The sequence below is a fragment of the Equus asinus genome, chromosome 3 (assembly GCF_041296235.1).
Source record: "Equus asinus isolate D_3611 breed Donkey chromosome 3, EquAss-T2T_v2, whole genome shotgun sequence".
Taxonomy (NCBI): Eukaryota; Metazoa; Chordata; class Mammalia; order Perissodactyla; family Equidae; genus Equus; species Equus asinus.
Window position 1 is genome coordinate 100,689,423 of NC_091792.1, and position 144,179 is coordinate 100,833,601.

The 144,179-nt window shown below is 36.3% G+C and overlaps 1 protein-coding gene across 5 annotated transcripts; it reads left to right on the forward strand.

The window, feature by feature from the left end:
- Window positions 1-1,706: 1,706 nt before the first annotated feature.
- CNOT6L (CCR4-NOT transcription complex subunit 6 like) lies at window positions 1,707-100,348 on the forward strand. 5 transcript variants are annotated; one of them, XM_044766192.2, is made up of 12 exons: window positions 1,707-2,396; window positions 42,399-42,520; window positions 45,146-45,332; window positions 46,619-46,704; window positions 62,485-62,574; window positions 71,192-71,260; window positions 72,334-72,491; window positions 74,507-74,661; window positions 85,782-85,933; window positions 89,333-89,560; window positions 92,194-92,396; window positions 97,602-100,348. In XM_044766192.2, exons 2-12 carry the CDS (start codon window positions 42,409-42,411, stop codon window positions 97,812-97,814), a joined length of 1,653 nt encoding a protein of 550 aa, XP_044622127.2. In that variant the 5' UTR covers window positions 1,707-2,396; window positions 42,399-42,408; the 3' UTR covers window positions 97,815-100,348. The 5 variants fall into 5 exon arrangements, with proteins under 5 accessions (XP_044622127.2, XP_044622128.1, XP_044622129.1 ...); XM_044766193.2 differs by lacking the exon at window positions 1,707-2,396 and adding an exon at window positions 2,570-2,752; XM_044766194.2 differs by lacking the exon at window positions 1,707-2,396 and adding an exon at window positions 2,573-2,683.
- The last annotated feature ends 43,831 nt before the right edge of the window (window positions 100,349-144,179 follow it).

The following is a 144,179-nucleotide window of genomic DNA, read 5'->3' on the forward strand; positions in this document are numbered from 1 at the left end:
ATCCTCCTGGGCATTGTGGTGACTATGAATTTTGTGCCACCTTTCATACTTTCATTTCTGGTTTGTTCTGTGAGAATTTCCTGTTTATGTGTCTGCTTCTCCTACAATGACTGTGAGCTACTGAAGAATAGGGACTATATATGCTTATCTTTCTATCTGACACTAAATACAATGTCTAGAACATAAAACACCCTCCACAGATGTTTGTTTATTGTATATGAAAGAATAACTAGGAATCTATATATCTGTAGGTATTTGAAGCAGCTTAAATCTGTGAAGATATTCCATTGTCTGATTTCTATATTTTTAGGCGTTTATTTTCCTCTTTTCTTCAACATTTGGTACTATTTCTCCTTGGGGAAGAGTGTTTGTGTGCCAAGGAAAAATGCTGTGGCAAGATGCCACTGCGGCAGGTTTACTATTCTGGGCTCCTGAAGTGACTTGTTTGGCTTTGCACAAAGCCAAAGAAGCTTATTCATTATATGTCAGCCTAGGCTCAAGATAGTGGGAATCAGTGGGACTTCTTCCGGGATAAAGACCATTTTGACACCTATTACACAAGCGGGTATGGGGGTGGTGTTGCTAGCGGGGGAAATGGAAACTTAACACAGGCAGAAAACAAAGTAGCTGCGACGTTCTACGTCCTGAAGGGCTTCTTCACTCACTCACTCACACTTCCTGGTAGTAAAGATGAAAGTGGTGCAGTTGTCCTTCTGCAATGGTGGGCTCTTTTAAAAGCTGATCAGCTCTGGCTAGATGATGATTTGCATTTTTACCGCACCTTTTCCCCCAGGAGATGAAGGCCTTTTACTTCAGACAACAGGGTCTAAGATTAAGTGCAACCAACACAATGTGCTTAGTATGCAAAACACCACCCTTGTGGGCAAAAAATACTGAACACTGCTAATAACCCCTTGACTAACACTGGTAAGTACACAAGACCGGAGCATGCATTGAGAAAGAGATTGTGCAAAACTGCAACAGCAGTATTCTGCTTCTAGAGCTGGTATAATTTGTTTTTGAACTGCTGGTGGTAAAAGCTGAAGCTGACTCACAAAAACAAAATTAAATCCCAGAAACTTAAAATGTCAAGGCCACATTCACCAAGTAAACATTAATATTTCCAGTTTACATTTTGATGTTTTCGCTCTGTAGCCGGCGCTGCCAAACTACTTCTATCGCGAGAATGGAGAATTTAGAAAATAAACAGGACCAGGTTATCGCAGAGCGTCACAGGTTCTTTTATTTATCTTTTGGGATACAACTTACAGATGGCACACGTTATTAACAAAAACCCACCGAAGATGTCCGGAAACATTTCCTTTGGTCACTTCACCTCTCCTGGCGTCTCGTTAGCCAGCAGGTCAGCGCTCGGCCTCGCCATCAGGCCGCCTCGCGCGAGCGGGCAGTAAACAGCACCGAGGACACGCACGAACACCGGGTGAGGAGGCCTCGCCAGTCCCTCCCCGACCCCCAACATGGCTTTGTGGCTGTGAATTTCTGATACGCTACCAGCCTTCCCAGCGCCGCTCGTCACTCAAGCCAAGAACAGAGAGTAAGAAAACAGCAAGGGTAAAGGAGGAAACAGGCAAGATCCCTGGCAGCCGTGCGCGCAAGCGCACCGCGACCCAACGAGGCGCCCAGGGGGCGGGGCCAAGGCGCGGCGCTGGAGCTCCGCCCCCTTCCCCCTCACCCCACCCCTCGGCGCAGGGGAGTGACTGACTCCCGCCAGCCCCTCCACGTCAATCAACCCTCCTCCTCGCACTCTCTGCACCTTGTTATTAATCTCAATACCGATATCGCGCGGACGCCTCTCCCCCAGCCCTCGGGGGTGTGAACGTGTGTGAGCGAGAGCAAAGGCACCGAAAGCTGGCGTCTCTGTGCAGCAGCCTCGGCCCCGGCAGCAGCAGGCGCAGCAGGAACCCCCGCAGCGGCGGCAGCCCCAGCGCCAGGAGGCCAAGGCCAAGGCCAGGCTCGGCGCGGCTCTCGGAGTAATAGCCGCGGCTCCGGCGGCTGCGGGGGCGAAGCTTCCTCCGGCGGGGGCCTTCGCGTCGGCGGCCGCGGGGCCTCTCCTGCGCGCCCAGGGTCACCGTCCCCGAAGCCCGGCGGCGCGGCCCTCGTCCCCCTCCCCGCCCCCCATCCGTCTCCTTCTCGCTCCCTTCAGCCGTCCTCCTCGCCACCGCCTCTGCCGTTCCTCAGGCGGCCCGGCCCGGCCCGCCCGCCCCGCGTCCCCTCCGGCCGGTGCCTCTCCCCCCGGCGGGCTGCCTGCATGTCTTTGCTGCACTCAGTCCCGCCGCCACCGCCGCCGCCGCCTCCCCCGCCGCCGCAGCACCAGCACCAGCCGCCCCGCCGCCGCCGCCGCCGCCGCCGCCCGGACCCCGGCGCGCTGAATGCAGGTGAGGAGGGGGCGCAGGCCCTCCGCGACCCAGGCCCGGGCGCCCTCCCCGCGCGCCCGCCCGCGCGCCGGGGTCCGGGCCCTGCCTGGCGCGGCGGCTTCCCTCCGGGGCGGGCGGGAGCGCGGCCCTGCCGTGGGTGTTTGTGTTTGCGTCTGCGGCCGCCGCTCGGGAGGGGAAGCATCGGGGGGGCCTGGTGCGCGCGCGCGCGTGTTTGTGTGTGTGTGTGTTTCCCCTGCCGCGGGGAAATGGCTGCTGTTGCTCCTTCTGGGCCGGAGGAAGAGAATGAGGTAGAGAGTGTGTGCGCCTCGGAGTAGGATCGAGTGTTGGGAAGAGGAGCGCGTCCCCGGGGAGATGAGGTGGGAGAGGGACAAATGTGCGTGTGGGTGTGCGAGTTGGGAGTTTGGCGGGCGGAGAGACGGCCTGAAGGACCCACCGCGAGTGGGTGTGTGTCGGGTGTGGGGCTGACCGGCGGCTGTGTCGGAGGCGGCCGAGGTTCCGGGGGGTGTGTGTGTGTGTGTGTGTGTTGGGGGGGTCCGCGCCCAGGGCCCGGGACTCTGGGCGCGGGTTCCGTGTGTCCGAGACCCCCGAGCGGCGTGTCCCTCCCGTTCGGTGGCCGAGGCTCCGGAGCCTCCCAGATGAGAGCTGCTCGGCGGGCCCGGGCCCCGGAGAGGGAGTGTGTCCGCGGCACACGCGCGGCAGCCCGGCCGAGAGCGGCGGTCCGGGCCGCGCTGCCCGCCGCGGGCTGCCGTTCCCGCTGCCGCGGCAGGAAGCGCGCCGGCCTGCAGCGCGGCCTAACCGCCTCGGCGCCCGCCGCCTGCTCCCGCCCGCCTCCCGGGCCGCCGGGCCGCGCGGGCCCACGGCGCTGCCTCGGGCCTGGGCAGGTGAGGGTGGCCGGCGGGACGCGCCGGTCGCCGTCGGCCCGGCCGCCGCTGTCCTGAGGAGAGGCGGAGGCGCCCCTCGGCGCTCGCACGGCGGGCTCCCGCGGCTGGCGGGGACCCCGAGGGCAAGTGAAGCAGAGCGGTCGGTCTCGGGGGTCCGCGGTGGCGGGGGCCGTTCTTTCAAGGCTTCCCTCAAGGGCCGTGTGGAGGGATTCAGTCCATATTTTCATTTTTCGTTGCAAATACTTTTTCGTGGGTAAGATGTGTGCATTTTTTTTAAGATAAAAATTCTCTTGGAGAGGCGGGGGAAGGCTTGGAAGCTGACTTCCCTGTCCTCTGGTGTTGGTGGGATTGGATCGGTTTGGGGCGTTTGAAACTGTTCTATCCTGCCTCCTGGGGGAAAGGCGTGCGCGCCGAGCTGAGGGGTCGGGGAGGAAGAGGAAGTTCCCGGAGCTGTCATCCTCCCGCACTCGGCCGCCTAGTTAGCTCGGGCTCTTCGGATGGATTGTGTTCAGGGAGTTTTGCCGAGCCGTTTGTACACATTGGAAGCACTGTGCTACATTTTGGGAGATACTCCCTTATAGCTTGTAGTTAGTTATCTTAATTGCCAATCAAGATAGTCCTGCCCAGACAAACACGTTCTCCCTCACAGTCTCGAAAACCTAGATCAAGCAGCCTCTATTGTCTACTCAGTGTGAGCTCCTGGAAAGCTGTTTCGAGGGTAGTCTAAGTCAGACGCAACTATGAAGGTAAATCGGCCAGTGCATTTCAGAACCAGATAGAAATGGTATTAGGATAATTATTTGCTGATTTACTTTATTCACTCTACCCTCTTCCATTTACATCTAGTTGGCTCATCCAGCTGAAACCCTGTGGATAAAGTCGTGATGTGTTTCCCATCCTTGCAGGCCGTGCACTGTACGGTGGCCAGAGATTGCTTTTTTTCTGAACCTGGTGTCACAAAGAAATGTTCCATGCTGGTCACTGGAAAGTGGGGGGAAGAATAGGATGGGTGGAGAGCTGTTTTCTTTGACCACTACTGGAAAAACAACGCATGTGGTTTAGTAGAGAAAGGACTTGTTTCACCGACCTCAGAACTCTGGCGGTGCATTTTTCTTAGCTGTTTGACCTTAGGCAAGGTACTTAATATCGATAAGCCTCTGTTTTCTCGTCTGTAATAAGGAGATAATACGTATATAGTAAGGTTGTCTGAGAATAGAATGAGAAAACATAATGTTTGGCACATAGTAGATGCTTAGTTAAATGTTAGTTCCTTCTGCAGCCTTGAGTGTGGGTATTGAAAAACATTTCTAAGTAGAAATATTCATTTAATTACGGAGATATTATGTAACTGTAAGTTAAAAATCAAGACAATAGAACGTTTCAGAGTCCTTTGATATACATAGGTATATATAAACAACTTTTAATGTTGTATTTTAGGAGTCTTTTTTTAGAAATAAGATTGTCATTAAAATAGCCTGTTGTATTAGTTTATAGAGACTATATAGTCATAGTTAATTTTTTTTTCATATTTTGAAGTAGGCCATCTCTGTTGCATTACTCTTTTTATGAGTTCTTGCTGTGTTGCCCAGGAAAAAGTTTTTTAAGCTATATGTATCACATATATGTTCCAGTGCAATCACGCTTTAAAAAGGATCCAAGAACTAGGGTTTGCTTTATCTGTATAGATCCAGAAAGTATAAGTGCTACAGAAATTGCTATGTAATCTTTTTAGTTCATGTTGACTGATCCTGGTAAACAAAACCTCTTGGAACATTTTCCTGAATGGAAGCAAAAATCCTCTATCAACTTTCAATAATTTTCCATTTTTAGTATTCTGTGTGGAGTAGTAAATGTGTTGTGCATTTAATTTTAACTGTATCGTGGTGGAAAAAATAATGGTATGGAATTTAAGGTAAAGGCAACAGAGAGGTTAAATAAAGGTTTTTTTTTTTTTTTGGTGAAGGCAGAGTGAAGAGAGGTGGGAGGAGTGTCATTGGTTTAAATTTATAATGTCTCTGTTTACTAATGCCAGGTTTCCCAGTTAGGCCCTATATCAGTATTATTTATATCAGCAGTGTTAAGCTTTAAAAAAAAAAACCTAGTAAAGCACTACAATTTTGAAACATTTGTGAAGGATTTTTGTAAAGGATCGTAGGGACAACTTCACTAGAATGAAAATGTAATGGTTTTGTTAAAGTGTGTTTGTTATGCGTGTGTGGGTTTACGATGAACAGAACTATCTGCCGTATGATTATATTTAGAGGAAGAATTCTTACCTTGAAAGTTATAAATGATAATTTTTAATACGTTAAAACTATAAAATAGAAATGAATTTTGTCCTTAACTAGGTATTTGGTAATTTTCATTAGACATTATGAATTATAGTATTTTAGAATACTTCATAGCTTTTTTTTTAGTTTGGGAGAATTGAGGAAAACACTTCTCTGTAATAATTGTGAAAATAGATGATACTGAATTAATGTATAACTATGTGGATTATTGGACAGTGAAATTTATTTTTAAGAGTGGCACTACTCATGATATCACTGTTTAAACTGAAGGAATTACGTTATAACAAAATCAAGGTGGCAAACTGTTTAGGTTTTAAAATTGAATGTTACTTAAATGGGCTTTTAAACAGTCCTTCCAAATTATTTCTTCTTCTTCCAAATTATGTCTTTAATTGGGTGAATTGAAATACTTAAGACTGTCCATGTATTACTTTGAGTAATGCTAATTAGGGTAATAAATACACTCCAAAATTTCAGTGGTTTAACACATATAAATTTGTATTTTGCTCACATAACAGTCTAGTGCAGGTGCTCCTGTTTAGCAGGCTTGTGGCTTTCCTCCATGTGGTAATTGAGGCACCCGGACTCCTTACATCTTATGGCTCTACCATTCCCTAGGGCCTTGGAGCCCTGCCTGTTACCCACAGACCATGTCTTAAGAACCCCCAGACTTAAAGTGACAAACATCTGCCCACATTTCATGCGTGAGAATTTGTCACAGAGCTTTATTTGAATGTAAGGGGAATGGGAACGTAGTCCCTGGATGGTGGACAGCTTGGGGCATTTCATGATGTTATTTTAGATGGTAGCATATATTTATGAAATTATGTCTAAAAGGTAAGTTATAATGGTTAAAGATTGCTTTCCATCTTCAAAGAGTAAAACTGGGGGTGGGGGAGGAAGAGAGGGGAAGGAGTAAGAGCCCCAGGAGGAGGAGGAGGGAAGGAGCTCTCTTTATGAGAGGGGTTTGAATGACAAGTGAACTTCAGGTATTTAAAGATACAGGTTTTATGGAGAACATTACAATTGGATTTTATAACCTTTAGAGAGTCTCTCCTTTACTATCCAGTTATAGATTGTTGTTGTGGTCTACTGTGTTCGGGCTGTTTGAGTTCTCTCTCTTTGTACTTTGAAATCATTTGACTTTCAATTTCAGTTTCTGGCGTATAGTTTCATGGGAAACACATTTTTTGAATTTTCTTTTTCTGTTGTTGAGATAGAGCATTATTATTATTACTACTTTATACTTTAAAGAAATACCGTTTAGGTTGACCTTACTGTGTTTTATTATTTGCTGTTGCTGTTTTTCTAATTCTAAAGTCACTGTAATTAATATATGTGAGCCTTAACCCAGAAAGAACAATAAAATCATCAAGTAAACAACAAAAGTTTAATTATTAACTTTTGCTCATGTTTCATGATGAAAATACTACAACTTTCTTTGACTAACTGCACTAACACTGAACTTCTGATACATTAAAGGAATTTTATCTCTGGACAACTTTAATTTTAACTGAATTACAACTTATTCTTTCATTGCCTAGGATTATTGTAATGTGAAACCTCAGAGTTCACCTTTACTTATTTTATTCTGAAGAGTTTGGTTAAGGATCTGGGGAGTTTTATATATATCTGTATTCCTCAAAAGGAAGATTTTTGAGTAATTTGGTTAACTTCTCCATGGTAAATGTTTCTAGTATTTTGCATTTTGAAAATTAAAAACCTTGGTTGAGGGCCCATTCTGTACCCATTATTATACTTGGTTCTAAAGAGAAGTATGAAAGAAGTAGAAGAAACCCTTGCAAAGCTTATGGCTTGTGAGTGAGGGAGATAAAACTTATAATTTAGTTACTTCAAAATAATAAATGAAGAAGTGCAAGTTACTGTAGTATAAACTGTTTACAGACATTCCGAGAGGGAGTAAGATAAAATGGAATGGTGGGTGGGTCAGGGACTACTTAAAGAAAGAGTTGAGAGGGTTTTTGTTTTTGTTTTTTTGTAACAGCTTTTTAAAGATATAATTCACTTACCAAAGAAGTAGCCCATTTAAAATGTATAACTCAGTAGTGTTTAGTATATTCACAGTTGTACAGCCATCACCACAATTTTATAACATTTTAATTACCTGAAATATAAATCCTGTATTCTTTAAGAGTTACCCCTAATTCTCCCATACCCTTAGTTCTAAACAATCAGTGTTCTACTTTCTGACTATATGTTTGCCTATTCTGGACATTTCATACAAATGGAGTCTTAATGTAATATGTGGTCTTTTATCATGGGTGTCTTTCACTTGTTTTCAAGGTTCACCATATTATGTTGTGTAATAGTACTTCATTCTTTTTTATGGCTGCATAATATGCCATTGTATGGATATACCATATTTTGTTTATCTGTCAGCTGATGGACATTTGAGTTGTTTGTACTTTTTGCCTATTATAAATAATTCTGCTATGAACATTCACATTCAAATTTTTGTGTACATAGTTTTCAGTTCTCTAGGGTATATGGCTAGGAGTGGAATTGCTGAATCATGTGATGCCTCTATGTTTAAACTTTTGAGGAACTTTCAGACTGTTTTTCCCAAAGAATGTCACCATTTCACAACCCACCAGCGGCATATGAGGGCTTCAGTTTCTCCACATACTTGCCAACATTTGTTGTTATCTGTCTTTTTGATCATGGCTCTCCTAGTGAGTGTTAAGTAGTGTGTTATTGTGGGTTTGATTTGCATTTCCCTAATGATGATGAGTGTCTTTTCATTTGCTTATTGGCCATTCATATATCTTTTTTTGAGAGATGTGTATTCAGCTCTTTTGCTGGTTTTTTAATTGTTATTTATCTTTTTATTATTGAATTGTAAGAATCCTTTGTATATTATAGGTACAAGTCCTTTATCACATATGTGATTTGCACATATTTCCCCTATTCAGTGAGTTGTCTTCATTTTCCTGATAGTGTCCTTGGAAGAACAAAAGTTTTTAATTTTGATGAAGTCTAGCTGATTTTTTCTTTTGCTGCTTATGCTTTTGGTGTTATATCTAAGAAACCGTTTACTAATCTGAGGTCACAAAGAGTTCTGCTACTGTTTTGTCCTAAGAGCCTTTTAGTTTTAGCTCTTACCTTTAGATCTGTGATCCAGTTTGAATTAATTTCTGTCTATGGCCTGTTGTAGGGAGTCTACATTATTCCTTTGCATATGGGTATCCAGTTGTCCCAGTACCATTTGTTGAAAGGACTATTCTTTCCCCGTTGAATTGTCTTGTCAGTCTTGTAGAAAATCAGTTAACCTTAAATGTGAAGGTTTATTTCTGGACTTTCAATTTTATTCCATTAATCTATGTGATGATTCTTATACCAGTACTGTCTTGACCACTGTAGCTTTGTAATTGAGAAATGTGAATCCTCCAACTTCATTCTTCTTTTTCAAGATTATTTTGGCTTTTTGAGGATCTTTTGTATTTCCATATGAATTTTAGGATAAGCTTGTCAATTTCTTACAGAAGCCAGCTGAGATTTTGATAGGAATTGTGTTAACTGTAGATCAATTTGGGGAGCATTGCTGTAATAATGTTAAGTCTTCCTATTCACAAACATGGGATCTTCTCATTTATTTAGATCTTCTTTGATGTCTTTCAACGGTGTTTTGAAGTTTTCAGAGTATAACTTTTACACTTCTTTTGTTGCCTTTGTTCCTTAATATTTTATTCTTTTAGATGCTATTGTAAATGGAATTGTTTTCTTAATTTCGTTTTTGGGTTGTTCGTTCCGAGGGTATAAAAATACAATTGACTTTGTGTATTGAGCTTGTGTCCTGCAAATTTGCTGAACTTGTTTATTAGTTCTGATAGTTTTTTAGTGATTCCGTAGGATTTTCTGTATAACAAGGATCATGTCACCTGTAAATAGATATAGTTTTACTCTTTTGCAATCTGGATGCATTCTGTTTCATCTTACTGCCTAATTGCCATGGCTAAAACCTTCAGTGCATTGTTGAAAAGAAGTGTCAAGAGCACATATCCTTGTCTTGTTCCTGATCTTGGCGGAGGAAGTGTTCAGTCTTTCACTATTAAGTATGATATTAGCTGTGGGGTTTTCATTAGTGCTGTTTATCAAGATGAAGAAGTTCCCTTCTATTCCTGGTTTGTTGAGTGTTTTTATCACGAAGGGATGTAAGGGTTCGGTTTTGAGGGAAGTACGAAATATAGATTAGAAAGGTGAAGATGCTGTGTACAGTAATAAGTGGCAGATAATCTTAACTTGCTTGGGAAAGAGGGGGTAGCTTTTTTCTGCTTTTTTCTGCCTTTTTCCCCACTCCCTTCTTTCCTCCCCTCCCTACTTTTGTTGTTGTTGTTGTTGTTAGAGCCCTAGAAGTCGATTCCTACTTGTAACGACCCTGTGTACAGTAGAGTGGAACTCTGCCTCATCTTTTTGCATCATCATCTCTCCTTTAGGCGCTGTATCAGTCAATGCTCCGCTGCTCTCCATAGGATTTTCATGGCCACTTTTTTCGGAAGTGGGTAGTCAGATCCTTCTTCCTAGTCTGTGAGATCTGGAAGCTCTTCTGAAACCTGTTTACCATGGGTGACCCTGCTGGTATTTGAAATAGCAGTGGCATAGCTTTCAGCATCTCAGCAACATGCAGCCATCACGGTATAACAACCCACAGATGGGTGGTGTGGTTCCCTGACCCGGAAACAGCCTGGGCTGCAGCAGTAAGAGCCCCGAATCCACTAACCATCATGGCTGGCCCCCTACTCCTTTAATGCTAGTTGTCTTCCCATTAATTCATATACACATTGGAAGAGCCCCTAATCCTTTACTGAAGATTTTTCTGAATAACTCATATTTCTTGAGCAGTGGAGAATATTGTTTCTTTTGAAAAACATTCAATGAAAACAGTGTGGAGAATTTTTTTTCTGACTAATTTGATAGGTAGGTCGGAGGAAGACACAGGAAGCAGAAAGAATATTAAATCATAAATGAAGTGATAACCATAGATTTAAAAAGAAAGGAACAAGACTTTGTTATAATGAGGGTATGGTTAATGAAGAAGTCCGTGTTTAGTCTTTTAAAATTTTTAAAAACATTTTTCAATGAAATCAATATTTATTGAACACCTACAGATGTGCTAGGTAGTGCTAGACCATGAAATACATCCTTGCAACAAAGATGGTAAATTGATTAGAAAAATAATAAGATTTCTGTAGATACATGGACAAAGGATACAGACAGTTCCCAAAAGAGGGCATAGCCTGAAAAAATAAACATGTGAGAAGCCTGATCAAGTAGTGATCAGACGTGCAAGCTAAAACCATAATGAGATAGTTTGTTATCAAATTAACAAGGATTATGAATGAAAAACATTCTCTTTCTTAATTTTACTATAATAGCAGCTTCGGGTTTTTGTATTTCAACTGTTTTAATTTGCCAAAATCCACATATTTTGAATTTTAGTTACATTATTTATTAATTATTGTTCCTAGTTGTTTCTAATTAATTACTGTTTTTTAACAAAGTCCTAAATTTGCTTAATCTGATTCTGTCTTACTTTCCAAACCAAACAATCTTTTTGCTTTTTTGTTTTTTTATTGTGGTCACTCGTGTAAATTTATGATGTACTGTGTTGTATTTTGACTTGTGTATACTGCATCGTGTTACCACCAAAAGTCTCGTTCCATCTGTCACCATGCATATGTGCCCCTTTACCCTTTTCACCCTCCTCCCACCCCTTTCTCCTCTGGTAACCACTAATCTGTTCTCCTTATTTATATGTCATATGGTATTTGTCTTTTTCTGTCTGACTTATTTCATTTAGCATAATACCCTCAAAGTCCCTCCACATTGTTGCAAATGGCATGATTTCATCTTTTTTTATGGCTGAGTAGTATTCCTGTGTGTGTGTGTGTGTGTGTGTGTGTGTGTGTACACCACATCTTACCATGTTTATTTTGAATCTGGCTGTCACGTGACTTTTTTCTCAAAACATTTCAGCATCAATGGTTTTGTTTATATAAGTTTTTAAATAATTTTCTAAAAAATTTAATAGCTTTCTTAGGAAACTTTGCTCTACAAGGTAAGGTTATGTTTCACTTGATGTGATGATGACCCTTTGTTTAATTTTTGAAACTTTGTGTTTCTATGCAGCTGCATTCTGATTAGATATTTCTTAATTTTATTTCTTTCCTTCATGTTATAAGTCTCAGAAGTTAAATAGCTTTGGATTTAGCTAAGAATCTTCCTGTTCACAAGGCAGAATTGGAAAGTGGTAATAAAATTTTTGTTTTGTATTCTCCTTTGTAGCAGGATTATTAGTTTTCATTAATTTTTTTAATCCACTTTAAAACCTCATTACAGATAAAATTTATTTCTAATTTTTTTGAAGAAATACATAGTTCACTTTGCTGTGTGAGAGAATCATCGTTCATACTGAAGAGATGCCTGGTAATTTTGGGCTTTCATATTGTTTTCATTTATTAACAACAGAAATTGGTGACACAAATTGGTGACACGAAATAGAAGTTATAATACTTTATCTTCCTTATTTGCATCTGTGGAGAGAACCTCTCTGTCTGTAGTCTTCTGGTTTAGAATCTTTTTATTTTTCTCTTCCCAAATTACTTAAATAGATTTCCTAAATGAGTAATATAGATCAGAGTTATGTAATACCAGTTACAATACTGCTGAGAGAATAGAACTAAATTTAGGATATACCAACCTTGGTGTCTTTCTACACAAAGACTTTGTTTGGGTCTTTACATATATATCCCATTGTTATCTGATCATAATGTTTATATTTAAACAAAACAAAACCAAAAATCTGACAAGGTATGTCAGCTATAGGTTCATATTTAGTGCAGTCTTCTGTGACATTTACATATAAATTTATGAAATAATACATTGTGAATTATGTGAATGATATCCTTTAAACAGTACAAGAATTTTAATCACTAAAAGTGTATCTCATCTATTAATATTTATTAAGCTTCTACTGACCATAAGCTATTGTATTCAGGGTTTAAAAAGTTTAGAATGTAGTCTTTTCTGCCAGGAAATGGGACTTATATTTATTGGACTACTGAGTACTAAGGACTGTGAAAAGTCACCCCCTTCCCTTTAAATATGCAGTTGAAATTAGTCTTCACAAAAATCCTGTGAATTAGACAGTATATTCTCATTTTGTAGTTGGTTAAGAATGTGAGCCTTCGATCCTTCACTTTCCAGCTCCTGGAAAACTTGTTTAACTTCCCCCATGCTTCAGTTTCCTCATCTGTAATGAGAAAGAGTAATCGTCCTTATCTGAGAGGGCTGTTGTGAAGATTAAATGAAGTAATACCTGTAAAGTGCTTAGAACAGTATGTGGCACATTTGTAGTAAAAAAACAAAACAAAACAAAACAATTCAACATAGCTATTACCGTTTCTTATTATTAGGAGACATACAAGTTAAATAAGTCTTAAATGTTGGTAAAACCAATATTTAAAACAGGATCTGTTTGACTCCAAAATACTTACTCTTATGTTTATAGGAGATTTAAGCTGGGATAAATAGCAGACAACTGAAGGCAGAATATGGTAATATGCTAAATGACAAATAACATTAAGTGCTGTAACATACAGAGTACGTATGAGAGTGTAACCTACAGGGATAAAGAGAGGAGGTAGAAGTTGATCTCACCTTTATTGTTAGGAGAAGGAAGGAAAGGAAAAGTTAATGGATTACTGCAACGTTTTCCTTGCTTGTCTCCCAGCATCCGTTTTTGCTCCTTTAACATCTGTTCCTTTATATACATTTTCACCAGAGATATCCTTGTATACCTCATTCCACATTACTTAAATTCCCTACTTAAAATCCTTCGGTAGTAAGAATAGTTCCTGTTTTTTGGTTGCCTACTGTGTGCTAAGGGCAGGAGTTGGCAAGTTTTTTATGTACAGGGCTATAAATAGTAAATATTTTGGCTTCATAGGTGGCATAAGATCTTTGTCCTATGTTCTTTTTTGTTGTTGAAATTTTTTGTTCTTTTAACAATCCTTTAAACATGTAAAATCATTCATCATGGCAAACCAAGCTGTAGTTTGCCGACCCCTGTACTGGGAGATTTACGTGAATTAACTTCTTGTTAGAATCCTGACAAAACTGATATTAATCCCTATTTGATAGTTGAGGAAAATGAATAGAGAGGCAAATTTGATGAAGTCACATAGCAAGTAAGTGACAGAGCTGGAATTTAGATTTAGGTCATTGTAATTCCTAAACCTGTGTACTTTCCATGATATCCTGCTGATGCTTATTGCTTTTAGAATAAAATGGAGATTTCATTGCGTTATGTGTAAGCCCCATCATGATCGTGTCCTTGTGTACCTCTCCAGTTTTATCATTTATTACTCCTCTCTCGAAGATATTCCCTAGCCTAGCCATACTGAGTGCCTGTGTAGCTCTGTTTATGCTTTATATGTGCCTACAATACTTTATGACCTCACTTACTTCTTTAATGATTCACCTTGGGTGCTCCCTACTCTGGGAAGTGTTGCCTGACACTTCCAGTCTTTGCTTTGTGGTCTTTCTCTGTGCTCGCCTGGCATCCTGTGCATTCCTTTTTCATAATATTTACCACATTATCTTGTATTTACCTGGTCTATGTCTCTGCTTTTCCATGAGACTGTGAGTTTTTAAGGGCAGAGGTACCTCACCTTTGTAGTTCAGGTGGTTTTGTAGTACGGGCTTAACCTCTACTGTGTGCTAAGTGTTTGGTGTATCTTAGGGGCTTAGTAATTGTTTATTAAATGAAGGAATGATCAGATGGCGTTGCAAATGCTGGAAATTGCACCAGCAAACATGTAGTAGTAGAAAAGCGTGAGTCCAGATTTGAGCACGAGAGGGAAATAGAATTATTTCTGGTTAACTTCCAGAGCTTCAGTGGGAACAAGGAGGCTGATAAGGCAAATTGGAGAATGAGTATTATGGAGGAATTTGAATGCTTGGGTAAGGAATTTTAATTTTATTCTGGGTTCAACTCTAGAGCAGTAGGTGGCTTTTACATCTATGAATTGAAGTTCTCTTATTAATACCTGAATTTTATGTTATTATATTGTTTTAGACGCTATTTTGTAGGACATAGCTATATAATAGTTTTGATTAGTGTTACTGCAAATGTGGCTCTAGAATCTCATAGGTATCAATATTACTATTCAAGACATATTAGAATTATTGATTTTGAGCAAGTTGGTAGTTTGAAAATAATTATTTAACAAGATTAATCTGGTTAAGGTATGCAGAATCAGTTGAGATCGGAATGGGAGGAGGGAAGCTCTTTTTTTAAAGAGAGAAAATTAAAATATGAAGCGAGAGTCAAGAAATAGATCTGTGTCAGTTGGGATAGAAAAGAAAGCTCTTAAGTGACATTGGTGAATATGAAGGAAGAAGTCAGAGATGACTTGAGAAATCAGAAGGAGGAGACAATTTGGGGAAGAAAATTAGGAATTTTGTATTAGACAAATTGATTAAGATTGAAATGATCTCTATTTTTGTCTGAATTTAGACTCTGTTCACTTTATGCCTGAATAATTAGAATATCCTCGTGATTGCATGAGTGCTGTGTTTGGATGTGGGTGGATGTTTGGTGGTTTGGAGAAGGCTATGAAGCCTTTGTAGAATAATGATTTTAAATGAATGAAAGAAAATAAGATAAAAAAGGAACCTGTTATATTGAAATACTAAAATATATAAAAACAAATTTGTGATATTTAATGTATGTGCCTCTTTATCAGTGCACTTAAATAATAAGATCTAGCAGTGAGTCTAATTACTAACATAATTTTGAAGTAGTGATATATATAGATGATATTTCAAGATATCTATAGCAACTGTAATATATGAAAATAGAACTTGTGTTAGTGACATATCACAGGTACTGCTAATATTATTATGGTAGGTTGTTTAGGCCTAATGGAAAGAGGTACTAAATTTTAACTGGAGGTTAGTGAAAATAATGATGTAAATTTTCTTCTCTACCACTTTACAGATTCCCTTAGATTTATGGACCCCAGGTTAATACTCTTTGCTTGTATTGTCTCCTGGTTTCCATTTTTTCTGTGTATTTTTGTCATAGTACTATACTTTTCTATTCAGATGGTAGTATTTTTTCATCTGCTTTTGGAAATATGTGCCCTTTTAAAAAAAAAATAAAGTAAAATGATACTGAAGAGCATAATTTTCTGATTATGCTATCTCATGGAGATCAAGACTGTTAGTATAATATATATAGTTCCATTATCTGTTTCTGGGCTATATGTAGTTATCTAACCACATAAACATACATAAGTAGAATCATACTATAGATACTGTTTTTTAAACTTGCTTTTTCATTTAACAACATATCATGGCCATTTTTCAGCAAAAGACATGCCTCATGCTTTTAAAATTTTTATAGCATTTAAAAAAATTGAGATGTATATTACATAACACAAAACTCACCATTTTAAAGTGTACACTTAAGTGGTTTTAGTATTTTCACTGTGTTGTGACCCACCACTACTATTTAATTCCAGAATATTTCCATCACCTTCAAAAGAAACCTCATACCTATTAGCAGTTCCAGTTTACCCATTTCTCCATCTTCTGGCAGCTGCCAATCTACTTTCCATCTCTATGGATTTACCTATTCTAGGCAATTAATATAAATGGAATCCTTCCTTTTGTGTTTGACTTCTTGCATTTAGCATAATGTTTTCAAGAATATTCCATGTTGTAGCATGTAACACTTCATTCCTTTTTATGGCTGAATAATATACCATTGTATGTATATATCATATTTTGTTCATCCATTTATCAGCTGATGGATATTTGAGTTGTTTCTACTTTTTGGCTATTATAAATAATTCTGCTATGAACATTCATGTGGAAGTTTTTGTGTGGACATGTTTTCGCTTCTCTTGGGTCTATACCTAGGATGGAATTACTGGATCATATGGTAATTCTGTGTTTAACTTTTTGAGAAATTGACAGACTTTTCCACAGCAGCTGTTTCACTTTACATTTCCAAACATCATGCTTTTTACTGGCTGAATTGTAATCCATTTTATTGATGTGCTATAATTCAATCCCCTATTGGTTGGTAATTGATCTTCTGATTTTTGGCAGTTATCAACACTAATACAGTAAAAAGTAATATTTATACACTTTTCCACACTTTTTTAAAGAATAAATTTCTAGTAATGGACTTGCCAGATTAAAATGGTTGCAGATTTAAAATTTTGATACATCTTATTAGGTTGACCTTTAGAAATATGTAAATTATATTCCCACTAGTTGTGTAATGGATGCCTGTTTCCCCCAAACTCTTATTCACGTTATTAATCTATGCCATTCTGATAATAAAGTCACATATTTTTAAAAATCTGCAATTATTTGATTAATAGTGGGGTTATATTTTTTCACACTTTTTTGCCCACTCTCTTTATTCTTTTGTGATTTGTCTGATCATGACCTTTACCCTCAATTTTTCTTTTGGGATGTTTACATTTTTTTTTCTTATTGATTTTTAAGAGCTGTTTATATTTTAGAAACATTACCTCATTGTCCATTATAAATATTACGGAGACTTCTTGCTCCAGTTTCTTCTTTATCTTTTGACTTTATAACTTTGCTCTTTGCCTTATGGACATTACCATCTTTTTATATTGTTAATCTGTCATTCTTTTTCTTTATAGTCTTTACATTGCTTAGAAAACTTTGCTGCACTCCAAGATTATAAGATTCTTATTCTGCATTTTCTTCTAGAAATGTCTAAAATTAAACTTGTCATGGTTTAGTAGAAGCAGCTTGGATTTTGCAGTTGGATTTACTGGTGTTCAAATTCTAGTCCAGTCACTTATTAGCTGTGAGGTGCTGGGTGTTTCACAACTTCTTTGTATTTCAGCTTCTCATTAGTAAAGTGGAATTAATAATACATAGTTTATAATTTTAGTGAACTTAAATGTGATAGTAGATGCAAATTGTCTAACACGGGATCTGGACACAGGCTGGGCATTCAGTGCATGTTTTCTTCTCTCTCCCACTCATAAACTCTTTCTTCTTTCAGCCAATTTAAAATCTGATTCAGAAGATAATGGAGGGGAAAGTTTCAAGAAATAGAGGGTGGTCTTCAGTTTTCAAAACCAAAGAAACCAAATAGGATGAGTACTGACTGAAAAGGAAATTGAAAATCGATTTAGCAGTTTGGTAGTCATTTATGTTTAATGAGAACATTTTTCATTAGAGTGATGAGAGACTGACATATTCTAATAAGATGAGCACTAAATAAAGCCATATAAAATACATGAAGGATGATATGTGCATATGCAATATATATCCATCATTATTTATAATATCTTTGAGAAATAATTGTAACTATTCCTTTTTCTCTCATTGTTAGAATGTTAGTAAGAGGATAGGGATGGCAATACTAATACATATATAGTATATTTATATGTGTGCGTATGAATTGTACACAAATGTAAGTCATTTTTACTATTATTACTTATGAATTACAGTACTTGTAGCACATTTCACAATTAGTCATCACCCTGGTCAAGAACTGCTCCATTCAAATTTTATTCTTCTTGGTATCTCTCTTATGGGATTTACACACATTTCTTCGTCAAATTATGATTATTTGTAAACAGTTATATACCCTTTGTGGAAAGCAACTTTAAATGTATTTTAGAAAGAGATAGGAAGTACATAAATGTTTACAACATAGTAATCACTGTTTACATTTTTCTCATCTTTCCTAGACTATAAGGTTTTTGGGATAAGGAACATAGTTCTAATTAAAAATAATGGGTTTTTGATAAATGTTTATAAAGTATTGCATTTTCTTTTCCTCTTTTTGTAAAACAACTTCAAAATAAAGTCTTAAAAGATTGTTAATAAAAAATGTATGTTTAGCTCTTCCTCAAATGGAGGAATAGTAGACATGCATTATGTACAACTATGTTTTAGAAAATGATGTCAAATTCTATTCCTTGACTCTGAGTAACTGCTTGTTGTTCCTAGTATGTTGTAAGTATACCGTCCTCATTTTGTCAGCCTCAAAATAAGAAGGAAATTCTGTATTGGTTAGCTCAGGAGGAAGGTAATGAGTTTAAGTAACAAAACAGGAAATTTGTTCCTCTGTGACCTTTGATAAGTTTGTGAAGTTGGCATTTTGACTGCGGGATTGAAATTCAGAAGAGTTTTATATTTAGTTTGCTTTGTTGCTTTTGCAGAGTATCTACCTACCAGGAAAAAATAGGAATCCAAGTTAAAGGCTCTGCTACCTTTGTGGGAAATGATGAACAATACTCTTCCTTCTGCTGACAAAATCTGGGTATCTGTGTTTTACAATGGCTGGTTTTTGCTTTCACTTAGGGCCAAAGTATCCTTTTCCTGGAACCAAGCTTGGCTCAAAGCCTTTGTAAGTTCTCTTATTCTTTATCCTTTTAAGCAACTATTTTAGGAACTATTTTAAAGCTGACACCCCTTCCCTTCAGACCTTTTCCGCTCAGTACAAAGCACCTCCTTCTTGGCAGTCATTTGTAGGAGTAGAGTGGGTACTCTGGTTAAGCATTTATTCATGCCAAAAAGTTAGGGATTAGCTCTATTGTTTAATGCTATCTGTTTAGGATCAATATGAGTCAGCATTGGTCCTGCTTTTTAAATTCTTTCATAATTCATATGCTGGCACCTTGGAACCCTTTCCTGGATGGAACTTTTCTTTGTGCCTTATCACATTTTATCCCACACAGAGTTGGTTATTAAGGTTTTTCTGTTTTACTCCACTGTTTTTAATGGAGACTTGTAGATTTAGGTACGGCTTTTCCAAATTCTAAACTCTGGCTCTAAGATAAATAAAACTAGCTTTAATACCTTTTTATGTATATTTCACCGTGTATATCTAAGGCTGAAGCAGTGTATTATTTGGTCAAAAGTATGGAACAGCTGTTATGGTTACTCTCAGACTTCCATCTCAGTCAACTTTGTATTCAAGATTTAATTAAATTATTTTCTAAAGAAATAGAAAAGCTAAAATAATTAGAAAAGCTATTCATCCCAAAAAGGATTCCTTAGTTAAATCCTTAGTTTTTGGTATTATCAAGTGTAATTTTCTGGTAACAGAAAACAAACGATTTATTGAATTAGTATTTATATTTTCTTGATGCAATACAACATTCTTAGTTTATACACAGATTTTTTTCATACATAAACTTAAGACATTGTATTTGTGAAATACTACTCAATTTTTTTATTTTATGTCCCACTCGAGAGGCACAGCCTGAAATTGGAAGGGAGGAGAAGGAAAAGGTGAAGTATTTTATTTTGTATAAAGTGTTAGGATGTTACTTCAGTTTATTTCATGTTTAAACATGTTGGACTAAGTCCAGTTCTTCTAGTGTATTTGTTTCTTTGAATGATAACTCTCATACTCTTGATATGCTTACTTTTTATCTAGATAATCTGTGATCCTTTTGCAGCTGCCCTTGCATCTTGTCTCAGTTTGGGTGTGAACATATTTACTCTTGACTTTGTTTATGGCAGCAAGGATGTTTTCACTTCTAGTAGGTTTGAAGAAACAGACTGTGCTGTGGATTTTTTTTTGTGTGTGTGTGAAGATTTTGTGTTTCCTTTTTTTCTCCCCAAAGCCCCCCGGTACATAGTTGTATATTTTGAGTTGTGGGTCCTTCTAGTTATGGCATGTGGGATGCCGCCTCAGCATGGCTTGATGAGCAGTGCCATGTCTGCGCCCAGGATTCGAACTGGTGAAACCCTAGGCTGTCAAAGCGGACCACGTGAACTTAACCACTCAGCCATGGGGCTGGCCCCTGTGCTGTGGATTTTGTTTGCTCATCTTTCAGGTTGCACAGCCAGTTGATCTAGGAGAATACTTTTCTTTGGGCAGTACTTGTTATTGATTATCAGTTTTAGAAGAGTACTTGCAGCAAACTTTCTGATCTTAAATTGTAGACATCTTGTGAATAGACTACTCTTGCTTTTGTTTTTTCCCCTCCCACTTAACTTTAGTGGGTTAACTAGAGTGGAAAACAGAGGCATTCAAAGGAGAATTTGCAGCAGTCAGATACAGTGACCTTTGATGATCAGTACGTTAAGGAGAATGCTGGAGAATAGACAGATGACTTTGCAAGTTTATCCTTGAACACATGCCAGACAAGTATTGGCTAGATCCATCTTGACTACATAATAGCATCTTGAGTACATAACAAGGTAGAAACCTTGTTCTCATTCTGTGGCTTTTTTCTTGCTTACCTGGATCTTACAACTGTCCTTCTAAGAGGGATGTGAGCTCTGTTAGATTAAGGTTGACAAAGAATTTGGAGGACAAGAGTACAAATAAAAAAATCCCAAGTGATTTTCTTATTCATTTTGTCAGTGTCTGTATTAGTAACTGAAGTAGGAAATGAAAGAGAGAACTGCTGATATGAGAATTCATTAGAGAAATGGGAACATGGTTTTCCTTGTTTTATTTCTAAGTTTGTTGAATAGTAAGATGCACTATAATTGTGTTATATTTGTTGTTCCTTTGTCAGAAAAATGAACTGTTTCCGAGTCACTACGTAGTCCATTCCGGTTACTTAGATTCAGGGTGATAGGGGTATGATAGTAATAGGATTTGGATATTCCTGGGTCTCTAGACATACTATTAACTATCCATCTGTCCTGTTCTTTAGGGTTGTTGTCCCCTTGGAGTTTCTGAGGGGTCTGTATATATGAAGAAAAATGAGAATTGAATTACTGACTCATTATTAAAAAAGACTTATGCTGGGCTGTTTTCTTTGTTTTTTGTTCTCCTGAGGAAGATTAGCCCTGAGCTGATATCTGCCAATCCTCCTCTTTTTTCTGAGGAAGACTGGCCCTGAGCTAACATCCGTGCCCATCTTCCTCTATTTCATATGTGGGACACCTACCACAGCATGGCTGGACAAGCAGTGCGTAGGTCCGCGCCCAGGATCCAAGCCAGCAAACCCCAGGCCACTGAAGCTGGGCTATTTTAAAATCAAGACCTGTATGGATGTCCTACTCCTCACCTCCTCTACTTCTAGATCAGTTTTTTGGAAATCAGTTTGCCTAAGAATCAGTTTGCTGAAATTATCAAAATGGTTTCCTTTCAGCAAAATTATTTTGAAATTTATCCATGTTGTCCTCTGTATCAATAGGCCATTCCTTTTATTGTTGAGTAATATATCATTGTTTGTATTTACCACATTTTACTTATCTGTTAGCCTGTTGATAGACGTTTAGGTTGTTTCCAGTTTTTGGCTGTTACAGATAAAACTAAGAAATTTGGGATCAGTTGAGTCTTTGAGTGGACATATGTTTTTGTTTTTCTTGGATAAATATCTAGGAGTGGAACGTCTGGGTCATATGATAGGTATATATTTAACTTTTTAAGAAACTGTGTAACTGTTTTCCAAAGTTGTTCTGTTTTTCATTATCAGTGGTGTGTGAATTTCAGTGCTGCACATGCTCACCTGGTCAGGTTTTTTTTTTTTTTTTTTTTTGCTGAGGAAGATTCACCCTGAGCTAACATCTGTTGCCAATCTTCCTCTTTTTGTATGTGAGCCACTGCCACAGGATGGCCACTGACAGATCAGTGGTATGGTGTGGGTCTGTGCCTGGGAACTGAACCTGGGCTGCCAAAGCAGAGTGCACTGAACTTAACTACTAGGCCACCGGGGCTGGCCCTGGCCAGTCTTTTTTTTTTTTTAAAGATTGGCACCTGAGCTAACATCTGTTGCCAATCTTCTTTTTTTTTTTTTTCTTTTCTTCTTCTTTCTTCCCAAAGGCCCCCAGTACATAGTTGTATATTCTAGTTGTGAGTGCCTCTGGTGTGCCACGTGGGATGCTTCCTCAGCATGGCTTGATGAGCAGTGCCATGTCTGTGCCCAGGATCCAAACTGGTGAAACCCCAGGCTGCTGAAGCAGAGAGCACAAACTTAACCACTTTGCCATGGTGCTGGCCCCTGGTCAGTCTTTTTAATTTTAGCCATTCTAGTAAGTGCATAGTGGTATCTCATTGTGGTTTAATTTTCATTTTCCTAATGACTAATGACATTGAGCATCTTATCATCTGCTTATTTGCCATCTATATATCTTCTTTGGTGAAGTATATGTTAAAATGTTTTGTCCATTAAAATTTTCTTACTGAGTTTTGAGAGTTGCTTGTTTATGCTGGATACACATTCTTTATTATATATATGATTTTCAAATATTTTCTCCCAGTCTGTGGATTGCTTTTTCATTTTCTTGATAATGTCTTTCAAAGAACAAAAGTTCTTGATTTTGATGAAGTTCACCTTACCAGTTTTTTGTTTTATGGATAGTGCTTTTGTTCTGTTATTTAAGAAATCTTTGCCGAACTCACAATCAGTAAGATTTTTCTCTTGTGTTTTCTTCTATATGCTTTATAATTTTAGCTTCTACATTTACAGTTCTCTGTGCCTCTCTGAAATAACTACAATTTAAAGTAGTTGTGAGTACCAAGTGAATTAATAATACATGTAAATTAATGTTGCTGGTTTGGAGTTAATTTTTGTGTATGATGTGAGGTAAAGGTTGAGGTTCATATGTTTGAATATGACAATCTAATTGCTCCAGCAATTGTTAAAGATTATCCTTTCTCTGTTGAATTGCCTTGGCACTTCGTTGAAAATTAATTGGCCATATATGTGTGAATTTACTTCTAGACCATCTGTTCTGTTCTCTTAATCTATTTGTTTATGCTAGTACCTCATTACTGTGATTACTACAGCTTTATAATAACTCTTGAAGTTAGGTAGTGTAAGTCCTCTAATTTTGTTTTTCCTTTTCAAAGTTGTTTTGGCTGTTCTAGGTCTTTTGTATTTCCATATAAATTTTAGAATAAGCTTGTCAAATTTCTGTAAAAACTGCCTGCTGGGATTTGATTGGGATTACATTAAATCTCTAGATCAATTTGGGGAGAATTAACATTTTAACAATATTGAGTCTTCTGTTCTATGAACGTGATGTATGTCTCCATTTATTTAGCTCTAATTTTTCTCATCAATGTGTTGTAGGTCTCAGTGTACAGGTCTTGTGCATCTTTTTTTATATCAATCCTTAAGTAAGTGTGTATATATATATTTTTTTTAATAAGGGTTTTATTGGTCTTTGTGTTTGGTTTTTTTTTTCTTTTTTTTGGGAAGATTAGACTGAGCTAACATCTGCCGTCAGTCCTCCTCTTTTTGGTGAGGAAGACTGGCCCTCAGCTAACATCTGTGCCCATCTTCCTCCACTTTATATGTGGTATCCCTGCCACAGCATGGCTTGCCAAGTGGTGTCTTGTCGCACCTGGGATCCAAACTGGTGAACCCCGGGCTCCCGAAGCGAAACGTGTGAACTTAACCGCTGTGCCACCAGCCAGCCTCTAAGTTTTGATGCTTGTATATTTTGTTACTTGTATATAGAAATACAACAGATTTTTGGGGGTACATTTATCTTGTATCGTGCAACCTTATTTATTAGTTCTAGTAGCTCTTTTGTAGATTCTGTAGAATTATCTACATATATACAGTCATGTCTGAGAATAAAGGTGAGTTTAATTCTTCCTTCCAGTCTCAGTGCTTTTGTATCTTTTTCTTGCCTGATTGCATGAACTAGAACCTTCAATACAAAGTTGAATAGGTGTAAAAGCAGACATCTTTGCCTTTTAGCAGGAAAGTATTCAGAATTTCACTGTTAAGTATGATGTTAGCTATAGGTTTTTCATAGATGCCATTTATCAGTCTGCGTGTATTCTCTTTTATTTTTTAAATGAGAGTTTTTCTTTTTAAATAGGAATGGTGGTTGGGTTTTTTCAGATGCTTTTTATGCATCTATTGAGATGATCGTATATGTAATTTTAGTCTGGATATAGGTGGATTATAGGGGATTATATTGATGTTTTTTGAATGTTAACCTTGCGTTCCTGGGATAATCACCACTTGGTATGATGTATCATCCATTTTATGTATTACTGGATTCAATTTGCTAAAATTTTACAAAACGTTTTATGTGCTGTCTTTGTCTGGTTTTGGTATTAGGGTAATGTTCACTTCAACTTTATGGAAGAGTTTGTGTAGAGTTTGTATTGTTTCTTCCTTAAATGCAAAGACGGTGTGAGAACTTTTGGACCACATATGATCTTTGTTTCCTTCTATTTCTAAAATTTTAGTTCTGTTCTTTTCATATAATAGGATGTGTACATTCTTACAAATAAAGGGCAACTTCTGTGTTTTATTACTTAATGAATGAACCTATTTGGAGGGAGAGTGAGAGAAGTAAATAAGTTTTGCTAGGTACAGCACGAAGCAAGTTGATGATTGATTTGAATTTTTCAGTGAAGCAGAATTGACTTCAAGGAGCAAGGATCTAAAGGAGAAGGGAAGGCAAGATTTCATATACTTACAGTGGTATGCGAGAGTTGGCTTGTGCTGGCTTGAGGGAGCCAGTTATTAATTTTTCAGGAATTTTGCAAACTAGTTATTACATAGAACCTATTAAAAATTGTATAAAATTAAATCATATTAGAAACAAAGGTAATAAATACTCAAAACTTATCACTTCCTAATTTTACTATTATCTATGCTCTCAAGGTTATTTACATGTGAAATACAATATAAGGCTGTGTTACTGGGCATCTTATTAATAGCTTGAAATCTGCTTTCATATGGAAGATTTTGTACCACAATTGCATATGGGAGTATTTGTAGCACAGAAATAGGCAAATGCTACTAATAGAGCTTAATTTGTTGATTGTCTAGCCTTAAGTGATGGAAGAAATATTAATAATCCAGGTTAAACTTTAATATCTTCTAAGTCTGTTGGGAATAGTACAGAAAATTAAGGAAACATTCTTCCAATATTAGACAACTGTTATCAGCAAAGAAATTGCTCATGTCATTGACAAACAAGTAAAGTTCTGACCTAAGTCTTTGTTGCTTCACTTTTATCTTTTTAATGTAAATATAATTATCAACCATCATTCATGTTGGAATTGTACTTGTCAGTTGCAACTGTAAATTTGCCACAGAAACAAGAGTTCAGTAACAGATCAACTAAAAGATTCTGTGAGAGTCAATTGGCTATATGGAATTTATAATAATGAGTATTGTGTATTTTATTATTGTTTGTTAATTTTATGGTACACACACTTTATTTTAGTGAAATTCATAACAAATCGCGCACATCCACACCTTACATACTCTTCCTCCATATAGAGCTTGTCTGTCTTCTGATGTTGAGCAGTTCCTATAGTTAGTTATACTGGCTGTGTCTCTTTTGGCTCCCCTGCCCAACATCTGGTAGTCAATGGCAGCTGCTTAGTACTCAGGAAAAGGCCCAGAGTTCCTGTGAAATTTCTCTGTCCTCAGACTTTTCCAGGTCCAGCATATGAGGCAGTGTGGTGTATTATTGGATAAGACTGGGACTGTAGAACCAGACTGCCTGGTTAAATCCTAGCTCTGCCACCCGCTAGCTGTGTAACCAGAGGCAAGTTCCCTGTGCATCTCTAAAATAGAGATCATTAAAACATGTACAACTTAGAGTTGTTGTGATTACCAAGTGAATTCATACATGTAAAATACCATAGATAATGTTTTCATGTGGTTGGTGCTCCTTGAATGGTAGTTATAACCTGTTATTTGTCTCTACTTGGAAATTGCTGAGTGCTCAGCCCCTGGTGGAATAGCTATCTGCTTCTCTTAGCACCTAGAGACAATTTTAATTGGCCAGGATGTCTTCTTGGGTCAAGAACTTATGAATAAATAGAACTCATAGCCTTTGATTTTTCCCTTTCTCTCTATTATATAAATCATATCATGATTTTTTTGCAGTAGTAGTTGATTTTCTAAACACTTGTTTAACATACACTATATTCTGGACTTATGCTTGGGTCCTTTTTGTGAAGGGATTCTCAACCTTGGCACTGTTGACATTTTGAGCCAGGTATTTTTTGTTGTGAGGTCCTGTCCAGAGCATTGTAGGATGTTTAGCAGCATCTATGACCTCTACTTACTAGATGCCGTTAGCATTTCCACAAGTTGTGGCAACCAAAAATGTCTCCAGCCATTGCCAAATGTCTCCTGAGGGGCAAAATCACACCTGGTTTAGAACCACTTTTTTAGAGGGGACTTCAGTGTGTGCTGTGATATGAGACTGTGGTTTGTTATTTTAGTATATTTCTTGAAGAGAGCCATGACACTTTTATTAATCAGTACTTCTTTTTTTGACTGCCATTAGTTTTGCTCTCATATCTTTGCTTTATTTTAGCTACTTGATTTAGGTGCTGCTACTGGGATTGATCAGTAGGGCATCTCTTTTTTTTGGTGACTGCTCAAACTGATGGCTTAAAAAAAATCCTTTTTGCCCATGTAAATCACATGAATTTAGGCATCTAGGGAAGTTCTCCGTGAATAACAATATCCAGGCCTAAACTTTTTCGTATGTAATTGCACTTTGGTTTCAAAAAGAAGAGACAGGGAGTCACACATATTACTGATGATTTCACTTATGTTATGCTCGGAGGTGGTTGGGAAAACAAATAGTTCTCACTCCAAGAAAGGAAATTACTGCTTGGAGGTGGTCTGTTGTCCTTAGGCATTCATAAGTAACCTTTAGGCCCTTCAAAAAAAGGAAATAAGGTATTTTATTTGAATTAAAGTTATTGAACAACTGAAGAATAAATACAGTGTAAAGTATTATTGGTAATAAGTTTTTAGAACATGCTTTTGAATATAATCTTTATACTTCAGATGTATATGTGTATCTGTATATTTTGTGGGAATAATATGGTTTTGAATCTGTAAATTAAAAAACATCTGTTGTTTCATTTAGATATGATTTGCCTTATCAGAATATTTTTCATAATACCAAATAATTTTTTAAATATTGTGTTATGTCTATATGAGTGATTTATAAAAGAAAAATATGCTGCATTCATAGCTTAAATAATACCCAAGCAAAATCAGGTTAATTTCCTCAATCAAAATATGGAAAATATGAAAAAATATTGTGGGTGCAGCAGATAAATAAACTTTAGTGAATTATATGCCAATAGTATACTTCTATGGTGTTAGGCTTATAATATCTAAACATTTCACAACACGCTTAAATATACTGCTTTTGATCAAAGAAAATATGGATGTTTAAAAGAATAGTGATCTCTTTATATAACTCATTAATTTTATGAATCTAGGTTTTCTTAAATTATCTTTCTTATTTGGCAGAATTTTATTTCTCATTTTATTAATATTTGTAGTTTTTTACAGTCCAAGATGATTTATCTTGATATTTTATGGATGTCTTTAGATAATATGTAACTTTCTCCATATTGATAACATGCTAGGTTATTAGGATTATGACAAAGATTATTTGTAAAAATGTGAAAATTTTACATCTATTTTCAAATATATGTCAAATGCCTTTTAATTGTTAGTTAAAAAAGCTCTTTGTGGGGCCGGTCCCGTGGCCGAGTGGTTAAGTTCTCCTGCTCTACTTCGGCGGCCCAGGGTTTCGCTGGTTCGGATCCTGGGCACGGACATGGCAGCACTCGTCAGGCCACGCTGAGGTGGCATCCCACGTGCCACAACTAGAAGGACTCACAACTGAAATATACAACTATGTACTGGGGAGATTTGGGGAGAAAAAGCAGAAAAAAAAAGTCTTTGTAAAATAATACAAAATTATTTTACAAAAGGTCTACACACCTGTTAGAATGACCAAAAATCCAAAACACTGACACCACCAAATGCTGACAAGAATGTGGAGCAATAGGAACTCTTTCATTGCTGGTGGGAATGCAAAATGCTACAGCTACTTTAGACAACTACTTGGCAGTTTCTTAGAAAACTTAACATATTCTTACCATATGATCCAGCTAGTCATGCTCCTTGGTATTTACCTAAATGAATTGGAAACTTACGTCCACACAAAGATTTGCACACGGATGTTTATAGCAGCTTTATTCATAATTACCAAAACTTGGAAGCAACCAAGGTGTTCTTCTGTAGGTGAATGAATAAATAAACTGTGGCACATCTAGATGATAGAATATTATTCAGTGCTAAAAAGAAATGAGCTATCAAGCCATGAAAAGACATGGAGAAACCTTAAATACTTATTACTAAGCGAAAGAAGCCAGTCTGAAAAGGGTATATACTGTATGATTCCAACTTTATGACATTCTGGAAAAGGACGAAACAGTGGAGACAGTAAAAGGATTAGAGGTTACCAGGGATTAGAGGGGAGAGAGGGATGAATAGGCAGAGGGCAGAAGACTTTTAGGGCAATGAAACTATTCTGTAGGATGCTGCAGTGGTAGATACTTGTCATTATACATATGTCAAAACTCATAGAATATAAAACAGCAAGAGTGAACCCTATCGTAAAGTGTGAACTGTAGGTGATGTGTTGTCAGTGTAGGTTCATTGATTGTAGCAAATGTACCACTCTAGTGCTAGATGTTGATAGTAGGGAGGTTGTACTGTTCAGGGACAAGGAGTATGTGGGAACTCTGTACTTTTTCTCAGTTTGGCTGTGAACCTTAAACTGCTCTAAAAAAAATAAAAGCTTATTAATAATAAAAAAGTCCTTTCTTCATGTTACAAGAACAATATATTGTCAATGTAGAAAAGTTAGGAAATATAGCTAAACAAGAAAAATAAAAATTACCCATAATCCTATTATTTTCTTACCTATCCTAGTACCTGTAATCCTACTATTCAATGTATACATTGGTATACATTTTGTATACACACCTTGTGTTGTTACAAAGATGAGATTTTGCTATATATAATCAGCTAGCAATACATCTTGAATGCTTTCCCATGTACTTAAATGTTCAACAGTTTTTAAAAATTCACTTAGTGCCCTTCCACAATTGGAGAATGGACTGTTCTGACTTTTAGAGAGATGCTTTGTGCTAAATATGGATTACCAACTTTCAGGTTAGGCCACAAAAAGTAAATATCCACTCTATACTGATCATAACTTAATGTTTTTCTTTGGGATTATTTATTGCAGCCCTAGTGGTTTAGTGGTTAAGATTTGGAGCTGTCACTGAGGTGGTCCTGGTTTGTTTCCTGGTCAGGGAACCACACCAACCTGTCTGTTGGTTGCAATGCTGTGGCAGCTGCGTGTTGTATTGATGCTGAAAGCTATGCCACCCGTATTTCAAATACCAGCAGGGTCACCCATGGTGGACAGGTTTCAGCAGAGCTTCCAGACTAAGACACACTAGAAGGACCTGACCACCCACTTTGAAAAAAATTGACTATGAAAACCCTATGGATAGCAGCGGAGCATTGTCTGATATAGCACCAGAAGGTGAGATGATGGTGCAGAAAGACGGAGCAGGGATCTGCTCAGCTGTCCACAGGGTCGCTAGGAGTTGGGATTGAATCGATGGCACTAACAACAAATTGCAGAACTGTAGATTGGCACAAATGTTGGGTATTACAGAGGACCAAATGAAAGAATTCTGAGTAAACCAATTTCTATAGTATTTTATATTTTCCGCAGCTTTGAAAAACTGTCATTATTTGAATCCCATATGTTTAATTAAATCATAGAATATTAAGATAGTTATCAGAGGAAGCTTGTAATAGGCTGTTGTCAGTGTAAAAGAGTGACTGGTTTTATTGGAGGCTAGTTCTTGTCTTTAGAGCAAGGATAATAAACAGCAATAAAAGTTGGTTAAAGTTAATTTTATTGATAAGATTGCATAGAATACATGGCCATCCAGTTACTATTGTACATATTTACATCACCATTTTAGAATGCTTGGCATCACTTCCTAACCATCATTGGAGAGTTCTTTTTCATTTATTCACTTCAAAATTGTCTCCTGAGAACATCAGGGTATATTATTTGGTATGTTTCTTCCACTCTAGTTTCTCTCTTCAGCAAGAATCTTGAGGAAACTGAATTTTAGAAAAGTTTTTTCCCCTGAGGGAGTTCATTTGTCTACCTTCCTTTTATGGAGCTACGTTGCTATATAGCTCCTTTTCTTTCTGTATTTGATGTATCTATACATAAAATTAAATTACAGTATCTTTCATTAAATAAGTATTATAGAAGTTTTATGTTTTTAATGCAGCCATTTATGTATACATTAAATCTGTGTACTGTATACATTACAGTATTTTTCATTAAATATGTTTTAATTCTGAAGTTTTTGAATAAAAATTTGCTGGGATAGACTAATAAATAAAACATTTCTAAAATTATAGCCAAGTATCACTGATTGGGAATTTTTAATTGGGGCTTAAATTTGGGATTTTGTTGCATTTCTTCTGGGGCATAAAATTATTCTTTTAGATGGAGTAATCTAAATCTAGATTTCTACCTTATATGTTTATTTTCAGAATCTGAAAGAGAGGGTTTATTTTAGAACTAAAAGGTAGACTACTTGCTGACCCTAAAGAATCCCAAATTTATCGATAGTCTGCTTTAAATTGATTCTTTCAGTTTCAAAAAAGAGTATGAATACCCATTTTAGAGTTGGGTCTTACACTAACTGAATCTGTTATTACACTTGTGCTTAGAATTGTGCGTGCTGAAAAACTTGAGTTAAATGTGATGATAGTCAAATGCTGTGTTATAGTCTGCTTTTATGGTGGGAATTGACAAGAATATTTCTGTATTTCATACAAGTACAGGGTTTTTAAGGCATTTATAATTTCTTTAAGAACGCGACAGCTGAATCCCTAGAGGACATAGGTGCACTTGGAAGTGTGACTGGAAGAAGTGCTGTTGAGCAGAAGAAAGTAAAAGGGATTTAAGGAAGAAGGTAACAAGGATTGATAGTATCATGTTTATTATTAGACTCTCTTATGGCTGGCAGTTCTTCCGATTAGGAAAATGATCCATAGCAAAGAGTTAGGAAAGCATAAACAGATTATTGAACTTTCCTCTGCCCACCTGTACAACGCCACCATATCTCCGTGCCTACAGTGATATTTTCCGGCAACCTTGAACTGCTTGTACTCCCTCTCTCTTGTCTGTGTTGGAGGGGGCGAGGGAGAAGATGGGAGGGCGGTTTTCTTACTTTTCAAATGGCCTGGGTCACATAAGCCCTGTTAGCATTTATTAGTCAATAATAAAGTTGACTTGCTGTGACTTTTTGACATTTAAGTTACTAAGAGTCTGCAAAATGTTATAGATTTAACTCTTCCGATTTTACTTGCGAAAGTCAGTTGATGCTGTTTTTAGATGAACTTCGTTATAAATGCCTTCAGGTGAAGATAGAGATAGGGAAATCATACATTCTGTTTATTTGCCTTTTTACTCTCTTAATTGGTTTTTTTGGATGGTAAAGCAGTTTTTCCTCGAGTTGTTCTACTTTACCAAGAAATAAGAAGTCTTAAATTATTTTATTTCCTGAGTGCATTTCTGATGATAATATGGTGAATAATTATAAATTAACCAGTGTGTCTGGTTCACATCATCACAAAAAATTCCTTCATCTCCTTTATAGTTTTTCCCTCCTTCCACCACTAGCCGCTGGCAACCACTTACCAGTTTTCTGTCCCCATAGTTTTGATTATTCTGGAATGTTGTATAAATGGATTGATATGGTCTATAGCCTTTTTAAAAAAATGAAATATAATTGACGTATAACATTATATTAGTTTTAGGTGTACAACATAAATATTTGATATGTGTATATATTGCGACTTGATTACCATAGAAAGTCTGGTTAACATCCATCACCTCAGATAGTTACAAATTTTTTTTTCTTATAATGAGCACTTTTAGGATCTACTCTCTTTGCAACTTTCAAGTATACAATATAGTATTGTTAACTTTAGTCACCATGTGGTGCATTACATCCCCAGGACTGATTTTTCTTATCACTGGAAGTTTGTACCTTTTGACCCCCTTCATCCATTTTGCCCACTCCCCACCCTCTGCTTCTGGCAACTACCGGTCTGTTCTCTGTGTCTATGAGTGGGTTTTTTTAGATTGTACATATAAGTAAGATCATACAATATTTGTCTTTCTCTGACTTATTTCAGTTAGCATAATGCCTTCAGGGTTCATCTATGATGTTGCACATGACAGGATTTCCTTCTTTGTTTGTGGCTGAATAGTATTCTACTGTGTTTGTGTTTATGTGTGTATGTGTATGTCTGTATGTTAACATATCATCTGTCGATAGACATGGGTTGTTTGCATGTCTTGGCTATTGTAAATAATGCTGCAGTGAACATGGGGGCGCAGATATCTTCGAGATAGTGATTTTCTTTTCTTCTGATAAGTACCCAGAAGTGGAATTGCTGGATCATATGGTAGTTCTATTTTTAATTTTTTGAGGAGCCTCCATACTGTTTTCTATAGTGGCTACACCAATTTATGCTCTCACCAACGGTGCATAAGAGTTCCCTTTTCTCTACATCCTCGGCAACACTTATCTCTTGTCTTTTTGATAATAGCCATTCTAACAGGTATGAGGTGGTTTCTCATTGTGGTTTTGATTTCCATTTCCCTGATGATTAGTGATGTTGAGCCCCTTTTCATATACCTGTTGCCCATCTGTATGTCTTCTTTGGAAAAATGTCTATTCAGATCCTTTGCCCATGTTTTAATCAGATTTTTTTTTCTGTTGTATGAGTTCTTTATATATTTTGGATGTTAACTCCTTATCAGATATATGACTTGCAAATATTTTATCCCATTATGTAGGTTTCCTTTTCATTTTGTTGATGGTTTCCTTTGCTGTACAGAAGCTTTTTAGTTTGATATAGTCCCACTTGTTTATTTTTGCTTTTGTTGCCAAGTCCAAAAAAATCATTGCTGAGACCACTGTCAGGGAGCTTACCTCGTATGTTTTCTTCCAGGAGTTTATGGTTTCAAGTGTTACATTCAAGTCTTTCATCCATTTTGAGTTGATTTTTGTGTATGGTGTAGTATAGGGTCCAGTTTCATTCTTTTGCATGTGGCTGTTCAGTTTTTCTAACACTGTTTATTGAAGAAACTGATCTTTTCTTATTATATATTCTTGGCTCCTTTCTCATAAGTTAAATCATCACATTTGCATGGGTTTATTTCTGGGCTCTCTATTCTGTTCCCCTGATCTGTGTGTCTTATTTTTATGCCAACATCATGCTGTTTTGATTGCTATAGCTTTGTAATATAATTTGAAATCAGGAAGCATGATGTCTCCAGCTTTGTTTTCTTTCTCAAGATTGCTTTGGCTATTCAGGATCTTTTGTGGTTTCATACAAATTTTAAGATTGTTTGTTTTGTTTGTGTGAAAAGTGCCATTGGGATATTGATAAGGATTGCATTGATCTATGGATTGCTTTGGATAGTATAGACATTTTAACAATATCAGTTCTTTTAATCCATGCGCATGGAATGACTTGATGTTTATTTGTGTCTTCTTCAGTTTCTTTCATCAGTGTCTTACAGTTTTCAGCATACAGGTCTTTCGTCTCTTTGGTTAACTTTATTCTTAGGTATTTTACTCTTTTTGATGCAATTGTAAATGGGATTGTTTTCTTAACTTCTCTTTTTCATAGTTCATTATTACTGTATAGAATTGCAACAGATTTTTGTATATTATTTTGTATCCTGCAACTTTACTGAATTTATTAGTTCTAACAGTTTTTTGGTGGAGTCTTTAGGGTCTTATACATATAATATTATGTCACTTGCAAACAGAGACAGTTTTACTTCCTTTATGATTTGGATACCCTTTATTTTTCTTGTATAATTGCTCTGGGTAGGACTTTCAGTACTTTTTAAAATAAAGTGACAGAAGTGGGCATCCTTGTCTTGTTTGTATTCTTAGTGGAAAAGCTCTCAGGTTTGGTGATTAAGTGTGTGATGTTCACTGTGGGCTTGTCATTCATGACCTTTATTATGTTGAGGTATGTTGTATCTAGCCTTTTGAGTATGGCATCTTTAATTTAGCGTAATGCATTTGACATTTATTCAGGTTGTATATATCAGTAGTTCAGTCCTTTTTATTGCTGAGTAGTATTTCATTCTATGGCTGTACTACAGTTTATCTAATCATCAGTTGAAGGACGTTGGGATGATTATGAGTAAAGTTGCGGCAAACATTTACGTACAGGTTTTTGTGTGAACGTAAGTTTTTATTTTGCTTGGGTAAATACCTAAGGATGGGATTGCTGAGTTGTATAAGTGTATGTTTAACTTTATGAGAAACTACCAAGCTGTTGTCCAAAGTGGCTGTACCATTTTGCTTTCTACCCAGCAAAATATGAGGGGGGGGTGTGTGTGCGTATATGTATGTGTGTGTATATGAATATATATATATGAATGTGTGTGTGTGTGTGTGTGTGTGTATATAAATAAACATAGACATATGTGGGCTATGTGTGTATGTATGCAGCATCCTTGTCAGCTCTACATATTCTAAGTTTTTAATTTACTCATTCTAATAGATATGTAGTGATATCTCCTTGTGGTGCCATTTCCCTAATACCTGTTTATTGGGCATCTTTTCATGTGCTTGTTTTCTATCTGTGTATCTTCTTTGGTGAAGTATCTGTGGAAGTCTTCTGCTAATTTTTTTCATTAGGTTCTTTTTCTTATGATCTTGTTTTGAGAGTTCTTTATATATTCTGTAGTGTCTTTTCAGATGTGTTTTGAAAATATTTATTCTCAACCCCAAGCATGTCTTTTTGTTCATCTTTCAAAGAGCAGAGTTTTAAATTTTCATGAAATACAGTTTATCAATATTTTTCTTTTATGGATCATGCCTTTGTGTTTTGTCTAAGAAATATTTGCCTAATCCAAGGTCACAAGATTTTTCTCTTATATTTTCTTCTACAAGTTTTATAGTTTTTGATTTTACACTTAAGTTTATGATCCTTGTAAGTTTTTTTTTATGGTCCAAGGTATGGATCAATGCTTATTTATTTATTTTTGCTTATGGATGTCCAGTTGTTCCAGCACCATTTGTTGAAGTGTCTATCCTTTCTCTGTTGAATTACCTTTGTGGAAAATCTGTTGACCGTCTATGTGTGGGTGTATTTCTAGTTTCCCAGTTCTGTTCATTTGAACTATATGTGTCTATCCTTTTATCCATACCAAACTGTTTGAATTACTGTAGCTTTATAGTAACTCTGACTTCAGATAGTGGGTGCATCCAAGTTTCTCTTTCTTTTTCAAAAGTATTTTGGCTATTCTAGGTCCTTCCTTAAAAATTTTAGAATTAGCTTGTTGATTTTCACATGGGGAAATATTCTGAAGAAGAGATGAAAGATGATTTAAGCCAGGAAGGATAATAGGAATTTGACATTCATTGGAAGAAATGAGAATGTGTATTTCTAGGAAATAGAAAATACAAGCTCCACCAAAGCAGTGGAAAGATAGGGGTAGGGAGAAGAAATCATAGTCCAGGAAAAATTGATGTTCAAAATTTTAATCCAGTGTAATTACCTCCCATTTTCTGTAGGATAATTAGGTTGTATTCAGTATCTTCAGATAAGTGGGAGGCATTAACTATGAAGCATTTTAGAGCATAGCGATTGTTAGAGACTAAGACCTAATGTACAGTGAGAGAAGAAGAATTATAAGCTTTGGTTGTCCAAATTGATTGCTAATGAAATAATATGAAACTTATCTAATAGTAGCTTTATTTTGGAAATTTGAAGTGATTGGTAGATTTATAATCCTAGGTCTCCATTTTTCCTTTTAGTATATTTACATTTTGTGTTGGCTGCTGCTGTTTAATTTTCCCTTTAGTTGTACTCATTTCTGAATAGTGACAATAGGCAGCAATGCAACCACTTGACGAGGGGGGAAGATAGTAACAAAAAGAAACACCAAATTCTTTATAGAATTATTTGAAAATAAAATATTCTATAACCTTATTTTTCAAATAGTGTGATGAAAATGGTATAAGCTACATGAGGGCAAGAATGTTGTTCATCTTGTTCACTGCTGAGGTTCTAGTGCTTGGTAGAATACATATAATAGTAGGCCTGCAAGAAATATTTGTTGAATAAATGTTAAACTGGCCAGAAACAGGAAATTCAAAAAGTCTGAAGGTTATTTTTCTCATAATGTGACTTTACCATCATAAAACATGGATTTTGTTTTGTTTGTTTAGAATGGTGGCAGAGCTGGAGATATCATAAAAACTTTGAGATTCTTTTGAATGTTTCCATTATCATCATCTGTGGACTTCAGTTGAATGTGTCATTGAAGACAAATGCCATCCAGAGGCCCTTGTTGTAGAAGTGGAGTGGGAATGCTAGTGAAATTATTTGTTTCAGGGTGTCTTCTAAGCTCTTGTGATTGCCATCAATCACTGTTTTTATCAATATAATCCTACTATGTGCAGTGTGATTTGCTAGGTGCTGTTTTTTGGTATCAGCTGAAGAGCCCATTCAGGGAAGGTATAAATTTTATATGACAGTTGTAATGATTAATAGTTGTCCATAGTTAAAAATAGATATTGATGAAGAAATAGAAACTTCAGAAGTGCGGCAACCCAAGGGTTATTTTGCTTTATTAAAGAAGGTAAACTCAGACATATTTAATCAGAAAGGAAAGTTGTCTTAATGGTTAAGACCAGATGGGAAGGGTGAATTTTAGTTAAGATGCGTATTCAATAAATAACAATGTATTCCATAACCTTTGAGAATAAATGCCAGTATGAGACAGATTTATCTGAGAATGTGTAAAATATAATAAGTAATTAACATCTTGCTCTAAAATGTAAGCAGAAATACCTAATGTAAGCCTAATTTTGTCTTCTTCCAACTTTGGGAACACTGCCAGTATCTTCATCTCTGCTTAAGATTGCTTTGCAAACTACTATTGAGATGATCACTTAGTATTTCTATGGACATAAGTGCATGTCTAATGGTTTGTATTTTAGGGTTAGATTCGTTGAGTTAGAAATCTCTGATTCATTATGAAGCACTCTTTGGTGGTTGTGGCATTCTCTCTTTCTTAGTCTGAATTCTAAATGTAGTAATATTAATTGTGCTGAACTATTGACTGATAGAAAATTACCTTAAATTTAGACAGAGTGGTGAGAAGGAAGCTGTCGTTGAACACCATAAGGACTTATATCTTTATACGCACTGTAGAGCCTACTGTTTTCTTTTAAGTGCTCCAGATGACCAATATTAACAGAAGTTTAGTTCTAGCCTTTAATGCTTTACTGTGATTTGGCTGAGATTTTTTTTTGGTATGTGTGTGTGGGGGGGGCAGTTATGCTATGTTATTCTCCTAGCCTCAGTTATAAAACCTGAGATTTGGGATTCCTTAGCAATAGTATATTTGGGTGTATTTCATACATATTTTGTAATGTGCTGTTCATAGAAACAGCATGTTATATAGGTGTCTTGTATCTTATTGACAATTTTGGAAACTCCAATTTAAATTTTCCTAGGGCAGAGTAGCCCTAGTGTTACATATGATATTGCTTGTAAGTTTTTTAAAATTAAAAAAAAATTGGAATGTATTTTCCATGAAGTCAGTATTTTACAAGTTCACCTGAAGCTTTTGCTTCGTAGAACAGAAGACTGTCTGAGAAATAAACTAATGAAAATCTTCACTGTGTGGTAGTGATTAATCAGCCTTCAGTGATGGAGATTAAAACTTGTTTACTTTACGGATAGTTTATGTAGGAACTAAGAAGTAGGAGATACTCAGATTTTTTGAACTGCAGCTATTCCCAGAAATTTTGCATTAGAATCTGAGAGGGCTGGGTCTGGCCCAGTAGCATAGTGGTTAAGTTTGTGTGCTTTGCTTTGGTGGCCTGGGGTTCATGGGTTCGGATCTGGGCATGGGCCTACACATGGCTCATCAAACCATGCCATGGCAGCTTCCCACATACAAAAAAACAGAGGAAGATTGGCACAGATATTAGCTCAGGGACAGTCTTCCTCAAGCAAAAAGAGGAAGATTGGCAGCAGATGTTAGCTCAGGGTCAATCTTCCTCACCGGAAAAAGAGAAAAAAGGAATCTGAGAGGGCTGCATAGATGATATGCTGTGGTCCAAGGAATGGAGAGAGTGATGGCAGATTCAAAGAAGTTTATGTAGCTGGTATTTGACGGGGCTATGTGGAGTATTTTTCATAGTGTCTAAATGGAGTTGAAGACTGGGAAGTTAAAAAGGTTGTATTGGGAAGGAGCTTTTAGTTTACTTTGTTACTTTGTGATCACAGAACCCCAGTATAAATTAGGTTGAAGTAATGGGAGGATCCTTTGGGAACTGATGTAAGATTTGTAGAAATTAGAAACTCTTGGGAAAAACCAGTTAAAAAACCTGCCTCTTTAATCAGTGTGAAAAAGAAGATAGGGAAAAGAATTAGCTGTTAGGCTTTCCAAAATAAAACATTTCTATTTCTTGGATAAAAAAGTGTCTCTCCCTCAGTATTTAAGCCTTGGAATGACCTATATACGAGGCTATTAGAAACCACATTATTGGTGTCACATTTAGAGATTTAAATTACATTTGAATCGTTATTTTTATATTTTAAGTTATTTTGAAATAGATTTTTGTGTTATGTCTCCAAGGGAAAGTTGATGCTGGGGAACTTAGAGGGGAAATAAAGCTGAATAGGAAGATTCAGTAGTACCAATTTACTAAGTTTGAGTTCTCTACGTTTTTAGTAGCACATTTGAAAATCTGGGACGGTGGTGATCACCCAAACTGTAGACTCTACTGAATTACTTAGTTAACCCGAATGAAAAATGTTTTGGCTTCAATCAAATTGTCTAAATCTAGGTTCATTTTGAAGAATTAATTGACTTGTATTTTTATAGGCTTTCTAATCAAATCCAAAAGAGACCTCCTACCCCTAATATGACAGTATTAATAATACTTCGGTTTTTACATATGATAGACATTGGTAAACATTTTATGAATCTGTCTTGCAGGAAGAGAGTCCATAAATTTTAATTGACTGACAAAGATGGAAACTTGTGAAAATTTTTTTTTTTGAGGAAGACATCCCTGAGCTAACATCTGCTGCCAGTCCTCTTCTTTTTGCTGAGGAATACTGGCCCTGAGCTAACATCTGTGCCCATCTTCCTCTATTTTATATGTGGGGTGCCTACCACAGCATGGCTTGACAAGTGGTGCATATGTCCGCAACCAGGATCCAAACTGGCGAACCCTGGGCTGCCAAAGTGGAACGTGTGAACTTAACTGCTGCACCAGTAGGCTGGCCCCATGGAAAATTTTTAAAAAAGAAATGTAATTCTGTCTAGTAGCAGTTTTAAGATTAGCATTAGAGGGCCGGAAGACATGGCAATTATTAATCTATCTAGACTTTAAAAATATTTAGGAAAATTGAACGTGTGGATTAATTACCATTTCTTGAGATTTATTTTTAGAAAACATTGGCTATTAATTGGCTGTGAGATAGGAACGATAGGAGGACAGTGGTAGATTTTAGGATTATAAAGCATATATTCATTCCACAAATGCATATTAAGTGCCTACTATGTGTAGGGACTGTATAGAGTTGTAAAAAGGATATGCCGCCACACAAAAGTAACTCATAGTCCTTTTATAAATTTTTTTTTTTGGAAGAGTAGCCCTGAGCCAACTACTGCCAATCCTCCTCTTTTTTCTGAGGAAGACTGGCCCTGAGCTAACATCCATGCCCATATTCCTCTACTTTATACGTGGGACGCCTACCACAGCATGGCTTTTGCCAAGCAGTCTCATGTCCACACCCGGGATCCAAAGTGGTGAAACCCGGACCGCCGAGAAGTGGAACGTGTGAACTTAACCACTGCGCCACTGGGCCAGCCCAACTCAGAGTCCTCTTAAGGAACATACCATTGAGTGGGAGCCATGATTAAAACAGCCAAATTATGTTAACCTCTAATCTTGTACTGTGTGTTTTATAAAAATGGTCTAAAATTAATGAAACATGTTTTTGGGAATTTGATAGTCTTTGTGTTTCACCTGTCCTCATTGTAGATAATTGATTTGCAGCATGTCTTAGAATCTGGATCTGTTTGATTTGGTTTTGCTTAAGCTTGTGTTTTTATAGAATCTTATATTAGTAGGCAGAAGTATCCACAGAGATACATGTGCCTTATGATGCACAGTAGAAGTTTTGGAAACCTTGTTATCTAAGCATTTTATTTTCAGAAGTATTTTACATAGGCTGAATGTGGCAGAAAAGAAGTTTTTCCCTGTGGAAAATGATCATATTATTTGTGCTATATGGAGATCTGGGACGTTTATGGGAAATATGGTTTAGTATCACCCAAATTGTATGATAAGGTTAAAGCAGAAGGGCTTAACCTGGAAACTTGGAAGCTAATTACTGTCAACAGATAACAAATATGGAAAACTTTCTCTTTACCCCTTTTAGTAAGGGAGAAGGAATGACTATTTTACCTTCAGAAATATGACGCCAAATTATGGTGTGGGAATTTTTGATTGTCCTGTTATAAACTAGCTTTGATTTCTTGATACATGATAGAATACCTCTAATTTTTCTTTGTTTTCTGTATGTAACAAATTTCAGACCACCTGAAAGTAACTCTTCCATTGAGATGTAAGTTCTAAACTCTCCTTAGAAACACTCCCAGATTTAGACACTTCGTTTTGAGATGTGTGTGTGTGTGTGTGTATGTATGTAAAAATATGAGCAAAGAATCAACTATAGATACTATGAGGCAATTTACTGATTGCATGCAGGAGTTTAATTAGGTTCAGGACTTTGTCATTTGCTATTCTTGTTAGATCTGAACTGGATTTTATTTTCTGCCAATTGTCAAGCAGTGATTCTTATACTAGACCTCTTGAATGGTTACTTTTAGGGCCATTTGTCATCTGCTTCATACATTGTACAGTTGAGGAATTCTGTGTCTAGTTGGTTGTCACTGATGATTGTTCAGTGATTATTTTGGAGTTTCATGAAGAAGACTGTATAATATTAGTTTCAGTTAGGATGACCATGTAACTCATCATCCAGTTGGACACTTTTGAGAGTGAAAAGGAATGATATTAATAATTATCTAAGAACAACAGATATAAACCAAGACTGGTCCATGTAAACCAAGATATATGATCATCCTAATTAGGATGCTTTTGATTGCAAGTAACAGAAAACACAACTCAAACTAGTTTAAACAACAAGTGAAATATATTGGCTTCTCTATCCAAAAAGTGCACTGTTTGGGAGTGCTACAGATATGGTTTGGTGAGGACTCTGGCTTTGTTTCTCTATTTTCTAGACTCTGACTTCCATGGCTGACTTTCTTTATAGTTGTGGGATGGCTGCCAACAGCAGTCCCATCTATATTATTCTTCATTTGTGACCAGCAGGAGAGAGAAGCCTGCTCCTTCCATAAATTCAGAATGAGTCTTAAGCCTCGTGATTATTAGATATTTCTGAACTAATCTCTACGACAAGGGAAATGTCATGTGCTGATTGTCTTAGATATGGGATATCTGAATACCACTGAGGCAAGGAGGATAGGATTATCTTGATTGTCTTAGACTAGTCAGAGTCCATTCAGAAAACTGGTCTAGGGTCAGTCTCTCTTGGAAAGCAGGGCAGCTAAATGAGGGGGAAGGGGTGGAATAGATGTTTGAGAAGCAGTTATGTTCACTGTGAAGTCCAGTGTCATTGCTTGTTTGCATTTTCCTTTAGGCATCTGTTATTGAGATCCTGAAAGAGCCTAGCATACCGCAGATGTGTTTTCCTTCTAGTGAGAATTTGTAATATGAAATGACTTAGTAGCCTGGTAAGGGGAGAGGAAAAGAAAACTTACCATCCCTTTTTTTTCTATAAGACTGTAATAATTGTTGATCTTTTTTTTTTTTTTTTTTACAGACTAATAGGGATGCCAAAGGAAAAATATGATCCTCCAGATCCTCGCAGAATTTATACCATCATGTCAGCAGAGGAGGTAGCCAATGGGAAAAAATCTCACTGGGCAGAATTAGAAATCTCGGGTGAGTGGAATCTGAAACATTTAATCCAGGATGTAATAGCAATAATGAACAAGAGTTGAGTATTCTTATGTTTATTTATTTGTACATTTTTAATTAGACGAACGAATTGAGAAAATACAAGATGCTGAGGTACTAGTGTTTAATTTTTCTGCTTTATCTGTGATTAAATATCTTTTTTTCTATCCTTTCTTTTGAGATTATTATCTCAAGCCAGAGTTGGCGTCTGGAATTGAGGACATTGGGAGTTCAGTTTCTAAGTAAAAGCAGGTTCTTTGATACAATAAGTTTTGTTTTGGCTGTTGCAGAGTAATTATTTTTGCAGATTGAGTTCTTTGCCATCCTCCTATCACCCCAGTGTTGGCAGAGTAGGAAACCTAGAAACTGTCTGTTTATTCTACAAATAAGTAATAACTGTGTTATGGGACCTTACATGTTTAGGATTTGTTAAAATAGAATATGATTCCTAAAGACTCATAACCCCAGTCTAATAGTGAGAAAAACATCAGACAAATGCAAACTGAAGGACATTCTGCAAAATACCTAACTCAAAATTGTCAAGGTCGTGAAAAACAAGGAAAGGCTGAGAAACTGTCACAGACCAGAGGAGACTAAGGAGACAATGATGACTAAATGCAAAACGGCATCTTGAGTTGAATCTTGGAACAAAAAGATGTAAAAACTGGTGAAATCCAAATAAAGTCTGTAAATTAGTTAATAGTAATGTATCAGTGTTACTTTCCTAGTTTTGACAAATGTGCCATGATAATATAAGATGATAATATTAGGGGAAACTGGATAAAGGGTATACAGAACTCTGTATTATCTTGCTGACTTTTCTGTAAATCTAAAATTATTGTGAAGTTAAAACTTTATTAAAAATAGAATATAAGTACTGTTTTTCTTTTATGAATTGATATGATACAGATTATATATAGAATGTAGTTTTTTCCCGAGTAGGCTTTCTTTTGGAAGAGTTAAACCCACGTTATAGTGTCAGTAGCAAGAATTACCTGTACATTTAGCTAAAAGGTAACTGGGTGGATAGGTGATTCGTAATCAAAAGAATGAATATGAGCAAAGCCTATTAGGTTAACTGGGGTTTCTCAGCTTTGGACTGCTGACACTTAGGGCCAGACAGTTCTGTGTGGTTAGGGGCTGTTGTGTGCACTGTAGGATGTTTGGCAGCATCCCTGGCCCTCTACCCACTAGATGCTAGTAACATTCCTCTAGTTTTGACAACCAAAAATGTCTCCAGATTGTCAAAGTCCTTTGGGGAGCAAAATTGTCCCTGGTTGAGAACCACTCAGTTAAACCCTGGGTAAAACTGAAATAAGTTTTTCTTTTATCAGAGCCTCTCTTCACTCGAGAACTTTGTTTCCTATTAAAATGCAAAATCCTAGTTGGCACTTTAAGGCTGATTATAGACAGCACGAAAGAACACTGTGGTAGAAAGAACCCTGGACAGCAGATCTAAGTTTGAGTTTACTGCTTAACAGCTATATGAAAAGTAACATTTCCCCTTGGAGATTTTTGTGCCCTTTCTACTTTCCACAGCTCTTCTAATCAAAATCTTTTGTTTGGAAAGTGATATGTAATTAAAATACCATTTTACCTTTGTAAAGTTTATGAAATAATCTTCGTATAAATTAATTGCTGAGATAATATCACATTTTGTAGAAGCTGAGGTTAGGTGATTTGCTCAGGCTTATATAACGAATAAATGGTAAAAATTAGGACTCTGAACCAGATTTTCTGACTTTGTCTAGTACGTGTTCCACCATAGCTATCAGATGCTGAGTGGTTGATAAAGCTTTAATGTGTGACTGTTTCCTTGAGTATGCACTTAATGCAAAAATCTTAAACCACAGTTGTTAATCTGTAATTGTAACATCAGAAAACCAGGGAAATGGTTGGTTGGGGATAAAAATGGCTTTCCTGGTGGCTAATCTAAGGTTGGTTCTAAATCATAGTAATTACTCTTGTCTTTTTAAAGTTTGTGGACTAATTCAGGCCCTGGATATGGATAAACCTTGCACTATTAATTTTCATGGAGTATGTAAGAAATAGTTTTGTTAGGACTGTGACTTAAAAAAAAAATGCGGGGGACTGGCCCCGTGGCCTAGTGGATAAGTTTGGTGCACTCTGCTTTGGCAGCCTGAATTTGCGGGTTTGGATCCCAGACGTGGACCTTGACCCTTGTCATCCATGCTGTGGTGGCAACCCACATACAAAATAGAGGAAGATTGGCACAGATATTAGCTCATAGTGAATCTTCCTCAGCAAAAGAAAAAAATTCAGGATTGCTCTGCCAAAAAAACCTCAGTTCAGCCCCATGCTTTCTCTTTGAGACCATGTCATCACCTTGACACTATTGGTCTCCTCATTATGCCACCTCTCATTTAATGCATGGAGGGTCCATGAGAAAGATTGTCAGGCAGAAGTGGCATGAAATTAAAGAAGGGCCAAATGTGTTTGGGGTCAATCAAATGAGATTAAATACAAAATTAAAAAGTCTAAGACAGAATATATGCATATATTTGCAGGCTCTTCTACCACTTTTTACTCCTTGTAGTTCAACCTTTGTCTTGGGCCTAGAGTTTAATACTTCAATATTTTGCCTTTTAGGTAGAGTGCGGAGCTTAAGTACGTCACTTTGGTCATTGACACACTTGACAGCACTGCACCTAAATGACAATTACCTTAGTCGCATTCCACCTGATATTGCCAAGCTTCATAATCTGGTTTACCTGGATCTGTCATCCAATAAACTCAGAAGTTTACCAGCAGAACTAGGAAACATGGTGTCTCTCAGGTGAGGAAATATTATAGATATGACTTTACTATATAAAGTTCTAAATTTACCAAATAAGAACATTATGGGATGTTACTCATCTTACAGTAGGATTTGCATATGTGTTTAAAGATCAAATGATATAAACTGTCTAGGCACAGTGCTTGAGGTGGCCTTCATTGAACATTTGTTTTCCATCCTTTAAATTTGGAGATTTCTGGCTAGAAGTGTGCTTGTATTACCAATTTCTTTTGACAGACTTGAGGTGGGTTGGGACTAAAATACTGAGTCTCGCTTTAGGCTCAAGCGTGTGATGACTAGTCAGAAATAATTGGGAAAATATGATTTGATTATAAGAAAAATTTTAGGAACACATCTCTATTTTATAAGGCAAAGTATCCTTATATATTACAACTCCTTAAGGAAACCTTTTAAAACCTGATAGTAAATGGATTTATTTCTAGTCCTTCAGGGTTCTTTAAGAGAATCTCAAGACCTTGTATAAATGTTTCCAGTACAAACAAAGGTTATTTTTCTGTATTATTTATCTGCTGAGTAATAATTTAAAAAAATTACTATCGTATGTTTAAAATTAAACATTTATATTGTTTTAGAATCTTGTTCCTTACTGTCCTCTCACTGTTTGTTTCTGTTGGTTTCCTTTTTTTAAAGTACTTTTTAGTTGTCTAATAAGAGGGCTGTTTATTTTTTCTATAGGCTGCCCAGAATTTCATAGTTATAAACTCAGATCATATCTGTGCTGTTGTGTTAGATCTATTATCCTGGGCTTTATTTTTAACGTTCATGTTCTCTGTTAGTGATTATTCTTCATATAGTGTCTTGATGTGATTATAGTTGTGCTCTGTGATAAAAATTGATACAGGCAATTGACTATTATAGTTAAATCCTGAAGTTCATAAAAAAAAAAAACTTACTTTTTTCTACGAACTAGACTAGGTTCAGGGATATCTGTTATCTTTGGATACTAAGAATATCTGTCACTCTGATTTGCATCTGATAGGCATTTGAGTGAGAGAGAAAAGGGGGTGGGTTTAGCCTGAGAATGATATCCAGTTCCTACACCTTTAATAATCTGTGCTAGAGAATGAGTAAGTCGTAGAAACACTGTTAACAGTTGTGGCAATTACACATATTGTAGTACTTTAATATTTCACATTTTTGGATGAGTGTACAAAAATGTGCCTTGAATGTAAACATCGCTCGTGATATGTTAGAGCATTAAGAAAACAATTGTAGATATTAATAAAGCTTGCTATATTAAACTAAAACAATTCTTTTTTGAACAGGGAATTGCTTTTAAATAACAATCTGTTACGGGTTTTGCCTTATGAACTTGGTCGGCTCTTCCAGCTACAAACTCTAGGTTTGAAAGGTGAGTGATTTTTAAAAAAAACGATGGTATTAACACTCAGTGTTGAGTTGCTCTAGCCTTTTAAAGACCATTTTGGGTGCAATATAGGTCAAATTTTAGTATAATTTTGAGAATGTGACTCTGCTTTCTCTTGAAAGAAATGTGTTCTTCAGTATCAAATTGAGCTTCAAGATTTCAACATGCTGCTATCATTTTAACAAATTTGTATAGGACATTTTTGTGTTTTGTTTTTGTATTTTACTTTTGATTTTCTATAAAACTCTGAAATTCCTTAGAGGAAGTATTTTAAATTAACACTGTAATTTTTTTCATTGTCGTCCTTTTTTTTTTTTAAAAAAAAGAATGATTTAATAGAATAAACCTTAACCTTAGCCAGAATGTCTCATCTCAGGTTTTGATAGAGTAGATAAAATAGCATTGACGTATTATATGATTATAGGAGGGGAAACATTATAACAGTAAAAATGAATTATACCAAATAAGTATAATTGTGGGCATACCTTGGAGGTATTGCCAGTTTGGTTCCCGACCACAGAATAAGGCGAATATCACAATAAAGCGAGTCACAAGAATATTTTGGTTTCCCAGTGCACATAAAAATTATGTTTATACTGTAGTTTAGTAAGTGTGCAATAGCATTATGTCTAAAAAACAGTGTACATACCTTAATTAAAAAATATTTTATTGCCAAAAAATGCTAACCATCATCTGAGCCTTCAGCAAGTTGTAATCTTTTTGCCAGTGGAGTATCTTGTAAAAAAGCAAAGTATCTTCAAAGTACAATAAAACCAAGTATACCAGTATTCTAAATAAAATGTATTAATTCAAAATGCAGGCTCCTCTGACGATCTTATCTCAGTTTGAGATGAAAGTCATACTCAATTCATATAAATATTGAAATTTGTATAATTTTCTCTTATGGCATAGCATAGGAAGAAAGGTTTATTTTGAATTCAGAGGAATAAATACAGATGTCCTATGTTGCTTAAACATTTTATTCTGTGTTCGTGAGGAATGAACATTAATCAAAGCCTTGTAAAGTATACACCTTTATATATTTTATTTCCTTGTTCAAAGACTATTTGAGTCTTTGTGAACATATTCTATTTGCCTTTGTTTATATCGTATCATGGAACATTAAGATCGAAGCTCGAAGAAGAATATAAAGAATGCTGACTTTGGTTGAAATGACTGAAATGATACTAGGCTTCCTTATATATTTAACCCTTTGTAAATTGGATAATTATGTGAATGATCTAAGTCTTGTGTTTTTAGGTTCTCTAAGATTTTATTGATTTTTTTAAATCATGTATGAAGTGGACAGGGGATACTTATATCTAAAGAATTTTCTTGAACCTTAACCTAAGGCATTTGAAATTTAACTGTTGGGACATTTCACCTTATTCTCTATATGTTAAATCTTACTCTTATAGTTGAAACTGCCATCCAGCTAGAGTTGGAGTGGGTGTAGGTCTGTTCCTTTCTATTAAAAAAAATTATAGGATGGTTGTCATTTTTTATAATCTTAGATTCATGAAATATCAAATTCACACTTTCATACTAATTATAATAACATTTTTTGTTTAACATATAATAACATAGTTTTAAATAATTTAGAATTCATATTAAGGCAATATCTTCTCTGACATATGGGCCAAAGGGTTGTCCTCAGGCATTAAACATTGATGGTCCCAAGTCATAAAAAATTTAGAACTTCAATAATTGAAAATTTCTAGTTTTTTTACAAGAACGACTTCTCTCTCTTAAAATAAAATGGACCATGGCAGTAGAAGATTCTTTTACTTGTAGATTTTTTTTTTTGTGAAATATAATATAAAAGAAGAACAACATAAATTTTAAAGAAAATAAAATGAATAAGTATACACCCATTACCCAACATTCTCAGTACCTTTTTAAAAAATACACTTTGAAAATCTAATTGTCATTCATATAGGAGGCAGAGTATTTATTTCTGTGTTACATAATGAGCTTCTGGAAACCAGTAAGTAAAACAGTAACCTAGTAGAGAGCGTATTAATAGTTTATATAAGAGGATATTCAGATGGCTCTTAAATATAGAAAGTTAATCAAACTTATGCATAATCATAACAATGCAAATTGAAACTATACTCAGTTTTCACCTGTCAGATTGGAAGAATTCCAAAAATTTGGTAAAATAACTGTTGGTGAGGTTATTGGGAAATAGGCACAATCCACCTTGTTGGTGTACATCCCCTGTACCCTGTGAGTTTCCTGTGTGCCTTTTCATGATTACCTCTTCATTGCTTTCCCCACAGGTTATCATTGTCCTGAATTTTGTGTTAGGTATCCTTTACCTTTCATTCAGTCATTCAGCAGGTAGTGATGAGCACCTTTTATGTACAAGAACTGGGCTTATTTATGTATCTGTTACAGGTGTTTTAACTTCTATATACATGGAATCCTACTGAATGTCGTTTTCTCTGACTTGTTTCTTTTGAACTTGGTTATGTTGTAGTTTATTTCATTGCTGTATTGCGTTCTGATCTATGAATATGCTGTGATTTATTCATTCTACTGTAGATATTTAGGTTGTTTTTCCTTTTTTTGCTACTATAAGTAATGCAGTTGTGAACATCCTTGTATATCTCTCTTGATTAGAGTCCCGAGGAGTGGAATTGTTGGGTTGTAGAGGCCTTTATATCCTTAGCTTTATTAGGTAATGCCATGATGTTTTACAAAGTAGTTGTACTGAAATAGACTCCCCAAAATAATATCGTTTCCATTTTTCTGTCTTCTTCTCAACATTTAGTATTGTCATATCTTAAAATTTTTCCTCATTATTGAGTATGAAATAGTTTTTAGTTGTACTCTTAATTTGCATTTTCCTAATTGCTAATAAGATTGAGTGTCTTTTCACATATGTATTGGCCATGTTTCTTCTGGAAAATTGCTATTGATGTTTTTTGCTCATTTTCACTCAGAGTATTTGTTTCTTACTGATTTGTAGGAGTGCTTAACTTTTGTCTATTTTATGTTGTAAATATCTTCTTTCACTATGTGACATTTGTTTTCTTTTTTTGGTGAGGAAGATTGGCCCTAAGCTAACATCTGTTGGCAATCTTCCTCTATTTTTTTGCTCCCCCAAACCCCAGTACATAGTTGTATATGCTAGTTGTAAGTAATTGTAGTTCTTCTATGTGGGATGCCACAACAGCATGACTTGATGAGCTGAGCATAGGTCTGTGCCCAGGATCCGAACCAGTGAACCCTGGGCTGCCAAAGCTGAGCATGTGAACTTAACTAGACAGCCATGGAGCCACCCCCTGTGGCTTTTCTTTTTGTTTTCTTTCTTGGTATCTTTTAATGAATAGATTTGATATTTTTATTGTTTTGTTTTCTGATTAGTGCATGTTATGTCTAGTTAAACCCTGCTCCACTCCAGGTCAGAACTATGTTTTCCTGTATTATCTCCTAAGAGTTGTAAAGTTTTGCTCTTGATAGTTAATTCTTTCATTCATTTGGAATTGATTTTTTAATATGGTATGAAGGGTCTAATTTTGGGAGAGATCTAATCTTGTTTTTCCCTATGAATAACCAATTGTCTCAACACCATTTCATGAATAGTTTTTTCTTTTTCCACTGATAAGCAAAATCACCTCTCTCATATATCAGCTATGTCTCTCGGTCTTTTTTTGGGATCTCCATTCTGTATATCCAGTAATCAATTTGTCTAATCTTGTGCTAGTTACTAATTTATCATAGTTATTATGGTTTTATATTCAGACTTAATATCTGCTTTGGGAAGTCCCCTTAGGTTTTTCTTTTACAGTGTCTTGGCAGTTTGAGTGTCTTGGATCTTCCTCATACTAAAAAACAGCTTGTTAAGTTTTGTTAAAAATGCTGTTGGGACTTCAGAATTGCATTGAATGTCTAAATTAATTTAGCAAAATTGACATCTTAATTATATTGAATCTTCCTGTCCATGAATTTAGATGCTCTCTCCACTTGTTTAGTTCTTACTTAATGTCTTTGCATAAAATTTTATAACTTTCTGCACACTGACTGGTCAAGCACGTCTTTTGTTGGATTTGTCTCTAGGTACCTTATACGTTTTTGGTTCCTATTGTAAACCCTGTCTTTTCTATTTTTAAACTTGCTTTTTCTGCTTATTTGCTGGTGGGATTTAGAGATAAAATTTTTTAAAAAATTGATCTTATTTCATTCTTGGCTAAATTCTCATTCTTTCTAAAAATTTGTCTGTGAATTCTTTTAGGTTTTGTATGCAGATAATCATAATGACAGTTTTGTTTCTTTCAAATGTGTGTATATTTAATTTATTTTAATGTACTGACTAGGATATTTAGTACAATGTTGAATGGAAGAATCAATACTGGGTATGCTTCTATTCCCAATTTTAAAGGAAATACTTCGAAGTTTTTTCATTAAGAATGATATTTACTCTATATTTTTGGTGAAAAATTTTTTTAGTTTCTAGAAGTTTCCTTCTATTTCTACGTTAGTAATCCTTATTTAAGTGCTGAATTTTATTAAATGTTTTTCTTCATCATTGAGATGATTATATTATTTTTCTCATTTCATAGATTGAGGTGGTAAATTACCTGTTTATATATTTTTTTTCCAATTTAAACCACACTTGCATTCTTGAGATAAACCCAACTTGGTGCTTTTGCACAGTGCTGGATTTATTTTAATAATATTTGTCAAGAACTGTGAAGGGTCAGAGATTTTGCCCTACTTACAAGTTAGTAAGTTAACCACTTATTGTTTCATGGATGGTGGCAGAAGACATGAGACTCCTGGGTCAGAGACAAAGAACATTATTACTCAGGCAACAAGATGGACCCAGACAAATGCTATGTACACAGTGAGTTTGCATTGCAATTGAGTAATCCCGTGTCAAGGGTCCAGCACTTTTCAAGCAAGCAGCAAATCTTGTAGCAAGCAGGAAAAAGCTAGTCCTGCTTCTGCAGGGGATCAAACAGTTATTTGAAAGTATTGCTGTAGTTGTCCTGACTTATTACCTATGTTACTAGCTACAGAAACTGCTTAGTATCAGGAGACAGATTAGCTCAGAATCTTTCATACTTACCAAGAATGAGCGGGGGAAGCACAGAGTCCCTGGTGGACTGCTTCTCCTAATAGAATTTTTAAAGGAATTTTTCACATATGTTCATGAGTAAGATAGACCTGTGTTTTTATTATTCTTACTCCGTTGTTTCAAAGAGTTGTGTAGGATTGAACTAATTTGTTCCTTGAAATTTTGGTAGAACAACTCTATAAAATTATCATTGCCTCGTGTTTTTTTTTGTACCACCTCAATATGTTTGTAGTTACTAGAACTATCGAGGCTTTCTAATTGTTAGTCAGTCAGTTTTGTTGGACCATATCGGAACTGTTGGAATTTGTCAGCTTTTTACCTTTTCGAATTTCTTTGCATAAAAAGTTCATAATATTCTCTTGATATATTTTCATCTATTTATTTTTATTTTTTAATTTTGTATTGAGTGACATTGATGTGTAACATAAATTTCAGGTGTACATCATGTTTTGAAGTCTAGTTGCCATCTGTCACCATACTTATGTGCCCCTTTACTTACCCCCTACCTCTTCCCCCATTCCCCCACCTCCTCCTGCTCTGGTAGCTGCCAGTCTCTTCTCTGTGTCTACGTATTTGTTTGCTTATCTTCCACACATGAGTGAAATCATAATTGTCTTTTTTTCATCTGACTGACTTTGCCTAGTCTCATACTCTCAAGGTCCATCTGTGTTGTTGCAAATGGCAAGATTTCATCTTTTTTATGGCTTAGTATTGCTGTGTGTGTGTGTGTGTGTGTGTGTTTGTGTTTGTGTGTACGTATACTACATCTTCTTTATCTGTTCATCCATTGGTGGACACTTAGGTTGCTTCCAGCATTATGAATAATGCTGCAGTGAACCTAAGAGTGCATATCTCTTTTCAAATTTGTGTTTTCATTTTCTTTGGATAAATACCCAGCAGTGGAATAGCTGGATCATATGGTAGTTCTATTTTTAATTTGTTGAGGAATCTCCATACTGTTTTCCATAGTCCTATACCAGTTCAGCATCACTAATTAATAGGGAAATGCAAATCAAAGCTACAATGAGATATCACCTTGTGCCCATCAGAATGGCTATTGTTAAAAAGGCAAGAAATAACCAGTGTTAGAGAGGATATAGAGAAACAGAAACTCTTGTAAACTGCAGTGGGAATGTATATTGGTACAGCCACTATGGAAAACACTAAGTATTTTTAATATAGGTTTTTATATCTTCTTTGACTCTTCAGTTATTTAAAATTTCCATGCGTATGTGATTTTAAATTTAGCCTTTTTATTGTTAGCTTTAAACTTGATTGCATTTTAGACAGGGTAGCCTGTATGAACGAGTGCTTTGACGTTTGTTGATTCTTGCTTTATGGCATAGTATGTGATCAATTTTTGTAAATGTTTTACTGTATCTGAAAAGAATATTGTTTCTCTAATTGCTGGGCACAAGTGTATGTATTTGTCCATTAGATCAAGTTTGTTAGTTCTGTTGCTCAGATTTTCTATATCTTTAGACTTTTTGACTATTTGCTTTTTTGGTAGTTAAGATATTTATGCTAAAATTTCCATTGAAATAGTGTATTTCTTCATTTCCCCATGTAGTTCAGTTAGCTTTTGATTTATATAGTTTCAGGTTATTTTATTAGATATATCAAGTATATTTATATATTGGTGTGTATTGTATATATTGCTATACTTTCTGTTGAATTGAACCTGATATTAGGTTGTGAGCCTCTTTCTCCCTTCTTAGGGTTTTCGCCTTATAGTCTATGTTGTCTAATATAGCTATGCAAGTTTTCTTTTGGTTAATGTTTGTCTAATGTATCTTTTTTTATCCATTTACTTTCAACCTTTCTGTGTACTTATGCTTAGGTGTATCACTTAACTGGACTTTGTTTTTAATCCAGTCAGACTTTATTTTGTTTTTAATGCATGGATTCACTTGCCTTATCTATAGTGTAATTATTTATATTTTTGTGTTATTGCCATCCTACCTTTTGATTCTACTCTTTGTGATTTTCCTCTTCTTTTTTGCCTTTCTAAAAATGTTTCCCCCCCATTGTTTGTTTCTGTATACTTTCTGTTGGTTTGGAATTTGTACATTTTTTTTCTAGATTCTTAGTGGTTATCCTTAAAATTGTACCTTGAATACATTTTTGAAAAAATTGAATTTTCAGCAACGTTTTTACTGAGCTATAGTTTATATGTAGTGAAATTCACCCCTTTGGGGAATGTTGAAGACATTCACATTTGGTGAATGTTAGTAGACATATGCAGTTGCATAACCACTTACTACCATTGAGAAATGAAACTGTTCTATCGCCACTCGAAATTCATTTGTGTCTGTGAAGTCAGTGCCGTCTCCAACACTTAGCCCTTGGCAACTACTTTTCCAGAATGTTATGTATGGCAACATACACTATATAACCTTTTGAGTCTGGATTCTTTCATTTAGCATCATACATTTGAGGTTCATCTGTATTGTTGTGTATATCAGTAGTTCATTTCTATTGCTGAGAATATACCACAGATTTTTGTCCACAAGTTGAAGGACATTTGGGTTGTTTCCAGTTATGGATGATTAGAAATAAAGGCACTTTAAACATTTGAATACAGATTTCTGCATGAAATAAATTTTTATTTTCCTTGGGCAAATACCTAGGGGTAGGATTGCCAGGTTGTATGATAGATATATAGTAAACTTCATAAGAAACTGCCAAACTCTTTTCTGTAGTGGCTGTATCATTTTGTATTCCCACCAAAAATGTGAGAGGGTTTTAGTTGGCATGCATCTTTGTCAGCATGTGGTATTATCAGTATTTTTTATTTTTGCCATTCTAATAGGATGTAGTAATATCTTCTTGTGGTTTTAATTATCATTTCTCTAATGAATAGTGATAGAGTGTATATTTTCTTGTGTTTATTTGCTGTCTTTTGTCTATTATCGAGTTGCAGCTTTCTAATTACTGAGATTTGAGAGTTTATTATAAATTCTGGATTCAGGTTCTTTTCAGGTAAGTATTTTGCAACTGTTTTGTCCCAATCTCTGGCTTGTGTTTCTGTCTTCCTTACAGGGCCTTTCAAAGAGCAGTTTTCCATTTTAATGAAGTTCAATTTATCGTTTGTTTTCTTCTATGGATTATGTCTTTGATGTCACATCTAAGATCTTTGCCTTCCAAATACATGAAGATTTTCTTCTGGAAATTTTGAAGTTAGGTTTTACCTTTAGGTCTATGGTCTCTTTTGAGTTAATTTTTGTATATGGTGCAAGGTGTGTTCTTTTGCATATGTACATCCAGTCCAGCACTATTTGTTGAAAAGATTATGCTTTCTACATGGATTCCCTTGCAACTTTGTTAAAATTCAATTGACCCAAATGCATGTGGGTCTACTGCTAGATTTTCTATTCTGTCCCACTGATCAATGCAATAGCAAAACGTTTGATTACTGTAGCTTTATGAGAAGCCTTGAGATTATGTAGTATGAGTTCTCCAACTTTGTGGTTATTTTTCATAATTGCTTTGACATCTCTAGATGCTTTCATTTCCATATAAATTTTGGAATCAGCTTATATTTTCTGCAGAATATCCTGCTGGAATTTTTATTGGGATTGTCTTGAATATGTATGTCAGTTTTTAGAGATTCAATAGCTTTATCTTGTGAGTTAGTATTGCATCTTCCAATCTGTGAATACAGTCTTCCTCTCCCTTTATGCAGGTCTTCTTTACTTTTACTTCTTTATTGTTTCGTAGTTTTCAGCATGCACATCTTGCAGATATTTTGCTATATTTATTTGATATTTTTGATGCTATTGTAAATGATATAGCTTTTTAAATTTCCAATTATTCATTGGCATTGTATAGAATTAAAATACAATTGCTTGTTAAATATTTTGTATCTGTTGCAACTTTTGTAAACTTATTACTTCTAGGAGCTTTTACACAATTTTAATCTGTGAATAGGGACCGTTTCACTTTCTTCTTTCTGATATGTATTCTTTTAATTTCTTGCCTTATTGCATTGGCTAGGACAATAGAAGTGATGACAGTGTACATCCTTGCCTTGTTCTTGATTTTAGGGAGAAAGCACTCAGTCTTTCACTATTAATTATATCAACTGGAAGTTTTTTGGTAGATGCCTTTTCAGGTTAAATAAATTTCCTTTTATTTCACATTTGCTGAGAGTTTTTGTCATTGATGCAAGTTCAGTTTGATCAAAGGCTTTCTCTGCAATGGTTCAGATGATGATGTAACTTTTCTTCTCTAGTCTGTTTATGTGCTGAATTACATTGATGGATTTTCAGATGGTGAACCAGCCTTTTATTCCCATTTTAAATACCACTTAGTCATTATGTAGTCTCTTTAATATATTGTTGGATTTGGTTTGCTAGTATTTTGTTGAAGATTTATACATTTATGATCATAAGACATTGTTCTGTAGTGTTTTTCTTACAGTGTCTTTGGTTTGATATCGGAGTACTGCTGATCTCGTAAAATGGGTTGGAAAGTGTTATTAACACTTTTTATTCCTGGAAGAATGTGCATAACATTTGTATTATTGCTTTCTTAAACTATTGTTAGAATTTTCCAGTAAAACCATATGGGCCTAGAATTTTCTTTGTTGAAAATTTTTAATTACTAATTCAGTTTCTTTCATTGGTACACGACGTTGAGGTTATTCCTTTTTTCTTAGAATAGCCATTCTCTTTTAGTTACTGTTTCCCTGGCATACCTCCTTCTTTTCTTTGACTTTCAAACTATTTTGTGTCTTTGAATCTATAGAGTGTCTTTTATGGACAGCATATAAAGAGTTGTATTTTATTCATCTTGCTAATCTTTGCTTTTAAATCAGAGCGTTTAATCCATGTGGATTTAATGTGTTACTGATAAGACAGGATTTATGTCTGCCATTTTGCTATTTTTTTGATACATCTCATGTCCTTTTTGTTCCTCTGTTCCTCACTGAATGAGTTCTTTTGTGTTAAATGAATATTTTCCAGTGTGTCAATTTAATTCACTTGTTTCTTTTGCTGTATTATTTTGAATTATTTTCTAAGTTGGCTACCCTGAAGATTACAATGAACGTCTTAGTGTATAGCAGTGTAATTTGGGTTAATAGCAACTTAGTTTTAATAATATAAAAAAACTTTGCACCTCTAGTTCCATTCACTTATCTTTTATGCTGTTATAAATACCTTTATACATTCTGTGCCCATCAACATAAATTTATAATTATTGCTGTATGCAATTGTCTCTTATATCAGATAGGAGAAAAAAGAGGTTAAAAACCAAAATTACACTTATACTGTTTTTTATATGTACCTATATAGTTATCTTTACTAGTATTCTTTATTATTTCATGTGGATTCAAGTTACTGTCCAGTGCTCTTTCATTTCAGCCTGAAGGAATCCCTTTTGTATTTCCTGTAGGGCTGGTCTGAGTGACGAACTCACTCAGTTTTTGTTTATTTGGGAATGTCTTAATTTCTCCTTTAATTTTGAAGGAGAGTTTTGCTAGATATAGAATTCTTAGTTGACTTTTTCTTTCAGTACTTTGAGTATGTCATTCTACAGCCTTTCGGCTTCCATAGTTTCTGATGAGAAATCAGCTGATAATTTTATTGAGAATCAGTACATGATGAATCACTACTCTCCTGTTGCTTTCAGTATTTTCTCTTTGTCTTTCCATAGTTTGATTATAATTTTTCTAGGTGCATTTCTCTTTCATTTTATGCTACGTGGAGTTTATTGAGCTTCTTGGATGTGTATGTTAAGGTTTTTCATCAAATTTGGGATGCTTTTGGCCATATTTCTTCAAATTTTTTTCCTGTTCTTTTCTCCTCTGCTGGAACTCCCTTTATACAAATCTTGGTGCACTTGATGTTGTCTGATAGATCTCTGAGCTTTGTTAATTTTTCTTTGTTCTTTAATTTTTTTCATTCTTTTTTCTTTCTCTTCCTCAGGGTCTATAACTTCAGCTGACCTATCTTCAAATTAACAGATCCTTACTTCTACCTGTCCAATACTGCTCTTGAGCCCTTCTGGTGATTTTTTCATTCTACTTTCCTGTAGTTTCTATTTGGTTCCTTTTTAGAGTTTTGATTTCTTTTTTGATATTTTCTATTTGGTGAGACATCATTCTCATACTTTTAAGTCTTTAGACATGATTTTCTCTAGCTCTTTGAACATATTAAAATAGTGGATTTTTAAAATCTTTTCTAGTAATTCCTCAGGTACAGTGTTTATTATCCTTGGGTTTCTATTGATTGCTTTATTTTCCTAATGTATGGGACATAGGCTGTCTTGTTTCTTTGCATGCTTCATAATTTTTTGTTAAGAACTGGACATTTTAAATAATGTGGCAACTCTGAAATCAGAATCTCTCCCCTCCACAGGGTTGTTTGTTGTTGTATTTGCTGTTTGTTGCTTTAGTGACTTTTCAGAACTAATTCTGTAAAGCTCATATTCTTTATCATGTGTGCCCATGGACATCTCTGTTCAGTTTAGTGGTCAGCTAATGCTTGAACAGAGATTTCCTTAAATGTCAGGAACCGGTAAATTTCCTGCTCTTGGCCAAGTAGCTCTGTGTGTGTTTTGGGGCACACCTTCATTACTCAGCCAGGAAATTTATAAATCTGCCTTAGTCTTCACTTCCTACTTGTGCAAAGCCTCAAGGTCAGAGAGAGGTGAGAGCTTAGGCTGTTTTTAGGTCTTTGCTAAGCTTGTGCCTAGCCTTTCACATATGGATAGCCTTCTAGGTTCCCAGGAATACGTCAGAACTCTACAAAGCCCCTGTTGACGTCTTACTCCTGAGCTTTTCCTTTTAAGCTTTTTGGTTAGTCTATTGTTTGCCTCAGCTGTTTCCATGACCTCAGTCAGCCATGAAATTAAAGCATTTGCCAGTAATGGTTTCCTCAAACATGCCCCTGACCCACTCCCCTGTCCTCCAGGTAGAAGTCTTTTAGCACTAGACAAGAATCGAGGAACCACCACAAACATCAGACAATGACCAGTCTTTGAGAATGAGGCTTTGAAAGATCTCCAGCTCAGTTTTAGTTGCTCCGGTGATTGCCAAGCTGCCCTGGTAATGAGGAACCAGGAAAAGTTAAAACTCCACAAATTGCTGTCCTTACACATATTCTGCCTTTTTTCTTTAATAAACACTCCTGGGTTGCTACAATCATTTGGTTAATTTTTAGAGTTCTGAAATTTTTGTTGTTGTTGTTGTTACTGTTTTTATGGAAGGGTAAATTTTTGGAGGTCCTTACTCTGCCATTTTTATTCAGTTTTCTTTCTATCTTTTTGAGTGAGCTGTGGTAGTTTCTGTCTTTGAAGGAATTCTTCTAAGTTGTTGAATTTGTAGACATAAAATTTTCTTAACATTCCTTATCCTTCTAATGTCTCAAGGGCTGTTCCCTTTTTCATTCTTGATGTTTATAAGTTGTGTCTTTTTGTCCTTATCAATGATAAGTTTATCAATTTTATTTCCTTTTTCAAAGTACCATCTTTTGGGTTCACTAGTAATCTGATGTTTTTCTGTTTTAAATTTTACTAATTTCTACTCTTATGCTTATTAATCCCTTCCTTGTTTCTTTGGGGTTCCTTTGCTCTTCTTTTTTTTAGATTCTTAAAATGGAAGTTAGATCATAGATTTTAGATCTTTCTTTTCTAATGCAAGCATTTAACACAATAAATTTACCTCTAACCACTGACTTGACTGCATCCTACAAATATTGATAATGTGTTTTTCATTTTAATTAAATTAAAACATTTTAAAATTCCCTGTGAGTTCATCTTTGACCTTGGATTATTTAGAAGTGTGATGTTTAATTTTAAAGTACTTTGGAATTTTCTAGGTATCTGTCTCTTGTTGATTTCTAGTTGTGTTTTTATTATGGTCAGATAGTATGCTTTGTGTGATTTCATTTCTTTTTTAAATGTGTTACAGTTTGTTTTCTGGCCAAAAATATGGTCTCTCTTGGTAATGTTCATGTGCTCTTGAAAAGAATGTATATTTTCCTGTTTTTGAGTAAAGTGTTGTATAAATATCAGTTAGCTCAAGTTGATTGACAGTGTTGTTTAGGTCTTCTCCATCTTACTGATTTTCTGTTTACTTTTTCTGTCAACAACTGGTAGAGAATGGGGCTGGCCCCGTGGCCGAGTGGTTAAGTTCGCGTGCTCCGCTGCAGGCGGCCCAGTGTTTCGTTGGTTCGAATCCTGGGCGCGGACACGGCACTGCTCATCAAACCACGCTGAGGCAGCGTCCCACATGCCACAACTAGAAGGACGCACAACGAAGAATATACAACTACATACTGGGGGACTTTGGGGAGACAAAGGAAAAAAATAAAATCTTTAAAAAAAAAAAAAAACTGGTAGAGGAGTGTTGAAGTCTCAAATACCATCTTGCAGTCTTTGGAGCTATTATTCCACTGTATTCTAGCTTCCATTCTTGCTAATGAATTTCATTGCCATTTGCATGTTTTTTCTTTTGAAGTAATTGGTCCTTTTCCCTGTCTGGTTTTAAAGTCTTCTATTTGCTGTTGGAATTCTCTAGTTTTCAGTAGAATGTAAAATGAAGTCCTTTTGTAAACTTCTTTGTATACATCGTGCTTCTTGTATCAGTTTATTCGTGTTTTTAAAAATTAGCTTTTGAAAGTTTGCAGCCTTTTTCTTTTCAAATATTGTCTCTTCTCACTTCTCTCTAATCTCTCTTTCTGGCCAGATTGTGTTTATTATTTGCTATTCTTGTGTGTCAGAGTGTAAAATTTCCTCTGGTGTCCTTGTTTTTATCTCCTCTGTTGTCTTTGGGTTTTCCCAGAGACTCTTTAAATAGAGTCTGAGATTGCAGTTCTTTTAGCTGTAATCCGCTGTTGTTATAGAGGAGCTCTATTGATGTGGTGGTGAGGTGTGGAAGGAGGAGGAGAGTCCTGTAGTTGCATGCTTAGGTCTCAGTCTTTTAATGAGTTGGGTATTGTCCCCTCTCACCCGCCTCAGGCTAGAGAGGGCTGGAGTGTCGGGTATTTCTCTTACCCCAGCTTGGTTAGGCTTTGGTAAAACTGTACTTGCTCTTATTCTGGTAAATAGTTTCCCTTGTGGGAGGACTTGTTAAGGAGGAACATTGCTTTCACCCTCCCCTGCCAGAAGCATGAGGGGATTTTTCTCCAGTCTTTATAGTGAGAAGTTGGTGGTGCTCTTGGAGGTAAAACTCGAGGAAGTGTGGGGGCCCCTAAGACTGAGTCCCCTCAAGTTTTTAACTCTCAAGCTAATCTTCTCTGAGCCTCCAGCAGTTTGTCAATTATGACTTAAAGTATTCCAACTGATACTAGTTCCAGTTCTGGGCTTCTGCTTTTGGCTTCTTGCACCAGACTGTGATTCTCTGTGTCTGCCTGTTTGTATTCAGTGTCGCGGTTGCCCTATGACCTTGATTGTTAGGGCAAGAGTGACAACTTCCAACCTCTTTACATGTTGCACCAAAAACCAAAGTCCTGTGCTCTCTTTCTAGAGCTCTAACTTAATGTATATTAAGATTTCTTATTTTAACTCCCTTATGTTTTACCATCTCATGTTTTACATCTTTTTGACTCTCAGTGATACATTTTGGGTAATTTCTTTGAATGTATTTTTTTCTGTTCACTAACTTAATTTTCACCTGTGTCTAATCTACTGGTCCTAACTCATTCATCATGATTTTTTTACCTAGTACTTTATTGAGTTACTCTTACAACACTAGAATACTCAAATACTTAAGTATGCAGCTTGAGTAATTTTGACAAAAGTATACATGTGTGACAACTGCCTAGCTCAAGATATAGGGTATTTCTGTCACCCCAGAAAGTTTCCGTTTCCTACTTTCAAGTCAGTTGGAAACTGCCAACCCAATTTTCACCATAGTTGTTGTACCATTTTACATTTTCACCAACAATTTATGAGAGTTCCAAGTCCCCCACATTGTTTCTAACACTTTCTTGGTCAGTAGTTTTTAATTTTAGCCATTCTGGTGGATGTATGTTGCACTGAAGATTTTTGTTTGTTTATTGTTCATTTCTGGAAGTTCCATGGTTTTTGTTTTTTCAAATCTGTGTTCTGGACTGTTGTTGCATGCTTGTCTTCTTTATTCCTTAAGGGAAAATATAGACTGTTAACAATAGCTTGTTTTTTGATATTTGGTAAACCTGTATTCCTAGTTCTCAGATATCCTTGATCACTGTCATTAAAATAATTCTTACTTTCCTCTCACATTTCACTAATTCATCTTGGTGTAATACATTTTCTTTTCACTTAAAGTCTTCTTTTCCTCCATAAATATTCTAATTGGGAAGACCTTCCCTCTTTTTTTGTGTGACTCATTCTTTCTCATACAAGGCTATTTGTCCTTCAGTTAGAATATAGTCTTCAAAGATAAATGTAGAACCTATAGGGGTTACTTCAAGGTGCCAAGTTGTGATGTTACTTCAGAATTAACCAAGATGAATATAGATATGTTTATGTATGTATGTATATATGTGATTTTGACAAACCTAAATTATAATTATGCAGTATAACTCTTGAAGTTTTTCTTTATGACAGTCTTAACAAAGAGAATATTTCCTTAAATCTATGTAATTTCTTTAAATTTATGTAACAGATTAAATACAGTAAATTTCACTTTAGAAATTGTCTGGTCTTGCGGTTGTAAGTCTTACAGATTTTATTTTTGTCTTCTGCTTTAGGCAATCCTTTATCACAGGATATTCTCAATTTATACCAGGACCCAGATGGAACCCGAAAGCTACTGAACTTCATGCTTGACAATCTTGCAGGTAACTATTAATGACAAAGTGGTGAACTCTGCAGATATTACTGCTAGCTAATATGTCACATATTGCTTAAGAGCATCTGACCTTTTTTTTTTTTTTTTAATAATTGCTTATAGATTTGGAGTTGCTGCCATTAGTATATCCCATGGTAGTGGGACATTCTTCTTTTCATATACTGAGATTTCTTATTTGGGATTTTTCTTGTTTGTTAAGGTGTGCCTGTATTGCGATGAATTTCCCTCTTAATACAGCTTTTGCTGCATCCCATATGAGTTGCTATGGCATGTTATCATTTTCATTTGTCTCCAAATGTTTTTTGATTTCTCCTTTAATTTCTTCAGTGATCCATTGCTTGTTCAATAACATATTGTTTAGTCTCCACATCTTTGTCCCTTTCTCAGCTTTTTACTTGTAATTAATTTCTAGCTTTAAAGCATTATGATCAGAGAAGATGCTTGTTATTATTTCAATTCTTTTAAGTTTATAGAGTCTTGCCTTGTTTCTCAACATATGGTCTATCCTTGACAACACTGGGTGTTCTGTTCTAACAATGTGTAATATTCTTTCATTTATTGTGCCTTCTCTAATTTCTCTCTGTGTTGAGTTTTAGGTTTCTGTAGTGGTCTTGCACATTTTTTATTAAATTTATTCTAGGTATTGACTTTTCTTGATGCTCTTACAGTCCTTTTGAAAATAAATCTTAGTGGTTATTGCTGATTTATGGAATACAGTTGAGTTTTGTATATTTATTGGCATTCAACCATCTTGCTAAATGCCTTTGGCAAATACATTTTCAGCCACTTTGCTACCTTCTTTTTCATCTTAATGCATTTTTTATTTCAATTTATACATTCATATCATCTGTAAATAATGACATTTTATTATTCTCTTGCTAATTCTTTTGTCTTTGATTGCTTTTTCTTACCTTACTGCACTTTCTAAGACCACCAGTAAAAAGCTAACTAAAAGTGGTGGTAATGAGCATATTTGTCTAATTTCATAGTTGATTAGCTTTAAGTAATTTATGATTAAGTATGATGTTTAGTGTAGTTTTTATATAAATTTTATCAGATTAAGAAAGTTTTCTTCTATTAGTTTGATAGAGTTTTTATTTTTTAGTATGAATAAATGTTCATCAAATGCCTTTTCTCTATTGAGATGAGTATATGATTTTTATCCTTTATTCTGTTAATTTGGTAAATGTATTGACTATTTTTCATATTATACCACCTTTGTATTCCTGGGAGAAACCAAAGGAGGTTGTAATATATTATTGTCCTTTTTATATATCCTTGTGTTCAGTTTGCTAATATTTTACTCAGGATTTTTTGCATGTAAGTTTGAGTGAGATTGGCCAGTAATTTTCCTTTCTTCAGTATCCTTGTCAAATTTTCATAGAAAGGTTATGCTGGCCTCATAAAATTTATTGGGAAGTATTTTTTCATTTTATATCTTTTGGAAGGGTTTCTTGAAGATTGGTATTCTTTCTTAATGTTTGGTAAAGTACATCTGAACTTGGGGTTTCTTTGTAGGAATTTTTTGATTATTGATTTAATTTCTTTAATAACTATAGTACTGTTCTGATTTTCCGTTTCTCTTTTTATCAGTTTCTGAAAGTTGTGTTTTTTGGTTATTTGCCACTTTTATCTAAATCTTCAAGTTTATTGATATAAAATTGTTCAGCATATCTTTTTATGATATTTTAATGTCCATTTGAGGTATAGTGATGTTTCTTTTCCATTCTAGATATCATTTGTTTTGCCAATATTTACTTCATGCATAGTCTTTCCCAGAGATTTATCAATATTTTCTTTAGGAAAAAAAGAACCAATTTTCAGCTGTGTTGTTCCTCTCTGTTATATGTTGTTTTTTTTTTTTTTTCCAATATCAGTAATTTCTCATTTCTTCCTTCTGCTTTCTTTGGGTTTCATTTGCTGCTCTTTTTCTACCATCTTAACACTTAAATCATTAACTTTCAGGCTTTCTTTTTTTCTCCAAAGCATTCATTTATAAATCTCTCTCTAAACATGGCTTTTAGCTGCATCTCACAAATTTTAAGTGTATTATTTTCCATTATCATTCAGTTCAGCATATTTTCTGATAGTCATCATTTCTTCTTTGACTAATGAGTCATTTAGAAGTTTTTTTTCTTTATTTCCAGGGGAGTTGTAGTTTTCTTTGTCATTGATTCCTAGCTTAATTCCACTGTGGTGAGAGAATGTACTCTCATTGATTTAAGTTTTTAAAATGTGTTGTTTATTACTCAGTACATGCTTAATTTTTGTAAATGTTAAGTACGCACTAAAAAAAATGTGCATTCTGTAGTTGCTGGGTGCTACATTCTATGTATGTTAAAATTTATTAATTGTTTGAATATGTCATATATACTTACTGATTACTTTGTTTTTATTCATTACTAATAGAGCTATGTTAAAATCTCTCACTTTGTAGATTTGTTTATTCTTGTAGCTCTTAGAATCTTTTAATTATATATTTCAAATGTCTATTTTCATGGATTCCATCATTCTGGTTATTTGAAGCTTTTATCATTATGGTGTTCTTACTCCTTTGATGTTAATAGAGTTACATGAAAAATATATAGCTGTATAAGTTCTCTTTTGGTTAGAATTTGCACTGTGTATCTTTTTCTGTTCTTTTATGTTTAACTTTTCTGTTTCCCTATGCCTTAGTATTTCCTCCTGTCTGCTTGCTTTGGGTTTATTTTATTCTTTTTCTCATTGGAGTAAAAACTTAGGTTGTTGATTTGATGAGATCTTTCCTGTTTTATAATCTAAGCATGTAGCATTATAAATCTCTCAGAACTGCTTTAGCTGCATTCCACGAATTTTGATACGTGTATTTTCATTATCATTCTGATTAGTGTAATTGCATCTTCCTCTGACTCATGGATTATTTAGAAATGTATTGTTTAATTTCCTGTTGTTTTTCTGTTATACTTGTTTGATTCCAGTGTGGCACCAGTTGGAAAACATATTCTGTTTTATTTCAGTTCCTTCAACTTTGCTGAGGTTTGTTTTATTGTCTCTCTTGCTGAATGTTCCATCAGTGCTTGAAAAAGTATATATTCCATATTTGTTGAGTGCAGTCTTCTTATAAATGTAAACTAGATCATGTTGGTTGTTGATCGTGTTCACTTCTTCTATGTCTTTTCTAATTTTCTGTCTAGTAGTCCTATCAGATGCTGGCATTATAGTGTTGAAATCCCCAAGCATAATTGTAGATTTGTCTGTTTCTCTTTTCAGCTCCGTTAGGTTTTTGTTTTTGTTTTCTTAGGAAGATTAGCCCTGAGCTAACATCCACCGCCAATCCTCCTCCTCCTTTTTTTTTGCTGAGGAAGGCTGGACCTGAGCTAACATCTGTGCCCATTTTCCTCTATTTTATATGTGGGATGCCTGCTACAGCATGGCTTGATAAGTTGTACATAGGTCCACACCTGGGATCTGAAGCAGTGAACCCCAGGCCACCGAATTGGAGGACAAGACCTTAACTGCTACACCACCAGTCCAGCCCCTCAGCTCTCTTAGTTTTTGGTTCATGTATTTTGAAGCTCTTTTGTTTGGTGTATACATACTTAGGATTGCTACATCTTCTTGATGGATTGATCCTTTTATCATATGTAGTGACTTTCTTTGTTCCTAGTGTTGTCTTTGATAACCACTCTGCTTTTTTCGTTTAATGTTAGCATGGTATATCTTTTTTCATTCTCTTATGTTCAACTTTACTATGTTGTTGTATTTGAAGTGAGTTTCTTGTAGACAGCATACTGTTGAGTCATGTATCATGTTTTTTGTCTACTCCACCAAGATTCTAGTCTTTTAATTTGTGTATCTGGACCATTTACATTTAAAGTAATTATTGATATGTATAACTTAAGTCTGCCATTTTATTACCTGTTTTCTCTGTTTCTCCTTTATTTGTTTATATTTTCTTGGTTTCCTGTGGGTTATCTAAACATTTTTTAGGATTACATCTTGTTTTATTTATGCTGTTTTTTCTGTTTCTTTGTTTTGAAGAAGATTAGCCCTGAGCTAACATCTGCTGCCAGCCCTCCTCTTTTTGCTGAGGAAGATTGGCCTTGAGTTAACATCTGTGCCCATCTCCCTCTATTTGACATGTGGGACGCCTGCCACAGCATGGCTTGATATACGGTGTGTAGATCCACACCTGGGATCTGAACCAGCAAACCCCAGGCCACTGAAGTGGAGTGTGTGAACCCAACCACCAGGCCACTGGGCTGGGCCCTATTTATACTGTTTTTGAGTATATGACCTTCTATAGTTTTCTTAGTGGTTGCTCTAGATATCGCAATATGCATACTTAACACAGTCTACTGATAATGGTGTTTTGTCACTTTAAGTGAATTATTGATGCCTACTTCGGTTTATGTCCCTTCACCCTCTCCGCTTTTAAAATACAATTCTCTAGCTTTTCCTCTACCTACATTGAGGACCACACAAATGTTAAAATTCTGCCTCAGCTGTCAGATATGATTTAAGAACCTCATGTGGAGAAGGATGATCTATTATTTACTGCTAATTTTACTGTCTTTGTTCTTTCCTTTTTTGATGTTCCAATTCTTCTGTTATTTCTGTTCTGTTTAGAGAGCTTCCTTTTGACATTCTTTACGGGTAGGTCTGCTAGCAACAAAGTCTTTTAGTTTTCCTTTGATAACATCTTTATTTCCCCTTAATTTCTGAAGGATAGTTTTGCTGGATACAGAATTTTCAGTTGACAGTTCTTTTTTTTCAGCACTTGAAAAATGTTGTGCCACTTCTGGCTGTCATGGTCTCAGAAGAGAAACCCTTTGTTCCCTTATAGGTAATGTGTCATTTCTCCCTGATGTTTTTGTGATTCTTTGTCTTTAGTTTTCAGCAGTTTAATGATGATGTCTCTTGGTGTGTATTTCTTTGGATTTATTCTACTTGAAGCTTACTCACCTTCTTGAATTTGTAGGTTTGTGTCATTAACTAAATCTGGCAATTTTTAGTCATTATCTCTTAGAATACTTTTTAAACCCATGTTTTGTCTCTTTTCTTTCTGGACTCTGGTTGTATGAGTCTTAGAGCTTTTGTTGTAGTCCCACAGGTCTCAAACTTTGTTCATTTTTTTTCAGTTTATTTTTTTTTTATTGTTTGTATTGAATGAATTCTGTTGATTTGTTCTCAAATTCACTCATATTATCTTTTGTTGTCTTTATTATTGTGCCCTTCTAGTGAGTTTTGTTATTTTGGCTATTGAATTTTTTCAGTTCAGTAATTTCTATTTGGTCCTTTTTTAAAAATATAACTTTTTTTTGCTTGGGTTTTCTAGTTTTTCATTTGTTTCAAGAGGATTTGTTATTACTTCTTCAAGCAACTTTATGATGGCTACTCTAAAATCTCTGTCAGATAATTTCAACCTCTGAATCATCTCTATGCTGATGTCTGTTGATAGTCTTTTCTCACTTAAGTTGTGATTTTCGTGGTCTTTTGTATGACCAAAATTTTCAGTTGTTCCCAGGATATTTTGAATATTAGGAGATTTTTGATCCTTTTTAAATTTCAGGTGTAGCAGGCAATTGCCTAGTTTAGGTTTAGCATGTGGATTCTGTCAGCCCTTCCAGGCTTAACTGACACCTCCGCTGTGGGGAGTCCGGGCCCAGTGCTGCTGGCCACTGTGACATATAGGATGAGTTGGCTTGCTTGGGCTCTGCTAGAGAGGTTACTATCAGCAACATTGATTCACCTGTGCCACTGAGTGTGGATTTCCCACCTAGTCCCCACTAGGCTTCTCCTTTTCTGCTCTGTTGCCCAGAGAAGTCAGGCTTTTCTTGGTTTCTATTTTTTCCTCCCTGTTTATTCCTGGTGGCTCCAGGGCTGGTTGCAGGGCTGTCTATCACCTAGTGTGGCATGTTTGGGAGATAAAAATGGGAGGATTACTGTTTTATCACGTCTTAGGTATGATCTTGAGAGATTATTAAGATCTTAACTGCTGTCTCTTCTCTTTATGATGAGAACAGACTTATCTTCAATTTTGATCCAAATTCTAGTACTGTGTCTAGGACCATACATATTTATCTATTAAACAGTCTTTATTTAGTTATTTTAACTTTTAAAAAATTTTGTTGAGGTCATGCTGGCTTATAACATTGTATAAATTTCAGGTGTACATTATTATATTTCAGTTTCTGTGTATACTGCACTATGTTTACCACCAATCGTCTAGTCTTTGTCTGTCACCAAAAATATGTGCCCCTCTATCCCTTTTGCCCTCCCCCTGACCTCTTTCTCCTCTGGTAACCACTGATCTGTTCTCCTTATCTGTTGTTTGTTTCTTCCTCATATGAGTGAAATCATATGGTATTTGTCTTTCTCTGTCTTACTTATTTTGTTTAGCCTAATACTCTCAATGTCCATCCATGTCATTGCAAATGGCACAAATTTGTCCTTTTTTATGGCTGAGTGATATTCCATTGTGTGTGTATATATACATGTATATATATATGTATATATACACACCACATCTTGTTTATCCATTCATCTGGTGATGGGCACTTATTTTATTTGATAGTAGCCTGTATAACTCAGTATTCCTATCCTTTGTTGTATCATTGGCATTGCAGTTTCATCTTTAAATAAATTAAAGTATATGTTACACTTGAATATATATTCTCCTTGTAAAAAATGTTAAAATTCCTCAGATAAGACTAGAATTTCCTTTGACCCCTGCATGTAAGTACACATGTGTAAGTTGAGTTTGTATCCTTGTAGATATTTGTATAGACATTTACATATGAAAATAAAATGAGTAGAAGTTTTATGGTATTTCTTTTCATGTGTTTTAAAATTTTTTTTCTAATAAAATGTCGTATTTTATCATTATGTTTTTCTACTTTTTTTTCCTAAACAGTGTTTGTATATCTTTCTACTTTAGTACGTGTATCTATCCTTGTTCTTTTAAACTGTACCATAGACTTCTGTAAAATGAATATTAGCCATTTACCATTGTTTTTGCTCTCATGAACATGGTGTAATGAGCATCTATTTGCGTGCTGCTTTAAGCTGATAGGGCTGATTCCAGGAAATAGGATTCCTGGGTCACAGGGGCATGGATGTTTTAAAATTTAAAATATGATCCAGTTTGTCCTCCCAGAAAGGTGTACCAGTGTATGTTCCCACCAGCTATACGTGCAAATGTCAGTTTCTTCACTGACCCTGGATGTTAGTAAACTTAAAATTTTTTTGTCAACCTGGATAAAAACATCCTATCTCAACTTATTTTTCCTGGTTACTAGTGAGATAGAATGTCTTTCCTATGTTGTTGGCTCTCCAGACATTATTGGTGAATGCTATGTGTTTCATTTGTACCTGATATATTGTAACATATTAGTTAAAATGTATTAGTTAAGATTTGGGAAGCACCAAAACGTTGACATCACCGTACTTGTTTTATTTTGAGAATTTTCTTGATTTCTGAATTTTTAACCATTTGCTAATAAGGATCCCAACAACTGGAAAGTTGCTTGTTTGCATTTCATTGTATTTGTATGTTGGGCTTTCTATTTTTGAGATAGTTGACATGATTTGTGCATGGCACTCCTAGCAGGCGTGATTATTTTTCAGAGTTGAGTATGTTGAACCAGCTGGATGATTTGTCATCTTATGATAACCTTCATTTCTTTCCTGGCTACATATGGAATGTGCAAAATAATGTTCATTCCACTTTGTGAAAAATATGGATGCTAAAACCAGGCATCCTTTAGGTACACTTTTTGGAACACCAAAATAGTAAAGTGACACTTTTTAATATCTTGGATACTTTGGTTAAAATTTGTGTGGCTGAATGAAGATGGAGTGTTTTTGTTTTAAAAGAATGTATTTCTCAGCCAGTACACTGAGCAAATCTGCAAACTTGAATCAAATGTCCTAGAATTGCAAATATTTTTAAAAGGAAGAAGAAAAAGGGGTAGTTAAATCTTAACTCAGTGAATTTTCTTTCATTTGGTAGTTGGGTAGCATTTAGTTCCGTGGTATTGATAACGATATCTGAGCAATTAATGTTTAACCAGTGCCTGCCTTTTTTCTTTTTATAGTGTAGTTCTAATCTCTTGCTCTGCATGGACATTATAAAAGGGAGAATGATTAAAATTAGAAATGATAGCCCCATTAGAAAATTTATTAATTTTTATTATACGTTCATATGTGATTTTCTACTTTAAAGATATTTGAGTATTTTAGTTCATCAGTATGTTGGAACTTCACACAGCTTTGATTTCCCAGCAGGGAACAAGGCTAAGTCAACCCAGTTTACATCTGTACTTAAGACATAAGATCCTACTTAAGGTTTTGAATAGGTGCTTTCATAAATACTGTGTAGTTGGAAATGACATTAAGGAGTTTTCTAATATTCTTTTTGTATGTTTATGTGTTTTTTGCATAGCACTTCTTAAACTTTCTTGTCTTATAAATTTTCATTATATTTCAGTATTAGATTTTTAAGTCAGTTTATGGGCCATTATAGCTGAAGAAAAAACAAAAGTTGATTTAACATTATAAAGTAAATGATACTGATTTTAGAAGCACATGAAATTAATTTATGTTTAAAAAAATTTGTTTTCCAGTTCATCCAGAGCAGCTTCCTCCGAGGCCATGGATTACATTAAAAGAACGAGACCAAATTCTGCCATCAGGTAAATAATTTTTCTTATTCTTCCTTGTCTTTTTCCAGAAATAACTTGAAATGTCATTTGGGCTTTGTGATATAATTAACAGGCCTTCAATTTACCTCCCCTAGGTAGTTGTGTTTAAAAATACTGATGGATAGATTTTAAAAAAAAATTACATGGGGCCAGCCCAGTGGTGTAGTGGTTAAGTTTACATACTCTGCTTTGGTGGCCTGGGGTTCACCAGTTCAGATCCTGGGTGCAGACCTACATACTGCTCAACAAGCCATGCTGTGGTGGCATCCCACATACAGTGTAGAGGAAGATTGGCGCAGATGTTAGCTCAGCAACAGTCTTCCTCAAGCAAAAAGGTGGATAGACAACAGATGTTAGCACAGGACCGATCTTCCTCACCAAAAAAAAAAATTACATTATGGCTTATGTACAAAAATATTGTCTTTCACAATGATGCAACTCTTGATTTTAAAATTATTCCTTGTAATACAGCTTTCCAAATGGCATCTTCACACAAGGTATCAGGTGATTTAAGAAAAATGAGTAATAATGAATTTTCTTCGGAAAAATTTTAAACTACTTAGGTACTTTATCTTCTTGAGCAGGTTGTTAGTCTATATTCTTCCATCTCAGAGCAGTGAAAGCAGTAAGAAGCCCCAAAAAGTATTAAGGTATTAAGTATGGATATTTTGTTAATAAAAATGAATGATGTTAGAACCTTTTAATGAAAATGAAACTAAAATTTACTTCCGCTCCCTTTATGCAGAGAAGGTTTGCTCAACAAAATATGTACAAAAAATTAGCATTTTGACTTAAAACTTTAATTTTTATTTATTAAAACACATTTCCTAAAAATCTCAAATATGAACTGTTAGTCTAATTCTAGTAAAATAACTTTGGTGTGATGAACTCCAGTGAAGTTTTATTAGATGTAGTTTAACAGAATCTTGCCTGAGGCATTTCACAATGATGATATTTGAGGTATATTTATATGCCATATGTGCTTGTACACAATATATACATGATACTGCTTAGAAAAAGTTGCGTAATTGTCTCCTTTTGTCTTGTTGCTTTTTTCTTCTTAGCATCATTCACGGTTATGTGTTACAATGTATTATGTGATAAATACGCCACCCGGCAGCTATATGGCTATTGCCCATCCTGGGCATTAAACTGGGAATACAGGAAAAAGGGAATTATGGAAGAAATTGTTAACTGTGATGCAGATATCATTAGTCTTCAGGTAATGCTATAGAAATTAAATTGTCTTTAACTTAAGGTGTTATGTTAAATGTTAAATATTAATATTAAAGGTGAACTTAAACATAATAGGATACCTTACTTCTGGGAGAGGTGTTGTGTTCAAAGCAAAACTCTAAAGGAATTGTTTTCTCTCTTAAAAAAATAACAATTTTAATAAGAACATAAGACATTTCCACAGCGACACTATTTTGCTCAGTTCAGCCATCCATTTCTCATTTACTGTGTTCTTAAGTGAAAATGATCTCACCCATTATTCATGTTAACAGTTTGTCTCATGAACAAATCATTGGTATTGCTGAAAGAGAAAGCTGCAGAAGATTGGTCTTTCTAGAGTATAAATTTAACTTATAATGGAATTTTTAAAAAATTGCTTGCCCACTTGTTGGTCCTTTAATGATAAACATTTCAAAGTATTCTACTGTAAATCATGCACTTTTGCTTTATTTTGAAAATCACCTCTGAAATTGACTCTTCTGTTTTACACCACTTGATTTTAATGCATTTAAATGAAAAAGCACCTTTCCATTGAAATACATATTTTATCAATTCTTTTCATCTCTCAGCTAATGAATAACCAAGAAGGTTTATAGGTAGTATTTAGTAGTTTTTTCCTTCGCAACTTTTCAAAGCATATTAAATATTTATAAAGGTATTTTAAAATTTGAATGTTATAAGTTCACATCTTCTTTTCAGCATGGCCTGAGAAGAAAGTTATTACTTTTTAAATAATATTCTTTGTACTAGAGTAACTTGATAATTTATTTTTGTGTTGTCCATGGTTCATATGACTTCCTGGGAAATAATAATAAGCAAAAATCTTAAAAACTTAAATTTTCTTCTAACTCAGACCTGACACAGAATTTGGAGGAGGAGGAGGCAAATAAAATTAGGCTGCTTGTAGTTAGTCTGTCTTTTGATTTTGTATTTGTAGTAATAGCTTCACACTCTTCTAAGTAAAGTATAGTTTGAAGAATAAAAACATCATAATTAAAAATATATTTTCTTATTGTAAAAGGAATACTGTATTATAAAGTGTTCATTCTAGAGAAGTTGAAAATTTTGAGAAAATATACAGAATGATGGAGGAAAACACGTAATCTCATATCCCAAAGATAGTTGCTGTGTTAAAACTTCTGAAGTATTTCATGTACACATTTTTTTATTCACTTACCTGTTTGTTTATAGATATATTTTCAAAATAAAATTGAGGTCACACTATTGACATATTTTGTTTCTTGTTTATTGCACTTAATGCACTTACCATGTGACTGAAATTCTCCAAAGCAAATTGATTGTGACTGTATATTAAATAGTTTAGCATTTTCCCTACTGTTGGACATTTAGGCTGTTTGAGTTTTTACTCTTATAAAATCGTGTTGTTATGAGCATTATCATACATAAATCATTCATAATTACTTCATTTGGAAAGATTTGTTAAAAATATTTAATGGGTCAAAGAATAAGATAGTCTAACTTAATTACTAAATTAACAGAGACCGTTGGATGATGGGTATTCAGGTACCTAAAAATTCGTTAAAGTAAAATTTTTTTGATAGATCTTAAGCTTCTCACTCTTGGGTATCATTCCTTTCCACCACAGTTGAGAAAGATAAATAATTTTGAAAATTACCTCTTCATGTATAAAATGTACTATTTTATACCACTTAATCTATAGTATGACCAGTTTTCTTTGTTTAATTACCAGTCTGGAGGAAGTGAAGTATAGTGGAATAGACTCTAAATTGAGAGTCAAGAGACTTGGGACCAACTAGCTATGTGAGCATGAGAAAATCATGTGACATTTCTGGTTCTTTCAGATTTAGAAAGCTGCCATTGTCAAATGGCGGCTTCTAACAGTAAGGTAACATGATTAGATAATATTTGTTATATAAATTATTTTATCTTAGTCATATCTTACTTATAATGCTGAAAATTTTTATATCTTAATCAGAGTTTTCCTGTGTCATGTTGATGTTAAATTTTCTTTCATCTTAGGAAGTGGAAACAGAGCAATACTTCACTCTCTTTCTGCCAGCATTGAAGGAGCGTGGATATGATGGATTTTTTTCTCCAAAGTCACGTGCCAAAATAATGTCTGAGCAGGAGAGAAAGCATGTGGATGGTTGTGCAATATTCTTCAAAACAGAAAAGTGAGTTAAGGAGACAAAGTATAATAGTGTAAACTTACTTCTTTAATTATCACATATTTGAAGTTGTCTTTGGTTTGACCCATTTTTATAAAATAAACTAAAAGCTAGAAAGAAAATGATACAGATATAATTAAAACTGTTGGTAATGTTTTATTTCTTATTAGGCTGTGTATTGAAAATAAGAATATTATATTATTCTTTTTTTTTTTCCTGGGAAAGATTTGCTTTGAGCTAACATCTCTTGGCCAATCTTCCTCTCTTTTTTTTGTTTTTGAGGAAGATAAACCCTGAGCTAACATCTGCTGCCAATCCTCCTCTTTCTGCAGAGGAAGCTTGGCGCTGAGGTAACATCTGTGCCCATCTTTCTCTATTTTATATGTAGGACACCTGCCACAGCATGGCTTGATGAGCTATGTGTAGGTCCGTGCCCAGGATCCAAACCAGCCAATCCTAGGTCACTGAAGTGGAGCATGTGAACTTAAGCGCTATGCCACCAGGCTGGCCCCTAATCCTCCTCTCTTTTTTTTTCCTTCCCCAAAGCCCCAGTACATAGTTATGTATGTTAGTTATGGTTCCTTTTAGTTCTTCTATGTGAGCCACCACCACAGCATGGCTACTGACAGGTGAGTGGTGTGGTTCTGTGCCTGGGAACCAAACCCAGGCCGCTGAAGCAGAGCATGCCAAACTTTAACTGCTAGGCCGTCAGGGCTGGCTCTATTCTTTTTGCTTTTATTGCCAAATTACAGTAGAAATTTTAAGAAGTATATACTTGAATGTGGTGTTATAATCAGATGTATTTTCATGAAGTAAAGTATTAGTTTTGATGTAAAAAGAGAAAGTAATACCTTTTAAGATTAGAAATAAGTGATCTGAGTTTCTTTCTGTGATTTATTTTTGATAGTTGACCCTTTTCAGAATCATTCATTTTGTCAACCTTTTCTTCTTTTTCAACTGGTATTTCATACATTTATTTAATCATTTATTCACTAAATGTTTACTGGGCATTTGCTTTGTGACAAGTGCTGTGCTAGTCACAGTAGACACAAAGATAGACAAGATATAGTTCCTAATTCCTCTCAGAACACTAGTCTAGAAGGAAAAGGTAAACATATAAGAAAATCACAATAAAATATGATATATATAAGATAGAGACTTGCATAGATAGATAAGGGAGGACAGAAGAGAGGCACAGAGTTATGGAGGTGGGGAGGTAAAGGATTGATTGAGACAGGAAAATGGAAAGCAATCCTTATTCAACATGCAGAAAACATGACCTGTGTTTTTTCCAGGGCTGTTAACGTAGTTGATTAAAATATTATCAAAGATGACAATACTATGGATCTGCTTATTAAAACACATAAAGGATCTTGTAGAGGCCTCTATGCTTTAATATTCTTGAGTTTAAAATGGAAAACAGTATCTGTTCAGCCTACCTACCTGAGGGGTAGTTAGAATTAAATGAGATAATGAATGGGTAGGTACTTTGTAAACCATTAAGTGTCCTGGATATATTTTTATTATTGTCCTATTTCTCTGTTTCTGTAGTCCTTTGTAATTTTTGTATTTTTCTCTTCTTGGGTTTATTATGTTATATGCATTGGACTGAGGAACTGCATTTCCTACTTGAGCGTGCAGAGCCATAACACGCTCAGAAGGCTGTCACTTGAATGCTGGCTCAGTGACTAGATGGTTAGAGGCAGATTCTTTTGGTTATCATCTTGAGGAAAAGAGAGAAGCATATTTTTGCCTCATAAAGTTTTAGAGTGGAAAATTTGAAGGAACTTCCCAAAGAATACTGAAATGTGTGAGGTCTGATAGACATTGAATCCCATGGTTAATAATTTGGGGTTGATACATTAGATAGGGAATCATCTGCTTATAGAAGAAGCATATATATGCTTGTGACTCTTTTCCAGTATTTCCCTATTTAATACCTATTACAACAAAGCCAGTTAAATGTTTTTATTGATATAGACATAGTACTAGCGTGGCCTGTTATTTTAAGTAAACAAATTAAATGTGTTTGAAAGATATTTGACTTACTTGTCTTTGAATGTTTAGTAGAGATGTTCTCATTTTGGTTAAGAATTGTGTACAGCTCTGTAGTATTTGAGGTCAGAATATACTAAATTCTTCCAGTGGGTTGGTGATTTTTTAATGAATTTTAGAATAACAATAGCTATTACTTCCATAGTGTTTACATGTCAAGCCTTCTATTTATATGGATTATCCTACTTAATTTTTAAAGCAACCCTCAGAGGTAGGAATAGAGCTATTTCCTCATTTTTATAGATGAAGAAACCAAGGCACGCAGAGTAGTCTGGCTTTTATAGTCAGTGCTTTTAACCAGTAGTAAACTGAATCTTTAGGCTTCTTGTTTGAGCTTTTGATATTACTTCTACCTTTTATAAGGCTACCTCATTTAGGAAAATTGCCTTGAAGTTGATATATGTTACCTATATTCATTTACAAATTTCCTTGAAATGCCATAATTTTAAAAAAAGTACTGATAACTTTTTGAGACATCTAACATTAAGCTCTTTTTCCATTTGCCATTGTTTCTTTCTAAAGGAAGATAATACAGAAAATTTTTATCATTCTCTTCACAGTTTTGAGAGGAAAATCTAAAATGCCTTGATAATTTACTAGAGGTAGTTAAGATTTTAAACTAACTGAAGACTAAGTTTGAGTGTGATACATTATTACATTTTACCTCTTCTAAATAGGACCAAATGCTCATTGATGTCATATTAGCGAACTATCCAATGCCATACTATTTGGAATTTAACACAAAGTATACTACCGTGCCTTTTTCTAGTCTTTCTTCAGATTGGAGAGAGAATACAGTGCAAAGAAAAGACAGTTTTGAAGCCAGGTGGTTCTTCTACTTAAATACCTGTATAATATTGAATGAATCACTTACCCTTTCTGGGCTTATTTCCTCATTTGTATATATTTCTATATTACCTTGTAAGATAATTTCTTTATATGATTTACAAAACTAACATAGTCAAAAGGTAGCTGTAGAAGAGTACTTCAACTCTCTGTACTCATTCTCAAAGTCTCATTCTTCTAAAACCAGAGCAACTGATAATTCCTAATCTTCATTGATGACAGTTTTTTCCCTTCATAGAAAACAGTGGTATAGAGTAGGTGACCATAAATGGAAACTGTAGTAGTTACTATTTTTGGCAAAATACTATAATAAAAATCTCATCTATCATGATGAAAAGATAGGATGTTGCTTAGTAAAGGCTAGGATACAGATTACCAATATTCAGAGAATTGGAATACAATAAAATATTCCTTGCATTACATTCAATTTAGTTTAATTTAATCTTTGGGCATTCAGAAGGCACTTCAAAATTAGGCAGCACCTTTTGGCCATCATTATGAACATCATTTTTCAGTTAGTTAGATGCATAGAGATACCATAAAATAGAAATTTCAGTTGATAGAATGCCAGAAATTTTGCCATGTCCTTTTTCTAAATAGTTATTATCTTTAGTCCAAAGTACTGTATAAAATACATATATGTATGTATTTTGTATGTCTGTGTGTATGGAGAGACTGTTATTATAGATAAGTTTTTTAGACACAGAAATTTAAATTTCTTTTTAACATGTTTTGTCCATAGACTTAACAGTAGAAGTGGGGTCTTGGAGCCTGATATATAATTTGAGGAAATCCAAAGTGGAGAAAAATGGAGATGAAACCAGACCTAGATACTAGACTTAGTTGCTGTTCCTGAGGTTAGCAGTTATGATCTGATCATTCTTTGTTTCAAATCAACAAGAAAGGGAAAGATGAGAACAGCAGTTTTAGAACAGCAGATTTAGAACAGCAGTGTGACCGTTACAGTGTGAAGAGGCAATCTCTTCCAATAGGATTGGAAACTAGGTTGCCATGGTGCTTAGTCCTTGTTGTATTGCCCTTGCTTTCTAACCTGCTTCCGGTCTCAGAGGTACCAGGTAAGGCCAAATCCTTGCTTTTCTTCCTGTATTATTCCAGGTAGTTTTGTGCTTGAGAAGAGGGCGTTCAGAGGTTATAGTGTCATTCCAAAATGACGTATTGTGATAATCCTATGTCTCTGGTTTCTCAGTTATTAATTTCTTCTGTCGTAGGTGGTGGTTGCATTTAGAAGTTGTCTACATGAGGTTTTTTTTGTTTTGTTTTGGTCAGGAAGATTGGCCCTGCGCTAACATCTGTTGCCAATCTTCCTGTTTTTGCTTGAGGAAGATTGTTGCTGAGCTCACATCTGCCAGTCTCCCTCTATTTTCTATGTGGGATGCTGCCATAGCATGGCTTTCATGCCCCTGGGATCCTAACCCATGAACCCTGGGCTGCTGAAGTGGAGTGCATGAACTTAACCACTGTGCTACTGGGCTGGCCCCTCTACATGAGTTTTTAAAAACGGATTATGATTGCTGGTTTGTGATGTTAACTTTCCCATTAAGTTAACATAAAATTATTGCCTTGTGCCTCAGTTTCCTTACCTTTCCAATGTAGATAATAATAACTTCCACCCAACTTCAGAGGTTTCTTATGGGGCGAAAATGATTAAGGATGTGGGTGTGCTTTCAGTAGCTAAAAGAGTTTTACAAATATAGGTAGGATGGTGTATATCCACTTTTCTTCTCTATTTATCCCAGTCTCTAAGCTTGCTTTTCTAGTAAATTACTTTCTGGCACTCCCATGATTATTTAAAGGAACCCAAGGACACATTTTTATAGCTGCTTATACTGAATATACAATAAAAACTTCCATTTAGTTTAGGTTTAAGAATGCTGCCTGTGATCCAGAAAGGGTCATAGTTAACTTTTGTTAGTTATATTCTCTTCTTGACTATGTACTACCTTATTCCTTTTGGCTTATAAGTGAATTTGGGGAGGGTACTTAAGTCTTTCAGATTGTTTTGCTTGTTCATAGTTGGCATTCACCATCCTCTCTCTAGCATTAATTTAATCACATCAGAGCCCATAAAATTGTTTCTAGATCACAAGTTAGTAAGAAATTGAGTTACTTCTTTGTTCTATTTGAATGGCTGTTTCAGACATGTTGTTCCTGTATTTGAAACATTCAACCTAATAATCTTTCTCAAATCATGTAAGAAGGATGGGGTCTTCTTTGTTTGATTTCTGGTCATATCAATTTTCATTATATATGATCTCTCTCATACTCATTTGACCTTCTGTGAAATAAGATTTTTAAAAAGATGAATATACAGGAGAATTCTTTGACTAAGTAAAAAGAAAATAGCATCAAGAACAATTCTTACAGTATCTGTGTACTAGCTACAGACTAGGAATAATAAAATGAAATAGTAAAGTTTAAGATTTTACATATTATGAGGCTGGCCTGGTGGCACAGCGGTTAAGTGCACATGTTCTGCTTTGGTGGCCCAGGGTTTGCTGGTTCAGATCCTGGGTGCAGACATGACACCGCTTATCAAGCCATGCTGTGGCAGGCATCCCACATATACAGTAGAGGAAGATGGGCATGGATGTTAGCTCAGGGCCAATCTTCCTCAGCAAAAAGAGGAGGATTGGCAGCAGATGTTAGCTCAGGGCTAATCTTCCTCAAAAAGAAAAAAAGTAAGATTTTAGATATTATCAAGGCTTGATGACTTGAATTTGTGAATGGAAAGTAACTATAAACCAGTATGTCTGGGGGCCGGCCCAGTGGCTCAGCAGTTAAGTTCACAAGTTTCGCTTTGGTGGCCCGGGGTTCTCCGGTTCGGATCCTGGATGTAGACATGGCACCGTTTGGCAGGCCATGCTCTGGTAGGCATTCCACATATAAAATAGAGGAAGATGGGCACGGATGTTAGCTCACGGCCGGTGTTCCTCAGCAAAAAGGGGAGGATTGGCAGCAGATGTTAGCTCAGGGCTATTCTTTCTCAGAAAAAAATAACAAAACAAAAAACCAGTATGTCTTATTCAAAGGGAACATCTGATAGGAGGAATGGAGGAAGAGCTCTATATGTCAGAATTTCACCTGTCTGGATATCTTTGAGACATAAAGTAGAAGCAGAGTGGAGTGCATTTGGTTGTGTGTGGCAGGAGGGAGTAAGAAATAGTATTGTTAAGTAGTATGGATAGAATATGGGTAATTATTTCTTACTCTATTATAAATGTATTATAGTATAAAATAAACAAGATAAGTTGTAGGAGATTACAACTATCTGTGCTGGTGCTGGGAATCTCATTTTCTAAAGGCAGAGTAACTGAAGAGTTCTTAAGGTTCAAGAAGTATATTTATGCTCTTATTGAATTCTCACTGGAAAAAAGGAACTTTCTTCGATTCCTTGGTTCTTAACTATCTCTTTGGTTCTTCAGCTATTGGTGAAGCTGAAATGATAAAACTCAAGAATGTGACTCTGTCCCCTTTAATATTTCTAAGTGCCAAGGAAGGGAGTGTTAGTTGTAATGACATATGTACTCTGTTTAGGAAAACTGGTTTTATTTTTCTCAACTTTTTGAACCCAAAGACCTTAAAAATGTGGATACCTCGAGAAGGTTGGAAAGTTTAAGTCCAAAGTAGGACAGTACAGGAGCCGCCCCATGGTATAGCGCTTAAGTATGGGCTCTGTTTTGGTGTCCTGGGTTTCGCCAGTTTGGATCCTGGGTGCGGATCTACACACCGCTTATCAAGCCATGCTGTGGCAGGCATCCCACATGTAAAATAGAGGAAGATGGGCACAGATGTTAGTTCAGGGCCAGGCTTCCTCAGCAAAAAGAGGAGGATTGGTGGTGGTCGTTAGCTCAGGGCTAATCTTCCTCGGAAAAAACAAAAAAAACAAAAAAAAAACCCTGGGACAATACAATCCTAAATTATACCAATGAGGAAGAAAGCTGTAGGCATCTAATAAGCAGAATAATTGTTTAGGGTTCATTTTAAAAAGATATATATTTTTTTTAATAAAGAAAAGTCAATAACCAAGCGTGTATTTTAAAAAAGGAATTTATGAACCTGTCGTCTTTGCCAATAAAATTAAGAAAAAACAAAGGTTTGGTGAAAGTGCCAAGGCAACAAGGAGGATATTTTAAATAACATGCACTGTAAAGAAGGGATATACCCATTGTGGATTGTATAATCACTAATTGATAATTGAGGAAAAAAACAGAGCTATAAAACTTCTATTTTGCTTTTATGATCTCTGTTGAGGAAAATTATCTTCAAAGTGGAAAGACTAAGTAAGACCAGGTGAAGAGGAGATTGGCAAACCAAGAAGATGAGATTGGTAAGCGAAGAGAGTCACTAAACTGCCTTAACTAGTTAGGTTTCCAAATCAAGATAATTATATCCCATGGTACCAAAAGATCTTGTGAAAGTATGATTAGAGAACAGACAAGGGTAATCTATTATGAATATTGTAGTATAGGAGAGGTTCTAGGATATTGGAGATGAATGAAGCATCTCATTTTTCAAAAAAACTTTCCAAGCCTCAGTTTTTCTCGTCTTTGTAATGGGAATGGTGATACTGCCTGTTGCAATTTGAGTTATCCAGAGAGAAGACTCTGAGTTAGTTTGGTGTTCAGGAATTTATTAGGGATCAACAACTGTGGAATGGAAGTGGGTAGAAGCATAATTGGAGAAGAGAGCTGTGTTGCAGGCCTGACAGCCTCAGCTGTGACCCCACTGTAGCTTTGGAGTTAAAATGGCCTGCAAGAGTTAGGGACCAATCCCCAGACCTTTATCTTTTGCTTTTGATCTGTAATTGGATGTTGGCCACTCCCAGAAGTAGTTGACCTTGGGTGAGGCAGCTTTCCGTAACTAGAGCGTTTCCTGAAGTATTCATGAGGAATCTGGGCAGTATATTTCCATGTCCACCCCTTTGTAAAGTTTTTACAAATTTAGGACTAGAATATCTATCTCAGGAAGCTTTTATTGTTTTTATTATTTGTTCTATTGAGAATTTTGATTATTTCAGAGAAGATAGATATATACACATAAGATTTATAAAAGCCAAAAAGTTGGCAGGGATATTTAATCTTTTGGGAAAATAGAATGAAGTTTGAGTACCCTTAATATCTGAATGGGTGAACTAATGAGCAGAATCTCATGAAATGATACTCAACAGAAATAGATAAAGTCTGCTGCTTTTAGATTATTAAAGGAAGAAAAAGAGAGAGAAAATTATTTGAGAATACAGAAAATATTTATATGCAAAAATGGTCGTAATGGCATTAGCTCAAATAGCTCAAATCAGAAGTAACTTAAATGTCCAATACAGAATAGTTAAATAAGTTATGGTGAATCTGTATAGTGGACTATAATGCAATCATAAAAATTGATTTTGAGGAATATTTAATTTTGTAGGGACATGTCCCTGATAGAATGTTTATTAATAAGCCAAAATAAACACTGACGGAGTGTTTTCCTAATTGTATAAAAAATATTTGTGTGCGTGTACATGAAGAAAAGTCTGGGGAAATATATTGACTTGTTAACATGAATGTTGGGTTGTGGGTGACTTTAAATTTTCTTTGTATTTTCCTCTCATTTCCAAATCTCTACAATAAATAAATGTAACTTAATAAAATCATTTTTTCCACGTGTTTTTAAGCATCCATAAATACAGGACTGAAGAAACCTGGCTGAAAGCAAAAAAGACCAAAAAGTTTTAGATATATATTAGTTCTTATTTGGCTTATAATTAATATGGCTGTCCCCAAAGTGCAATTTCAGTCTTTATTAACAAAAGTACAGTCCAAAATGAAGAAGGCAGTACTTCAGCTGTACCCAATTCTAGGCACTGTACCTTTGGGTAAACTTGAGTTGTTCAAATGAACAACTGTCTTACACCATATATCATATAAGGAATTGATCATTTCTTTTCTAGAAAAGACTTAGGAGGATATTTAGAGTAGTTTCAAGTGGAAGAGAAATTAGGTGTATTCTAGATTCCTTTAAAGAAAAGATCTAGATCTAGGTTTAATGGAAGAAAGACACAGGGAAACAAATTTTAGTTAAGGAATACATCTCTAATAATTACACACCCCTACCCCAGTAATGGCTTCACTTTGGTGGAAGTAAAATATTCCAATACTAAAAGTATTATTATTAAGCAAGATTTTCAGACTTTCCTATAGAATCCTAGGTTCCTATAAATAATTAAGCTGTAATTTAAAAATGTTCACTCTAGTGTATCAAATACCAAATTTTAACACTTTGGAAATCAATAACGTGTTCCTGATGTGCTGCTTGCTTAGTTGACTTGTTTTGGTGCAGACCTCTGAATTGAGTTTTTGCCTGCTTGCTTGCTTTTTCTGAGTTCAAGCCTGTTTATTTACCACTTGTATTTGTGTGTCTATGTGAATCAGGATTTTTATTAATAATGTGTAACCAAAAGAAAATACAGGAATAAACTGGATACTGAGACTGATAGAAGACTATAATTAACACCTATATCCTCTTATTTCAAATTTTTATATTCGCCAAAACATTCATTGTTTTCAGTGATTGATTTATTCAAACATAATACTGCTTTGATCTGTTTTATATATGGAAATCTTACCAGAAGTTGTTTGAGAAAGGTATTCCACTGCCTAAAGATGTTCAAAAAAGTCTGATATTGAGTATGGTCAATTATACCTATAGAACATATTTTCAATCTGCCTACTTCTCTTTATTTCTCTCGCCTTAGTCTAAGCCACCATCTTCTGTCATCCAGACAACCTCAAAAACTTTCTAATTGGTCTCATAATTCCCACTGTAGGTCCTGTAATCCATTCTTCACAAAGCAGCTGGAGTGATCTTAAAAAACATAAATCAAATAATATCATGTTCTTACTTGGAACCTTCAGTCCGTCTTCTTCCTCTCATCTCAAACATCATTTCATATGCTTCTTTTCTATCCTGTAAACCTACAAAGCTGTTTGCTAGCTCAGGACCCTTCACTTCTTCCTCTATTGGAAGCAGGAATGCTCTTCATCCCATTCTTCACCTTGGTAACTCCTCATCTTTTGTGTTTCGGTTTCCACCCTCTTTAGAGTAGAGGGTGGACATTATATTCCCTTTGGGTTAGAAATAGGCACATGACCCCACCTTTTATTTCTCTCAGCGTATCTGAGACATTCAGAATTGGAGCAGGGAGAGGAGTATTGTTCGTCTGGCACAGTGTCCTGCGGCTTAGGAAGATTTTAGTTGGTGTTTTTGAAGGGAAGTGCGTGTACATGCTTCTGTTTCAAAGCTAGGAGGAAGATGGGGTGGGAGTGTGTTATAAGAACAAAGGCATCTTCTTTCCACGTAACACCTAGTGAAAAGTAGACAGTATATTTAGTATGTTTTGGTTGTTTATAAATATTTCACGTAGTTAAGAAAATTAGGTTAAATGGCTTTGATGAAGATCATACTACTATTAAATGTCAGTGCTAGACTCAATTCTGTTAAATCCTACAACTCTACAATACTTAATTTGGCACTAAGGAAAGAAAATACTATCAGTGTAGAAGCTATAAGCTCAGAGAAAGCCATTCTTCATCTTACAGAATCTGTTCTTCTTAACACTTGCATATACCCACTTCCAGCTTTCTAGTAAAAGCCAGATGGAAAAATTGGCTTCCTGAGAACTTAGCTGAGATAAGAGTATGTCCCTGCATTTTCCTGACAAATCTCTTGATGTAGTAAGAATAAAATTGCAAACAGGGTAGGTAGATTTTATTCTGTTCTTTCTTATTAACTTGCTGTCTCAGTTAAGGTTGTGTTCACCTTTAAATATCAAAAATCCCAACAGTAGCTTAAAGAAATGGGAGAAGGGTAATTTTCTCATACAAGAAGTCCAGAAGTGGCAGTCCAGAACTGGATCCAGCTTCTTCCCCATCAATAGTGGGTTGGCTTTTGCCCTCCTGCTTCTCACCACATGGGCAAAAGTCTAAAAGGGCAAAGGGATATATATATACCATCTTTGCTAGGTGGTGCTTCCAAGAAGGTTTTTTACAATAATCAGACTTCTTATGTCTCGTTGGCCAGACTGTATCATATAGCCCCTTGCAGCTAGAAAATGACTAGGGAGACAGTGAATAGTGTCTGCATCTTGTGCTCCCTTCATTTAATGTCGTTTTAGCCTGATATTCCAAGTACCTAATATCATGTTAATACTGCATTGTACCTTTTAGATTTACATTGGTGCAGAAGCATACAGTGGAATTTAACCAAGTGGCAATGGCTAATTCAGATGGATCCGAAGCTATGTTGAACAGAGTGATGACAAAAGATAATATTGGTGTCGCTGTGGTATTAGAGGTCCACAAAGAACTATTTGGAGCAGGTGAGTGCAGTTTAAAATATCGTTACTGAAAATAAACACCATTCTAAGTTTTCCCATCTCAAACAGGTGCAGAGAATCTTGCTGTTATTTATTGCATAGTTATTTTCTTGTCTTAGAGGAAGGTTAAGGGAGATGGGCATGAAAATAGCCGTAATTATGTAAAGCATTATGTATTTCTTGGGATGTTACTTACCAGGTAATCTGTAAAAGGGAAAATCTTTAATATGCTATTAATTCCAAAAGGTTATTTGAAATAGGAAATGTTTTAGTTAGGCTGAATTTGGCAATTATGATGAGTTGGTTCTCTTTTTAGCCATATTTTTAGCTTCTTGATTGTGAAATCTTTTGTCTTTAAGGTTAAGTACTTGGCACGTTTTCTCTAATTTCTTTGTTATATCTCAGTCATTGTCAGGGTAAGAGCAGATCTATTATCTACCTGGTACTTTTCTTTTGCATTTTAGATTATTTATAGCTTCCTTCAAAGTCAGAAACTCATTATTGTGTTTTGCATATCCAGGCCTTTTTCCCCTTTCTGCTGCCACCTTTGAGCATTTCATTGTTCACTTAACTATATTTTAGGCAAGAACAAGGAACCACATCAGGGCTTTTATTTAAAATTTTTTTTCTGTACTTACTAGTAGAAAAAAAGATTTTGCCTTGAGTATGGATTTGAATTATTCAGACCATGCGTATCTGTCAAACCTCCTTTTCTCATTTTCTTCAATTTATCCATCATCGACAATTTTTTTTTTTTAAAGATTTATTTTTCCTTTTTTTCCCAAAGCCCCCTGGTACATAGTTGTGTATTTTTAGTTGTGGGTCCTTCTAGTTGTGGCATGTGGGATGCCGCCTCAGCGTGGCTTGATGAGCAGTGCCATGTCTGCACCCAGGACTTGAATCAGTGAAACCTCGGGCTGCCGAAGCACAGCCCGCGAATTTAACCACTCGGCCACAGGGCCAGCCCCAACCATCATTCTTTGATATGAGATTTTAAATTTTCTTCTTTTTTAGCCTCTTCATTTTTACCTGCTTTTATGTCCTTCCCAGTCTCAGTCTTCTCAAAAGTTTGGTATTTTTTCTTCTGGTAATGTGAAAATTGAATTTCTGTTAGAGTTTTACTCTTCTTTTAATGTACAGAAGAATAATTATAAATTACACAGTGGACACTTTCACCTTCTGAAATATGTCTGTCTTGTACTCCTAGAAGAAGAGTTTAATGTTATAGAGGGTGCCTATGGCCCCTTTGAAGGGGCAAGTTTTTTGATTTTTTTTTTATGTTATATATCTATTTTATTTTGGGTTTGGGTGGAGGAAAAAAAATAAAGACATCTCTTTTAAGCCTTCATCTTGGCACGTCGGCTGTTGCTTCTGTATGAGTTCCTGATTCACACTACCTATATGATCTGGGACATTATGAAGTAGACTTTATGGTATACAATTTGTATAATATACAAGTATATACATTTGTATAATACATAATAATGAACAATATAAAGTAGACTTGGGTTGATAGTGCCCTGGGTTCCAAGAAAAGGAAATGTGAACACTTGCTAGAGAGATTTATCCTTAACCCAGGACCCACAGGGCTCCCACAGATAAAGTCTTGGTAAAATAAATGCTCCACCTAAAATTCTAAATACAAACTTAGGAAGAGACAGGCCACCTTCAGCTGAGGTATTTTAAGTGAGAAAAGGAAGATGCGTAGAAAGTTTTATAGTATGATCTCATTTTTTTTTGATTATTTGGTTTATTTCTTTTTTTGTAAATTTATTTTTTTATTGTGGTCATAATAGTTTGTAGTATTGTGAAATTTCAGTTGTACATTATCATTTGTCAGACACCATACAAATGCGAAGGGTCAAGTTTTTAATATTTAATACAGTGAACATTTAATCTGCAGCAAAAAGTGACACTATAAAACTTTTAGGAAAAGAAGAGAGCTTAAAGAATTTTGGCTGCAAGTTTTTATCTTATAATTAAATTACTTTAAAAATGACTCTGTCGTGTATAACGGATACTTCAATTACTTGTTTACTCAACATTGAAGGTAATTATACTTGGTAAGACGGAAGGAAACTCATAGTAGACTTAGAAAGTTAGGTGTCTTTCTGCAGAGTTTATATTTTCAGTATAAAAATTTGAGACATCTCTAGAAATTCCAGTAGAAGAATGAATTTTTGTATGTTCGCTAATATTCCAACAGTACAAAAGCATGTAAAATAAAGTGAGAGGCCCCTCATGTCATTCATACTCTCCAGGAGTAGCTCTTGTTTATTTCTTTACACATTACTAACATAGAATATATGTATATAGTTTTATTTAAACAGTATCCTACCATCCATGTTGATCTTTTTTTTTTGACTTTGTTCCTTAAATATTTTATGGACATCTTTCTCTGTCAGTACATGTTAACTAAATTTAATTTTCACAATTTTTAATGTATTATCCTGTCTGTCATTTTGAAAATACTATGTTAATATTTATTTTGAGAAGAATTAAAAAAACCAGAATTTTAGAGGAAAAAAGAACCTTAGAGATTTTCTGGTTGACTGTCTCATTGTCCAAAGGAACCTGAGCACCAAAAAAGTTAAGTGACTGGCTCAAGACCACACAAAATAATTAGTAATAAAGCTGGGTCTAAACCAAGTATCCAGACTTTGAAAGCATGCTACTCCCTAATTCTCATTTTTAAAATGACGCTTTATTTGGGTGAATGGTATGAATTTGTTTTGATAGGAAATTCATTTCCTCATTTTATTTTGTATGGATTAATATAATATTATTGCCTTTTACTCCTGAACCATCAGTGATGTGCTTAGGAGGTGTAAGGTTGAATGAGTACTGGGCAAAACCTGCCTCACTGGGTTTTTGTGGTATTTAAATGACAGAAATATTTAAAATGCTTGTTTACACTAAGAACTCAGCAAATCAAGGTACTATAATTAAATGTTGATTGTATCATGGTATAATTGTTAACTCGGACATGTGGAGTAGGAGTCAGCGAAGTTTTCCCCTAAAGTGCCAGATAGTTAATATTTTAGGCCCTGTGGGCCACATACGGTCTCTATCACAGTCTTTTAAAAAATTTTATATAGAACTCTTTAAAAATTTATAACCAGCCTTAGCTCATACGGGCTATACAAAAACAGGTGGTGGGCCAGATTTAGCCCATTGCTGCAGTTTGTCAACCCTAATCTAGAGGAGTATTTCCCATTTTAGGATTACCAGAATCTCAGTACCTTAGCTTCTAAGCACTATTAAGAGATAAAGGGGAAGATATAAATTAATGGAAAAGAGTAAAGAAGTGGCTGTGGGCTTTTGGGAGAAAACGTTAAGTTGCTGCTTTTTTTGATACATAAAGCATAACCGTATCCTCCTTTTTCTAATATTTAAATTTAGGTATGAAGCCTATTCATGCTGCAGACAAACAGCTGCTTATAGTGGCAAATGCCCACATGCATTGGGACCCAGAGTATTCTGATGTGAAACTCATCCAGACCATGATGTTTGTCTCAGAGGTTAAAAACATTCTGGAGAAAGCCTCTAGTAGGCCTGGCAGCCCAACCGCAGATCCTAATTCCATCCCGCTGGTGCTATGTGCAGATCTTAACTCATTGCCAGATTCAGGTATTTATAACATCATTTCCTCATTGCTTTCAATTTTGCTTTTACTTCTGGGTAAAGGGCAGCTAACTCCTAACTTTTGAGTAGAGAATGTCTCCTCTAAATTAGGGAGTGTATCAGTAAGAATCCTAGGGATGGGACATAGGGTAATCGAGGAGAGTTTAGTAAAGAAGCTATTTTGAAAGGTGCCTAGCAGGGGTAAGGGACACAAAACTCTGCCACTAGGGGAGTTAGGGACCCTTTACCACTCCTGTATCTCAAGGGAAAAGTGGTGGAAGCTGTTATCAGAACTTCAAAAAGTAGTTGTAAGGAGGAGATGGCCATGTAATAGGAGTGATGGCTTTGAATTAAGTGATGTGATCAATCCCAGGCAAGCCAACAAAAAAGGAGCTAGGCGAATATATATTCCTACCTCACTCTTCTCCTGTCTTCTGATCTGCCAGTGCTGCTTATTTACCAAATCTACCTACAAACTTAGAAGGGAGGGATTTGCAGCTGATGCAAGTAAAGGTCAGCCTCCTGTGTCACAAAGTGCAGTAGAGAAGGGATCCGAAGAGAGGGAACCAGAAAATATCCAGCACAGGTAGCTATCTGGTTTAACACTGGCAACTTTTAAGTGAATTCATTAAATGATATTTAAATGCTGATATTAAGTGCAGTAGTGATCAAAATCGTCTGAGGATTTCACGTTACTTCTTGAGTTCCACTAATCTACTTTATGTCCTAACATATTATTTTACATCTTTGTAAAAAATCAGTTCTGCATTTTAGATATTAAATTTCAAATGTAAAACATAAAGTATTACTCTTTTGCTGTTATCAAAGCATATTCTAAATATTGTATATTTTCAATAAGCTGTTTTAAATTGTTTAAAATAATCACTCAACAATAAATATTGGAATTTGGAATTGGAATATTCATAAAACTCACAAACCTAGAAAACATCTTTACTTTTCTCCTTAGCAAATAAAATGCTGAAATCATCCTTTCACAAATGTTTGTGTTCAGCTCCTAGCCCCATTGGCACCTTAACCATGTCTTCCTTTCTTAAACCTTTTTTTTTGAGTTGAATTGCTCTCATAGACAAGTTTTCCCCTATCTCATTTGATTTGTTTAAGCCAGTGAGGTGTCATTTTGGCAGCATGGCATAATGAGCTGACTCTGGAACTGGACTGTCAGGTTTGGATCCCGGTTCTACCACTTAGTAGCTGTGCAATCTATGACTAAGTTTCTCATTTTTATTAAAGGGATAATCATTTTATCCACCTCATAGAGATGTTTGTGAGGTTTAAGTGCATAAAGCCCTTAGAACTGTGCCTGGCATGTAGTAAACACTAGATAAGTGATAGCTCCTTTTCACCTATTCAGAATACTGATATTGCACTCATCACTTATTCATTATTTGTTGCTGTCGTTCCTTACCACAAAAAGAAAGAGATGACGAACATTGTTCAGTAATCTTCATCATAAGAATGGTTGTGATTTTTTTTTCATGTTTACCTATTCAATGGAAGCAGTGTACTTTTTAATTTTTTTTTTTTTTTTTTTTTTTGGTTGAGGAAGATTAGCCCTGAGCTAACATCTGCCACCAATCGTTCTCTTTTTGCTGAGGAAGATTGGCCTTGAGCTGACATCTATGCCCATCTTCCTCTATTTTATATGTGGGACACTTGCCACAGCATGGCTTGATAAGCAGTGTGTGGGTCTGCACTTGGGATCCAAACCAGTGAACCCTGGGCCACCAAAGTGGAGTGCACAAATTTAACCACTACGCCACTGGTCTGGCCCTGCTGTGTACTTTTTTTTGATGCTTCTACTCTCTTCAGCTTTTTAGACATCTAATATTTTTGATCAAGTGGTATACTTCTAGCATATGAATATAGAATGATGTTGCCTAGCTGAAGCTAGACATTGAAGTGTTGAAGGTGCAAAATCTATGTTTGTTGTAAATGATTTATTTTTTTTATTGTGTATGCTATATTTTACATATTCCCAAAGTTGTTGATTGACTGCGTAGAATGGTGAAAGGCTAAACAGATGCTTTGGGATTATATTCTAAAAACATTGAGGCTCAAAATCTTCCTGGTGAATGCTGCCCTAGGCCCTGGGAATCTTCTTTAGCCTGCAGAACCGTTAAGAAAACTGAGGGGGCACAACAGTTAAGTTCGCATGCTGCGCTTCCGTAGCCTGGGGCTTGCAGGTTTGAATCCTGGGCAGGGACCTATGCACTGCTTATCAAGCCATGCTGTGGCAGGCGTCCCACATACAAAGCAGAGGAAGGTGGGCATAGATGTTAGCTCAGGGCCAATCTTTGTTAGCAAAAAGAGGAGGATGGGCAGTGGATGTTAGCTCAGGGCTAAACCTCAGAAAGAAAGAAAAAAGAAAATAGGATATTTCTGGATGGTCCTGATACTTTTCTCTGAAATAGGCAAATAGCCTTTTGTTTTTGGACCATATGCAATTGCTGATAATTTGATTCTTTTTTAACAACAACAAAAAGGCAGTTTCATATGGCTCAACCTAATAAAACCACTCTGAACCTGGTGCACCTACCTGGGAATGGAGTTTTGCTGTGAAATCTTGTGTAAGGTCTAAATGCTAAATAATAGTATTTCTTCCTTCTTTATTCTACTAGGTGTTGTGGAATATTTAAGCAATGGAGGAGTAGCTGACAACCATAAAGACTTCAAGGAACTAAGGTACAATGAGTGTCTTATGAACTTCAGCTGCAATGGAAAGAATGGAAGCTCAGAAGGGAGAATCACACATGGCTTCCAACTGAAGAGCGCCTATGAAAATAACTTGATGCCTTACACCAATTACACCTTTGATTTCAAAGTGAGTGACAGCCTCTGGGCTGGTGTAGAAATTATTTCACACAAACAAGGAATAAGTTATTTATGCTTAAATGTATACTCTTCAGGAATTTTTAGATTTGCAAAATGTCTTGGCTATGTATACACGTAAATTAAGGGGCTTTAGTTAGGTTTTGTGGTGGTTATTGTTGACTTGAGAATTCTTTTTGAACCCTCATTTGTTCAAATTTCAAATAATACTGATTTAGCAAAAACTTTAAAAGGCTTACTATGTGCCAGGCACTGTTCAAAGCACTTTATATTTATTAGCATAGTTAATCCTCACCTATTTGTACCATCACTAACTTTCAGTAAGGATTCAAATAATAAGAACATGATTTAGCTAAACTCACCTTGAATGAATTTTTATAATATTCTCTGAAAATTTTCTTAGTACTTTCCATTGGTTCTTATTTATCTGTGAATTTTCCAGATTTCTTTGAGAGAAGGGGTTAGAGGGGGTACCTAGGGTCTGCTTTACATCCATGTAGTCATACTAATATATTCCCAGGCAGTGGAACACTCCAGCTTAATGAAGGGAAAAGAAACTCTTTTCAAAAAAGTTCAAAAAAAATATCAAAAAGATATATTTGCAAAATAAGAAAAAAAATTAGAGAGCCCGTTGTACAAGACTGGTTGTTCTTTAGAAAGATTGATTAGTAGTGGTTTTCTCTAGTTAATTGCTTTCCCTTTGCCAGTTTTCTGATCACTCTATCTACCTGTAGCTCTTCCATTGTGCCTTTCTTTGACTTTCTGGCATTTCAAGCATGTATACTAAAATCTTATACTATCCTTAAAAAATGCAGATGTTAGTCATTTGGTGGAAGAAACCTAAAGGGAATTTAATAAAATATCAAAGGAAATTTATGAAATGGGCCTTTACATGTCTTCAGTAACCTTTTTCCATTTTCAGTGCTTGTTACCCTCTTTCCAAGAAACAAATAGTGGAAAGAAGAAAGAAAATTTGTGTGCTGATGCTGTTAGCTTTTTGTAATCATGAAGTGGAAAAAAATTTGCTTAGAAGAAATTGAATCTAATTTTAGTATGTTTGCTGTTGGAGTAAATAATTCTATTCAGTGATAGTTGGTTTTGTTCATATCACTTGTATGCAGTGATGTTCTGATAAATATTTAATAACCACCTTTTTGGGAGAAAAGAAGCCCTAATTTGTTGAGTTTGCTGGTTTCTGTGGAATAAATACTCCCACTGTAGCAGATTTCGAACTCTCAACATAATACCATTGAACACAGAGTTGGTCTGAAGTGCTAAGAAAGCTGGTACTAGCTGACTCTAGCACACCACTGCTCTTGTGTAAGCTTAAAGGAGAACCTCTAGATTTAATGATAGACGGTTTAGTAATCGTTAAATCCTATCTTTGTGATTATAGGGATATGTACTCACATGTCTGTGTGTGACTGCATCTCCCTAGCACAACATCTCTACCAGCACAACCTGGGAAACCTAAAATAAAGTTCCCCCAAATAAGTGTTCAATAATTTGACAGTTCTGATTCTTGTTTTGGTATGTATGTAGGTAAAAAGACCAAATCATTTCTACCTCATCTATGCTTTTATAAAGATTATTTTTCCTTCTCCATAAAGTAAAAATTAGAGAAACAAAATTTGGGATATTAATTTAAGCCATCTTCCTCAGTCATCTGAATTGTTTTAAATCCTTTGTTGATGTTGCTTCAAAAGATCTTACATGCATTAATAATTGGATCAAAAATCTTATTGAGCCATTTACATTGTCCAAAGAAGTACAGTTAAAGAACCAAAAATGCCAAAAGTGCATGGCTCAGAGAGTTTGATGTTTGGATATATAAGATAGCATGAGAGAGGACAGAGCTATAAATCTGTGGGAGAGAGGCATGTGTGGGAAGACAAATAGGCTGGTTGGCTGGATGGTAGATGGATGTGATGGGAGGGTGGAATGGAATGGGAAGAAAGGATGGCCAGAGAACAAAGGGCATACCTGACTAGAGGAAACTGAGCTTTTAGTCCAAGTAACAGACAATGAACTTTTCAATTTTATAAAAAGCATTTTATGTAATTAGTGCTATACTAATGTTGAAGGCAGTCAGTAAAAAAGGATAGGTAACATCAAATATTAAAATGTCCTGTCATCAGCATTAAATACAGCTCCAAATATAATATCCTGCCATTGCATCAATGGTGTGTTGTTAAATTTTGTTTACTTGGCTTAGCATTTGTTTACTTTCTTGGTTCTTGAATAAGTTAGACATGTAGAAGAGTAGTATTTAGAACTCAGATTCATTTAATCTAGAACTGATTTCGAGTGAACTGAAGGGTAAGCAATTAAGAGAATTACTTCCAGACCAGGTATCTTAATGAGTTCAGGGTGATGTAACAGAATACCATAGATTGTGAGGCTTATGAAAAACGGAAATTGTTTCTCACAGTTTTGGAGGCTGGAAGTCCAAGATCAGGGTGCCATGTAAACAACAGAAATTTGTTTCTCACAGTTCTAGAGACTGGAAGCTCAAGATCAGGGTGCCAGCATGGTCAGGTTCTGATGAGAACCCTCCTCCGGGTTGCAGACAGCTGTCTTCTCTTTGTATCCTCACATGGCGGAGAAGGCAAGTTTGCTCTCTGGGGTCTCTTTTGAAAGAGCACTAATCCCATTCATGAGGGCTTCACCTTCATGAGCCAGTCACCTCCCAAAGGGCGCACCTCCTAATACCATCACATTAGGGGTTAGAGTTTCGACGTTTCAATTTTGGGGGGACACAAACATTCAGCCAGTATCACCAGATAAGTTGAATAAATAGCTTAATTCAAACACTTTGCTCCTGCTTCTGCTTCCCCCCACCTCCTCAATCTAAGGATGTGCTTGAACCATTTCATGAAAAGAGCAGGGACAGTTTTTCTATTATGTCAGGTAGTAAATCTTTCTCTTTTACGTTATGAAATTTGTGTTATATAATTTTCTCACATTTGTTTACAAAACAAAGCTTAGCATAATGCTAGCTTAAACTCTTTTCGCTGTTTTTACTTTTCTCTCAAATACAGTTCTCTATATAGACCATACTCTTTACTAATATAAAAACTGTTTCCAACATTATAGTCTTTTAAAAAAGAAATGGTTTGAATCAAAAAAGGTTAAGAATCATTAGTCTATAACTTCCTTTGTGAATATGATACAATGTACAAATATAGGTACATATGTACACATATTTGGATGAGCTTACAGACAGGACTTGCTAAGGTTTTTGATAAGAGCTTTTACTCTGGATGTTGGAACCAAGAAAATAGTTACAAATGATGCCTTCAATTAAATACATGTTACTTTCTGGAGTGTTTAACATCTTCCTTGGGGCCTGTGTATGCAAAGGATTCTATACCTCTGGCAGCTGATCTGCGTAGTAACACTCTAACAAAGTGTAAGATATAGGAGGTTTTATTGAACATAAGTAATTGAGAATGTTTCATTTGTATTTTGTTTGCTTTATAGTTGAAGCAAAGAGTGGTCTCACAAAGGAAAGTAAACTACTCTGACCCTTGTCAACCCTTTTCCTAAAAACTAGGCATTAGCCAAAATGAAAGGATAATACCTTGTACTAATATCATTTCTTGACTGTTTGGACTTGGAGTATTAATGGCAAAAAGTCCTCCCCTGGATTCAAGCAGGTTCCTTAATTTGTGGTAAAGTAAAGTAACGGTATCTAATGTTGAATAAGACCTTCTGCCTCAAAAGAACTATTTTGTTATTTTGGTCTTGGTCATGTCAAAATCAGCAAACTGAGGTAATTGTTTACAAAATTTCATGATATAAAATTTTTGTCATTAAAAGTTTTTTTTCTTTTTAAAGTAGCCCATTTCACTGTAATACCATTTAAAATATTAACTGTAACTCATTATGTATAGTATTTGTAGATAGATACTTCCAGGTCTGGAAATACCTCTCCATACTTGGGCTCAGGCTCTCTTGATGTGAGTAGGAAGAAATTTGACCTTACTTTCTTGCATACACAGCCTGGGGCAATAAGAACACACTAGTTTTGAAAGTTACTGAGTAGACAAAACAAATCATCTAGCTCTAAGAGATACAACTGATGTATATATGGGTCCCTGCCAAATGTTTTTGCTAAGGTATTGTTATGCAGCAAGGAATCCAGAATTTATAGTATACCAGGATTTGTGAAAACAAGTATTCCAAACTAAAGAACAGATTAAAACAATTAACTGTATGTAGTATTTTTTGTGTATAGTCATCTCTCCTTATCTGTGGCGCATATATTCTAAGACCCCCATTGGATGCTTCAAACCACAGATAGTGCCCAACCCTATACCAAACCCGATACTATGACAGTTGATCTGATAAGCAAGACAGCTAAGTGACCACCAGGCAGGTAGCATATACAGCATGGATACACTGGACAAAGGGATGATTCACCCCTTGGGTGGGATGGAGCAGTATGGTCTAAGATTTCATCACTCTGCTCAGAACAGTGTGCAATTTAAAACTTAAGAATTGTTTATTTCTGGAATTTTCCATTTAATATTTGTGGGCACAGTTGACTGCGGGTAGCTGAAACCAAGGACAGGAAAACCATGGATAAGGAGGGGACTACTGTATGTAGCAAATCTGTGAAAGCTGAACTAGAGTTAGCAAATCTGAAAACATGCTTTACCCTGGCTTTGTTCAGATGTGTTTGGATGTCTTGATGGGCAAATAATTGAAAATAATGCCAATTATCATTAAAAGAATTAATTTGAGTCGTACCTTTTCATTAACTATGTATGTATTTACATAAATATCCTTATTTTCTGTTTATTGTAACTAGTAGATTTAGTGCAGTTTCTATAACATATATACTGATATATTAAATTTCACTAACACAAGTAAGCTAATTCTAAAGATGCCTAGGCATAATTTGATGTGTTTAGGTTCTCAGTTTGCTTATCACTTATGCACAAATGCAAGGCTTTATGATTCCAATAGGGTGCTGTGTTTCCCTGTTGAGCCACCTTTATTTCATGTAATACCCATTGAAGACTTGAGCTTTATTTGACCCATTGTCAATACAACAGGTACCAGAAGTACAGGTTACTCAGTTATTTGGCTTTTACAAATTATGGATTGTTCTTTAAATATCTTGAATTTTCTCTTTTCTAAGCATATATTTTTCTCCCCCCCCCCCCCCCAACCCCTAATCTCTTTCCAGGGCGTGATTGACTACATTTTCTATTCCAAGACTCATATGAACGTGCTTGGTGTCCTGGGGCCTTTAGATCCTCAATGGCTGGTTGAGAACAACATCACTGGGTGTCCACACCCTCACATCCCTTCAGACCACTTCTCACTGTTAACACAACTTGAACTCCACCCTCCACTCCTGCCTCTTGTCAATGGTGTTCACTTGCCTAATCGGAGGTAGTGGAGTACTGCCCCGCAAAGACGGGGATCTGTTGCTATGGACCTGTACAGTTGTAAATCAAAGTATGTAGGAGTGAAGTATGGCCATCCTTAAGCTGCTTCTTCAGGTTTCTTTCATTATGTGTTTGCTATAAGATTTTGTACATTTTTGTGCATATCGGTATCATTTGGCACTAGGGCTGGAACCAAAGTAATATTCTCTTTCCAAATTTTTAATTTAACGTATTTTTAAATTGGACCTTCATAGAGTCAGCCTTCATAATTGATAAATCAACATTTCAAGGCCCAACAACAGTGTATTTGTTTTTCCAAGACAAATACTTTCTTTTGAATGGTTTCAAATGAGCCAACCATTTTTGTAAAACGCAATTTTTAAAAACTATAAATACAAGATTTTAAACTGAATGATGGCATGCCTTTCAGGGGAAACTTTCTTGAATTTCTGTTTTCCATTATAACAAACTGATTTTTGGCTCCCCAAGTTATTTGCACATTAACAAAGCACTTAAATTTGCTAGATCTGTACAGAAACTATGATATAGCCTTTAGCCATAATAAGAAAAATTGAGAAATTAAAGATGGTTGCACAATATGCTTTCAAAATCAGGCATTTAACAGCACATGACAGTTTGTTGGGGGAAATGCTGGGTTTTTTTTGTTTTTTTTTTTTTTTGAGGAATCGCTCTATATTCTCTTCCCCTGTTAGTTAAAACCTTATTAGAAGTATTAATTCTAAGCCTGTCTCTCCAAGTTAATTTATAGGGAAACACTGGGTGATTTTGGCTGCCACACATCTTGAAAATAGAATTTGGTATATTTAGGATGCCCACAAAATTAGTGTCCACTATTTTTCATTATCCCCATCTACCCTTTTCTGCTTGATTGTGCTGGAAAAACAGATATTATATGATCTGTATAGCTTTTGCCCTTATAGTCAAATGTTAAAAAAATAACTGCTGAATGAAAAGTCCCTGGTCAAAGTTTTAGAAGGGGAAGGCTGTACAAATAGTTCATGTGTTTCCCAAAGTAGGTCAAGTGGCTGTTGGTTTTGGCTTGTGGAGGTGACAATGGAAAGAATTTGGGGGAGAGAGAGAACAGGGAGTAGTTGAAAGCCTTGGATCATTTTTCCTGACTCTAGTTGCCAAATGGCCATTATATGCTTTTAATCTTTGTTTCCGTTGTCTGTCAGGGTTGAATTAAGAAGCTACTGGTTTATTCCCAACTGTCGATGCTCTTTAGTTATGTTGGAATCCTTTTTTTGCCCAGGAGGGGCCAGTTGGAAATCTGTGACTCAAGAGGCAGTGAACGTAATACCGTTTTCTGGGGGAAAAATTGGTTGGCTACTTGATGTTAATTATGGCACAGTAACAGGAAAAGGTTGTGTCTGTGTTTTTAAGTTTTTCTTTATTCTGCTTTTTTGCTGCTATAAGAGTTTTCTGAAATTTATATTTTAAACTTTTCATGCACTTTACTGTTTCTAGTCTCAAAATGTGATATTTTTAATAAACAAATTTTCCATTATGTGAATGAAATTTTAAAAGAAAATAGCCTATATTTGTCTCACTAATATATAAAGTACAGGTCAAATTTAAATTATTTAATTAGTTTTAAATACATACAATTTGTCTCCTCTTTCAAACCTGACATCTTAGGCTGTTTTATTAGTCTTAAATGATGCATTTTCTTTGGTCGTTTTATAATAATTTCTCCCATAGTAAATTAATCAGGCTATATAAGATAATGTTTCCTTGGAAAGGTAATTTTAGTGGGACGAGAGTGTGGAATGATGTAATATCATATATGGGATTGCATCAGAAGGGTTCTATAAAGCCTAAACTCCCTTTTAAAAGTGCCTAGTGATAGAGGCGTTGTTTGTCATCTATTATAATTGGAATGTCATTGTAGTTGAATGAAGTTTAATGTAAATAAAATATTATTTTAAAAATGTTAAAGTACCAGAATAAACAAATAAACAAAGAGACAACCCTTAAGATGACAGATTTTCCTCAACGTGCAGGTATCCCTTCTTATATACCTCAAGCATTCAACATCTAGCCATGCAAACTGATTACCTGAAGCATAGTACTGGAAAGTAGAATAGCATGAAAAACTTAATTTTGTGGACATTACCTTTTTTTGTAATCAGCTACTGTATGTTTTATTTTAAATCTTTTGTTTTGGGTGGGTTTTCTGCTCTGGAGGTATATGCACTAACAAAACATTTTCCTCCTTTCATATACGCATGTTAATTAGCAATGTGAGCAATATTTCCTACCATACTTCACTCCCAATATTTTTTGAGATGTTTGTATAAAATGGAATTTAAAGTTCACTTATGATTGTATATGAACCACAGAGGAGCCCATTTATTAATAAAAAACTTTTTTAATAGTTAAATGTAGAGGGAAAAAAATAAAAAAAAATTGGGAAACATTGTAAACAGCTTAAGTTTATTTTGTGTATGATCGAGGCACTCTGTTGCAGGAAGGTGTGTAATTGGGTTCTCTCTGCTTCCAAATGCACTCTTTCAAACCATTCATTATCCTGTGTATTTTTAATGTGGTTTTAGTAAATGTTGGTAGTAGCTCTGTTGAAGTTGGTAATTGTGTTATGTTTTGGGTGGCACACACACTTGGGGCATGGTAACCCAGATTTCATGTGCACGGTTCCCCTTGAGCCCACTGCCCAAATTTCACACACCCTTCACCCTTTGTTCCCTTTGTAAAAGGAGTAGTATCTGTTTTGAGCTGCCAATTCAGATGATCAGAAATGCTGCTCTCCTCAGTATTGTCTTGTTAAAACGCATGCCATTTGGAACTTTGGCAGTGAGAAGCCAAAAGGAAGAGGTGAATGACATATGGTATATATTCAATGAAAGTGAAATATTTATGCTCATATACTTTCTAGTTCTCAGAATAAGTTAAATAAGCTTTATGCCAAGGGGCTGCTGCATATTTTATCTGAAGATAAAAGAAAATTTGGGCATTTTTAGATTGTGATAATGTGTTTTTTTTTTAACTGTTAAATATGATTTCTAGTATTTGTCTAAGAACTGGAGTGTTCTTTAAATTTATTAAAACAGTGTTGTTTGAGGAAGGAAAAACTGCACTGTTTGCCGTTACAGCAGTCATCCAAGTGCATGTCAAGTCACCCACTCTCTCAGGCATCAGTATCCGCCTCATAGCTTTACACATTTTGATGGGGAATATTGCAGCATCCTCAGGACTGACATCTGGGAAAGGCTCAAATCCACTTACTGCTCCTTGCTTGTTGACTTTGTTTTAAAATATTGTGCCTGGTGTCAACTTTTAAGCAACAGCACTGCCTAAAAGCAAGCAGAGAACAGAATCCCAGCACCATTCTATAGGCAACTTTTTAGAATTCAGATATAGTAAATCTGTTCAAGATTTATGATGTTTTATGTAAAAAAAAATTTTGTACAACGTAGCTGAATATTTTTGTTTCATTTCTTTGATGTAAGGCGTGTGAACGTTCGTTTGAATATCACGTGTTAAAGTCAGGTATGGCACAATGGGTTCTGAGACCAGCTTTTCCTCCCTCCCATTTGCCTTGTTCCAAGCTCTTTTTTTTCAAATTACTTTTCTGATATTCATAGGCAAATATTTAATTTTACTAATAAGCATCCTGTGTGAATGTATTAAAGAAGCCACTGTGTTTTAGTGTTGTAGTTTGCAGAAATATAAAGCTTCATTTCTTATTTGTCCCTATTCCTTGGTGTTTTAAAGTTCTATATTAAATCACAGAGAAGCAAGGGAGAAAGTTGAAAGAGATCTAAGGCTCATATCACTTGATTCTGTGATGGGTTATATTAGAATTGAGGATGTGGCACATTAAAACTGGAACATGGGCAAACATATTGTGTTCCATTTTAAAATGGTATCTCCTAAGCATACATTGTTAAATGGGTGAAAAATTGTTTGTATTTGCATTTCCAGGAATTTCTAAAAGTCACTAATGGCATCTGTACTTTCAAATAAAATAGCAAGGAGTAGAGAAAGCACAAGAAAAAATAGGTTAAATGTGTTCTTTGATGGAACCAGAGGTATATCATTCATCATTCTTAATACAAGGCTAGATTTTCTAGCAATAAAAATCGACTGTGTCCCAATACTTACTTATTTGTTTTTAAGGTCTTGTATTCTGAGTTCCTGAGGGATTTTAATAGCTTTGTAAAAGGCACTGACTGATCAGTAGCTTTGGTCTCAGAAAATGTCATCAGTTTCTGATACATTTGGCAGCCATAAGAATATGGTTTTGTAGCAAGCAAAGACCTTTTTGGCACGTTTTCAAAATAGCACTCATATACAGTTATATTTTGACAGAAATGTGAATTCTCACATTTGTGAGGTATTCTCTGTCTCTCCCACCTGCCCTCACCTTTAAAAACAATCACCTTTCTAATGTATAGATTTGTTTAAGCTTTTCCTTCTGAATTGTATCGTGTTTGTAGTACTCTGTGAATTATAGGTAGACAAATTAACTAGGGAAATTAGAATATTTTTCTAAGTCAGGAACTTCAACTATAGTTTTGAATTTGTAGACAGATGAGAACTTTTATACTTGTGGTTGCTTTAGGTGATTTTAATTTTCTAACAGCATCATGATCACCAAATTTGAATTCAAACATAAGTAAACTAGTACATCTTCAACCTGGCATATTTACCAAAGTTGTAATCTGTTTATGAAGAGGATGCCACAGGCATCTTCCGTTTTACAGAATGAAATGCAAATCTTTATTGTGTGAGTGTCACCTTAAAGTTTAAGGGTAAAAAGAAAAAAGAAAGCCCACATATTTTTACTTCAGGGTGTTCTGAACAAAATCCACAGAAAGAAAGAGAGAAAAAAAGAACACTTCTTTTCAGGAAGGTGGTAGGGGAGAGCATGCATGTTTCTTGTTTTAACCAAATACCTTCTTTATGTAAGTTTCTCTCTTAAATCACAAGTCCTACAGCAAGAAGTATGGAGATACTAGGAAAAGCCAGCTTTATTAACCTAGTTAGTTATTTCTTTTGGCATAAGTTTGTTTGGTTAGACTTGGGTTATTCTTGGAACCAAAGGAAAACAAGCATGTTGAGGTTTTAGTCAACAAACATTATGACATCTAACTAGTGGAATGTTTTTAAGTAAAATAGCTTTCACTTTCAAACCCTATGAAATAAGGACATTTCTGCCTATTAAATGTTAATTTTTTATGGCACATAGCATAAACTCATCATCATACTGAAATTAGCAGTGTGTCATCAGAAATATGAAAAGGGTGTGCACATGCCAAGTGATATGACTCTTTTGGCACAGCATGGTATATTCAGCTTTCAGACACTTTGAGGAGACATAGTTTGGCGCCTATTAGTAGTAGTTTTGTTATAACAATCTCCCTGAATTTAGATGATTTTTGTTTGTATGTCTGTCACTTTTAACTCAAAAACATAAGAGTCATAGTAGCCCTCTCAGAAGTGGTCCTTTCTTGCTCATTTCAGTTTTGTGTTTATTTCTAATTACTAAGGTATGACTGTATTTTCTTTCAAGCTTTCAATGGTTACATGTACCACATTTGTTTAATTGGTTACCTTAACACACAATTGGCTCACCCTTGATATGTCAAACAATTGCTTTGCTTCTTATGAACAGGCTTAGTTTCCTGCTACTTGTTTCAATCTTGATGCAGTAAGTGATGCAGTAGTCTGGGTGTGTATTTATTCCGAAACTGTACTGTCCTTTCTTTGTGCTTAACTTGCTAAAAATATATTTGCTTACCTGTGAAATTCCTGAGCGGTGCTCTGCCAACTTTTGGGGGGGAGGCGTTTGGATTGCTGTGTTACTGCACACTGGATCTGGAATTGTTCAGTGTTGTGAGTGGCAAATTTCTTAAACACCAGCAGCACTGAGAAGTGCACTATGGGCATTCGTACAGTTGTCCAAATGCAAGCAATTCTTTCATCTAGGAGAAACTGAGGAATAGAATTCATTGGAGTACTTGGAATATTTCGAGGAGGATAAACGTTTCAGCTTTGGTTTTTGTCATCTCTGGAGTTGGGTGGTATGGAGGGAGTTTTTTTTTTTTTTTTTTAAGAGAGAGTGTGAATGTATTTTTTCTCTCTGAAAGGGCCAGGGTGTTGGTTGAATACACCATGGATTAATTTATATCTTATGTTATGATTTCTTTCAACCATAAAACAAGTGCCAACTAATTGTCCATGAGACGATCTATTCTTCCACTCAGTTTAACCATTTGAATGGGGGGGGGGGGGTTCATTTATTTTCATTACTTGGCGTTAAATTAATAATGCATTAGTTTGCGTACATTTGAGTCATTCTGTGGCCTATAAAGTGTTTTTGTAACTAATTTAATGGTTGGAAAGCAAAGCACATGAGTTTAAAACTGAGCAAGATGTTTTGGTAATTTTTCCCCTGAATACTTGGTAGTTTCTACTGATACTATTCCAAAACAAATTCTACTGTTTTAGAGTGTGTATTTACTTTGCTTTTGTCCTAAGAAAAAGCCAAGCACTAAATCAATTTGTTATTGTGTTCCAATAATCAGTTTAAAATCTAAGATTTTCTTTCTTTTTTTTAAATTAGAAGATTTAATGAAGTGCCATGTAATTATAGCTTACTAGTGTTTAATGTTTAATAGACTGGTTCTGTGGTGTTCTAATCATTTAACACTCTGTCATCCCTGGAGGAAGTGATTCTACTCATATTGAACACATTCTCTCTGACAAAATCACCAGCTGCTTTATTTTTCTATTTATTACAGTTAAACAGTTGATGAGGTCTGAATCTTGACCAAACTGCTCAGCTGAGATGTTTTTCACTATAAACACTGTACAAAATGTGCGTGCAAAAGGACACAGTTGGGTGGTAGTATTTTTTCATTAATGTGAACATTGACTAAACAAAGCAGTCCTGCCTTTTAAATCTTGTGGCAGCTCAGAAGGGAGGTGCTTAAGAACCTTAACTACTATGTCAGATGACAAAATACTTTTTTCCATTTTGGAGATTGGGTACTGCTCACACATGATGTATAGGGCTAAATATATGCTTGTTTCCTTGCACCTGTGTACTTCCCCTTCTCTCCCTCCCTTTCCTTCCCCTGTAGGCAATAAATGGCCATTTTGCAACTGCATACCTTTGTCTTGGTTTTTTACTCTTTAAGTGTGCAGTATAAGAGTCTGCTTTTAGGTCCGTACATCTCTTGGAAAGGGAAGTAGGGGGCCAAGGTAATTCAGGCAAAAAATTACAAATTCATGCTATGTTTTTTTTTCTGGTGAAAATTACATTACTATTTAAACAATACTTTGTTTAGAATAGGCTTGGAGATTAGTCATAGTTACGGGACTTGCTTTGGCTGAAGAAATCTGAGCAGAGGGACATGTGACACTTCTCAGTAGGGCTTTAAGAGCCAGTGTGCAATTTGCCATATTCCTTTTTCTTGCCCTGGTGATTATGGAAATGTATATTGAGATTGAACCTTTCATCCTAGATCGTTGAGAACATAGGTGAACAGAGCTCCTGTGCTGTCTTACATAGGACGTGTAATGTGAGAGAGAAGCAATTGCCAAATATCAGTGTCTTAATACAATAAATGTTTGTTATTATGGTGTAATCTAACTCATCCTGACAGATAAACAGCCATCAGACAGATCTGCTGAGTTACCAGTATTGACCAATCTCAATGGGTGGATTTGCCAAGACCTAGAGTAAATTTATTCAACAAACATTCAAGTGTCTACTATGAACAAGGTGTTTTGGAGGACACAAAGATGGACAGGCTCCCCATCCTCCAAGAATTCACATTCCAAACCCTTTTCTATTTATGACACAGGAGAAAATATTGAAGTGTTTTAGTCAGATTAAAGATATCTTAAATCTCAGAATCTTGGAACGGGGACGGAAAGGGCACACAAGTGAAATAGGAATTCTGAAACCTATGGTTAGGGATATTCAGCTGAAAAATGGTTTTAAGATATAGTGTGATTGGGATCAGATTATTCTTGAAGAGAGACAAACAAAAAACTGAGCTGTCCAACTTAATAAATGCTTAGGGAAGATAAAGGCAGATTATTTTGGGACAGATTGCTAACATCAACAAATTTCTAAGCTGAAAGCTCAGTGCCTACTGATTTGTCCTATGTACCAAGGATCTTATGTGAGCCTGTCGCTGACCCTGAGAACTTCCTCTTACACAGGCCTTGATGTTGGCCAACCTTTAGGAAGTCCACCAAAAATAAAATCACCTCTGAAGTGGATCTTGAAGGGACCAGGTTTTAGGATACTGCCTTATTAAGAAAGCATTCCTAGGATAGGGCAATCAAGGCATTTACCACATGTCCTTGCATTCCATCATGTGGCCTTGGACAAAATGCCATTCTTATTGGCAAAATGAATGTAAGAAACTAAATCTCATGAAATGGTTCTCTTAAAAAGCAGACACAAAGGTATGTATGTAGTTTATGTGGAGAAATGATCCTAAGAAAGAGTAGGAGTCTAGGAAGAATGAAATAGGAAAGGAGGGAAAGCCAAGTCAAGGGTGCATTATTGAGCTGATCGCCTCTGTGGGCAACTGGGGCATAAACCTGCTGACTCTGAGGAGCTGAATACAGTGCACCTCAAAATTGTGTTCACGAGGGATGAAAGAGGAGAGAATTTACGTAGGGGCTCCCATCTCCCATGAAGCCAAGGTTACTCCATGGGCATTAATTCCTTTCCCTATTGATTTTTGTGCATGTATCAAATTCACTTAAGCAGATTCCCACAGATGTCCATTACAATAATAATGGATAAATGGGGTGGCGGTAAGGTATAGAAAGAAACATTTGGTGAGGCAAAGTGCTATTAAATTAGACTTGCATGCAACTGGTTGCCGTGGCAATGGTGAGAGTAAGGAAGTGAACTGAGAGGATATGAGGCAGAGCACGAGAGGAGTCTGACGTAGTGTACCCCTTGTACCACTAAGATCTGTTTGGACCCACTGTTAAATCCATTTCATCACAGCCTTCTAGGTCATAACAGACTGTAATCTCAACAAAATATAGAGGAATAGTGGAAAAAGGTACAGTCTATTGTTGCAACTGGTTCTGCTACCATTAATGTTTGTCATCTTCCCTCTTCCGTCATGTATTCCAGATTTTGCTCAGCTTTGCACCAGCACATCAGTGGGTCTAGGTTGCTTCCTAAGGTTGGGTGATGCGGACCTTCATCCTAACAAGATGTTTTATGCTTGTTGGGCTGTGGTTGCTAATTTGCCCACTCATTCCTGGGTGTGAAAGAACCAAGAGCTGCCCAGTGAATCCCTTGGGGTCCAGACACTTCTTCCTGCATCCCATTGTGTAGCAGCAACCCTACCTTCTCATGTCACTATGATGAATCTTTGCTTGTACACCAGCATCGTGAGCCCCAAATGACCCCTTCCTGGGAGCAGCCTACATCCACCGTGTGTATATAAAGGCCCAATATTAGTCCACCTCAGCAACTCTGAAGGGGCATCCCATCTTCAGAGTTCCCCAGGTTACCTTTGTTGGGACTTCATTGTGATGCAGCTACTCCCTTGGTCCAGTTCTGATTCATCTCACAGAGTTTGTTTCTGAGAGCACTCACTAATAAGTTTCTTGCACACTAATCTCCATCTCAGAGTATGCCTCCCAAGGAACACAAGCTGCCACACCAAGTTTCAGGGAGTCATGCCAGCAGCATATTAGGATTGCCTCCAGGACTCCTTGCTAAGACTTTAAATCCTGAATCACTAGAGTGTGTCACCATGTCAATGAATTGTTCTTTATGCGGTCTTATAAAGGCCTCTCTGATATAGCACTTTAAAGATCCACTTCTGCATGTTTCTCCAGTGCTTGGTCAAAGTGTTAGCTCAGGTCTTAGAATTCTTTGGGTGTGAAAGCTGTTTTCTTCTGCGGTAGGTGCTGTGATGTTATCATAGTTATTGATCTCAAGTTCAATGAGAGGAGGCATGGGTGGACCTTAAGGAGAAGAAGCATCTTTTTATGAGGGACCTGCTATAAGTGAGAATTTTGCAAGTTATTCAGGCAAAGGGAGGTTTCTTTTCTCTAATGAGGGAGAGCGCCCTGAGAGTTCAAGGATATCTGGGGATCCAGGCTTCTCTGGTTTTTCTACCCAACTGTCCCCATCCTAGGTTTTAGAGTCTTAATATGAATGCACAACCTTGATGCCTACGCCTGTTTTCATTGTGGCCCTGCTACTATTATGCAAATCCTGGGCCTGATCTTTAGCACTGTTTGCCCCATGGCTGCTGAAATCTTGGTCATTGAACACTGTTCTGGATATATCTGACTTTCACAGCATGTCTTGAGTTATGGTTGGCTAATCTGAGCTTGTCATTTTCTTTTTTCAAGGTATCTAAAGTCAGTTTTGAGAATCAGACAACCCCATAATCTTTATGCTTACCATTGCGCCGTGCTGTTTAAGTGCTACTGCTTCTCGTGTAAGCTGATGCTTCCCTTCCACCTGTGCTTCAAATCCAGCACCGGTGAAAGTGTACCTGGGTCATAACCAGCAACGGAGTGACTAGAAAGTGATCCAGGTCCAGAATCCCATCTTGAGCATTGGCTTTCTTGGGCTACTTCTAGTACTGGCTGTCTTAGCCTAAGTTCCCCTAAAGGGCAGAGCCTGAGAGATCTTCCTTGCAGGTAGTTTGTTTTGGGATGTGATCTCAAGAAACAAGAGTGGGGACTGGGAAGAGTCAAACAGGGAAGGAAGACAAGCCAATTCAGTGGTGAGTTCCTGAGCTCATCATCTCTGTGTGCAACTGAGGCTTGATCCTACCAGGAACCCTTTGAGGAGCCATATAAAACACACCTGAGAACAGCCACCTGAGGAGTGGAAGAGAAAAAGACCCTCGTGGTCAAAGGTCACTTACCTGGATGTTAGCTCTCTCATACATCAGGCTTAGCTTTTATCTTCAAATATGACAGGGTGAGGATCTTGAACTTTTGTTGAAGCAAATCAAGAAAATATACTTAAAATTACAACAGCAAATGATAAAGTTCTTATTAAAATAAATTGAAGCATATTCCTGTGTGTTCTAAGCATATTATATATACATGTATTCCTTCTTATTTGTGGATCATGGCAAATATGTAAATTAGTATAGAAACTAGAATTTACTGTTATTGGGTTTATTATGTGCCAGGTACTATTTATATGCTTTTTATATACATTAACTCATTTAATCTTCACAACATCCCAATAAAATATGTACTGTAATTCTCTTAATTTTCCAGGTGAGGAAACTGAGGCCCAGAAAGGTTAGTAACCTGAGATCTGTGTGATCTCGGGCATGAGTTGGTGCAGGAAACGGGAAAGGTCTCTGCAGCAGGTCCAGGCTAGAGTGCAAGTGGCTTTCCCATTGGGCCAGGGGACCCTGCAGACCTCTAGTTTTAGAGGTCCAGCTGCTGTTACATAGTGGGAGCAGGGAAGAATGTATTTGTCACCCAGGGAAACACTTGGGTGACTCTTGGTATTTCCTTGCCCCGTTTTGCTGTTAAATTGACAAGTGCAAGAATCATGGCCTGAAAAGGGCATGGTAATCAGGTTCTAGGTTATCCCACTAAATCAGCTGCCAAGATCAGCAGAAGTGCCAGCTGAGGGTGAGTGGATAATGGAGGAGGGAGATGGAGTGTCAACTGTGGCTGTAGAAACAGCTGCAACGGAAGAGGCTGTAGTTCATCTCACTAACCTTTCCCTTGTAAGAGTCGGGGTGGGTGTGGGGGATGGAGAGGCTTTCAGAATGTTTTATACAAAACAAGTGACTCTGAGTGGCTCACGGTGGTGTGACGTGCTGCTCTGATTCCGCTCTTCAGGACTGAAACAATTATTCTCTCATCTCCTGGGAGTGGGGTCTCCACTGAGACCCTTTCTGAGAATTATCCTAGGCTGAGGAGGCACAGGTCAGGCTCCATTCTGGGACGGGATGCCTATCTGCAGCCAAGGACTGGTGAATGTGAGGTTATTAAGGCTTAGCCCCTTCACATCAATGTGTGACAATTCTGAAGGGACGTGCCAGCCCCCATGGGAATAGCTAAGGCCTTTGTTGTGACTGCATTGTTTTCTTCAATTCCCAAGTTTGATCCTGAGCACTCTCCCAAAAACTTCATGAATGCCAATCTCCATCTCAAAATCTGTTTCCTGGGGTGTCCACATGGTAAGTAATTATACTAGTGCTCCTGGATCATAGAAATCTTGCTTCAGAAAACTTTAGTACTTGGCATATGAAATAAATTTCTAGTATGTTTGTATATATATGTATATGTGGGTATATATTTCATAAGTATATACTAAACACTTAAAACCATACAGAGCAGAAATAAACGTGTAGGCCTTATTTGAAAGGTCAGTGTAGATGAAATGGTGCAATTTATGGGAATTTGTGGTCTCTTCCTCTGAATTAGGTTTAGATGTATCAATAATAAAGGATTGCATTAGTTAGGATTCAGTTGAAAAAATAGAAGCTACTCTATTTCAATCAACATGACTATCATATAGGGAATGAGTTAAATGGTGTAGGAAAAAACAGTCAAACAGTGGATGGTGAAGCAAACCAGAGATTCGCAACATGTAACACCCACTACAATCTTGAAGCCACTGGAAATCTGGAGGAGTTGGGATTACTTATCTGGAGCTAGAAGCATGGCAGGGGCTGCCTGCGGGAGGTGCTGTCACGAAGGGAGGGGCTGTCTTTTGTGGGCTGGGATCACAAAGACTCAGAGTCCGATGGAAATGCTACCTGTAGCCGTAAAAGGAGAAAGACCCTGGTTTCCCACCATCCCTTCTCCCCAGTTTCCCCCTCTGTCTTTCATTGGCTGAACCTAACTAGAAGTGACTGGAAACTGTTGCTTCCTATGGTACATTCAGAATACAGGAACCATGGGGAATGCATGTGGGAACAAGCAAGCAAATCATTAGCATACACTGCCGTTTTTACTAAGCATTTGTTCTCACATTCTAACCATTTTTTTTTTTCTTTTTAAGCACTTTATTTGCATCATTTTTTTATTGCGGTAAAAAACACAACATAAAATTTACTGTCTTAACCATTTTTAAGTGTTCAGTTCAGTAGTGTTAAGTACATTCATATTGTTGTGCAATAGATCTCTAGAGCTTTTTCGTCTTGCAAAACTGAAACCATACTCACTGAGCAACAACTTACCATTTCCCCCTCCCTAAAGTGTCTGTCCACTGCCATTCTACTTTCTGTTCCTATAAGTTTGACTACTTTAGAGACCTCATGTGAGTGGAATGCAGTATTTGTCTTTTTGTGACTGGCTTATTTCACTTAGTATAATGTCGTCCAGGTTCATCCATGTTGTAGCATGTGTCAGAATATTCCAGAATGAATAATATTCCATTGTATGTCTATACCACATTTTGCTTATCCATTTGTTGGTGGATGCTTGGATTGCTTCCATATTTTAACTCTTGTGAATAATGCTGCTATGAACATGGGGCAAGAATAATCTCTTTGAGACCCTGTTTTCAATTCTTTGGGTCTATAACCAGAAGCGGAATAGCTGAAACATATGATAATTCTATTTTTGATTTTTTGAGGAACCGTTATGCTATTTTCTACAGTGGCAGTACCATTTTACATTCCCACCAACAGGCACAAGGGTTCCAGTTTCTCTACATCCTAACCAACACGTTATTTTCTGGGTTTTTTGATAGCCATCCTAATGGATATGAGGCAACGGTATCTCATTGTAGTTTTGATTTGCGTTTCCCCAGTTGTGATGTTGAGCATCTTTTCATGAGCTTATTGGCCATTTGTATATCTTCTTTGGAGAAATGTCTGTTCAGGTCCTTTGCCCATTTTAGATTGGGTTGTTTATTTTGTTGTTTTGAATTTTACCAGTTCTCTGTATATCCTGGATATGAATTCCTTATCAGATATGTGATTTGCAAATATTTTCTCTCATTCTGTGGATTGCCTTCTTATTCTATTGGTATTATCCTCTGATGCACAAAAGTTGTCCATTTTGATGAAGTCCAATTTTTCTACTTTTTCTTTTGTTTCTTGTGCCTTTGGTGTAATATCTAAGAAATCACTGACAAATCCAAGGTTGTGAAGCTTTTGCCTTATGTTTTCTTTTAAAAGTTTTGTAGGTTTTAGGTCTTACATTTAGGTCTCTGATTCATTTTGAGTTAATTTTTGTATATGGTGTTAGGTAAAGGTCCAGCTTCATTCTTTTGTATGTGGATATCCAGTGTTGCCAGCATTATTTGTTGGAGAGACTGTCCTTTCCCCACTGAATGGTGTTGGCACCCCTGTTAAAAATCGTTTGACCATATATGTGAGGGTTTGTTTCTGGGCTCTCTTTTCTGTTTCAATGGCATATATGTCTATTTTTATGCCAGTACCACAGTGTTTTGATTACTGCAGATTTGTAGTAAGTTTTGAAATCAGGAAGTGTAAGTCCTCCAGCTTTGTTCTTTTTCTTTGAAGTTGTTTTGGTTATTTGGGGCCCTTGGGTTCTATATAAATTTTAGGATGAATTTTTCTCTTTATGCAAAAAAGATCATGGAGATTTTGATAGGGATTGCATTAAATCTGTAGATAACTTTGAGTAGTATGGACATCTTAATATTAAGTCTTCCAATCCATAAATATCTTTCCATTTTTTGATGTCTTATTTCTTTCAGCAGTGCTTTATAGAAGTCTTTCACCTCCTTAGTTAATTCCTAAATATTTTATTCTTTTCTATGCTAGTGTAAATGGAATTGTTTTCATAATTTCCTTTTCAGATTGTTGATTGTGAGTGTATACCGATGCAACTTATTTTTGTGTGTTGATTTTGTACCCTTTTATGTTGCTGAATTCATTTATTAGTTCTAATAGTTTTTTTGTGTGGAATCTTTAGAGTTTTCTACACATAAGGTTATCATCTGCAAATAGAGATAATTTTATGTTCTCCTTTCCAATTTAGATGCCTTTTATTTCTTTTTCTTGCCTAGTTGCTCTGGCTAGAACTTCCATTACTATGTTGACTAGAAGTGGTGAAAGTGAGTGTTCCTCCCTTGTTCCTGATCTTAAAGGAAAAGCTTTCAGTCTTTTGCCATTGAGTATAATGTTCGCTTTGGGTTTTTCATATATGGATTTTATTATGTAGAGGTAGTTTCCTTCTATTTCTAGTTTGTTGAGTGCTTTTATCATGAAATGGTGTTGAATTTTGTCAAATACTTTTTCTGCATCAATTGAGATGATCATGTGGGCTTTTTTCCCCCTTCTTCCTATTAATGTGGGTTTTACCTTAATTTTTGTATGTTGAATCATTTTTTCATTCTTGGAGTAAATTCCACTTTGTTATGGTGTACAATCCTTTTAATATGCTTCTGAATTCTGTTTGCTAGTATTTTGTTGGGTATTTTTGCCTCAGTGTTTATAGGGAATATTGGTCTATTTATAGTTTTCTTTTTTTTTAGTGTCTTTGTCCAGCTTTGATATCAGGGTAATTCTGCCTCATAAAATGAGTTTGGAAGTGCTTCCTTCTCTTCAATTTTTGGAAGAATTGGTTTAATTTGTCAATTCTTTGAGAAGAATTGGTTTAATTCTTCTTCAAATGTTTGGTAGAATTCACCAGTGAGGCCATTGGGTCCAGGACTTTTCTTTGTTGGGAGATTTTTTGATTACTGATTCAGTCTCCTTACTAGTATTAGCTCTATTCAAATTTTCTATTTCTTTGTGATTTAGTCTTGGTAAGCTTTGTGTCTCTAGGAATTTGTCCATTTAATCTAGGTTATCCAATTTGTTGGTGTATAGTTCATAGTATTCTCTTATAATCCTTTTATTCCTGTAGAATCAGTAATAATGTCCCCACTTTCATTGCTGATTTTAGTAATTTGAGTCTTCTCTCATTTATTCTTAGTCCATCTAGTATGTTGATTTTTGTTGATGTTTTCAAAGAACCAACTTTTGGTTTCATTGATTTTCTCTATTGTTTTTCTATTTTCTATTTCATTTATTGCTACTCTAATCTTTTTTATTTTCTTCCTTCTGCTCACTTTGGGTTTAGTTTGTTCTTTTTCTAGTTCCTTAAATTGTAAAGTTAGGTTGTTGATTTGAGATTTCTTTTTATTTGATGTAAACATTTATAGCTATAAATTTTCCTCTTAGTTCTGCTTTTGCTGTATCCCTTAGGTTTTGGTATGTTGTGTTTTCATTTTCATTTGTCTCTGAGTATTTTCTAATATCCCTTGTGATTTCTTCTTTCATCCATTGGTGGTTAAAAACATTTTCTTTAATTTCCACAAGTTTGTGCATTTTCTAGTTTTACTTCTATTGTTGATTTAAGTTCATCCTATTGTTGTTGGAGAAGACAGTTTGTATGATGTCTATATTGGCCCACTGCCTTCTGGCCTCCAAAGTTTCAGATGAGAAATCTGTTGATAATCTTACTGAGGATCTCTTTTACGTGATAAGGTGCTTCTTTCTTACTGCTTTCAAGATTCTCTCTTTGTCTTTATCTTTTGAAAGTCTCATTATAATGTGTCTCAGTGTGGGTCTCTTTGAGTTAATCTTTCTTGGAGTTTATTGAGCTTCTTGGATGTTTATATTTATGTCTTTTATCAAATTTGGGAAGTTTTCAGTCATTATTTGTTCGTATATTCTGTCTGCCCCTTTCTCTCTCTCTTCTCTTTCCGGTACTCCCACAAGGCATATGTTGATCTGCTTGATGCTATCCCACAGATCCCTTAGGTTTTGTTCATGTTTATTCAGTCTTTTTTTTTCCTGTTTCTTAGCCTTGATAATTTCCATTATCCTATCTTCAAGTTTACTGATTCTTTCTTCTGCTTGCTCAAATCTTCCTGTGAATCCCTCTAGTGACTTTTTCATTTCAGTTATTGCACTTTTCAGCTCCAGAATTTCTTTTCGTTTTCTTTTCTGGTTTTCTAGCTATTTATTGATATTTTCACTTTGTTTGAACATTACTTTCTTTACTTTTTCTACATTTTCCTTTAGTTTTTTGAGCATCTTTAAGACAGTTGCGATTTTTAAAAAAACTATATATTTAAAGGTAATAATGTAATTCTGGAAATAAAACTCTCCCCTTCCCCAGGGTTGCTGGGTTTTTAAAAATTATGTTTGTTTTTTTGATTCTTATAGGCTGTCTCTGTGCCAAGGATCAGCCTGAGGTGTAAACTTAAGGTCTAATTAGGTCTTTTCTAAGCCTGTGCCTTTCCCTCAGCATGTGTGGTCACTTTCTAATTTTACCTGTAAACGCAGTTGCTTTTCAATGTCTTAGTCTTTAATGGGAAAAAAAAGAAAAATGAAGGGGGCAGGGCCCAAGCCCTTTACATTTCCTGGAAGTCACTTCAGCCAGAGGGGAGGGGCTTGCAACAGTGAGGGGAGGTGCAACAGCATTGGCTGCCTGTTTCTTTGCACTGTGTAATCAGAAGCAGCAATTAGCAATCAGAGCACAGATCCTCAATATTTGGAGGACTGGGTCTTTTTTGCCCACTCTGGCTCCTGCAAGCTGTGTACAGGCTGCGCTAGGGATAGGTGCACAAATGCCTAACATGTAGCTGGGAGTGGGGTAGTTGCTACTGTGCTAAGAGCTGACATTGACCAAAATTAATCACAATTTACCTTCTAAGCCTTTCCCTGAAGTTACAAGTCTTTAACAGACTCCAGACTTCTGAAATAGTTACATCAGAGAGACTCTACCAGTGCAATTGTTTTCTAGGTAGGGAGACAGATTCCTGGTACTTTCTACTCTACCATCATCCCAGAATCCTGCTCCACTTCTAATCATTTTTAACTTCAATACAACCACAGCCTAATGCTTCTACACAACATTATGCAACTATCCTTTATCTGAATATGCTCATGTCACCAATGCGTTTCTTAATACTGTGGTGAAAGGAATGTCTTCTGGGCCCTTCAAGGTGAAGGTATAGATGGGGCTAGCTAAGTTTGCACATTATGAATCCACTCTAAATTCCCATCTCTAGGATATCCCAGATTCCTTTTCCTATGCTGTGCTACCTAGTGTGGTAGCCACTAGCCTCATGTGGTTATTGAGCACTTGAAATGATAATTTTAAAAAAATACACTGGGTTAAAATATGGATACTAGAAAATTAGAAATTATATATGTGGCTCACATTATATTTTTATCTGGATAGTACTGTTCTTCAGTGTGTCAAGCAAGTTCTGCCATCTCTACTTCACACATTTTTGGACTTATTTTAGTAACCTAGTAGGTGGTTAATGCATTTTGTTACCCAATCACCCTAAAATCCATATGTTTAAATCATAACCCCCAAAGATGATAATATTAAGATGTGGTACCTTTGGGAGGTGCTTAAGCTGTAAGAGTGGATCCCTCATGAATGGAATTAGTGCCTTATAAAAGAGACTCCAGAGGGATCCTTTGCACTTTCTACCATGTGGAGACACAGCAAGAAGGTGCCGGCTATGAATCAAGAAGAGGGCCCTCACCAGAAAGTGTTCATGCTGGTGCCTTGATCTTGGACTTCTAGCCTCCAGAACTGTGAAAAATAAATTTCTGTTGTTTATAAGCTACCAGTCTGTGGTATTTTATTATAGGAGCTGGAACAGACTAAGACATATTCCCATACATGTTACCCAGATTTCTTGCAGTACAAATTCACAAAATTCTACAACTCCTTTGATGTATTTGTTATCTTTTATAGAGCAGCTCCTGCACTTTTCCATCTGGGCTGTGTTGGCATAGAACTCTTGTTATGAGACTAGAGACAATGATGGGTGGTTAGAATGGGTTCTGCAGAGAATAAGCATTTTCTTCTCAGGCAACTGCCATAAGAGAAGTCATGTAAAGGTTTTTATGCATGTGAAGGTTGGTTGCCCCAGGTGGGATGTTAAATTGACAAGAGGAGAACTGCTTCTTCCAGCTAGGTAGGTTCAGGGAGTGGAGAGTTCAGAGTTCGCAGCTCATCTCTGTCTGCCCAAATGTTACCATCCAAAGTCCCAGGGAAATGCTTCTTTCCATATAGGGCCCTTACCTTAGCATAAAATATCTGATAGGACTATACATTTAACTAATGTTGCAACTTTGCAACCTGTATTATCAAGTCTTGGGCCTGATTCTCAGCCATGTCTGTCCTTTGGCTATAGGACTATGGAATGTGGCTACATAGCTTAAGGTTTTGTATTAAAAGTTCAAGGTCTTAGTTTTCTTCTTTGTGTATACTCTTCAGGACTGTCTGACAACACAATCCCAGAGTTCCATGTTGAGTGTCAGTTTCCTGTGACCATTCCTCATACCAAGAGCTGTATTAGTAAGGGGCCATTCAGAAAAACAGAAACCACTCTGCATATCACAAACAGAAGAAATTTAGTACAGGGGATTGGTTACACATGTAATAGAAGAAACCAATTAAGAAGATATTGAGGCAATCCTGAAATTAGGAAAAGCAGGAAACTGCTACCACCATTTGGATGGATGGAGTGTAGAGAGGACAAGGTGCTACAAGAGCCTAGAAGCTGAGCCATCTAGTAGGAACTGGAACCTCTTAGTGGCTGTCTTATGAGATCTGAAATACATAGGAGCAATTATCCCATGGGACCCAGTGTCATGGAGGAAACACAGCCACTGCCAGAGATGCCACCAAAGCAGAGAAAGGGAGGGCGAAATACCCTGGTTTCTTCTCTTCTCCCACTATCAAGTGATTCCATAAGGCTTCCCACTCTCCAAACCTACTCAGACACCATTTCAAAGGAGCCTGGGAAATGTAGACCCTGAGATACAGGCAGAACTAGGGAAGAATGGGAATGAATCTGAGAGCAAGCAAGCAAATTACCAGCACAATAAGATATCTCATTCTTGTAATTATGTATACACTTGGTGCTGTGGGTGGATTCATAAAGATGATATGGTACAGCCTTTGCTTCAGAAAAGCTTGCAAATATATGGCTATATTTATATGTCATTAGTAGTAACACCATGAATGCCAGATGAATCTTGTGTAATCCTAACATTATTTCCTGGTAGGGTTACCTACATATTTCTTCATATAGAAGAAATCATCATAGATATCATAGTTTGAGAGGCATGAAATTACTTAAAGTAGCAAGCTTTGAAATAAGATTCCACCTAAGTACTTTCCTTATTCTGACTACTTTATTCAAAAATCTTCCATGTAGTCGAGAGAATAAGAAAACTCAGAGAACAGCATAATCTTCCCTCCTATGAGCTTGACATTCCTTAGTAATTTGCAACTACATAGCCAAGTTGATTTGTCTAAATTTAGTAGACCACAAATGATGTATGAAAATGAGGTATTAAACATATAGAGAGGAAGTAATATGGAGAATCCTGCTTAGAGATAGTCATTTCTGCTGGAACTTTAATCTTTATTTTTAGTATTTCCATATCTATAAGATATTCTCTGGAGGAAAAAGGGAACCTCCTTCTTTTGTTTTGAGGGTCATATTCTAAGCCAAAATACTCTTGCCAAACTTTTTTTCTTATGCTCTTAATAGTTTGTGAACTGTATCTTCCAAAAATCAGATAAATTTAGAAAGTTTACATTCTATACCAAGGTTTCAAAACAAAACAACAGACTTGATGTTTGAATGTATGAATTCTCTACCCTGTGATCAGGAAGTTAGATTCAGGCATTGACCCAATGATCCATGGAACATTTTCCTTCTTTTTTTTTATCCCCCAGTGGAAGCAAGAAGGATTTGCTAGAGAGGCTGACAGCATGAGAATGTGCTACTTCTTTTAACCCTCGAGATTGGGTTTCTCCTCAGCACAACTGGCCAAGCAGTTGTTTCTAAAGAGTCTTGGATGCTATCCACATGGCCAGGTGCTCAGTTTTACACAGTAATACCTTCTAATAGAACAAGGACAGATCTTTGGTAATCACCATAAACATCTGACTGTGCAAACTTACCACTTCCACACCATATGACACTCAATACTAAACTCAATGAGAAGAAGGCAAAAGATGAATGTTTCTCTACTATCCTGTTGCAGGCCAGCCCATATGCATAGTTTTGAGGGGAAAAAAAAAAGGCATAGAGCCATTAGGAAATGCATAGGGTAAGTTAGGGAGGTGAGAGGATACCAAAATTATGTTCTTTTCGCAACTTCCCATTTTTGGAGGATGCAGCAGTTTTTTTCCTCTTTGCACAGTACCCTCAATAAATGTTTGTTAAATAAATTCATTAAAGAAGACTTAGAAATATGATAGCTCTTCAAATATTTGAAAATTGTTATTCTATGGGAGGGGAATTAATTATTGGGCCTCTCGTTAATAGCCACTCTTTGTTCTTAGTTTCCCTTCCTTTAAAGATGCACAGAACAATAAATGGGAAAGTTTTAAAATTATTAGAAGTGTTTAAAAGTTGACCACATGGAGACTTCCTTGCTACTACTTCTGGAAGCACCATAGGAGAAAATATGGTTTTGGTAGGCAGTCAGGCTAGATGGTCACTAATTGGCCACCCAACTCTGGCATTTAGAATCTTCAATTTTTATTATCGTTCAGATGGTTATGTTCATGTTTGTTAATAAAAATGTCTTCAAAGTATGCAAAAAATTAAAATATAACTGGGACATAAGGAAATGCAATGGCCAATTTATTTAGCATAATTGAAAAATAGTGCAACTCAACTGAACATGATTAAGTCTCTTTAACTTTGTAGAAAGTTCATTTGATTTTATTACCCTCTCATCTTGAAAGAGAAGATGGGAAATAAATTTGACAGTGAAGGAAAGGGAGGAGTCTACTCTTGTTCTTTGTATTCCTCATGGCTCACTCACTCTTTAAACTATTTGGACCTGGAGAGAAGGAGTTAGTGGAGTAGTGAATTCAGAAGCCCAAATTTGGCCAACTCCTAGGCATCAAATCAATGACCTTGGTCCTCATTTTCCTCCACCTTTCTGTTGCATTCAATCATGATAAGCATTCATTTCTTCTGAAAAAATTTCCATTCTCTTGGCCTTTGTGAACCTTCAGAAGAGTTGAAAAAGACTCAGGAAAAATCATTTCTTCCCTATCTGTCTTACTCCTTTTCTTTCTCTCTTCACTACCCTTGATTTATTCCAAGCATCAGCCCTACTTTCTTCCTTTCCTTTTCATGATTACATCCATCATTCCCATTTAGATGACTCCCTAATGTCTATCTCCACCCTAATCTCTTTATTTTTAGTCCTCTATTTATGACTGCCTCTTTGGAAATTCTTGGGCACACCTAATTTCATTATATTCTGAATTAAATGAATCTTTCCATCATTAGCCCTGTTCCTCCTCTTGGTTTCTTAGGTAGGGTGAGTAAAAGATTCCAGTCAAGATTAGTCTATGGGTTGGGGAGTGATGGAAAGAAAGATGTCAGTCAGATATACTGCAGACATATGATCAGTAGGACTTGATAAGTAATATCCTTCTCTTCTCCATTTTATTAAGTTCAGATTCATTATTGCTAATTTAAGTTGTACAAAGGTCATTGATAGTCTCTTTATTTACTGTTCTGTTTTCTAGTTTTATTTGTAAGAGACTTTTAGAAATTCAATACTAAACTCAGTCTGTCAACTTTGTTTTTGCTTTAGGCTCTTAAGTTTCTCAGATTCGACTTCTTCCATTTTGCGGATGTTTTGCAACTTAATCTCCACACTTAGTGGGTGGTGATGTCCGTGCATGGTATAATAGACTAAAGGCAATGAAAAACTAACTAATCAAGTGTGGGAATTCATAACAATGGAAAACTTATCCAGGACTTAATTGAATCTATACTTCCTTCTACCTTTCCTCTGTGTACTTCCTCCTCAAATTCCAAGCCTCAGTGGATGGGCTTTGTTACTGGCCTATACCCATCCTCTCTTTTTCTCTAATGTTTTCTGGGTGTATTCTTCTGACCTGATCACATTCTGAATAAAAACAGAATGACTGGAAGTGGCTCATTTTCTGACAGGGCTGAATTCTGTTTTTAATGCCTGCTGTCTTAATACATATTAAAGAAGCTCCTCCAAGTAGATGCCATTGTCTATCTGTGGAAATACTCAGCTGTCTGGAGGGACAAGTGTTATGTCATGTGGGCTCTCAGTGTCTATTCCTCTATCCTGAAAACAAATGCCAGAGAGAGAAATAAGAAATCCTTTCAGCTATATGCCAAAGGCCTGAACGTGACTTATATTACAGTTTTTAAAAGCATTATAATAATTATTTACCTATTTGCCAGAATTAGGCAATTACTATACAAAAAATTCTGATCTTGACTGTCTAAAACTGCAGTGATGGGACTGTCATCTTCCCATAGAACTATGTACTCCTGGGCCACCAGTTTTTCTCGGTTGGCAGTGCCCTGCGTCTTTTCAGGGACACAAGGAGGAGAGTCTTGGTGAAAAGTCGAAGTGGGAGAAATGTTGTTCTGCTTGTCTATGCTGCTTATCTGTGACTCAGAGAGGTGCCAAGGAGAGGGCCTGCGATGACTTTGGGAAGAAAGAGAAGAAAACAGAAAAATGAAAGGGTTGATTTTTATGGTAGTGGTGTTGAAGAATTGGTAGAAGAAAGAGTTCCAGGAACTGGTGGAAGCAGTAAAAATGGTTTATCCCACCTGTTGGCTGTGGGTTTATGCTGGTTAACATGCTGTACTTAGAGCAGAGCTGCTGTATTTACATTGATTTGTTACTACTATGAATATTTAAAAGTGCTTTTTAAACTAACAGCAGTTCTCTTTTTATGTTTTTAAGAATATATGTGCAGGAAAAGGATGATTGGGTGAAAATACATCAAAATGGTTACTACTTTTTAATTTGTTTTTGTATTCTGCTTCTTTTCCACTTAACATTATAACTTAAGCATTTCTCCAGGTTAATAAATATACTTCAAAACCGCAGAATATTACAAAGCCATTCAAAAGGTTTTGGTTTTGCTGTCATAGGGCTGAATTTTGTATTTAATGAATATATAAATTGCTTCTAATATTTTGCTGTCATATATCATTGACACTAATATAAGTGTACTAAAATTTTTCCTTTTCAATATCAAAACTTACTTTGCTGACCCTTAGAATGAGTGGAACTGCAGAGGAACATTAAGATATTATGTGGCTCAGGCCTAGCCACTTATGGGAGCTTGGGTTTCTGTTTCACCTCCACTGTTAAAACCCAGGGAGCCAGGGGTTAAACTCCTAGCAGATGGTGCTGCTGCTCATGATGCTGCTGACTGAGCATCCCAGGAATTTAAAGACTTGCTTAGACAGGGTTAATACATGGCCTGTGGGAAGACAGCTGGTCTGTAGCAGAATTAGAGGTCAGGAGGTTAGCCACATTTCCCTGAAAACAGAGGTCGCACCAGAATCAGCATCAGTGAAAGCCATTTAGGGAAAGGAAAAAGCAGAAAGGCTCTATTTAAGGGAGTGGTTGAATGTGAGAGTAGATGGTGCTAGGGTAGTACAAAGTTACTACCAAATATAGAGGAGGGGGATGGGGAAATGAAGCGAGACAGAGACAAGGGTGGCAGAACACTGCCGCCCCAGCCTCCAGTCTTGAGTTGTGGAGAGAGACCATACCTCCAGCCTGTTTCCCAACTCCAAGGCTCATTGTCCTGTGTTTTCACCAGTATGTGGATGTGAATTAGGAGAGTTTTGATTTTGCCAGTCTGTTAGACATTTTACGTGGCAAATTTGCTCCATAAGAGGATACAGTGGGATGTTATCAAGTTGGAAGAAGATATTAATGTCTTGGAATTAAAATCTCCTGAAGGACAGTGGCTGATATGTATTGCAGCCGAAATTCTGCAAAGGCCTTGAGGGTTTATTCCTTGTGGAGCACTGTGGTAGGTGCTATTGGGGTTTGAAATGAGTAAAAGTAAGACAGTTTCGGCTCCCAGGTAGTTTATTGTGTAATACAGGGACAGTGGACCCAGGAAGTAGACAGAAGCATCAGTGACTGTACTAGACGGTGACTAAGAAAACGGGTACAGAGAAAGTGGTAGAAGGTTCAGAAGCAAAAGAGAGACAAGGATCAGTGAGGAAAAGTGAATTTTTATGAAGGATGTAGGCAAATATTAACAAAGATGTAAGAGGGCTTTACGAGTGAAAGGAATCACGTAAGCACAGGCACCGAGGGACTATTTCCTCTCTCTCTCACTCACACACACACAGACACACACACACAGACACACACACACACACACACGGGTGCATATACTTCATCTTAAAGTACTCTGAGGTCTCTTAAAGGAATAAGTCAACCTATCCTCAACTTCAGTTTTTGGTGTAAAATAATGTTCTATAAATATATTTTGAATATTTTAAGACCCAGTTTTTATATGACTTACAGAATGATACAAGGAAAAAACCATGGGCTTTAATACCAGACAGATTAGGGTTCAAATTTCAATCCATATCCTAGTCATGTGACCTGGAATAAATTGCTCAATCTCTCTGAGCACTTATCTATGAAAAGGGAGAAGATAAGAATGGATTTTGCAAAGTTGTTGTAAGAATTAATAGGAAAATATGTAAATACACTTGCTCAGTTAAGGGTTAGTGTTCTGCATTCCTTGCCTTCACCTCTGTAATGCACCCTCGTCCTGACCAAGTCTGTGCGGTGTCTGCTGGCTGCCTCCTTGATAACACCAGAGGGCGACATCATCCCATTCTTACATTGAAGACTTCCAGGAATTCGAATCTTCTTTGCAGATGGGATTTTACTAAATGCTTCAGCAAGGGAGGAAGCAGAACTCTGTGCTCCAGAACATGAATGGAGCAGTTAGAGATAAACTGTGGAAGGACTTTGGAGCAGCTGCTGTGTCCCTCTGTGAGCAACAGCTGCGAATGAACACGCCGCCCGAAGGCACCATGCCAGCCCATCTACTTCTGCCAGCTCGGTTGGGAGGACTTCTGGTGCTAAAAGAGCAACAGAACCTTAGATATGTCATCTAAATGACCTGCTTGATTACTTCTAGAAAACCGCTGTCCTTGTATGAAATCTGTGAAAAGTCTGCTGGAATTTGTTTGCTAGAGAGTCAGAACTAGGGTGATCATATGTTCCAGTTTGCCTGGGGCAGTCCTGGTATATGCCTGGCATAATTATTAACAGTGCCCCTTTTACTCTCAAAGTGTCACACTTTGGAGGATAAGTTAGATGGCCACCATACTTAGACCATCAGGCGGGATCTTTACTAACAGTATGGCTCTGACCTAGCAAAACTCCTCGGGTCTGGTTAAGACCACGCATGGGCTTTGGAGTCAGAAAGTCACAGACGTATCTGGGTTAAAATCCCTGCTTTGTCTATGTGTCATTGAGAAATTATTTAGCCTTTCTAAGCCTCATTTTCCTGATGTGTAGATTAGAGATAATACTAGGACTCGGATGCAGTGTATCATTTAATCCTCCTCATTAAAGTGCTTACCAGAATCTCTGGCACGTAGTAGTACATGGTAGCTATCCTTGTTATTATTTTTAAGATTCACTAAGATTCAGGCTGTCCCTGAGCTGTATTGATTGAAGAAGAGGGGAAGAAATTGAGGACCAAAGTAAAATGAATTGCTCAAGGTCATAGGGCAATTATTGAGTTGCTTGAGATCACAGGAAATTTCTCAGAAGTCTCCATCTGGTACACCAAGGTGGTTGCTATTTCTGTGGAGATCATTCAAGGTTAAAGATGTGACCCCATTTCTCTCCTGAAGCCTTTAGCAAATCCTGGATACAATGTTATTCTGGAGCTTAGAGGACGAAAGACATTTGACTACAGGATTTTTTTTTTTATTTTGTTGTAAAATGTTTCAAACATATGAATAAGAACAGAGAATCTTGTAATGAACACCAGTGTATGTACCTTTATCAAATCCTAACATTATGCTACACTTGCCCAAGTCCTTTTTTCAAAGAAATTAAATGTCATAAATATAATTAAGACCGCCTGTTCACCCTTCCTTTATACAAGCCTCTTCCCTTATTTATTACATTATTTAACAGGTTTTAAACCTTTACTTAAATATCGTAATACCCTTCTGTAGCTTTTTTTGTTTTGCTTAATATGCTTTTGAGATTTATCCATGCTGATAAATACTGTCTGTAAATACAGTGTAGCATGCCATTATATGAATATTCCACAATTCATTTCTCCGTTTTCCTCTTAACACACATTTCAGTTGGCTCCAGTTTCATGTGTGTGATAGTTTCTCTAGAGGTTATAGCCAGAAGCGAGCTTACAGGGGCTTAACATATGTGTGTCTTCAACTTTATTCAATACTGCCAAATTTTGCCAAATATTACCAAAAGTTTTCCAAAGTGATTGTTTCAATTTCCATTGTATTTGGACAATTTTCCCAGAAGAAAATATTTATTTTAAAGAAAAGAACCACAAGTTATTCCAGTGAAAGTAATAGAAAAATCACACTGGTTATGAAGCATATGCACTTTTAACAGGTGGGGAAATGAATATTTATTGGATGCCTACTAAGCGCCAAGCCCCAATGCTAGATGCGTTACATTTGTTCCTTCAATTGCTTTCAATTAATCCCATTACCTATCAGTCACCAACACTCTTAATTCTACTTCAAAAACATCTCCTAATTTCAACCCTTCCACAATTTCTTAAAGAAGGTTTTGCAAAAGTACCAATGACACCAGCTGAGCTGCAACAACTGTTCTCCTTGCTTTCAATCCATCCTTTGCAGTTGTCGGAATTATTTTTCTAAAAACACAAATGGGATCTTGTCACTCGCTTCTGTGGAAATTTTTTAGAGATTTTCCGTTGACTGGAGGCTAAACTTCCCACTTTTTGGATGGGGTCAGATTTTGACAGTGCTTGCATAACATTGGCCCTTCCCAGCCTCACCTCCTTCCCAGCCCTTCCCCCTTTATTGTCCTGCCACACCAGATGGACTGGTTCCCCAAATAAGCCATCTGCTTTTCAAACTAGAGAAGAGCCTAAGCAAACCTGTGGAAGTTTGAATGTTCCTTCCACCACCCTCGCCTCAGGCAGACTTACTGTAACACACAGCTTTGAGTGATTCAGTCTCTGGAGTAGGTGGGGGAGGAGCACTGTGGATGGCTTGCTTCAGAAAGGAAAGATTAGTTCAATGACTCAGCTATGTGTCATGGGTAGGGAGACCATATCACACAATTAAACTTAACCTATATATAATACGTAACCTAACTGGGGGCCCTTTTATTTTATTGCAGTAGAAATCATGTAACACAAAATTTACTCTTTTAATCGTTTGTAAGTGTACACGTACAATAGTGTTAATTCTATGCATATTGTTGTGCAACAGATCTCTAGAACTTTTCATATGGCAAAACTGAAACTCTATATCCATTGAACAAAAACTCCCCTTTTCCCCCTTCCTCTAGCCCCTGGAAACCATCATTCTATTCTGTTTCTAAAAGTCCAACTACTTTAGATACCTTATAGGGAATCATGCAATATTTGTCTTTTTGTGACTGGCTTAGTTTACTTAGCATAATGCCCTCAAGGGTCATCCATGTTGCCACAAGTGGCAGGATTTTCTTCTTTTCTAAGGCTGAATAATATTCTGTTGGATGTGTATACCACACTTTCTTATCCATTCATCCTTCAACAGACATTTAGTTTGCTTCCACCTCTTGGCTTTGTGAATAATGCTGCAATAATCATGTGTGTGCCAATAGCTCTTTGAAATTCTGTTCTCAGTTCTCTTGGATATATATACTCAGATGTAGGACTGCTGGATGCTATGGTAATTCTACTTTTAATTTTTTGAGAAACCTCCATACTGCTTTTTTTTTTTTTTTAAAGATTTTTTTATTTTTTCCTTTTTCTCCCCAAAGCCCCCCGGTACATAGTTGTATATTCTTTGTTGTGGGTCCTTCTAGTTGTGGCATGTGGGACGCTGCCTCAGCGTGGTTTGATGAGCAGTGTCATGTCGGCGCCCAGGATTCGAACCAACGAAACACTGGGCCGCCTGCAGTGGAGCGCGCGAACTTAACCGCTCGGCCATGGGGCCAGCCCCCATACTGCTTTTTTTAATAGCTGTAACAATTTGTATTCCCACCAATGGTGCACAAAGATTCCAATTTCTTCACATTCTTACCAATACTGGTTATTTTCTGTTTTTGATAGTCCCATCCTAATGGGTGTGAGGCAATAGCTCATTGTGGTTTTGATTTGCATTTCTCTGATGATTACTGATGTTGAGCATCTTTTCATATACTTGTTGGCTATTTGTATATCTTCTTTGAGAAATATTTAACCAAGTTCTTTGCTCATTTTTAAATCAGGTTATTTGTTGGTGTTGAACTGTAGGAATTCTTTAGATATTCTGGATATTAACCCCTGATCAGATATAATGTTTGCAAATATTTTCTCCCACTCCATAGGTTGCCTTTTCACTCTGTTGATTATTTCCTTTGCTGCACAGAAGTTTTAAAGTTTGATGTATTCATCTATCTATTTTTGCTTTTGTTGCCTGTACCTTTGGTGTCACATCCAAGAAATAATTACAAAATCCAGTGTCATGAACCTTTCCCCCTATATTTTCTTCTAGGAGTTTTATAATTTCAGGTCATATGTTTAGATCTTTAACCCATTTTGAGTTCATTTTTGTATGTAGTGTAAGGTGTGTGGTAAAGATCCAATTTCATTCTTTTGCATATGGATATACAGTTTTCCTAACATCATTTATTGAAGAGACCATTCTGTATTGTGTAGTCTTGGCATCCTTGCAGAAGATCATTTGACCATATACATGATGGTTTATTTCTGGGCTGTCTATTCTGTTCCATTGGTCTATATGTCTGTCTTTATGCCAGAACCATGCTATTTTGATTACTGTAGCTTTGTGATATGTTTGAAACCAGGAAATGAAAGGCCTCCAGCTTTATTTTTCTTTTTCAAGATTGTTTTGGCTGTTGGGAATCCTTTGAGGTTTCATATGAATTTTAAGATGGTCTTTTTCTATTTCTTTAAAAAAAATGCTATTGAGATTTTGATGGAGATTTCATTGAATATGTAGACTGCTTTGGATAGTAAGGACATTTTAACAATTTTAACTCTTCCAATCCATGAACATGGGATGTCTTTATATTTATTTGTGTCTTTAACATCTTTCAATAATGTTTTGTAGTTCATTATACACACCTTTCATCTCCTTCATTAACTTAATTCTTAAGTATTTTATTCTGTTTGATGTTATTGTAAATGGGATTGTTTTCTTAATTTTCTTTTCAGAATATTCATTGTATATAGAAATACAACTGACTTTTTGTGTGTTGATTTTGTATCTCACAACTTTGCTGAACTCATTTATTAGTACTAATGATTTTTTTGTGGAATCTTTAGGGTTTACTACATATAAGATCATGTCATCTATAATAATTTTAATTCTTCCTTTCCAATTTGGATGACTTTATTTCTTTTTCTTGCCTAATTGTTCTGGCTAGAACTTCCATTACTGTGTTGAATAGAAGTGGTGAAAGTTGGCATTCCTCCCTTGTTCCTGATCTTAGAGGAAAAGATTTCAGTCTTTTACCATTGCGTATGATGTTTGCTCTGGGTTTTTCATTTATGGCTTTTATTATGTTGAGGTAGTTTTCTATTTTTTATTTTGTTGAGTGTTTTTATCATGAAATGGTGTTTAATTTTGTCAAGTGCTTTTTCTGCATCAATTGAGATGATCGTGTGATTTCCCTCCTTCATTTTATTGATGTGGTGTATTACAGTGATTGATTTTTGTATGTTGAAGCATCCTTGCATTCCAGGAATAAATTCCATTTGGTCATGGTGTATAATCTTTTAAATATGCTGATGAATTCTGTTTGCTAGTATTTTGTTGAGGATTTTTACATCAATGTTCAGCAGGGATATTAATCTGTATTTTTCTTTTCTTATAGTATCTTTGTTTGGCCTTGGTATCTGAGCAATGTTGGCCTCATAAAATGTGTTTAAAGTGATCCCTCATTTTCAATTTTTGGAACAGTTTGAGAAGGATTGGTTTAATTCTTCTTTAAATGTTTGGTAGAATTCTCCAGTGAAGCCATCAGGTCTTTTCTTTGTTGGGAGATTTTTGCATAATGATTAAATCTCTTTACTAGTTACAGATCTGTTCAGATTTTTTATTTCTTTGTGATTCAGTCCTGGTGGGTTGTATGTTTGTAGGACTTTATTATTTTTTTCTAGGTCATCCAATTTGTTAGAATATAATTGTTCATAGTAGTCTTTTATAATCCTTTTTGTTTTTGTGACATCAGTTGTAATATCTCCTCTTTCATTTCTGATTTTTGTTATTTGAGTATTCTCTCTTCTTTTTGCTAGTCTGCTAAGAGTTTGTCAATTTTGTCGATCTTTTAAAAAAACCAATTGACTTTTTCTATTTTCTATTTCATTTATTTCTGCTCTAATCTTCATTATTTCCTTCCTTCTGCTAACTTTGGTTTTAGTTTTTTCTAGTTTTTATAAATCCTTGAGGTATAAAGTAAAATTGTTGAGTTGAGGTCTTTCTTATTCTATATTGTAGGCATTTACTACTATAAACTTCGCTCTTAGCACTGCTTTTGCTGCATCCTGAAGTTTTGATATATTGTATTATCATTTCCATTTGTCTCAAAATATTTTCTAATTTCCCTTCTGATTTCTTCTTTAACCCATTTGTTGTTCAAGAGTGTGTTGTTTAACTACCACATATTTGTGAATTTTACAGTTCTAATTTTGCTATTGATTTCTAATTTAATTCCTTTGTGACTGGAAAAGATGCTTAGTATGATATTAATCTACTTAAATCTGTTAAGACTTGTTTTGTGGCCTAAAATGTGCTCTATCTTAGAGAATGTTCTATGCACACTTGAGAAGAATACATATTTTGCTGTTGTTGGTTGAGAGTTCTGTATATGTCTGTTAGGTCCAATCAGTCTATAGTGTTGTTCAAGTCTTCTGTTTCTCCTTACTGATCTTCTGTCTGATTGGTTTATTCATTATTGAAAGTGGGATATGGAAATATCCTATTATTATTATATTACTCTCTACTTTTTCCTTCAATTCTGTTAACGTTTGCTTCATATATTTGAGTTCTCTGGTGTTAGGTGCATATATATTTATAATTACATTTTCCTGATGAACTGACCCTTTTGTCATTTTGTAATGTTCTTTGTCTCTTGTGACAATTTTTGTGACTTAAAGTCTATTCTGTCTGATATAAGTATGGCCACCCCTGCTCTCTTTTGTTACCATTTGCATCGACTTTTTCCATCCTGTCACTTTCAGTCTGTGTGTGTCCTTACATCTAAAGTGAGTCCTTTGTAGATAGCATATACTTGGATCTTGTTTGGTTTTTTTAAGTCCATTTATCTACTCTATATCTTTTGATTTGTGAAGTTTAATCCTTTTATACTTAAACTAATTACCAATAGGGAAGGACTTACTATTGCCATTTTGTTAATTTTTTTTCTTATGTCTTGTAGCTATTTTCTTCCTCTCTTGCTGTCTTCCTTTGTGTTTTGTTGATTTTTTGTAGTGCATGTGTGATACCTTTCTCATTGTTGAGATATTTTCTTTGTGATTACCACGGGGGTTATTTAAAACATCTTATAACAATCTATTTTAAACTGATAACAATTTAACTTTAATTGCGTACAAAAACTCTAGTCTTTTACAACTCCCTCACTTATATTATCCATGTCAAAAATTACATCTTTTTATATGTATATTCATTAACATAGTTTTATAGTTATTTTTTATGCTTTTACATTTTAAATTCTATCCCAGAATTAAAAGTGATTTACACACCACCATTGCAGTATTACAGGATTCTGTATTAGTCTATATATTTAGCTTTCCTAGAGACCTAGATATTTTTGTATGTTTTTGTGTTGCTTTCTAGCAACCTCTCTTTTCAGTTTGAAGGACTCCCTTGAGCATTTCTTGTAAGGCAAGTCTAGTGGTAATGAACTCCCTCAGCTTTTGTTTATCTGGGAAAGTCTTTATTTCTCCTTCATTTTTGAAGGACAGTTTTGCCAGATGTAGGATTCTTATTTGGCAGGTTTTTTTTTCTTTCCACACTTTGAATATATTATCCCACTCTCTGCTGGCCTACAAGGTTTCTTCTAAGAAATCTGCAATAATCTTATGAGAGGTTCCTTGTATATAACAAGTCACCTATCTCTTGCTGCTTTTAAGATTTCTTCCTCTGTCTGACTGTTGACAGCTTGATTGTAATGTGTCTTGGCATGGGGTTCTTTGGATATATCTGAGTTGGTATTTGTTGAGCTTCTTGAATTTGGATGTTCGTTTCCTTCCTCAGATTTAGGAAGTTTTTGGCCATTATTTCTTAAAATAAGCTCTCTGCCCCTTTTTCTCTCTTCTCCTTCTGAGTCTCCTAAAATGATCCAGAAATACTCCCATAAAGTGGTCTGCTCTGTGCTTTCCAACGAATCCCTTAGATCTTCTTCTCTTTTCTTTATTCTTTTTGCTCCTTTGATTCAATAGTTTCAAGTGACCTGTCTTCAAGTTCACGAATCTGTGTTTGAAACCCTCTAGTAAGCTTTTCAATTCAGTTACTCTATTCTTCAACTACAAACTTTCTGTCTGGTTCTTTTTTATAGTGCCTATCTCTTTGTTGGTATTCTCATTTTTGTTCATGCATCATTTCCAAATTTTGTTTAGTTGTCTATCTGTGTTCTCTTCTAGCTCATTGAGCTTTTTTGAGATGGTTATTTTAAATTCTCTGTCACATAATTCATAGATTTCTGTTTCTTTAGGGTCAGTTTCTGGAGATGTATTTTGTTCTTTTGAATGTGCTATGTTTCCCTGTTGCTTCATATGCTTTGTTATATTTTTCTGGGATTTGAGCATTTGAAAGAACAGCTACCTTTTTTAGTCTTCATGGACTGGTTTTGTCTAGGGCAAGACCTTCACCAATCAGCCTGGATAGAGATTCTAGAGGCTTCTCAAACCATTTTTGGGGATGTATCTTCTCTGGGCTTGTACACATAATTTCCCAGTCAGAGAGGTTTGTCTGTTTCTCTTTTGGAGCTCATAATCTGGTTTCTCTCTGAACTGCAGGTTCTCTTGCGCTAAAACAAACCACTGAGCTTTCCTCTGTTTTCAGTTCCCCTCAGGCATCCAAAGTACGTCAATTTCTTATCAGCATTAAAAGCTGGGCTAGACAGGAACCAGTCCTTGGTAGTCCCTGAAAAACTGGAATGTTGGACATAATGTTCTGCTCTTTCCCTCCTGAAGGAGAAGTCATGAGTTGGGTATTTTCTTCTGATTGAGCCTAAGTGTGCCAGCTTGGAGGAAGGGTTATCTTGGGTGAAAGGCAATGGCTTTTATTACTCATTTCAATACAGCTGTTCTTGCCTCTGCACTTTCCTGAGTTACTGTAACTTCTTAACTGGTTTTTGGAGTTCTCAAAAAGGCTTTTTGTACCATACACTGTTGTTAAATTGGTGTCTGAAGAAAGAATGAGGTCTGGGGCTTCCTATTCTGCCATTTTGTTGATGTCACTCCTTAACTGTGGAAATTTTTGAAAGGGGATAGTTAAAATCATTAAAATTATATAATTTTTTGAAATTTATTATCTATGTAAAATATTGGTAGACTTATAAAATAATTCTGTTTAAAAATACTTGCAATAAAAATATCATGTATTTTTGTACATTAAATCAAAATATTATAACTATAAAAACCAAGTAAGTTTATCTTCAGTGTTGAAATTTTAAACTGAATTTACAATAACATTTACAATAATGAGAGCTATTTCACTTTTATCATAGTGAACTTCCAACCCTGATTCCCTGCAGTGGAAGAAAACAATGAACTATTATTGGACTTAGCCTAACTGACTTTCTCTTTAAAGTATCTGAAATCTTTGAGATAAAACTGACATAATTTAACACTTAAGAAGTTCTTCTGCCATTGGAGCCAACACATTGACAGTTCTCACTTCACTTTTGTGCATGCAAAGAACACTTAGAATTGAAAATGAGCAAAGTAATTTATAAGTTTTCTCCAAATGAAAAGTCATTCTTCACCTGGGGATATGTAAGTACCAACTTCTGAGGCAGCACATGTTAAATCAACTTCTTTGGGCACAGTTTTTATGTAACAACCACTAATATTTTTTAGGAAGAATTACCGGGTCTCTTTTTTTAAAATAATCATTGTGTTGAAGTGTAAGTCATGTATTTCACAGAAAACTGCACAGATTATAAGCGTAGAGTTCACAGGACACATTTGGATCAAGAAATAGAACATTAGCAGCACAGCATTCCCCCACTATTGTACACCCTTTCTTCCCAAGTGTAATCATTATCCTGACACCCAGCACCATCATTTAGTGTTGCTTACATTTGGACTTCACATAAATGGCATCACACTTTATGCATTTTTTTTTTTTTTTTGCTTATCTCTCTTTTCCCTCAATATCGTATTTGTGAAGTTCATCCAGTTGTATATAAAAGGAATTTGTCTCTTTGCTGCAAAATATTCTTTTTTGTGAATGCCACAATTTATTTAGCCATTCTACTAAATTTCTACTATTTCTTTTCAGTTTGGCTGTTATAAACATTATTATGCCTTTTTGGGTGGATAGGTAGTTTTTTGCTGAGTATGTACCTAGGAATAGAATTGCTCTTTCGTAGGGTAGGCATATGTTAAGCTTTAATAGATACTTCTTATCAGATGCTTAGCATCTGGATTGCTCAGTCTCTATTTCCTGCACACACTTCACGTGTCTTTCATCTGTAATTTCCCACATTTCCTGTCTGGAGGCCTGGTAGCTTCAGGCATCTCACAGGCTATGGAGTGGGCCACTGCATAATTAGCTAATACACCAAGTGGCCATTGAAAGCAGCAGCATGGAATCCTTCCCTCCTCTCCTTTGTTTGTAGGGAAGGGGTGAGCTTGATTAGCTTCCCCCAAAGCCCAGGAGGTGGGTGTGGCGGGCTTATTGCTAATAAATAAGAGGGCATCTGGAGACTGATATTTCCTTTCCTACTTGGGTCTACCATCTGCCACTGGTCTTGTCACCTGCTTCTACCTGAGAAGGGGAAAGGTCAAGAAGGAGGTCTGAGAAGACATACTGTGTGGTAATGCCAGGCCAGGTGGGAAACTTGTGTTTCCAGATAGGTACAGAAAATGAATCTGGCCCTTTCCTATACACTTCAGAGTTGGTCCATGGAGATAGCTGGGGTTTTGGGTGGCAGGCTTACTATTCCATTGTGGGGGAAAGGGGCATGTGCATCAGAGGGATATGGTATGAGGCCAACAGCTGGAAGATGTGGTGAGTTACTTGGGATAAATTCTGCATCAGTGAATCTGTTGGGTACTGGCTTCCCCCACCATGTCTGTGGATGGCAAGCTTAATCAGTGGTGATGACCAAGAGAAGGGAAACATCAGCATTGCCTAGGCTGTCCCATAACCAGATGTCTTTTTCTCTTACTTCTCTGGGTGAACTCAGAAGAAGGGAAGCTGTGAGGAAAGAAGGGTGTGATATGTGAAAGAGCCAACCACAACCCATACTTGCCTAAGTTGTAGTCTAGTTGCAAGGTAGGCAAGGGGAACCTGAATCAAATAAGTGATTGAAATTTTAAATTAAACAGAACTAATTCTTAGTAAGAAAAACATTCTTCTTAAAATTTTTAAAATTTTAAAATTTTTTATTTTTTTGTGAGGAAGATTGGCCCTGAGCTAACATCTCTTGCCAATCTTCCTCTTTTTGCTTCAGGAAGATTGTCGCTGAGCTAACATCTGTGCCAGTCTTCCTCTATTTTATGTGGGATTCTGCCACAGTGTGGCTTGATGAGTGGTGCGAGGTCCATGCCCGGGACCCAAACCTGCGAACCCCAGGCCACTGAAGTGGAGCATGAACTTAACCACTATACCACCAGGCTGGCCCCACATTCTTTTTTTTATAACCAAAAGGGACAGCAAATTATGGGCTAGGACTGAGGTGATATTAGGGGTCCTGCTACCAGTGAAAGGGAGGATTAACAGAGCAGAATTGAAAACACTTACTGGAAAAATAAAATAGTTCTATGTTTATACCCAAGTTGTTGAGACTGCTCAGTCAAATTGGTTACATAATCTGACATAAATTCCTTGGCTAACATCATCCTGCACCAAGAGGACAAGGCCTGCATCTGTTTTCACCCCCACTATACTCGTGTGCTCAGCATAGGACCTGGGACATAGCAGATGCTGGTTCAATATTTGCTGAATGGTAGCATGAATGATCTGTTTTTCTTGTTACCATATTTTTGTGTTCTAGTTAAATAATTGCACAGACTCACAATGATAACTAAACTCTCTCTGAAAGCAGTAATCCATGAAGATATAATACCATGTTATAGTGTCCCTCGGTATCCACAGGGGTTTGGTTCCAGGACCCACTTTGTTTTTTTTTTTTTTTGGTTTGTTTGTTTTTTTTTTAAGATTTTATTTTTTCCTTTTTCTCCCCAAAGCCCCCCGGTACATAGTTGTGTATTCTTCGTTGTGGGTTCCCCTAGTTGTGGCATGTGGGACGCCGCCCCAGCGTGGTCTGACGAGCAGTGCCATGTCCGCGCCCAGGATCCGAACCGACGAAACACTGGGCCGCCTGCAGCGGAGCGCGCGAACTTAACCACTCGGCCACGGGGCCAGCCCCTTCCAGGACCCACTTTGGATACCAAAATCCGTGGATGTTCAAGTCCTTTATATAAAATGGCATAGTATTTGCACATAACCTATGCACATCCTGCTGTATAGTTTAAATAATCTCTAGAATACTTATAATACCTAATACAATGTAAATGCTATATAAATAGTTGTTATACTATATTTTTTAGGACATAATGACAAGGAAAAAAGTCTCTACATGTTCAGTACAGACACAACCATCGTAGACCTTTTCATCTGTGGTTGGTTGAATCTGCTGATGCAGAACCTGTGGATAGGGAGGGCTGACTGTATTCAATTTGCAGCATCTTTTGAAAAATCTAGCTTTACATTCTAGAATCAAAGAGTTAGTAAGAGTTACAAAAATTCTGCTTTTTAATTGGAAACTAGTTAGTCGATGTGTAACTTTAATTTATTATTTATTACCTTAATTTAATTTAATTTATTACCTAAATTGAGAAAAAACTGAACAAAAAAATGTGGTTAGCAAGTTAAACAAATGCTTTATTTTATATGTCTATAAGATTCTTCCCAAATTGGTTCACTTTGCAACAGGAAGCAGATTGGGTTATGAGTTGCCTATTGCTACTCAGAGTTTCAAGTTTCTGGTGTTTTTATTACATTAAGAAAGATTTTTTCCAAGAAAATCCAATTACTAGTGACACAAATAACTGGATTTCAGCCAGTGCCAGAATGGGCAATACAATGGGCCAAGGATGAAGTGATTATCTGTTCAAGTTCAGTGTGACCCAGGGATCCACCCACTTTTTTAGGGGGAAGAGGGGATACTATTTGGCACATTTAATTACTAACAGAAGCTTATCCTACAATGATCAATTATAAGGTAAGTCTATGGCATGAACTCAAGGACATTAGTACAGCAAGGTTCATAACAAGTCATTTATATTCATTTTCTTTAATAATCTGTTAGAGGCCTCTACTAGAACAAATAAGCAACACTTCTTTTTTAAATTTTTAATAAACTTTTTGTTTTAGAACAACACGAGTACAGAGAGTTCCCATATACCCCACACCCAGTTTTCCTATTGTTAATATTTTCCACTAGTATGGTAAATTTGCTGTAATTAATGAACCAATATTCATGCATTATTAGCTTAAATCCATAATTTATTCGGATTTCCTTAGTTGTTTTTTTTTTCTTCACCTAATGTTCTTTTTGTGTTCCAGGATCCCATTCAGAATACCACATTACATTTAGTTGTCATATCTGCTTGGGCTCCTCTTGACTGTGACAGTCTCTCTTTCCTTGTTTTTGATGATCTTGACAATTTTCAGGAGTATTCATCAGGCATTTTGTGGAATGTCCCTCATTTGAGATTTTTCTGATTTTTTTTGTGTCTAGACTGGAGTTGTGTGTTTTGAGGGGAGGGCAAGAGAGATAAAGGGCCATTCTCATCACATCGTGTCAATGGTACGTACTATCAACATGACTTCCCACTGTTGATGTTGACTGGACCCCCTGCTTGGTGATAGTGTTTATCAGGTTTCTTTACTGGAAAGTTACTCTTTCTCCCCATTTCCATACTTTACTCTTTGGAGTGAAGTTAGATTCATCTACTTTTGAGAGCAGCTCAAATTTCTCTGAAGTTCTAGTTTTAATTTTATTCTGCCACTACTTTCTGCACTAAGTCATACATGGTTATGCACACATGCACAAGTGAACACAAACACATGCACAAGCTCTTTCTCTCTCATCTCTATACAGAGAGCTCTGTAAAAGTCTGTACAGAGGTCTCAAATTCAGAATCCAGGCTACGAACAACAAGATCTCGCTATACCAGAAGCTTATCAGAGACTATAGATTGAAACCATAGATTTGAAAGGAAATTGTTTTTTTATTCGGGTACATTCAGAGATGAAACTCAAGGTGGAAAGGATGAAACAAGTTTCTAGCCCTTGTTTTGATAGACTGGGGAGAAAATGATAGTAAAATATGAATCCAGCACTCTTTTTCGTGAAGGAATAAGGGAGCTGCAAGAGCCCAACTTGGGCCTCTGTGATGGTTAGTGGTTTTTTTTTTCTGGAAACCCCAGGGATTTGACCTGCCGGCCTCTATTTCCATTTGGAAACTGGGTTCAGCTCTCAGGGAGTCTCAGGGGGAGAGAAACGTATTTCTTCCCACCCTACCTCCTCAGAGGACACACCTTCATCATTTATTCTTTTCTTTTACTGTTAGCAATTATGAAGAATCAAAAAATAGTATTAAAAACAAGAGATAGCAGCAAAAATCCCTCAAAAACACTAATAGTTGTTGGTCTTCACTTAAATGGAGGTATGTATCTCCTTTCATAGCCACATTTCCAAAATTCCAACTAACAAACCGTCTTAGTCTGTTTTAGGAACCCAGTCTGGATTAGATTCTAGATCAAGCTCCTTATCACTCAGCTGGACATAACCAGCAGCAGGACTAATACAAATCTACTGAGGGTCTCTTCAATTTTTTGGCGGGGGAATGGGCTTTGCTATTCTTGATCTCTAATCACCTGGGTAAGGAAGAAATTCCCTCTGGACTTTTGACCCTTAGCTTTGGGATGTCTGAGGTGACTCTGAGTCATTTTCTTCATGGTTCTGGGAAGTCTCAGCAGAACTTGCTACTAAACATTTTCTCTTCTTGCCTGATATTTTGTTGGTAAAAATGAACTAGTGGAGAGGGAATGGTTAATGATAATTGGGACAAGGAATGCTGGACGGCATTCTATAGGATAAATGGATTTAGGATTTGTAAATTTTATAGGAGATGGCCCTGAATGAAAAAGATAAGATCTTTTATTCTTCTGATACAGGAAGAAGTGAGAAAAATATAGCATAGCACTGTCTAATAGAAATAATGCCCAAAATATTATCATTTCAACAGGTAATCAATATAAAACTATCAATGAAATATCTTAGATTCTTTTTTTCTTACTTATACTTACAGCAATCTGAATTCAGATGCTAAATTTTCAATGGTTAAAGTGAAATAGTTCAACTAAAACAAAAATTTGTTGTTAGAAAATATTTTACACTACTTTCATTTTTACATTTAAATGAATTGAAATTAAATAAAAATTTAAAATTTAGTTCCTCAGTTACACTCGACAGTTTTCAAGTACTAAGTAACCACATCTAGCTAGTGGCCACCATACTGGACAATGCAGGTACAGAGTAAGATACAGAGCACTTTTAAGTTGGAGGCTGAGAGTTCATAAAGGTGGTGTTTACGGTCTCTGCAAGACAGAAGTCAAGAGTCCTGGTTGAGAGCAAGAGAAAACCTGCTGGTTTATGGCAGGGCCCTGAGGCAGCTAGATGGTTAACTGTGTAGTGAAACAACTTACCACTGTGCTCATGAGATTGCCGTGGCTTCTCTGGGCAGTCCAGGAGCAGGAAAAAATCCCCCATAGCTGAATTTTCTGAGACTTGGGAATTTGTAAGGAAGGTCTGGTAGAAGGTCAAAGGGGTAAGTATAGGATCAAGGTATAGCAAAGTTGAGATTATGGACCAGGATGTGAGGAAGAGACTGAAATGAGGCAGTTACCTAATGAATCAGGTAAACAGAGAAGTGTGAAGGGAAGGGAGGTAATGAAGGCAAAGTCCTGGCTTGGTGTTGGGAGAACGTTGAGAGTGCTGGACGGGAGAGCAGGGTTGGAGAGAGGATTTTCATCATCTAATACTACAACAGGATGTTAAAATGGGTTCTTCCAGTTGAAATGGAAGTTGCCATGTACCCTCCTTCACTATCTAAATTCTTCCAAGTGACTCTAGAGGAGGGATTGGCAAACTAAGGCCCATGGACCAAATCTGGCCACCACTTGTCTTTGTAATTAAAGTTTTATTAGACACAGCCGTGCTCATTCATGTTTCATCTATAACTGCTTTCATGCTACGATGGCAGAGTTTGAGGAGTTACAATAGAAACTGTAGAGACTGCAGAACCTAAAATCTTTACTATCTGCCTCTTTACACAAAAAGTTTGTTGACTCCTGATTTAGCCACACGCCACACACCTACGAAGGACTTGCAAAGAGGGTGGTTCCAATCTGATTCTCATGACACTAGCCTCTTACCAGCTTTTTAAGAGGAGGCTAAGAATTTATGATTTCCCAGAACTGTATGGAGTTCTTTAGAGAATTAGTGTGCTACATCTCCATGGGGGAAAATAGAGAGATGCTTTCCCTGTCCCCATTCCCAAACTGAAGCCAAGAGAGGGAGTCTTCAAAAGAATCCTTGTGAGATCTTTTTCTTTTTTTAAAGATTGGCACCTGAGCAAACACCTGCCAATCTTTTTTTTCTTTCACCCCAAGGTCCTCCAGTACATAGTTGTATATTCTAGTTAGTTGTATATTCATAGTTGTTTGTAGGTCCTTCTAGTTGTGCTGTGTGGGATGCCACCTCAGCATGGTTTGATGAGTGGTACCGTGTCTGTGCCCAGGATCCAAACCACCGAAACCCTGGGCTGCCAAAGCAGAGCGTGCAAACAACCACTCGGCCATGAGGCCGGCCCCTCGCTATGATATCTTAACATATGCTGCTGAAATGACACAGGGACTAGTTCTTGAGTCGTTCCTGAAAAAACGTCTAAAAAAGAAAGCCTGTTAGAGAGTGAATGGTTAGAGTAAGGAGACAGGACCACAGTGGCAGTGAATGGGCCTGATATAGCAACTGTTCTCCTCCTCCTCTCCCTCCTCTTCCTCATCCTTCTTCTTCACAGCTTTATTTTACCATAAAACTTACTCTTCTAAAGTGTATAACTCACTGGACTTTAGTATATTCACAGAGTTGTACAAGCATCATCATGGTCTAATTGTAGAATATTTTCATCTCCCCTAAAAAACACCGTGTACCATTAACAGTCACTCCCCATTCCTCCCACCCCAGCTCTAGTCAGCCACTAATATACTTTCTGTTTCTATATATTTACTTATTGGGGGCATTTCACGTAGATAGACTTAGACGATGTGTTGCCCTTTTTTTGGTCTGTCTTCTTTCACTTAGCATAGTGTTTTCAAAGTTCATTCATGTTACAGCATAAATCTGCTTCATTACTTTTTATGGCTGAATTATATTCCATTGTATGAATGTACCATATTTTGTTTATCCATTCATCAGTTGAAGGACATTTGGGTTGTTCTACTTTTTTGATATTATAAGTAATGTTGCTATGAGCCTCTGTGTTACAAATTTTCATTGAACATCTGTTTTCACTTCTCTTGGGTGTACACCTTGGAGTAGAATTGCTAAATCTTGTGTAACTCTACCTTCATCCTTTTGAGGAACTTCCAGACTGTTTACAAAACTTTGTACCATTATACATTCCCACCAGCAATGGGAATGCAGTGTATTCCCAATTTTTGCAGATTGTACTAATTTTTCCACACCATGCCAACATTTCTTATTGTTCATCTTTTTTATAGCCATCCTAGTAGGTATAAAGTGGTATATGATTGTGATTTTGATTTTGATTACTCCAGTGATATTGATGTGGAGCATCTTTTCAAGTATTTATTGGCCATTTGTATATTTTCTTTGAAGAAATTTATTCCGATCCTCTTGTCCATTTTTTAGATGGGGTCATTTGTCTGTTTATTGTTGAATTATGGGTAGCTGTTTTTTAGTAGTCTTAAAGGGTCTTTACCATACAGGCTTGCTGGGAAGAGTGAGAAGGTCAACCACCAGAGACCACCAAAAGTCAGGGACTGAGAGCTATGTCATGTGTGGTCATCAGGAGGAGACATCATCCTTGTTAAAGGAATGTAGATGGATCTCCTAAAAACTCATAAAAGCACTAAAGAAGAAAAGAGCCAGAATTTGGGCATACAATCCAGAATTTTCAGTCGTATCAGGCTCAGCGGAGTCAAAGGCAATTGTGTAAAAATAAATATTAAGCTAGTTTATAATGTTACCCCTACTGAGTCCAGCTTGTTTGATAGACCGCTTACAAGATCAGCACCCGATAGAAGCCTCTAAGACATGACCGTGTGTGTGCGTGTATGGTGGGGAGGCATCCAGGCAGAGAGGATTGGAAGTCAGAGAAGAGGAAGGATCTGAGAATCTGGGAGGCCAGGATGTTGCCTGGACAATCAACTTTGAGATTGTACTCCATCTACAGGATGGTAGGGAGTGTGGTGGGAATGAAAACAGTAAGCATGACATCAAGGAAGCTGAGAGATGGCCCTGGAGGCGACAAATGACAGCCATGGGAATGTGGGGAGAATCCTGTATGAGCAGAGTAAATGGGATTATTGATACAGTGTTTTGGAGCTATGGCCTGGAAGCTTCAGTGAGAGTATGCCGACTACATCTCTTGGCTTGGTTTTAGGTTGAGGTGGGAGAAAGGAAGGATGCCAGTTGAGAGACTTGAGAAGAAAGGGGAAGTATGTGGACAGTTAATGGAGTTTGGAAAGAAATGATGAAAGTAGCCAGCAAGGGTCCTTAATGGGAAGAAGCAAGGATAAGGGACAAGTTCAGGGGTGAAGAAAGGCTGAGGGGATAGCAAAGGCAGGGTCTAGAGAGATCTTTGCAGAGAGGCCAATCATTTTATGGATGAAGGAGATGGGGGAGGGAACAGGCAGACAAGGGAAGTGGGAACAATGGAACTGTTGACAGAACTACTTGGTCCTAAAATTTCCATTCAAAATTTGATGTATTGGTGTCATCAACCTGGTCATATGAATAATGACCCCATTGAGTTGCAAACCCCAAATACCAATGCTAAGAAGAACTTGGGGTTTCTCTGACTAGTGCCTTTTTTATTGTGAAATTCTTCAATTTGAAAAAGGGACTTTCCAGTGGAAATAATAGACTATAAACTGTTTACTTGGCAAGACACCATTAAACTAAGCTAAGGACCTTCATATACAAGGATATGATAACAGAAGTTTACCTGCCAAGTGCTTTCGGAATGAGATGGTAGGGAAATTTTTCCAGAGTTGCAAAGCAAAGAAAATGCTCTGAAAGATACTGTATTTAAGGAAAACACAGCCATGAAAAAGTAGGGGCAAAAACATTGGCCAATTAATGAATAAACTGGGTGGGAATCAAGCAAAAGACTAGTTGACGTAGTTTTAAGTTGTTAGCCAAAGATTTATCCTTAATATTGGAACAAACAGAGACAAACTTCTCAGGGCTGCTTTGCTTAGGTACATTGTTCCCATTTTCCTTCCAGAGTGTATTTAGTGCTGAAAAGGGACAGAGGAAAAAGGAGTGGGGAGTGATCAATTAAAGCACAAAAATACTTAGATGGCATGTTAGCAAATACATAGAAAGTTGACAAAAATTTGCTTCTGCTGCATTTTTTTAAAAAGATTTTATTTTCCCTTCTTCTCCGCAGTGCCCCTCGGTACTTAGTTGTATATTTTTAGTTATGGGTCCTTCTAGTTGTGGCATGTGGAACGCCGCCTCAGCACGGCTTGATGAGCGGTGCCAGGTCCACACCCCAGATCTGAACTGGCGAAAACCAGGGCCACTGAAGCAGAGCGCACGAACTTAACCACTGGCCCACGGGGCTGGCCCCTGCTGCATTTTTGTTTTATTTTTTCCAATAAAGGTGTACTTACTGTCTTGATCTTGCATCTGGCACTGTACCAAGTGCTATGCATGATTCAGTAAAGGTACAGGCATGATTCTTACCTTTATGGAGCTTATGTGCTCTTAAGAAAACAAGACGAACCACATGAGGAGCCATGAAGCGAGATCAATACAAGAGGCTTTGAAATCAATTACTTAAGCGAATATGATCATGTGTATTGACAGAAATGACAGATAACACTTTCATGGTTAAAGCAGTTGCTAAATTGTAATATGATGAAGAATGCATCCTGCAAGATCTTATTTCATAACAACTGCAAAAAAATTGCCCTTGGCCATATCTCCTAAGTCCACTTTCTAACTCAAACAAAGGTAGGCAATCTGTCAGAATAATCCCCAGAGTTTGGTCCACAGAACAGTAGCATCCCGAGATGGCTTCAGAAAAAGGATTCTCTGGTCAAATATGAGAAATGTGGCATACCATGTCTCCTTATGAGGGATTTATAGTAACATTTGCATATTAAAGGCTCTGAGAAATCCTGCAGCAAAGAACTTATGTTAAAACTGTACAATCCTACAAGTCCCAAACTTATTTGACTACAGAACCCTCTTTACCTATAATCACTGAACCCACTTTGGCAAATGCTGTGTTAAAGGATACACATGAGATACTCAGGATTTGCTAACTTGGAAAAGCAAACAAAATAAAGCTAATTTGCACCTGGACAAGGGGTTTATTTACCAATATTCTGAATAAAAGCCAAGGCCCTAGTGTAACAGAGCCATAGGAAATGAAAACACAAATATGACTCCAGGTGCCTTGAGGAATAATATAGATCTTTACAGTGGGGGTTTTATACAGCATACCACACAGAAGTCTTCCCAATGGTTTTCTATAAATATTCTTTCTATTCTCTAAATGTCTACATTCATCCAGCCATTAAAATACCTCTTCTCTATTCACGTACATGTTTATTCCACCCTTTCTGCTTACTTCTTCACCCCCACTCTCTTTTAATCCACCTTCCAGCTGGTAGTGATTTCCAAGACTTCAGGGCCCACCTGCTAGCTATACTATTCCATTGTGCGGCAGCTGTAGAACCCAGAAGCTCCAGTCCCCTTGTTTCTCTTGCTCTCCATGGAAGGATAGGAGGGGGGCCCTTTCACTCTCCTCTTCTCACTTTTACATCAAAGCTTTTCTTATGAGGTTTGACAGTAGAGGAGT

Coding starts and splice junctions, on each gene's coding strand:
- CNOT6L (XM_044766193.2), top strand. Junction 74,662..85,781: donor ATATTCTTCAAAACAGAAAA/GTGAGTTAAGGA, acceptor TGTACCTTTTAG/ATTTACATTGGTGCAGAAGC. Junction 85,934..89,332: donor CAAAGAACTATTTGGAGCAG/GTGAGTGCAGTT, acceptor ATTTAAATTTAG/GTATGAAGCCTATTCATGCT.